General features: G+C 43.8%; 2 protein-coding genes across 4 annotated transcripts; both read right to left on the reverse strand.

Annotated features, from left to right (window-relative positions):
* Nucleotides 1–8,377: 8,377 nt before the first annotated feature.
* Cfdp1 (craniofacial development protein 1) lies at nucleotides 8,378–105,878 on the reverse strand. 2 transcript variants are annotated; one of them, XM_028892750.2, is made up of 8 exons: nucleotides 105,665–105,878; nucleotides 96,020–96,137; nucleotides 92,508–92,709; nucleotides 91,232–91,359; nucleotides 80,934–81,053; nucleotides 23,961–24,119; nucleotides 12,685–12,817; nucleotides 8,378–10,549 (listed from the first exon to the last, which is right to left on the reverse strand). In XM_028892750.2, exons 1-7 carry the CDS (start codon nucleotides 105,726–105,728, stop codon nucleotides 12,727–12,729), a joined length of 882 nt encoding a protein of 293 aa, XP_028748583.1. In that variant the 5' UTR covers nucleotides 105,729–105,878; the 3' UTR covers nucleotides 8,378–10,549; nucleotides 12,685–12,726. The 2 variants fall into 2 exon arrangements, with proteins under 2 accessions (XP_028748583.1, XP_028748582.1); XM_028892749.2 differs by lacking the exon at nucleotides 8,378–10,549 and having other exon boundaries at nucleotides 12,504–12,817.
* Nucleotides 105,879–112,309: 6,431 nt separating this feature from the next.
* On the reverse strand, nucleotides 112,310–130,317 carry Tmem170a (transmembrane protein 170A). Of its 2 annotated transcripts, none has more exons than XM_028892766.2 (3): nucleotides 130,074–130,317; nucleotides 118,821–118,922; nucleotides 112,310–115,651 (listed from the first exon to the last, which is right to left on the reverse strand). In XM_028892766.2, exons 1-3 carry the CDS (start codon nucleotides 130,216–130,218, stop codon nucleotides 115,521–115,523), a joined length of 378 nt encoding a protein of 125 aa, XP_028748599.1. In that variant the 5' UTR covers nucleotides 130,219–130,317; the 3' UTR covers nucleotides 112,310–115,520. The 2 variants fall into 2 exon arrangements, with proteins under 2 accessions (XP_028748599.1, XP_028748598.1); XM_028892765.2 differs by having other exon boundaries at nucleotides 118,752–118,922; nucleotides 130,074–130,316.
* Nucleotides 130,318–131,407: the final 1,090 nt, after the last annotated feature.

Below are 131,407 nucleotides of genomic sequence, written 5' to 3' on the forward strand. Positions count from 1 at the left end.
TTCCCCACCAATCCTCTGGGGCCTTGTCTAGGGGTCTTCTCCAGGAGCCAACACTGAGAGAGACAGGGAGCGCAACTGAGCCATGAGCCATAAAATATGAACTCCACATGCCAACCTTCCTCACCTCTAACAAGGCAAGAGATGAAAGAAGCGGTTTCACTGGACAGCTGAGCTGGGGCAGACCCCCAGAGTAGTCTGCAGGCCTCCTAGTCTTCCAGAATGTCTGCAAACACCCAGTGACCACAGTCCCTTCCAGGAACAAGCTCCCATCTTTAGTCACTGTGACAAGTGGAATTTCATTCTTCACTGGAAACAATCCCCAGGGCATTTCGTTTCTGAACTCAAAACAAAGCCAATGGGCTGAATAGTATACATTCTCTAAATAATTAAAGGGCCCAAAGCAGCAGCTGCCACGTTGGGGTCACCAGCGCCAGTGCTCAAAGCCACAGTGTCACGTTCCCAGTGAGGGCAGATCACCAGACACCTCCTTCAGAGGCTCTGTGATGCTGCCCAAGGCCAAGGGTCTTCCTAGGAAGGGGGCAGGGCACTGGGAAAGTCTTGACTCTCAAGGAGGGAGACCTCTCTGTGCAAACAGGAAGGAACTCAATGTGGGGAGCAAGGTCTGCATTTTGGCAAGAACTCATGGTACTTGTCAGCCTTGACCTCCAGTATCAGGGCAGGATGGGTTGGGGCTGGCCTGGATTTTGGTCCCTGTGTGAACTTCTGCATGGTATCTTACTTTCAAAGGCTATTTTCTTCTTCATCTGTCAAATGAGTTTTTCATAAGTCAGCCACCAGTGCAGGGGGTACCATCCCTATTGTACTCTGTGATGACATGAGACACGGTGGCCCAAATAAATGCAGTATCTGTTTCGCCAGGAAGCATTAGGACGTATCGAGTATGGGCTGGTGTGGCAACAGGAGGCACTCAGTTAAATGCCAACACTATCAGAATCGTATTTGACTCTGTTTCTCTGTTTTCACTCCGTGGAGCCCCGAGCTTTCTACTTCTTGTGTGCTGGAAGGATGCTCTGTGTTTGCTGATGGGCTGACTGCAGGGGAGATCCTTGATGACCTCTAGCAAGTCCTTTTTTGAGACAGGGTTTCTCTGTGTAGTTTTTGGTGCCTGTCTTGGATCAATGTGAATTGTTTAGTTTTGTTTTCTGTAGCTCTGGCTGTCCTGGAACTCACTCAGTTGAACTCACAGAGATCCACCTGACTCTGCCTCCCTGAGTGCTGGGATTAAAGGCATGTGCCACCACTGCCCAGCGCAAGTTCTTAAAATAACACCCAATGCTTGATCAAAGGAATGTCTTGTAGAAGATTCTACAGAGTGACAACTCTGTGACTATGAGGTCTAGATGCAAGGAGATAGACCCTTATGGAGGACCCAGAGATGCCCATTCTTTCCTTTTGGCCTGCTGGGAGTGTCAGGGCCTTCCTGAGGAGGCAGCCTTGCAATAGGAGCTCAGAGGGTATGTAGGAGTTCAGGGGTCCTCTCTGGGCAGAAAGCTGCTCAGAGGTTAAGAGTACTGGCTCCTCTTTCAGAGGACCTGGGTTCAATTCCCAGCACCCATATAGTAGCTCACAACTAACTGTCTGTAACTCCAGTTCCAGGAGCTATGACACCTTCATACCAATGCATGTAAAATAAAGTTAAATTGTTGAGAGAGAGAGAGAGAGAGAGAGAGAGAAAGAGACAGAGAGACAGAGAGAGAGAGAGAGAGAGAGAGAGAGAGAGAGACAGAGAGAGAGAGAGCAAGCAAGCTGCTCTAGGGAGTGGCTTTCCTCCCAGAGTCCAGTGGCCTGAGCCCCAGTGTGTGTGTGTGTGTGTGTGTGTGTGTGTGTGTGTGTGTGTGTGTGTGTAAACAAAATGAGGTTCAGAAAAGCTGTTCCTTATGGGAAAGGCTGGGTCAGATAGGACTCTGCCTGCTCTGGGGTGTGAGATGGTCAACGGGACATACCATCAAGCTGGTGAGGAGTCCCCACTCTGTTCAGATGTCTTCTGCAAAGACACAGACCTGGGTCTATGCAGCAGAAGATTCTGGAATTCAAAAACTGTATAGTCTAGTCCCTGGGATGGTCTTTGTCTTCCTAAGTCATTGTATGTCTTATCCAAAATATTGGATGTACACTCAGAGACAGGCAGACAGGTCTTTTTTGTATCAGGGGGTTGACATAAGCAGTTAGGGCCATTTATGTGCTTCTCAGAAAGAACTGGGCATTCTGTTTCATATGAGATCATCAGGTGCATCCAGGGTGGTCTGATATTCTATTTCAAAGCCTTGAAAGTACACACTTTCCCTGACAAAACACCACCTTGTAAAAGTCATCTAGAAATAACTAGGGGTACAGATAAAGAGCTAACAAGACAGTTCAACATAACATTATTCAAAATAAAACATGTTTCCTAAATGGCCAATGACAGAAATCAATAAAATAAATTATAGTATGTAGTTCTTAAAAAACGGAGCCTTCATCACAGGTTTGAGGCCAGCCTGGGCTATACATAGGGATAACTTGTCTCACAAAGGCAGAGTGTGGTGGTGCATGCCTTTTATCCCAGCACTTGGAAGACAGAGTTAGGTGAATCTCTGTGAGTTCGAGGCCAGCCTGGTCTGCCAGAGTTGGAGATGTAGCTCAGAGACAGCAAGCTTGCTTAGCATGCCTGAGGAGCTGGGATGGCTCCCCAGCATCCCATAAAAACAAGATGGTCCAAACAGCATACAGAGGTGCAGTCTGACAGAATTTTGCAGCGGCTGCAATGCCCCACCCCCCACAAGCCACTGAGCACATGCAATCGCTGAGTACACTCAGTCTCTGATTTCAAAAGTGCTTTTGAGGAACTGCATTTTAAGTGGTTTTTTTTTTTTTTTTTTTTTTTTTTGTGTGTGTGTGTGTGTGTGTGTGTGTGTGTGTGTGTGTGTGTGTGTGTGTTGAGGACCGAACCCTTCCTTACAAATAAATGTTAGGTCAATGCTATGCCATTAAAGTACTCCTGCAATGATGCATTTTTTATTTTAAAAATGTAGTACAGCCGGGCGGTGGTGGTGCACACCTTTTATCCCAGCACTCGGGAGGCAGAGGCAGGCGGATCTCTGTGAGTTCGAGGCCAGCCTGGTCTACAGAGTAAATTCCAGGAAAGGCACAAAACTACACAGAGAAAAACCAAAAAAATATAAAAAAATGTAGTACATTAAACTTACAGGCTGGAGGGATGGGGCTTGTTTGTTTACACAGCCTCAAGTGTCACAAGCTAGCTTTGAACTCACTATGCAGCCTTCATTTTTGTATCCAACTGCCTCAGTTGGCACAATACCAACTGAACTATATCTCTAGTCAGAATTTTGTATTTCAAAACACGGTCTCACTATGTAGGACTGGCTGACTTGGACCTTGTTGTGTAGATCAAGCTGGCCTGAAACTCACAGAGTTCAGATGTATCTGCCTCCCAAGTCCTAGAATTAAAAAAAAAAAAAAAAATGCACCTGGCCAGTTGGGTGGCGCACATCTTTAACCCCAGCATTCGGGAAGCAGAGGAGGTGGATCTCTGTGAGTTGGAGGCCAGCCTGGTCTACAGGGTGAGTTCCAGGGCAGGCAGAGCTACAGAAAACAAAACAATTGGCATATGCTATCACACCTGGCTCTCAGCATTTTAATTATCATCACTGTTCTACCATGTGGGTTCCAGGGATCCACTCAGTTCTCCAGTCTCGGAAAGTCTTTACCCCATCTCACCAGCCTATAATTTCAATGGATTACATTTTTATTATTGTGTGACTGTATGATGGTATGTGCACCCACATGCTGGTGGTGATGTGCGTGGCGAGGTCAGGGGACAACCATCAGGAGTCACTCTCTCCTCCCACTATGGGTTCTGAGATTTGAACGGAAGTCATCCGGCTGTGCAGCAAGTCCTTCACCTCCTGAGCCACCTCACTGGCCCTGGAGTATTACAGTTTTAAATACCCACGTGATTGGCGATTGGCGCTGTCCGTATTCTGTCACCTAAGTACATTGTAATCCCAATTATACCAAAAGGTATAAAAAACACAGGGAAAAAAAATCCTAAAGTCTATACAGATTTTTTGTTGTTATAGAATCATGTGAGATTTATATTGTTTAATTTTTATTTTCAGTTTTTCTTGGGCAGGGGAGGGGATTGAATCTAGACCCTCATGAATGCTAAGCATGTGACTTAGAAGAGCTACACCTCAGGCTCTTGTTTTCAATTTTTCAATGAACAGATAGATTCCTTCTATAATCAGAACAGTACAGCAGTAAGAGCTCTGAATGCGAGCATGGGGCAGCAGGAGGTGAGAAGGTGGCCAGGTTCAGGTTAGGCCCTGCCCTGGCCAGGAGCAAAAGAACCCATGCACTGCTTGTTTTGACAGGGTGGCAGGCATCTAGTGGTTGGGTCCTCTCCAAGTAGCAGGGCACCTACTGGACACACTGCATGCTCAGTTTAGCTGGTGCACACACACTTGGGTCTTACCATCTGTGGCCAACCTGGCAGCAAAGTGTTATTACATCAGCTGTGGTGGCTGGGAACTTCGGTTCTGTTGTTTGTATTCCTTACCTGCTTCCCAGGCCTGACTTCAGTGGCTTCTTTAAGTTCCTGAGAACTAAGGGAGGCTACAGCTTAGCCCTTTGCTGGGACTCCAAGGATTTAGAAAAGGAGGAACTCTTGCAGATGAGTCCCAGCTGATGCAGGAGGGACCAGGGCCTGGCTGGTTCAACTCATTGTGGTTTTGCTGATGTGGCAGGAATTTAAGAATGTGAATTATTTAAAACAGTAAGGATAAAGGGAGATGTAATTTTCTCAAATATGTAGCTGAAGGCTTTGACATATTTTATATAGGCGGGCCATACGTAGTAGTTCTCAAATACTGGTGTACCTAAACCATCACCTGGTTGCTCATTCATTTCCAAGATGAGCTGAATGATAGTAACACACATGTAGTTTCATTTGAGTGGCTGAGGAAGGATGATTGGAGCCCAACAACCCAGTGTTAGCATGAGCAGCACAATAAGATCCCATCTCTTTCTTTTTTAAAAAAGATTTATTATATATACAGCATTCTGCCTGCATGTTATGCCTGCAGGCCAGAAAAGGGAGCTAGACCTCATTTCAGATGGTTGTGAGCCACCATGTGGTTGCTGGGAATTGAACTCAGGACCTCTGAGAGAGCAGCCAGAGCTCTTAACCTCTGAGCCATCTCTCCAGCCCCAAGATCCCAGATCCCATCCCTCTCTCTCTCTCCCTCTTGAGACAAGGTTTCTCTCTGTGTGTGTGTGTCTCTTTTGGTTTTTTGAGACAAGTTTTCTCTGCGTAGCTTTGGAGCCTTTCCTGGAACTCACTCTGTAGCCCAGGCTGGCCTCGAACTCACAGATATTTGCCTGGCTCTGCCTCCCGAGTGCTGGGATTAAAGGCGAGTGACACCAAAGCCCAGCTTAAGATCCCATCTCTTAACACAAAAAAGAGAGACCCAAACTACAAAACAAAACTCCACCTAGATTGTTCAATGCACCCCTTCATTTTGTAGAGGTAGGAATGGGGTCAGGAGGGGCAGAGGGCTGGTCAGCAGAGCTAAGTTTAAGTCTAGGTGTCTTTACACATCATAGGGTCCCTCAATATGATGCAATATTTAGGGGAGGAGTTAAACAAAAGTGAGATATGTGTGGGTTTTCTCCAAACTAGCCAATTCTCTTAACACCAACTGGATAGCCAACAACCTGATTCAGTTCTGATACTAACTACCCACACGATAAGGGCTTGGTCCCACAAGCCCTGTCTCAAATGCCAACTACAAATGAGTGCCCAGGCTATCCACCCCTCCACCCAGCTGACTACAAATTTGGGGACTCCCATGACCATTTCCCCTTTGTTTGGTAATTTTCTAGAACTCATAAGCTCAGGAAACTTCCCTACTTACAAGTTTATTACACAGACTGCGAATGAACAGCCAAACACGAAGTAGGTAAGGGCTGGAAGGTCCTGGGCACAGAAGCCTGTCCTAAACACTTAGGAGTACAACATCCTCTTGGTACATGGATTGTCCCCAACTTCCAGAACTTGTTCATAGTTTTTAACGTTGATTTCATTACACTGTTAGGACTGATTAGATCACTGGCCACCGGTGATTGATTTCTCTTCCCTGGAGATCAAGCAAAGGCTAAAAGGTCTAACCCTCCAATCACAGGGCCCTTCATTAGCATTCAGAAGAGGGCAAATTCCAAGGTTCCAAGGTTTTCAGGAACTCTTATTTCTTTTGGTTTTTCTCTGGGTAACACTCCTGGCTGTCCTGGAACTCACTTTGTTGACCAGGCTGGCCTTGAACTCATAGAGTTCCGCTTGTCTCTGCCTCTGCTGGGATTAAAGGTGTCAGGAACTCTAATCAAGCCTGTCTTAGGGCCAGTTGTTTGCAGCTGGCTCTGGCACACAGAAGATCATGCTGATGTGGGTGGTGGTGGTGGTGGTAGCAGCAGCACACGACTTTAATCCCAGCAGGCTGATCTTTGTGAGCGTGAGCCAGCCTGGTCTACAGAGCAAGTTCCAGGATAGCCAAGGCTGTTACACAGTGAAACCCTGTCTTGACTAACCAGAAAACAACAAAAAAGGGAAGTTCCCTTTCTTGAATTTCACATTGAAAAATCCCAGGATGGAGTTAAGAGAACAGAGACCTATTAACCAGCGTAAAAAGGGGTAGTCTGAGATGACATCTTCAGAGTTTAAAAATGTCTTCTAATTAGGCATGATGACATACTCCTGTAATCCCTGTATTTTGTAGGTGGATGCCAATGGATCAGGAATTCAAAGCCATCCTTGACTACACAGTAGTTCCAGGCCTGCTGGAGTTACAGGAAATTGTACCTCAAAAAACCAAAGCAGGAGCTGTAGCTCAGCTGCTAGAGTGCATGAAGTTGCCAGCATGCACAAAGCCCTAGGCCTGATTCCCAGTACCACACAAACCGGTGTGGCACATAACTGTAATTCCAGTACTTGGGAGGTGGATGTAGGAGATTTGTAGTTCAAGATTACCCTCAGCTACAGAGCAAGTTCAAGGTCAGCCTAGGCTACGGGAGACCCTGTCTCAAACAAAATAAAGCCCAAGCAAACAAAAGCAAAAAAGAACAAGTGTCTTCCGTTGGTCAGTCAGTGTTTCACAGGGCACTGGTAGGGGACAAAGGACAGTGACATTCCTTCATGCCCTCAGTCATTTCAGCCGGACTCCCCACTGGGTGAATGGCCTCAAGCCATTCTGGTGACCTAAGGGCTTGGGGACAGATTAGGATACTGGGTATATGAATACAGACCATTCCATACGTAACTTCTGCTAGAAAACCTGGACACAGACTGTGATTCACGTTGGTATCTGCAGATTTAAAACTCATTTATCCAAGTCAGAAACCATTTATTTGTCACCTAACAAGTCGGGGCCTGCTGCAGTGTCCAACATATGGGCTGCTCACCACCCATCTCTGTGCGTCTGTCTGTCAGGGCTGTCAGTGAGGGAAGGCCAGCTCGGCCTTGATGGGCTTCACCATCAACTAGTACAAGTCCTAACACAGCTGTTCTGGGAAGAGGCACATGGCCTGACCCAGTCTCCTCAGCTCCCCCAGCCAACCCTAAGCTGTGTGTGTGTGTGTGTGTGTGTGTGTGTGTGTGTGTGTGTGTGTGCGCGCGCGCACTCATGCTGTGTGGGAGGCCAGAGGCTGACATCAGGACTCTTCCTCAGTTTCTCTCCACCCTATTTTTTGAGTCTTACTGAACTTGGACATCGCTAATTTGGTTAGATTGTTTGGCCAGCGCACCCCGGAGATTGACTCCCTGTATACTGTCATGCTCGGGATCACAGATGAGCTTTTTTACTGGCTCTTACGTTAGTGCTGAAGATCCAAACTCAGGTTCTTATGTTTACCCACTGAACCATCTCTCCAGCCCCTCAGACCTGCTTTTTACACTTGGTTTTTTTTGTGTGTGTGTATGGGTGTTTTGAGTGCATGCTATGTGTGTGCACCACGGGCATGGCTGGAGCCTGCAGAGCCCAGGAGGGGGCATAGGATCCTCAGGAACTGGAGTTGCAAGTGGTTGTCGGCTTTTATGTGGGTGCCGAAAATGAATCTGGGTCTTTGGAAGAGCAGCAAGTGCCAATAAGCCACCTCTAGCCTCTCAAATCTGCTTTTTAAAGTAGAGTGGGGGGCAACTTGACAGGACACTTTTCTTTTGGTTTTTCAAGACAGGGTTTTCTCTGTGTAGTGTTGGAGCCTGTCCTGGAGCTCGATCTGTAGACCAGGCTAGCCTCAAACTCACAGAGAACTGCCTGTCTCTGCCTCCCTAGCACTGGGATTAAAGGTGTGTGCCACTGCCACCTGTTTTTGTTTTGTTTTTAAACTGGTCACTTTGAACCACTCTTCCGAGAATTGCTCCTGGAGCCATTGAGGCAGGGGATCAGTTGAAATGCCTGCCAGCCTCAATGGGACATAGAGAAAGCTTGCTACCTAGAAAGCTCATCACTATGCGGTAGTACAAGGATGGAAATGTTCAAGGCAAATCTGATTACCTCAGCACAACAGAGCTCGACGTGAGTGATACCTGGCTCCATCCTTTCAGTCCAGGCCAACGATGTCTGAGGGATCTCAGGGGCACACCTACCCCTCCAGCAGAGTCTCAGACGCTGCCCTGGCTGGGGGGCCTGTGTGTCCTTGACTTTGCTATGCTGTCCCCTCCACTGCAGACATTTCTGTGTGTGTCCCTCTGTCCCGACACTCCTCTCCCAACACAAGTTCCCCAACACTCACATGGCTGCGGGAACCAAACAGCACCGAGAGGCTGTTCAGCATGCTGTGAAACCACGTGATGTGTGCGCGCTCTGGCCAGTTCCCCGATGACTCCAGGCAAGTTTCCTCTCGTGGAAAATGGGGCCGTGCTGAGGCTGTGTGGTGTGTGCGTGCAAGTGTGTATGTATGTATGTTGGGGTGGGTGATCCTGGGAAATGGTTTTATTTGTTGATGATACCAGGAGCTTTCTGGTCTGTTGACCTGTCACTGTCACATTCAAATCACTTCTGTGACCAGTTCTGTGTGCTGCAAACTATCAACCATGTCTTACCAACATACCTAAGTACTTCTAGCTCTCATGAGGGACTGGTACCAAAAGGCACAATACTGCATCTTCTGGAGTATGCTAGACCCTTCTACCATGCCCTGCCTTGACAGACCACACCAACCAAACTACACACGTTCAGACACCTTGCCACACTAACCACAAGGTAGCACAGTCTCCGGACAGCCTGTCCCGCAGTCTTCCCAGTCCTGAGCGGTGGGACGCACCCTGTCTCCACTTCTCTCCAAAGGTGTCTCTGGTCCTCCAGGGATGCAGGCCATTCGGCTAAGTGGCCTCATGGCACATTCCTCATGCCAGACAGACCCTGGCTCAATATTGGCCAAGGCCTCAGTGTCTTTCTTCCTCCTTAGCTTCACAGTGTACACCACACTCAAGGTTACTTCTTAATGTGTCCCTGTAAGGCCCTAGAGGCCTTGTGCACAATTCTTAATTAGAGCACTGTGTTCCTCAAGAAGTAGGTGAGCAGAGTACAAAAAGAGGCTTGTTTTATTATTTGACCTCATACCGCTCTAGGGCAGTCAATCCCCCCCCCCCTAATTAAAAGGTACTAGATACTCTGGAATTCTGACACACCCATCTGGGACATAGAGAAGACAAAGGACTGGGGCAGGGACAGAGAACTCAACTCCTAAGACAGTCTCTGCTCCACAGGATCAGTCATAGAGGGCCCTTAGATACCTCCTTAGTCAATAGGCCCATGGTGAGGGCCAGCAGAGCACTGGGCCACCAGACCCACAAAGGGCTCCAAACTGTCCCCAGTACTGACTCATCCTTCACAGGTCCCCACAAACATTGAACCATTCCTAATTCCTGAATAAAGGGCACCATCTCTGTGGGAGCTGGGTTCCACTAAACACGGATGTGAGGAGCTAGATCAAATACCTTTTTCATGCATTTTTATAAACTGGGTTAGATAGTGTCTACCATGGTTCAAACTGTTAGAAAAGAGGATTTTTGGGGGGTTGGGGTGGGGGGAGTCAGTGCTGGGGACCGAACCAAGGGTCCATCGAGAAATGCCAGGCATTTGTCAAGGTGGCTTAACCCTTTGAAAGTGAAGCAGGCTATCAGGACAGCTAACAATGTGACTGAGAAAGCAATTCTCACTAAGAACTCTGGTGGGCTCACACAGGAGTACATACTGACCAAGAGGAAAAGCTCCTGGGTGGCCCATGTCTGCCTCCTATGTCCCACGTGTGTCCTCCCGTGTAGCTCCCTGCCTCCATGCTACAGTCATTGCATTCAGCGCACAGGGCGTGGCCAGCAGGGCTGAAGACTCCTGGCACCTCTGTCTGGTTTATGCCTATGAGAAACAGCCACTGGTTCAGAGAACAGCCATGTCCAGTTCAGGCGGCCTGGCTTGCTGGTGGGTCCTGGCCCTCGACTCTGCCGTCACAGTGAGAAGTGCGGAGTGTGTTTTCCGAGCTGTTGAAACAGATGCAGATCTTAGTGAGCAGAGAGGACCTCCTTCCTAACAGGCAGCCCTCTCCTACACTTTTGCGGCCCTGGGAGTCAGCTGTTGGGAGGCAGGTCACCCTCTTCTGGCTCAGCCTGAAGCACTTCAAAATCCTTCCCTATACAGAACACAATCTCTTGGCTAATGCTGAAAAATGTTTTCTGTCTGTTTTGTTTTTTGAGACAGGGTTTCTCTGTGTAGCTTTGGAGCCTGTCCTGGATCTTGCTCTGTAGACCAGGCTGGCTTCGAACTCAGAGATCCACCTGCCTCTGCTTCCATAGTGCTGGGATAAAAGATGTGTGTTACCACTGTCCAGAAAAAAAAAAAAAAAAAAAAAAAAAGCTTTTATGAAAAACTGAAATCCAAGTTCAGAATAGCTCAGCAACTACCAACACACGGCCATCTGCTTTGCTCTCCTACCTCCCTACTCTGCTGGGACAGACAGCTTTAAAAAATAAATAGAAAAGGCTGTTCATGACATAGGCTGGTAGTGCGGGCACACTGGCCAGCTAGTCCCAGTTCCCTCCCTTTCAGCCTACCCTTGCGACAGAGGCTGGAAATGCTACGGGCACCCATCTGCAGCTTCCCCTGCAGCCGGAGTGGTGCGCTGACCCAGGGCTGCTTTGAGGCCACTGTCTTACTGATCCTGACACACACCGGTACCCTCATTTGTATGTTCACATGTACTAGAGTTAGGCAAGGAGGCACTTCATCAACACACACATGTACTGTAGAGAAGGCTTTTAAGCTGTGAGACAGGGTGCTGGGGGCACACAGGACTGCAGGAACAGTCAAGAGAAGTAGTCACCCCAGTGCAGTGAGTGACAGGCCAGACAACACCACAGGTCTCTTGTAGGTCTGGAGGTCCTGGGTGCTGGCTGGTTCAGGTTAAAGACTTCCTCTATCATCCCAAGACCTGTAGAGACCATCTGTTCTCATGCCAGCTTAAAATGCTCTCTTGCCACCTGAACAGTCCTTTGCGGATGGATGTAACAGACCATGAGTTCAAATGTAGCTCGTAAACTCCCTTTCTGGGTAATGAGATGCCAGCCATCTGGTGCCACCATTCAATTTGGTTGCTGCAAACACCGCCCACACATCCGAGGCCTGGATGGGGAAGCCCACTGTGACCTAGTGGTGTGGTGTTCCTTGTCCTGCTGGCACCAGCTCACTTCAGCCTTCTGAGACCCTGCTCTTACTCACACCACCCACAAGCCAGAAAACAGACCTGTGGTCAAGGTCACAGAGCTGTAGCCTTTGGAGCCTACTGTCTTCCTCATTCACATGCCCCAGGAGCAAGTGATGGGATTTAATGCTGTATTAGCATGGGTGGTTTGTTATTGATTTCCTTCTTTCATGCTTCCTAGGCAGGTAGTTTGGGTTTGGAATTTCCCTGAGGAGTATAAAGACAATAGTTCTTTAGAATACTCCCCACCCCCTATTTTTGAGACAAGATTTATGCTATAGCCTAGGCTGACCTGGAACTATACATAGCCCAGGTTGGCCTCAAATTTGTAGCAATCCTGTCTCAGTCTCCCAAGTGCTAGGATTCTAAGTGTTTGCTAGCACTACTGGCAAGAATATCCTTTGTCAAATAAAAAACTGAAGAATCACTGAGGTAGAAAATACATCTGAAGTAGACTTTTTTTTTTTTTAAAGAGAAAAAGGAAGTAGGAAAAAAACAAAAAAACTACTCAGTATTAATTTATACCACTGTCCCACCTTACACATGAGAATTTCATATAAGAGAAAAGCTGAATCCATTGAGAACAAATGTCCAGGGACTCAGCATCTGCCCAGGGAGCCCCCTCAGGGGTCTCTGGGAAAGGTTGATGTCAGAGAAAGGCCTGTGGCCTCACAAAACTCCCACCACCCCGGACAGGGCAGGACGTCGCAGCAGAGCCAAGGAAGGGGAGTGGCATCTTCACCTTCACCGACCTCACAGAGGGTTTCTATTTGTTTATTTAAAGACAAATTGTAAAAAGAAAAATGGATGAAACCAGCTGAGATTAAGATACATAAACCAAACTGCAATGTAGAAAAAGGGCCTTGCTGGAAACATGATGAACACTGGAAATATTTCACAGACACACGAAGAGCTCACATTGTCAATAGGATTAAGCTGCTACTAATTCTCCCCAGAATGTCAAGGTTTCATTTTGCTCAGCCTGAGATCTCGCTCAATTTCAAACTGCCTGTGGTCCACTCGATCCAGAAAAGCTTTCCGTTCAATGTACCTGGAAGAAGACAGAAGCAGTTAGTAAAGTCTGGCAGAATGGCGTCCACCCCTGCACTGTCCCAACCTAGGGGAAGATCAGGCTGCAGTAACCAGCAGGAGAGCCAGGTTGACCAGATGACCACCTGGACTATCACTGACCCAAACCACTAACCTTTCACCCACACAAGGACAATTCTGTTCAGACATGACTGAAACTAAAGTGGAAAGAATGAGCTAACCCCTTTTTGTTTGAGACAGGATCTCACTCTGTAGACCAGGCTGACCTTGAACTCACAGAGATCCACCTGCCTCTGCCTCCTGAGTGCTGGGATTAAAGGCGTGTGCCACCAAGCCAGGAGGAAAAAGTAAATATTGACTGGGCAATTCTGGTCAAAGTTTTGAATCTTTCTGAGCCTCACTGTTGTCTACAGCAACAGGATGACACTGTATTTTCTGGCTTCAGTGGTATGTTGAGTTAGTAGGCAAGAGGAAGATCTCTCTCTCTCTCTCTCTGGTTTTTGAGACACAGTTTCTCTGTGTCCTGGCTGTCCTAAAACTTGCTTTGTAGACCTAGCTGGCCTCGAACTCAGATCTGCCTGCTTTTGCTTTCCAAGTGCTGGGATTAAAGGTGCACTCCACCATTGCTAGGCCAAAATATATTCTTTTAAAAAAAGAGATGTATTTTGTGCTTGTGTGTGTGTGTGTGTGTGTGTGTGTGTGTGTGTGTGTATGTATATGTAGGCAGGCACATGTGGAGGGCAGAGGACAGCTAACTTGTAGGGCTGCTTCTCTTCTTCCACCATGGGATCCTGGGGACTGAACTCGGGCTGTCAAGGTTGGCACAGGTGCCTTTGAACCACTGAGCCATCTCACTGGGCCAAAGCTATGTTTTTGTGTATCTCAAAACACAAAAAATACACCTGAAAATGGAAGAAATAGGCTAGAAAACCAACCACCAAGGACTGCTCTGAGGGTAACAATTAGCCAAGGTTTGCAAAGCCATTTGATTTCCTCTGCTGTTTCCCTAGGGACCTTCTCCTCAGTTAGGGGCCAGGCTGCTTCGGTGGCATCAAGAGGCCAGTTCCTGAATTCCCCTAGCAAGGAGACCAAACACCTCTGCACCCACAGTCACACACAGGGCTCCCCTGAAGCCTGGAGCTCTACTCCAGCTCTCAAGCCAAGGTCAGAAGGCTCCCTCGAGGTCTCCCTCAGTCTTCCCAGACAGGGTGGGAGGGAGGCCAGCCTATGCTGGCAGGCACGATGCTCCGGAGAGAGCCTGGCTGCTTAATGAGACACAGCTGCATTTTAATGGACCCTTTCTTGCCATAAAGTGTGCTGCGATTTGCTTGAGGGGAGGAACTCTCTGCTGCTAATTAATCTATTGAGGGAGCAAAATTGCCATTAAAAATGGGAGACATAATTGAATCTCTGCACTAATTTTTCTTTGTTGCACCGTGGAAAATGTGCATCTGTCATTACAAGGTTATTACATTCATGGTGAAATGTAACCAGGTCCAGGAACCTGTGTTCTTCACTGAGTTCAGGTCTTGGTTTTCTGCCCCTCAGCATCCTGAAGCGAAGCCCACCTGCTTGCCAGATGAGCCTGTGGCTACTAATCCTCCACACACTACCAAGGACTAGTCAGAAAATACAGGTTCTGAGGCCAGTGGAAGCTGAATTTGAATCCTGTCCCTCACTGGCTGTATGACTCTGGACAAGTCATATAAACTTAGCAAGTCTCAAGTTTCCTAACATATTAAAAGGGGGAGGGGACAACAACAAAGACACACAGACACACAGACACACACACTACTGCTAAGGCTGAGGCAGGAAGACTGATGTGAGTTCTACACTAGCCTGGGCCAGAGACCACTCCGGCATTTTTATTTTTTTGGAGACGGAGTCTCCTGCATTTCAGGATGGCTTGCTATATATAGACCAGGATGACCTTAAGCTTCTGACTTTACCTTTCTAGTTGCTAAGATTACAGGTATGAAGCACTATGCCTGTCTTATAGGATGCCAGGGTTTTGTACATACTAGGCAAACACTATACCAACTGAACAGTATCCCTGGATCCTGAAATACTGTCTTAATGAACAACAAAAAGAATCCCAAACCAAAAAACTTACATCCCCTCCCCCTGCTAAAAGAAAAGCTAGAGGGAGATAAAGCCTCCTTACTCAGATGGGCTGCTCTGAGAAGTAAATGTAGTATATTAATAATACTTAGCATGGAGCAAGAGCTCAACAAACTGGTAGCTAATACTGTCACTATGATTTTAGATAGCCAACTTCCATCAGGGTCTTGAGGATAGCAGATGGCCCAAGTTGGGATGTATGCTGTCTGAAACTAGTAACTACCGCCTCGTCTGGATCAGCAATTAGGCTGTGGTATCGAAACTGTCAATGAGGTCAGATTAGCTGGAACACACGGAAAGGCTGTGCTCAGGCTTGACACAAGTCCCTCGGGTCAGAGTTGTCAGATTTAGTAAGTGAAAATAAAAGAGACCCAGTTAAATCTGAAATTCAGATTCCCTGGCAGAGAGAGCAGCGGCACAAACTGTATGCTCCTCTGATAAAGGCAAAAAATGGGGACCCAGGCGAGGAGGTGTGGACACAATCCGAGGGCCTCACCTACTGCGATCCGTCGTTCCCAGCCCCTGCCTATCCTGGATCTGGAGAAGTAGACACGTGGGAACCGGGGACTTGGTAGCAGGCATGCTAACTGCCCCTTGGAGGAGCCAGCAGAAGAGCAATGAACACAGGCGAGAGATGGTACTGTGCCAGCGTCACGTGCGGGTGTTTCAGGACAGAGCTCTCAATCTGCTGGGAGAGCAGGAAGGAGAAGGAAGCGACTCTCACACTGGGATGCCCACTGAGCATGGATAAGGGCTTGCAGGTTCCAGATGGCCCAGAGACCACTGGAGACAAAGGGCAGAATAGATGCTAATGGGGCAAAGCTGAGGCCAAGGGAAGCCTGAGACAGCAACAAGGGCACACGCACAGATGCGACTCAGTTCCCCAGGGCAGCCCAGACAAAGGCCGTCAGGCAGGTCTGGCTATGTTATCCCCTGCTCACAGCCACAGGCAGCTGCACGAGGGTCCTGTGACAGCTTGGTTCACATCCAAGAGCTGAGCGTGCTGACGTGCAGAGGCTAACATGGTGCTGTGGACGAGAATGACTCTACCATCTGTACTTTTGGGAAAGGTATAGGTATTTAACTTTCGGTTTTTTGTGTTTGTTTGTTGTTTTTTTTCCTTCTCTGTAAAACAGGAATAAAATGTAATGCCTCTCTGTGGACACAATGAAGCTCAAGAAGTGCTTTATTAAGAGCCGGCTACGCGAGCTGTTTGGGGTTTAGGTTCTCGCTTCTCATCAACTTAACCACAGCCATGATCTGCAAGGCCTCAGACCAGGACATTTGGAATCGAGACCAAGACTGGAAATGCTCTTGGGGAAGGGCTGCCTTGAAGGCCACCTGAGGGTTCGCCTACTTCAGCTGGGCTGCAGGGGTTTCCAGGCACTTTAATTGGGCCAAGTTCCAGAACACATCTGCTGGCTGACAGGTGCAATGGGAATTATGGTTCTTACTCTTCTTTGGTCTTGCTACTTTTCTGGCCTGAAGGAGCATGTCATCCTCTCAAGCTACTATAGTCTTTTATGGCCCATTTCAGCAGCAACAGCAGATTTATTTATTTACTTATTCATTCACTCTACTCTTCCTTCATTCAAGACTGGGTTTCTCTGTGTAGCTCTGGCTGTTTGGAACTCACTCTGTAGTCCAGGCTGGCCTCAAACTCATGGAGATCAGCCTGTCTCTGCCTCCCTAGTACTGGGATTAAAGGTGTGGGCCACTGTGCCTGGCAGAGCAAGCAGGTCTTTATTATCATTACAAAAAAATACGCTAATAGCATCAAGAACTGAGGTGATTTTCCAGTTTTCCTTCCAGAACTGGGTTATACACAATAGGCTCTGACATCTTTGGGACCTTTTGACTCACATTACTTTTCTGCCTCACTTATCTTGAAATTCAGGACACTGGGTAGCGAAGAGTAAGGAGCACTATCAGGGAAGATGCCAGTACCTCCTGTCAGAGAACCCAGCCTGGAAGAGGTCAGAGGGTGCTGGCTTGCAAAAGCTCTTTCATGTGGTCATCCTGTGGCTGAAACCACAGGGGAGGCTTCCTGCCACTGCTGGGGAAAAGGGCATGCGCAGGAGACACAGGTAAGAGCCCGCTCTGGGGCTGGAACCGTTACTGGTGCAAAGTGCTGGCTCCCTGTGCACGTCTGGTGCTGCATAAACAGCACAGCAATGATAAACTCCAGCTCCTGGTGGGCAACAGAAGCACTCAGACCCAGCATGTCTCTGGGGTAGTCCTAACAGGGCAGGATTCCTCTGCTCTGGGGGCTTACTGCACACTAACAAAACATGACAACATCAGTCACTAAGTACAGCAGAGAAACGGGGTGATGTGACCGAGGTGGTGGAGCTATTCTAGAGTGGCATCTGAGCTGACAAATCAGAGCCTGTAGGGGAGGGACCTCACAAAGGGAAGAGCACCGGGGCTGGGCTGCAGTAAGCAGCGGGAGAAGTGGACAGGGGGGTGGAAAGGCCCTTCTGTTCTGGGTCACTGGCAGAAAATGGTGGCTAAGTCTTAGAACCAGTGTTTGCTTGGGAAGGCAGAAAAGCCAGCCTGGGAGACTTGGAGAGATGCCTCCCAAGCTCTACCCCATCACCATGGAAAATATTCCTAAATAGCTGGCCAGGACTTCAATGGATAAAGCATCCAGCTTTCCAGTGAGGTCTGAGTCTGGGGGTGGTCAGTTAATGCAAGTGGGAGAAAAGAATGCAAGCAGAAGCCTGCGGGGAGGCCAGCATTTTGCCTGTTTTGCTTCATTACCCCAACACGGGAGAGGCCTCGGAAAGGCTTCCACTGTACAGATGACTAAGCTGGAATTAGTGCCTGTCCTCGTTAGCTAGCTCTCTGTCGCTGTAAGGAAACACAACCAAAACCAACTCGGAGAAGCGCAGGTTCATCTGGCTTACGAGTTATAGACCATTATGGAGGGCAGCCATGGCAGGAACCTGGAGACAGGGACTGAACGAGAGCGCTAGGATTAAAGGTGTGCATCACGACAGGGGTGGTGGTGGTGGTGGTGACACCTTTAATCCCAGCACTCGGGAGGCAGAGGCAGGTGGATCTCTGTGAGTTCGAAGCCAGCCTGGTCTACAGAGTGAGGTCCAGGACAGCAAGGACTAAACAGAGAAACCCTGTCTGGAAACACAAAAACAAAAAAGGTGTGCAGCACCATGTTTGGCAAGATTTATTTTTAATTTATGTGTCCTTGTGTGTATGTGTGGTGAGACCAGGTGCTACGGAGGCCAGAAGAAGGCATCCGATTCTCTGGAGCTGGTGTCCCAGGTGGTTGTAAGCCGCCCGCTGTGTGTTAGGAACTGAACTCTGGTCCTCGGGAAGAGCAGCAGGCACTTTAAGCCATCTCCAGTCCTATTGTCTTTTTTTTTTTTTTTGATGTCTGCATTGACCTCCAGTTGTTGCTATGGCCATTTCTGACTCTGACATAAACAGAACTCTATTCTGTGTATTCTTTTGAAGCTGATGTGCTAGTTTTGCCTGCTCTGACCTTCATTTAAGTAGAGCCGAAGCCTCTCTTCCTCCTTTACGCTTCGATGCTTCTGTGACTCGCTTATGTTCACACCCATTGCTGGACAGCAGCCCACTGTGCAGACCGGATATATTTGACTTAACTGTCACACTAGTGACAGACCGTTGGGTTATTTCTTGTTTTTGTATGTTGTGCATATTGTCAGTACATACCTGCATTTCTGCTGGGAATAAAGCTCAGAGTGAACTGCTGAACTACAGAGAATGACTATACGAAGCCTGAGCAGATCACAGTAAGTGGTGCTTTCCAATTTAACCGTTCTCTCAGATGTCTGTCACATGAAGAGACTACCCTCTTTATCACTGGTAATGTTCTGGTCTTAAGGTCTACTTTGTCTAATATGAATGTCATTGTATCAGTTTTCCTTTAGCTAGTACTACATAATTCATCTTCTTTCCTCTCAACATTTCCTCATCCCACATTTTACACCAATCTTTTTAAAACAGCAAATTGTGCTTTGATTTTTTAAAAATTTAGCCTGTTAATTTCTGACCTTTTTTTTGGGGGGGGGGGGGGTTCGAGACAGGGTTTCTCTATGTAGTTTTGGTGCCTGTTCTGGATCTCACTCTGTAGCCCAGGTTGGCCTTTAACTCACGGAGATCCACCTGCCTCTGCCTCCTGAGTGCTGGGATTAAAGGCGTGCGCCACCACTGCCCAGCTAATTTCTGACTTTTAACTGGAACATTTTGTTTATTTACATTCAATAAAAATACTGATAAATGTAGTCTTTTTTTTTTTTTTTTTTTTTTTTTCCGAGACAGGGTTTCTCTGTGTAGCTTTGCGCCTTTCCTGGAACTCGCTTTGGAGACCAGGCTGGCCTCGAATGCACAGAGATCCGCTTCTGCCTCCCGAGGATAAATGTAGTCTTAAATCTACCATTCTAAGGGCTACAGAGATGGCTCAGCCAGTATTGCTATTGCTGAGGACCCAATTCTGTTCCTATCTACACAGGTGGCTCATAACTGCTTGTAATTCAATTTCCAGGGTATCTGAAGCATGTGCACATACCCAAAGACACACATACTCATAATTAAAATAAAACAAATCTTAAAACAAAACCTCTAAACCTATCATCCTATATGCTTTCTATTCTATTTGTCTGGCCGTTCACAGGCTGCTCTAAAACTTCCTATGTAGCCAAGGATAATCTTGAACTTCTGATCCTCCTGCCTCTACCTCCAAGTGTTGGGATTACAGGCTTGCAGTACCAAGCCCAGTTTATGTGGTGCTGGGATTGAACCCAGAGCTTCATGCAAACTAGGCCAGTGCTCTACAGATGAGCTACATCCCCATCTTAGTTATACCATTTCCCATTTTCTGAAAAGTCCTCACTAGGTAGACATCTCCAATTTCTTTATTATTTTATGCATGTAACTGTTTTTGCCTAAATATGTATCTGTGCCTGATGCCAATGGAGGCCAGAAGAGACATTAGATCCCCTGGGACTGGAGTTATAAAGGGCTGAAAGTTGCCACATGGGAGCTGGGAATTGAACCAGATTTCTAAAAGAGCAGCCAGTGCTCTTAGCCATCTCTCTAGCCATTGGGTAGGTGTCTTTTTTTTTTTTTTTTTTTTTTTTTTGTCGTTTTTGTTTTTTTGAGACAGGTTTCTCTGTGTATAGTCCTGCCTCTCCTGGAACTTGCTCTACAGACCAGGCTGGCCTTGAACTCAGAGATCTGCCCCTCTCTGACTCCCCACATGTGTGCCACCACCACCTTACTGGGTAGGTGTCTTTTTAAGTCTTGTTTTCTCTTCCACTCTGTGTATTTTTTCCACTCTGTATTTTATTAACACTCCCTTATCTCTAACAGCATCGCTCCTTACTTCTATAAGATCTCTATCTGCTTGAACATAGTGAATGTTGTTCAACCCACATAATCAACACTCAGAGAGGCAATCCAGTGTAGCACACTCTAGCACTTCTGCTGAATAGCTTGGCTACACTGACTTGGATCTGGTGGTTAAGCATGCTTATAATCTTTTTTAAAAATTTTAAAACATATGGGATAGCTTCCAGATTGATTTAAATGTTAAGACATTTTGAAATACCTCCAGGGCCAGTGAAATGGCTCAGTGTGTAAAGGTGCTTGCTGCCAAGCCTGACGATCTAAGTTCAATCCCTGAGACCCACCATTAAAGGAGAGACCTGAAACCCACCATGTATCCACCTCTCCATAATAATTGTAAAAGAAACAAAACAAACAAACAATAGAAACAAAAATTCTCCCAGTTTGGTTCAAATAATGTTAAGGTCTTATTTTGAAATATTACTCCCAGAGCTGGGTGTAGTATGCATGCCTATAATCTCACTTAGCACTAAGGAGGCTGAGGCAGGAGGATTGTGCAGCTGGCTTAGGCTACACAGTGAAGTCCTATCTTAAGAAAAAGAAATACAATGCCCCTACTTGTTTTTAATTATAATTTAGGGTACATTTTATTTATTTATTGGCTGGCCTGGAACTCACTGTGTAGACCAGGCTGGCCTCAAACTCACAGAAACCTATCTCTTCCTGTTGATGGTTGAAAGAAAATGTCCCTCATATAGAGAATGATATTATTAGGAGGTATGGTATTGTTGGAGGAAATGTGTCACTGGGGTTGGGGGGGGCAGGCTTTGAGGTCTCATATATGCTCAAGCTATACCCACTCTGACACACAGTTGCTTGTGCTCTTGCAGATCAAGATGTAGACCTCTCAGCTTCTTCTCCAGCACTATGTCTGCCTACATGCTGTCACTGTCACCCACCATGATGATACTGTAAGCTAGCCTCAATTAATATTTTCTTTTATAAGCGTTGCTATGGTCAGTGTCTCTTCATAGCAATAGAAAACCCTAACTAAGACACCCTACCCCCCAAGTACTGGGAATAAAGGCTAATTTAGGCTAACTAATAACCTGAATGACATGTACTTATATAGGCCATCATGTGATGAATGGCCATGTCAGAGAAGCAGCAGGTGGCAATTGACTCCAGGAGATTGGCCCACCAGAATGCAAGTCACTGGGGGTGACTCTCGGATAGGCAAGGGCCTTCGTCTCTTGCTACTGCTGAGCCTTTACACGTTTGCCACTGCCATCTTTCTCTGGTATCTGGCATGGAGTGATTGTGTGTTAGGGGAATCCTCCCTGCCTTTGATGTAGTGTGATTATCTCATGGAAATATCCTACTCTACTGGGCATTTTTACCTGTGGATTATTATGAGGATGATTTCCTCTTAAGCTGTACTGTTTAAAGTGTTGCCCCTGCCCCTGATAAAGTGAGGGCTACGGAGAATAGAAAATAAGAACAAGGAAGTGTCACACAGCTAGGTCTTACAAGTTTTTCTTGAAGGGCTGTTTAGATTAATGATTAAGGAAAACAATCGAGTCCCAGGAGTTAGCTCAAGCTCTTTTTGATATTGGGAAAGGTGTTTATGGGTTTCGGTGTGCATCATAGCCAAAACAAAGCTTTTAAAAATGACTTAAGGTTAGGTTAAGATGTTTTGTTTTTTTTTCCCCTGGAGCTGAGGACCAAACCCAGGGCAAGCGCTCTACCACTGAGCTAAATCCCCAACCCTCGGTTAAGATGTTTTTGTTAACAGCTTTGAGGTAGAAAATCTCAGGGAACAATAAAGTTCAGAAAGGCACACATTCAATGGGTGAGTGAGGACTCACTGATGTCAGGGAACAAAACAATGACTGCCTGGCCACTGCTGGCTGACATACCTTCCTTGCTCGGATGGGTTGGTGATCAAAGGTGATGATTAATTCCTTGTACCCATTTCTGCCCTCAGCTTCCTGACATAAAAACTGTGGATGAGTGGGTATGCACCCAAGGATTTAGAGTAGAGCTGACTGATTGTCTTACATATGTAAAAGTTTAGATGTATGATTCTTTTAAGATTTTTTAATAAGATTACCCTTTAAATAATAAATAATAAAGTAATTGATCCTTTCTTTGTAACCACAAAATGCAGCCTGCCAGTAAAAGAACTAGCTGAGAAAAATACCTTGCTTGCTTACACTCTATTAATCTATAACAAGTTGCTTAGTCATGAATGTATGTGGGTTCTTGGGGAGAATTTGTTTTTCACCTGTAATACATAAAATGTTTAATCATAAGGGAAATACAAGTAAAAAACAACGTGTAATTCATTGTAATCATTCGCTTAAAAATATTATGTAACCACATTGTAACTTTCATATTGTTTGAAAGATTCTGCTGGGGTAAATAAGCTGTAAGGGAAAAAATAAAAAACCAGAAGGGACACATCTGGATAGAGGTAAGAAAATAAAGAGATGAGGAGGAGATGATAGAAAGATCCTGAAGGTGATGTATGTGTGTGTCTCCCTTTTTCACCAGCCCCCGATAGTTAGGTTTTGCTCTGCTCGATGGCCTCAGAGAATTTTAACTTTTACTGCCTCAGATAGAAAAGTCAAATTGAGTGATGAATCTGCTGATTCATGGCTGCTCTTCAATTCCTGAGCTGCTGAAGGCTCTTCACGGCAGCTCTCTTCAAAGCACTTTATACACATAACATTCGTGTAAGTGACACAAACATTCTGCTTTCAGCTGAATGCAGGTGTAAGATTATCCCGATTTTACTGGTAAAGGAGCTGAGATGACTGCCATGCTGAGAGAGAGGATCTTCCTGGTGAGGGGCAGGGTTGATGGGAAGCCCAGACTGTGTAAATGGCCGCTCAATACCTTAGGAGTGAGGAATATGGACTGAAGCCATGTGTCTGTGTTCCTTAGGTTTCTCTTGCACTCCCTAAGCACTAAGTGAGCCCCATTTCTTTCTACTTACGGGAAAGCTGGGTGTGGTGGCTCTTGCCTGTGATCCCAAACTTGGAGGACTGAGGCAGAAGGATTGCCATGAGTGTGAGGCTATACTAGGTTACAGAGTGAGATCCTTTCTCAACACTCCCACAGGGAAAACAAAATAAACACTAACAAGGAAAAGGTCATTTTTGGTTTACTCCAGAGTGAACAGGAAACGGTACAGCAATGGCCTTGCATATATCATACAGGCTGTAGAAAACGGTCAGACTATGCCCTGGACTATAGTACCCTGGTCGAAAAAAATAATACCAAACCATTCATGACAATGTGACAGTATCCTGGCACTGGGCTGGCTTCCTTTGCTTTTGAAGCACTTGAACTAGCCCAATTCTCAGAAGACCAAATGATTTAGATTAGGACAAGCCAGCTGCCATAAGCCAGACCCAGCCTTGTGAATAAACCAGGAGACTTACAGTTCACTGAGCTTTAATTCAGCAAACTCAGTCCAGGGGAACACTGCTCCTCACTCCCGGCCCCCATCTTCACCCAGTGGCATCTCACAGATGGGATCTGCCTCATCTTAACAGAGCTTCCACAATAACCAAAGCACTCCATTATTTTCATTGCACAGTGGAAAACTCCTGCTTGCTGAACAGGATGGTTGAAAGAGTCACTGCAGTTCTGAGGCCGCAGAGGGCAGAATTGCTCCTTACCCTTCTTTCCCTCGGTTATGGAGAGCCAGTTCTTCACCGATCCCTTCTTCCTCCTTGAAGCTCTCCCAGTCCAGCTTAGACTTCTCAAGCGTGCTCATTTTCTGTTTTTTTGCTCCAATTTTCCCCAAAAGGCTGCTCATGCCACTTGACCTTTTTATCCTATGGAAAGGAAAAAATGAATATAAGAACCCTGACCTCTGGATTAACAATGTTTTGTTTGTTGGTTTTGGTGGACCCAGGGTTCCCTAGATTGGATCCATCTGTCTCAATGGAGCCATGCTGGTACTTAGGGCATTTTCTTTTCTATGTGGAAACTGTAGGCAGGTAGAATCCTAATCCGCCTTTCCTGCCTAACACACACACACACACACGACAGCTCAGCTGCACAGCTGACAGGAAGCCCGCAGCCCTTCAGGCCTGTGTGTGCGAGGCAAGTCTCTGCTTGCAGGGCGGGAGGAGGATGGTGGGGTTCAGACAAGGCTTTGGAGTCACATGCATAGGTCCAAATTCTAGCTCTGTTCCAATGACTCAAGGCTAATTGTTCAAGTACATGTGTCTCGATTTCCCAATCTACACTGAATGCTTACTCATGGATGGTGGGAACTATTCATGTAAAGGGCCAAAACAGCATCCGGCATAGGGGTCAAGGTGCAGTTAACTGTTGGCCACTGTGAATCACTGTCCTCGCTTGTGTTCTGAAGCCCCAGGGGACTATTTCACAGAGTAAGAACCAGGGCCTAGAACATACAAGCAAGAAGTCATAGCACTGTAATAGGGCCTTTTAAAGGCAACTGTCTTTCAACTCCTGGAAACGGGGCCTGGTTTTTTCCCAGGAGGTAGAGAACATCCCAAAGCAGAGAATGTACAGCCTGTGCTCTACTTGCTGATGATGCTATCTATCATGAGCTGTGGGAGAAACCCAAAATGCCAAATTCGAGTCTCAGCAGGTTGAATGTTTCTAGTCAATGTTACATGAATGAGATAAGGCAAACAGAAGGCAACCAGAGTTCGTAAGAAGGTGATATGAGAGGAGGAAACTACAGAAAGAACATGGGTTTAAAAAACATTATTTTTTTTGTGGGTGGGGGGCAGGGATGTGCAGATCAAACGTCAACTTTGTGGTGTTGAGTCTCTCCCTCAACCTTTATCTGGGCATTGATGCCAGGCTTGTAAACTTGGACTGTCAGGTGCCAAGGGCCTTTACCCACCAAGCCATCTTGCCAGCCTGCTTTGGGCTTTATAAAATTAAAATGAATTCTCTGCTGGAGGAAACTGGAGGTTATTTTCTGCTTCACAGAGATAGGCAAGAGTTGATATGCAGGCAGCGCAGGCTGGCACTGCAATGCTTACTCTCCCAGTGCCTTCCCATCTGACTTGCATTTGGCTACTGGTGTAGATAACCTCAGATTTAATGCCGAAGGGAATTGTTTCTTAGCCGACCTATTATCATTCCAAACTAATACGAAACCATGGACTGTGGGCTAATTGTGCCCTAGGATAGGCCAACAGGTTAGTGCCCACACCAAAAACACAAGACTCGGGAGTGGTACAAACATTCTTATTCTGATAACACTGATACAGAGGATGTCAGGCTAGTTCATTCCCCTACACACTGGGCTTATTCATTATTAAGATCAATTGGATAAATAAACAAAATTAAGAGAGGTTAAACAAAAAATACAACCAAGGCCAAACCAACAGAAAACGCAGATACGGGACAAAATGAGGCCTCAGGACTTGAGTGTTTCCAAGATGAGAAGTTGCTTAAGAGTTTTCTGAGATCTACTTTGCTTAAGATAATTCTAAATGGGATCAAAATGCACTGTATACATATATGAAAGGACCCTGGTCCTTTTTGTGTGGTAGTACTAAGCAGTGATCATAAGAAAATTCAACTACAAGGTATACCCTCCCGTTAAGGAAACAGATATTACATGTGTCTTCTCTGCTCTGTGCCTCAGCAGGGACATGGATTCATTGCTCTCTGTAGGAAGAGTCCTACTGCTGCTCATCCTCCGCTATGACCTAGGCTACTGTCTATTTACAAGGTCTGGAAAGGAACTGAGGAAGAGGCCCCTACTGAAGAGGTTGGCAGAATGTGCCAATGGGGTTCGAGGATATACAAAACCTTCCTTCCCTGTGATCTTTAACAGCAATTCCAATAACTAGACACCCACAGGAGAGTTCTTGGTTTGAAACAGGATTTAAAGTCATCTTTTTTCATCCATCAATTATAGTCATTCAACAGAGATAGCAGCTCCACTGTGCTTGAAATTAGGAACACACACACACACACACACACACACACACACACACACACACACAGCTACAAGGTCTGATCTTTGGCTATGAGGAGAAAAAAAAATCTAGTAAATAGGGTAACAAACAGGCAAACTGTGACCATTTACTAGAAGACTCTAAAGAGGAAGTCGCTGAGGGGCTGTTTAATATAACCTTATTTCACATATTTGTTAGCCAAACTGCACTGTGAGGGAACAAACCTGTTACAGTCCACAGTGGTGGACCTGGGACTAGTTCAGTGCTCCTCACACCAGCTGCTGGCTTCTCTTGTGCATGACCCCACAGCCTGGGACACAAATCCTGTATCTGCTTGCACACTCCCATTTCTACTATTGCTCAGTTGGGGGAGGAAGAGAGGTCCACTTTCCCTGTTGTTCTGGAGCTCATCCATGCCTTACTCATTCCTTTTTCTCTGTTGAGACACGGTCTCACTATGTAGCCCAGCTGGCCTGGAACTTGCTATGTACACACAGCTGACCTAGAACTCAAGAGATCTACCTGTCTGTGCTAGGATTCAAGGCGTGAGCCGCCACACTCTGCTGTCTTACTCTGTCTCACCCACACTGAAGCAAAAAGCTTACTCACGGCATAAGATTTTTAGACTTTTAATTGACCAAGTTCCCAATTTGACAGCACAGTTACTCAAAAGTTAACTATTACTCAGTTACTCAAAGGAAAAAAAAATCCCCTCCTCCTAACAAAAAGACTCAACACCGTGCTTGAACTGACAGACAGAAAATCAATCCAAGTGGACCAGCAAGTACAGCACATGTCTGGAGCACTAGTGAGCTCTCCTTAGAATATTTATAGAGCTAGGCTCAAGTCTACACCTCACATCAAAACTGGCAGAACCACTAACATGCAAATCATCTGCAGCAGACTCTGGCAGAGAGCTGCCTGTCCTTAGAGTCTGTCCTCTGTTTACAAGGGAGGGGCACACACATGAACTACTTTCCAGGGCTGGGTGTAGGCCTGGCACCTTGTAGGAATGTGAGGAAAGCTCAATCTGAGAACTCCCTGTTGCAGGCTTGGAGCTGCTCTTCCTCTGGGTTTTCCCTAGATTAGCTGAAAGCTCTAAGAATGAAAAGTACAATCCAAATCTCTGATGGCTGATTTCACTACCCACCTGTTAACTAATCTCCCCAAAACCCCGATCAGAGCAGAGCACTCAAGGAAAGGACTGAAGCCAGCGGTGACAAAGCCTCTCTAGACCCACCCATCTCAACACGGAACCCGAAGGCAGAAACTCCTATGAAGAAGTCCTAATGACCATCTTGTGGGTTTAGAACCATCAGAACTCTTTTTTTTTTTTTTTTTTTCACGACAGGGTTTCTCTGTGTAGCTTTGCACCTTTCCTGGAACTCGCTTTGGAGACCAGGCTGGCCTCGAACGCACAGAGATCCGCCTCTGCCTCCCGAATGCTGGGATTAAAGGCATGCGCCACCACCGCCCGGCCCATCAGAACTCTTTATACTGTTGAAGCTGACACAACTCCAGGAGAAGATGTGGCACCTACCAACAAAAGGTGAAAACGAGAGCTGGCCAGCAGCCACAATCTCACAGCTTCACACTGACACACTGCTCTTCAGTTCGACTGCTCCCGTGCTAATCCTATAGTAAGGGCATTTGTTGGTGTGGTTTGATTTCCCTGAGATAGGGTCTTGCCATGTAGCCCAGGCTAGCTTCAGATTTTTATTTATTTATTTATTTATTTATTTATTTATTTATTTATTTTTTGCTTTTTCGAGACAGGGTTTCTCTACGTAGCTTTGCGCCTTTCCTGGAGCTCACTTGGTAGCCCAGGCTGGCCTCGAACTCACAGAGATCCGCCTGGCTCTGCCTCCCGAGTGCTGGGATTAAAGGCGTGCGCCACCACCGCCGGCCAGATTTTTTTAAATATGTGAATTAAGCATACCTGATTATTGTAATGGCAAATGTCTCTTCAAAAACAATGCTATGCGTCCCTCTCCATGTGTTCAGTGTGGAGATCTGATCTGATCTGCTGTGGACTCTCAGCTGGCAATCTCAAAGAGGACAATGCAATTGTAGCTGACCATGGTTCAATTTGAATGAAGAACTCCTCCTAGGTAAGGGTCCTCCATTTCCACCAGTGAGACCTGAATCCCCTCCCCAGAGCAGAAGTACTTTAGCTACATGGTTTCTGGTTTCTGCTGTAATCAGGCCATTGATTTGGAGACAGTTAACTGGAGCTCAGTGTTCTCAAATGACACCAATGTGGCTGACCTGCTGGACTCACATCCACGAGACAGTTAATGCCCCTCCCCTCTGTGAAGTGTGGTCCTCTGCTGACCTTTGGTTCTGAGACCAGCCAACTCAGTTGGGTTGCGTCCACACACAGAGTAATGTATTATGTGTGCTTACTGATGTGCCTAGTTTGGAACTTCCGGAGGGAGTCCAGGTTTGACCAAGTGTTGGGGAGACTGGACCCCCCTTTACTTCTTTCTTGGTATACCCAGCAACTGTCACGCTTGCTTCACATATTTAATACAAAAGGATAAGCCAGGTGTGATGGAACATTCCTGTAATCCCAGCATTCAGGAGACCAAGACAGAAGATTGGGAATGATGCCAGTCTAGGCTACACGGTGAGACTCTTTTCCTCAAAAACAAAACCAGAAGCAAAAACAAAAAATGCAAATGGATATGCACTGTCAGTCAATAATGTGAGCTTTATGGCATGGTACTTCAAGTTCACTCTGTTCCTGCTTCTGAGCAGGTTTATGAAGAACATGCCTCAGTTCTTCAGAAAGCAAGATTCCACCAAACTAGTTTTCCTCTTTGCACGTAGATGCTTCAACTACATAAAATACATATCAATTACAGGTTCAAAGCTGAGCTGCTGAATCTGCCCCCAAGCAAACCCTAACTTGAGTGAGATGTGCTTAGTCAAACTGAGAATACCTATGATCCTAGCAGGAGTCAGATGTTTAAGGTCAACCCCCTCTACAGGATGAGTTCCATGCCAGCCTGGGATACACAAGGCCCTGTCTTAAGGTATGGGGAGATGAGGGAGGGAGGGAATCCCTATATACATGCTACAAGATGGATGAACCATATAAATACTACACTAAGTCAAAGAAGAAAGTCACAGAGAATGCAGATCACATGATTCCATTTATATGAAATGTCCAGAACAGGCAAATCTATGCAGACTACAAGTGTTAACAGGGTAAGAATTTCCATGATAGAGGGGAATGGAAGGGGGTGGAGAGCTGAGGCAATGGCAGCTGTTATGGTTGGAATATGAATTACACCCTCCCATCCCTTGCTCAGATTGGTGCTGTTGGCAGCATCTAATTAATTGACCAATCTATTCACAGCTGAATGAGCTATTAGGAAGTGGAGCCCAGTTAGAGGAAGAGGGTCACTGGAGGCATACTCTTCCATACTCTTCATTTATTTTTAAAAACCTGACACAGACTTACTATATAGCTCAGCTTGGACTCATTCAGCCTCTTGTGTGCTGGGGTTACAGGGATATGCCACATCTGGCTTTAGACATGCCTTTTAAAGGTGTATTTTTGTCTTTGGATCCTTCCTTTTCTGTTCTCTCTGCTTTCTGGCTACTGAGGCAAATGGCTTGTTCCTCCCTGATTTTCTGTCAGTGTGCTGCCTAGTATATCAACCTGACACAAGTTAAGAGTCATTTTGAAAGAGGGAACCTCCACTAAAAAATGCCCCCACAAGATTGGTGTGTAGAGAAGCCTGTGGTACATTTTCTCCACTGATGGTTGATGTGGGAGGGTTCTCACTGTGGGAAGTGCCACTCCTGGGCTGGTAGTCCTGGACGATATAACAAAGCAGGTGAGCAAGCCATGAGGAACAAGCCAGTAAGCAGCTCATCTTCATGGCTTCTGGTCCAGTTCCTGCCTCTAGGTTCCTGCCCTGACTTCCTCCCTTAAACTTCCTTTGATGATGGACCGTGATATGGAAGTGGAAGTGAAATAAACCCTTTCCTCCCCTGGTTGCTTTTGGTCATGGTGCTTTATCACAGCAATAGAAACCTAACTAAGACAGCGAGTGTCAGATCTGAAAGTTATGGGGCCAGCTGACCACAGACAGAACTTCTGAAACCATGATGGAAAACACACGATTCCAAAATAAAGAACCAGTGATATGATTCAGTAGGTAAGGGAGCTTGATGACCTGAGTTTGACCTCTGAACCTTGATGGTGGAAGGTTAACCGACTCCTGCAAGATGTTCTTTGTTTAACCACACCTGAGCACACACACAAAATAAAGAAATGTAAAACAATTTTTAGTTAATGAACTTTCCTTCCTGAAGTTCTTTTTCTCAGGTATGCCGTAGCAATGAGAGCTGACTAAGCAGCCGAGGGTGCAGGTTTCCTTTTAGGAATAATACAAGTTTCCCTGGGAACCACTGGAAGACATGGCTCATTTTCCGTATTCTGGTTCCAGAGCTATGTGGACAGATGTACAGCCTGAGAAGATGCTAGAAGCCAGCTAACTCCACTCTCAATGGAGAAATTCTACCTCAATAACTATTTTGGAAAATGTATACCTATTCTCTAAGCACTGAATTTACATACCTAATTTATCTTTTATTGTTCAAAAGAAACTAATTTTTGATTTGTTTGTTTTGAGACAAGGTTTCTCTGTGTAGCACTGGCTGTCCTAGAACTGGCTTGGTAGACCAGGCTGGCCTCAAACTCAGAGATCTGTCTTCCTCTGCCTCCAGAGTGCTGGGATTAAAGGCGTGTGCTACCACTGCCCAGCCCCAAAAAACTATTTTTAAAGCAAAAATATTACTTAGATTCACAAAGGTAACTTAAAATTGAGCTATCATGTGGCCAATCAGAAGATTTTCAGGCCAGGCATGGTGGCATGTGCCTTTAATCTCAGTACTCAGGAGGCAGAGACAGGCAGGTCTCCATGAGTTCAAAGCTAGCATGGTCTACACAGTGAACTGGTTCAGGTAACGCTACAAAGTGAGATCCTGTCTCAAAATCAAGCAGCCAACCAACAAAGGCCTTCTTCTATAAGGCACACCGTTTATAATGATAACGAGAGAAACGGGCACCAGTCTAGTCATACTTCCCTGACCTCCTCTGAGCTTGGATGTTGTGCAGGGTTGGGCTTGGTTAGTTCTTGGAAGGCAGAAATGGGAAGCAATGTTAGTCAGTGCTTTTGCCCTCCACCCCACTCTGCTGCTTGTTTTATAACAATAAGAAGACAATTCGGAAAGGCCACGGGAAATCAGTTTAAGATTTCAACTTTCCAGTTTGAAAATGTCAGAGGGAGAGACACAGCACTGCCAGTATTTGAACAAGCTTCACTTAGATTCGTCAATTAACTTTTGGCCACATACGCTTTTTTTCCCCTTTATACTTTCGGGGACAGTATGGAACTATTCTTAAGTAATTTGTAGACATCCCACGGCACCTCTCAGTACTTCAGCTTTCATCTCCTAGGACACTCTCCTACATAAACTCAACACCTCATATACCCAAGAAACTTAGTACTCTTCCCAGCACAGCACATTTCAAAGTGTCTTAGTCTCCTTTTAAACTTTAATCTTGAGCAGTCTTCTGCCTTCTGGCCTTGGTGTCATTATTAATTTTTAAGAGTCTACTCTGGCTGTCTCATAGATTGTTGCTCACTGGATTCACCTGTCTTCTGTGGACAGATTTAGGTCAAACAATTCTGCTGAGCATGCTACCTTGACAAGGCTTGGATGTGTTTGCTGTACCATCAGTGGCACAGTGTGAGGTCAGCATATACTGAATGTTAGTAACCAGCGGCAGCAGCCTACCTCGTCATCATCCGTCACCAGGCACCTTTCCACCATTAGCTACTTGACGTGTGCACCCCTGAAAAGTGTCCGCCAGGCACAGCTCCCTCTCTTGCTTCTCTTGCCTCTTGTTCCTCTTCCCTGTCTGTCTGTCTGTCTGTCTGTCTACCCCTCAATGTCCCTACTCCGAGAAGGCTTTTTGCTCTCTCACTCTCCTCCTCCCTCCCCTAACAACCTCTTGGACTAATTTCGTTGTGTGCTGGGTGTTTGGTTAGTGGAATCCACTTTGCCTTTTTTTTCAAGCATTCGACTGAAGACATTAAGTATTGTTCCTATAGTAAGGGGATGACTGTAGGCACACTTCCTCTCTCTGATTAACTTGTACTATGGAGGATGATTAACTTGTACCAGAAGTCCAGGAAATTCTGGTTGCTTATTTCTAGTACCTTATTTTGTTATGTCCAGCCATATCTAAATACACAATCAGGTAAATGAACAGTAAAGGATCCTACTAGAAGGATAAACACACAGAAGATCCCCAGAGGATAATAAGCTCTGGCATGAGAAAGTCTTAAACTCACGAGAACAGCACAAAAGAAATGGTGAAGGATCATGGAATTACTAGCAGAGCCCTGGTTTGAAGAGCACAGCCTAAGGACTGGGCCTCTCAGGGCAACACCACAGAAATGCACCTAGATGTGTGAACCACGAGGGGCAAATGACATGAAGCTGGTGGCAAGGCAGAGCCTCTGACTCTCAGACATTAGGAATTCTAATGCAGTCCCAGTCCCACTCCAGTGTGGTTTCCCTTATTCCCAAGGAAAGAGAGAATTCCGCAGCCCTTCCTGACTCTGCTCCAGCAGTCTCCTTCCTGGAGCCATTCCCAAGGTGGGGCAGGAGGACCTCCTGGCAAACAGGGAAAGGCACGCCACTGTTTCCTGGCAGTAAGAAAGGAAGGCAGTGGCAAGCTCTTTGAGAGGAAATATTTAGTTTAATGGGAAGAGGATTATGCATGGAGAGGGGATGTTTTGTTCCTGAGGTACAAACTGCTGTTGCTTTCATTTGTGTCCCCAGATTAAGCTGGGGACAATTATTTATTGACCAATATAACAGACCATTTACATTTCTGAGATGGAATTTAAAAAAAAATCATTAAACACAGCTTCTAATAAAGACCATGATGGCATTTTGCTTTAGGCATAGCCCTGGGAGCTCAGTGGAGGAAGATGCAGCTCATTTTCCAGATACCGATTCCACATGGGCTCCCAACCAATCCGAACCACAAAGCTAAGAGGAGTCCAGGTAGACCCAGAATCTGACATTTAAAAGGCAATGATCTCTCAAGGAGAACATTGCTTAGCTTTCTGCTATGACCTTGCCAAGCCCATAATTAATACTCCTGTTAGGACAACACGGCTGGACACAGCTCCCTAGGCTAGCCCCGGAGAGAAGCAAAACAGAAGACAGATGTGCTCAATGATGGGCGTCTGGCTAGCCGCTCAGGGAGGACTTGGCACATTTTCTAAACCATCCCTCCCTCCCTCTCTGTCGCCTTACAACAAACCAACACTCAGAGTCTGAAGATATATCAGCGGGTACAGTGCTTGCCTAGGAGGAAGCCCTCAGTTTAGCTTCCAGGATCAAGTAAACCAAGCATGATGGCGCATGCCTATCATCCTAGCACTCAGGAAGTGGAAGCAAAAGGAGCAGAAGTTCAAGGTCATCTTCAGCTATATTATGAGTTTGAGGTCAGCATAGGATACGTAAAACCCTGTCTCAATAAACAAAACACTGAACAACCAACCCTGGATATGTTAATATTTAAAGACAGCTTTAGTGGCGCATGCCCATAATTCCAGAACTTGGAAGACGGAGGCAAGACAGGAGCAGAAGCTCACTATCTAATTCAGCTACCCAGGGACCTTGAGACCATCCTGAACTAATACACATGACCCATCTCAAAAACCAAACAAAAAAATCCAGATGTCAATGAAAATAAAATGTAAATTCATAGGCATCTCCAAGGTTGAGGTCATGTTTAAATTTCAGGACATGAAGGTGTCCTCAGTCAGACCAGAAACAATCCCTTCAGTTTTACGTCATAGACACCTCATTTAAAACAGGTCATATCTGGCCCTTTTTAGGAAGAGGTAGGCACACTAATCACATGGCTCCAAATGACTCTTAATAGCTGGCTCACATATACTTTTGTGGACGTTTCTCCAGCTCTTCTACACCTCCGACTGCCACTAAATAGCACGTGAAATCCCAAATAAGGAAGTCAGCACTGGACACAACTGTGATTACTAATAGTTCAGCATTCTGTCTGGAGAGGAGTGTGAGATATGTTAGATGAGGCTGAAGTGGTCGGGAAGCTCCTCTGGGAGTCCAATTCCCAAATCCCTTTCTGGTCAGCATCTACAACACGCTGGCTTGCTCAATTGCTAGAGGAATGTCTCTGGTCTCATGGAAACTACAGTCCTGCTAAAAAACTTCACTGAAAAATGCAATGACGCTCACCTCAACCTATCCTTCTGCCTCCTGGGGCAGCTCCCACCTCTCCTCAGAAGGCCAGATGTTCTTTCAGCAGCTTTTCCCTTGTCCTGCCACCCCTGCTAATCTAGAACTAAGGGACCCGTGAGAAGCAAAGATCTGCATGCAAGTGATTTCAGGAAGGCAGCTGGAATCCCAAAATGTCACTCTGCTAAGGAAATGTAATGGGTTTTAACAATTTTTCAAGAAATATTTGCTCTCATGTAGCGTGGGACCAAAAGCAGAAAATTCTTTCACTTTCTCTCCCTCCACCTACCTCTTTTTTGGACGCAGGAAATGGTTTTCATAGATGGTGGCCACAGCCAGGCCATCTGTCAACCACAACATTGCTTCTTGAATGGATGGAAGGCTTTTACTCATTGCACCACTGACCACCAAAATAAGAATCCCCATCTCTAGAGCCAGAGAAAACGGGTAAGCACAGCTGCCTTCCTTAAGCTACCAATCCGTGGGTGTGAGAGCAGCCTTTCACATAGAAATACGGACAGTTCTGTTATGAATCCCTACTTGCTGAGTGATGGTTTCATTTGTACCTAGGTTCCTCAGTGCGTCTGCATTTGTACTCATAGCCACCATAGGTCACAAAGAAAAGACGTGAGTAGAAGATGGTAGAAACATCTACTAAAGCTGTTAACAATCTCAAGCTGTCACTGGCGGCCAGGCGATGAAATAAAGTTAGCTGACCCAGCAGACACGTCAACTAAGATTAGACTACTATAAAAAATTCAAGTGTGACTGAGAAGGGCGGAGAATTCAGTTCTCCCGGTTGTCCTGACACATGCTCTGGGGGCACAATACCCCCCCGATGAATGAGGCTCTCAGGACTTCTACTCTCTCCTGGGGGACCAGTGGCTTTGTGCTGCCTGCCATTCCTGTTACCACGGGCTGGACTAGGAACTCTGCAAGGACTGAGTGAGCAAGCACCATCAATGCTCTCACAGTCCGGACTCAGGAAGGAGACTGCGCATGGGCACCGACAGTCTCACCTGAACGATACAGCTCAAAGTGGGGCATGCGTGTGAGAACCAGAACCAAACCCAAACCACAGCCTCAATCACTCTGAAGATAATGGAAATCACCCAAATATAAGCTACTAAACTTATGCTCTGAAAGCTGGGAAATCTGATGACCAGCTAATTCTTTCTTTTTTTTTTTTTTTTTTTTTTTTTAATAATTCCTGAGTCCTCTGGAAGAGCAGTCAGTGCTCTTAACTGCTCAGCCATCTCTCCAGCCCCAACCAGCCAATTTTTAATGTCAGAGAATACTTTTAAAATAACTTTATTGGGATATAATTCACACAATAGTGAGCCCACCCACATAAGGCATAGAACTCAATGTTTTTTTTTTGGGGTGGTGGTGGTGGTGAAGACAGGGTTTCTCTGTGTAGCCCTGGTTGTCCTGGAACTCCCTCTATAGCTGGCTGGCCTCGAACTCAAAGATCCGTCTGCCTCTGCCTCCCAAGTGCTTGGACTAGAGGAGAGCACCATCACAGCTGGTACAATGGTTGTTGGTATATTATCATCATCTAATTTTAGAACACTTGGTCGTCACCACAAAAACCCTCATAACGGGTGTGGACAGGATGGCAGGATGCCTGGGAACTATTTGTGTAGCAAAGTTCTAGGTGTTGCCAACACTACCTTGAATCTATGCTTCTAATGCACTGGAGCGCTATGGCTTTACCCACCACCTAATTACTACATATTTATCTGTACTCTGTACAAGTTAACTTCTTGAAACTCAAGTAACCCATTAGTAAGATGAGGGTAATAATAACCGCCTTGAAGAGTGGTAATTAAGCCAGAGATAAGACACGGCTAAACCCTTATCTACAGAATGCCTTTGGTGAGCCGAACCCTTTGTTGCCACTGGAGACAGAGACACAGAATTTTTTCTCTTTTAATTCACCCACAAGAGACAAATATGCAAACAAGCAGTTACTTTCTTTAAAAACTGCACACAGAACCAAGTGGTGGTGCACACACCTTTAATACCGGCACTCAGGAGGCAGAGGCAGGTGGATCTTTGAGTTCAAGGTCTACAGAGTAAGTTCTAGAACAGCCAGGGCTACACAGTGAAACTGTCTTGAAAAACATAAAAACCAAACCAAACCCCCCCCCCCCAAAAAAAAAAAACAACAAAAACCTTACACACAGGAAGTGTAGCTGAGCAGAACAGGGAGCAAAGAGATGGGGAAGGCTATAAGAGGAAGGAGGCGGTGTCTCATTGGAAGGCCAAGGAGAAATGTGCAAGAACAGCCGCGACAGAGGCACCCAGGAGGTGGAGCATCTGACGGTGGTGGCTGTCAATGTACAAATCACAATTCTCGGCACACTAACGCTTCCAGCAGTCTCCACTATGGTCTTCATGTGTCCTCCAAAAGATGCACTCTACGCTGGGCATGCTGGCACACACCTTAAATCCCAGCTCTTGGGAGGCAGAGGCAGGTGGATCTCTGTGAGTTCAAGGCTAGTCTGGTCTACAAAGTGAGTTCTAGGACAGCAAGAGCTATACAGAGACACCATCTTGAAAAACCAAAACAAATAAAAACATGTACTCTAAAATCCACACACATACAAATTTAAAAATTTTGAAGTATTTATTTTTTATATGTATGTAACATACATTTGTACACATTTGGGTAGGTCTCGAGGTACTCAAAAGAGGGTATTGGACCCACGAAATTGGAGTTATAGGCATTTATGAACCTGATGTGGGTTCTAGGAACCAAACTCTGGTCCTCTGAAGAAGCATCAAGTATACTCAACCACTAAGGCATCTCCTCTCCAGTCCCCAAATTTAAACTGTTACTGCTAGAAACATTAGTGGACTTGGGATCTAAGAGCTGCTTGTTCTGCTTTTTTCTGAAGGTAAGTCATATCTGGCAGCAAGATATGTTTTACCTCCCAACCCCAAATAAGTCCCTTGAATTTCAAATCAAGAAAAGCCGATCTATTGTATAACATCCCCCCAAACCCGAGAACTGGCTTTCTATTTGGACTTGGTCTGATTGTTAAATTTTAGTTTCTCTAAAGATCTCTGGGAACTTTCTAAACAATCAATTTTGGGCACTTTTTTCTGGCACTCACTCTCCAGATGACATCACTTGGCACACTGTCTGGTCCTGGTATGTACTCAATAAATATTTGTTAAAAGAATGTATGAATCTTGGGAAATAATATTAATTTTGTACATCACACATAAATTCTCATAAGTGAAATGATTTAAGTGAAACTCTTTTGGTTAGGGCCTTTGTGGCTGTCCATCCTTAGCAATTTCCAGGCAGCTGTGAACTTCAAATCAGCAGCAGAAAAGCATTTGTTTATTGCAACATATGACAGACATTCTGCATAGTTGTCAGAAGTGTGGAGTTTAGCCTAGGCTGGCCTGCACCATCCTGAGGATCTGCAGAATGTTCCACCATCATGTCATAAACGCTAATGTTAGATACTTGGTTACAATCATTTCAGTGACAATAACTAAAAAGAAAAGAATGGAAAGGAGCTGGGCGGCGGTGGCGGCGCTCGCCTTTAATCCCAGCACTTGGGAGGCAGAGGCAGGTGGATCTCTGTGAGTTCCAGGCCAGCCTGGTCTACAGAGTGAGTTCCAGGAAAGGCACCAAAACTACATAGAGAAACCCTGTCTTGAAAAACAAAACAAAACCAAAACCAAAAACAACAACAACAACAACAAGAATGGAAAGGAATGCTGATGAATGTTTTCCTCTAGGATAGAATTTGCAGTAAGTGAAAGAAATGCAGGTTCATTTTATACAAAAATGGAACTCTGTAATAACTAGATCATGAAAACAACCAAAGACTTCTTTATTGTAGGTTTTCCCACTTTCACTGGAGACAACACAGCTGGGCTCCTTTTAGGGGTGTGTGTGGGTATGTTGTGGGGTCACTAGAGCTTGTATACATGTGTTGGGGGTTGGCGTTGTATTTGGGTACGTGTACAAGTATGTGTTGCTAGCAATACACAATACATAGGACCTAACATATGCTAGATAAGCCTCTGCTCCTGAACCTGTGTCCTCCAGCCTGGAGGAAGGAAGTGGGGCCACTTTCAAAGTTATATATAACTTGATGGATATAATCAGAGCAATTAACTAACTCAGTACTTAGCCAACTGCATTTCTTGTCAGAATCTGCCAGAAATCATCAGGTTTACATATTTGCTACAGGCACAGGATAGCTTCAGAAAAGCAAGCATTCCTCCAGCTGTGCCCAGCCATATCAATGTGAGACACTCATACAGACACTAGCTTCCTATTCTGTGGGGACTTGAGCTGTGTGCACAGCAGAACTAGAGAGGCAGTGACACTAGCCAGGAAGAGGTGCAAAAAGGAACTGGTGTTTCTCACTGGTGGGCTTCTTGGTGCCTAGTAAGGATCTTGGGGATAAAAAGAAGACTGGAAAACTTCCAAACTTCCAAAGGTCCAGGCATGGTGGGTCAGATCTGTGATTCCAGTCTTTCGTAGACTGAACTTGGAGAATTATCATGAGGACTTAGGAGATTAGGCAAGCTACAAAGCAAGACCCTGTCTCCAAGCAAGCAAGCAAGCAAGCAAGCGAACAAACGAAAGCTTTTGGGGGGTGGAAGTGTGGTGAAATGAGGTCATATACAAAGGCCCCCAACTTCAGAATTGCTCTGGACTTGTCAAGAGCAGCTCTGGAAGCGGGAAGACTGACAGCTTCCTCTCACCGTTCTCCAGGGAAGACTCTGCTCGGCTGCGGTGCTGTACCAGAGAAGCGAAGGCAGAAAGAACACTCACTACCACACACTTCACTTCTCACAAACCTGCTCCTGAGGAAGGCACTGGAAGATGAGTTCTATGACAACCGGGAAAAATCAACCCAGAGAGAGGAAGTTATAGGACCAGGGAAGAAGGACAGTCCACAAAGGAGTCCCAGAACAAAGCTGAGAGAGCAAAGACCACAGGATTGAGCAAGAGGAGAGGCTCTGGAAGGGATCACGAAGGGAATGGAGGAAGGTGGACAGATCGCAGAATGCAGGGGCCAGGATTATGGTCTGATGTTAGAATGCTTGTCTAGCATTTGTGAGGACCTGACTCTGATGCTCCATCATACAAATTATAAAAAACCAAAATATCCAATATAAAACAGAAGACTATATCAAATATATAATACAGTAGAAATTAGTAGAAAATAGTCTTCAGCCAGACTTTAAGCTTTGATGGAGTCTGGAAAAAAAAATGGAAACAGAAAACCAGCCAGACGATAAAAAGTATATTTTTATAACAGGAAATAGAGTCCACACCCTTTGAGTACCGAGCTAAACACAGTGACCGTCATCATGAAAAAGGTGCCATGGAAAGGAAGCTAGTACAAGAATATTTCACCCCCCTGTCTCAAACAGGATGGGCAGCTGCTTACTTTTTCTACCCTGAGAACAAAATTGAGGGCCTTCTCATGCTAAACATGCACTCTACCCAATGAGCTATACCCAGCCAAGCTGGTGCTTCTTAAGGCTAGAGGAAATTAATAGAGACTGTGTAAAACTTATAAAACAAGAAACAGCACTACAGAAGCACATTATTTTAAAATATGGAACAGAGAGTTGGGGGAGAGGGAGGGAGAGGAGTAGCAGCTTAGAAAGCTTTTATTCTTTTTTCTAAGTGACTGTGTCTAGGAAGCAGAAGACAGGTTTCAGTCAGGTGACTGGTATGATATATTTTGGCTTTTCAAACTGTACATCTGTATACTTTTGATTAAAAAAAAATTCACTGGAAACTGGAGAGATGGCTTTGTTGTTCTTCCCAGGTTTGGTTCCCAGTACCCAAGCCCAGGCACCCTTTCTTACCCTGCCTATTAACTCCAGCTCCAGAAGATCCTAAGTCTTCTAACCTCCATAGGAATCCACACAAGCATAGCACACACAAAAACACAGACACAGACACACACACAGACACACAGAGAGAGATACACACAGGAGTGTGTGTAGACTTTGTGACACAGACTTTAAATTCTAGCACTCAAACTGCAGTTAGGTGCATCTCTATGAAGCCAGCCTGATCTACAGAGTTCCAGGCTAGTCAGGACTACATAGTAAGACTCTATCTATATTAAAAAATACAAATTTTAGCCAGGTGGTGGTAGCACATGCCTTAATCCCAGCATTCAGGAAGCAGAGGTAGACGGATCTCTTTGAGTTTAAAGCCAGGCTGGTCTATAAAGCAAGTTCCAGGACAGCTAGAGCTGTTACAGAGAGAAAGCTTGTCTCAAAAAACCAAAATAAATAAATAAATAAATAACCAATCACTGGTAGTCAGTTTGGGTTAACCTTTTTTTTTTTTTTTTTTTTTTTTTTTTTTTTTGGGTAGGTGGGGATGATGATATAGTGTAGCTCAATAGTATTGTATGTGCCTGGCACATGTGAGTTCAATCTAACAACCCCCAAAGGGGGATCCTGGAGACTCTTCAGTCTTCCCATTGGTGTCTTCATCCTCCTCATTTGAAGCTGTCCTGTTTCACCTCTGCTGCTGCAGTACTTTAGTGTCCTCTTCCTTCTTAATAAACACCGTACTTACGGCTCTGCAGTCCTCTCCACAACATCAAAGTTCCTGAATGGAGCTGTTTTTGATAGCACTCTGTGCATATGCCATTTGCTCTAATTAGTTCATTTGCTCATTCACGATGTCCTGTATTCCTTCCTAGTCTGTGCCAGCAGTCATGCTGAAGCCAGGGACACAGCGTACCCAGGGTTCCTGTTCCTGGGAGCTCTGGCTCCTGACAGTGCATGATAAATAGAACACCAAGAACATCTACTGCCTGCTTCTCCTCCAACACCCACCACATATTGTTTAGTGTTCCTCAGAAGTCTAAGAACCATCAGCTCTGGAATCCCTGAATACAAACTAAGAATACAAACTTGGGGCCCACAGGACGGCTGTGTGGGTAAAGGCAGTCCAACTTGACTCCTGGAACCCACATAGGAGGAGAGTCCTTTGACCTTCATAAGTGTGCATGTAAGTAGAAACATACACAAAATGCAAATTCTAGGGTCCCTTTCTTGTTCCCCAAGACATACTCTAGGAGCAAGGCCCCATCATCTGCACATCACTAGGAATACACTAAGGGTTGAGGACCACCATTTAAGCAAGCTCCTGATTTCTTTGGCCGAAGCACAAGTAGTCACCCAAACGTTAAAGCATGGACATAAGCTGAACTGGTCCTAACTAGATGTAGTTATTAAGTCAGCAAAGAGGCAGATTTAAAAAACAATGAATATATAGACTTAATATTCAAGAGAGGCTGGGATAGGGTAGCCATTAACTTATTGCTCTTTCTCCATTGGAAAAACAGATGAAAAAAACTCTCATTGAGTATACTGATGGAATGAAAAAGTAAGAAGCTAGAATATCCTTTCAGTGCCTAACAGAAAAGGTTTTACAGAATCCTACTTAGCAGATTCATGATTTAATGACTAGAGCATGAAGAGTTTACATATCTCTTGAGAATGACCCTCACTCTACAATCAGGTCCATTCCCAAGCACAATGTATCCACAGAGCTTTTGCTACTATTTTGCAAGGCTGCCTCTCAGGCAAGCCATCCAGTCTCTAGGACAAAATGAAGCAAATTCCAGCTCTTAAAACACAAAGTGAGGGCTGGAGAGATGGCTCAGAGGTTAAGTGCACTGCTTGCTCTTCAAAAGGTCCTGAGTTCAATTCCCAGCAATCACACGGTGGCTCACAACCATCTGTAATGAGATCTGGCACTCTCTTTTGGCCTGCAGGGATATGTGCCGACAGAACACTGTATACATAATAAATAAATAAATCTTAAAAAACAAAACAAAAAGAGGCAGGTGGATCTCTGTGAGTTCGAGGCCAGCCTGGGCTACCAAGTGAGTTCCAGGAAAGGCGCAAAGCTACACAGAGAAACCCCGTCTCGAAAAACCAAACCAAACCAAACCAAAACAAAACAAAAAAAACAATGTAATGCAAATTGCTAGTCCTTGAAAGTTATTATTACCAACTAATTAGAATATAAAGAAATGCAAGTTAGTAATTAGTCACCTATTACAATCCAACATGTAGTCAGGTTAGGTATGTTTTTAAGGTCAAACAGATATAGTTTAGACAGACAGGTCATCTTCAAACACTTGAGATCTATAAGATATGGCGTTTAAAATGTTTTAATAACATAGATTCTTTTTTTTTTTTTTTAAATGACAGTGAGACATGTCTGCTCCTGGCAGCACCAATATACTTCAGAGAAGATGATGGGCAATGAAAAAACTCCACATGGAGTTTATTTTCTTTGTGGCAAGTAAGCCACTGGGCAAGAAAATGCCTTTGTCTCAACTGCTGACAATATGATGTCCAAAATGGACAAGCAGGACACAAAAGGAAGGACTGCTGAACCTTGCCAAGGTAAGGTAGGGAGGCCCTTTAGAAAATCCTGCTTTAAATGATGATGTCTGTCAGATATGCTGGGCCTATAGGCTGAACAAAGATGGATGCCCCAATGTTGCAGAGAAATCTTGGGTGACTGTCCAGGCAGCAGCTGTTTCTGTCATTTCTCACATTTTTTGAAGTTGCTTGTTTGCACTTCCCACTTACTTAGGTAATATTATTTCCTTCTCAGGTCTCTGAGAGAGTTGAAGATTAGACAGTTATAGTTTTCCTTGTTACTCACTGAAGAGGTGTAAAGTGTATAAGACTGAAAGACATAAAAAGATATTTTTGGTTGGTAATACAAGTTAGGATAGAACGTGAATTAGATACATTTTGGACTCACAAAAATAGGATACATAAAGGAGTATTTTCTCTAAATTTTTGTCAAATGTTTATGGACTGGACATTGTTAATATAACTCTTGACTATATATATTGTATATACTTATTATATATATTGTTTTTCTTATATTAGTTATAACCTTTTATTATTTTAGACAAAAAAAGAGGAAATGGGTGATATATTGTGTACACTAATAAGGCTTGCCTGAAGATCAGAGGACAGAGCCAGCCACTAGATCAGACATAGAGGTCAGATGATAGTGGCACACACCTTTAATCCTATCACTCAGGAGGCAGAGATCCGTCTGGATCTCTGTGAGTTCAAGGCCTCACTAGAAAAAGAGCCAGGCAGTAGTTGCACACACCTTTAATCCCAGGAAATGATGTCTGGACAGAGAAAGGTATATAAGGCATGAAGAAACAGGAACTCACTCTCTTTAGGTTGAGGATTTTATAGAGGTAAGAACCAGTGGCTGGCTGTTCTGCTTCTCTTTTCAAAATCTTTCAACTTTTACCCTGATATCTGGCTCTGGGTTTTTTATTAAAAGACCATTTAGATTCAAACAACAACTTGTGTCTGTTGGTGGCTTTCATTTAGATTCGAACAACAACTTGTGTGTGGTTGGTGGCTTTCATGTGGCACAATGCCCTCCAGACTCACCGGTGTTACAAGGACCAATGGCTGGGTCCTCATTATTGCCATACTTTGCTAATCCATCCTCCTATATCTGGACACCTGAGCTGTTAGCAGTTTTACACTATTAGGAATAAAATATGGTTGCATGAAGTCTTTAAAATTCACACGTTTTCATTTCTTTTGAATGAAAACAGAAGCAGAATTGCTGAGTATGGAGTAGGTGCATATTAAGCTTAACAACAATGATGCCCAATAATTCTCTAAGTTGGAAACTCTCCTAGGAGTTTGGCTGCTCTATATCCTTGCCAACATTTGGTGTTCCTTATCTCATTTCAACTAACATGGATTGCCTTTCACTTCCTTGAAGTCTCTTAATGTCAAACATACTTCATGTACTTATTTATCTATCTTCTTTTATGAAGTCTGTCTACTTTTATTTAAAACATTGGGTTGTCTTATGCGGTCAAGTTTTATATATATAGATATGTATACACATACCAAGATATCTCCAGTAAACACTTCTTGTCTTTCTGTGCCTGCTCATGTTCTTAATAACATTCCTTGATGAGCAGGAGAGGTATCTACATGGCTACTGGGTCAACATAAAAGAAAATCGTTGACAATGTTACTCATCTAAAGCGCAAACTGGGGCAGTGAGAGGCTCAGTGGGTAAGAGTGGTGTGCATCTGAAACCCCAGCGCTCAGGAGAGGTGGGAGGATACAGGCTAGCCTGCACTATGTAACAGACTGTCTCCATGACTGCACCCCCAAAAGGAAAATTGTGTCTCAGCAAAGTCAGAACCATTATACTCATTCCACTGCCTAAACGGGGTGTGCTGTGCTCAGGCGAATTCTCAATGATAAATCTTTGATGGTTACCTGTTTCAGATATATGTTTGCTTCAGGACCAAGGAAAACTACAAGAAAACATGCCTCTGTCAGATAGAAATCAAGAAGGGGAGCCCTGAAACGCTGCTGAGATTGCCATCAAACAAGAGTTGTGGAGCTTTTTTTTTTTTTTTTTAAAGTAGAGGAGAAAACCAAAAGAGACAAGAAAGGAAATACTTAAAACCCCTCATACCACACTCCAGTTATTAACAAAGCACACCGCCATCCTCACACTCTCCACAAGCTGATTATACATAAAGAAGGAAGTTATGGTGGTTAGCAAGGCGTGACCATGCCAAGGCTTCTGGGCTGCGCTCCTAATTCATCTGCTGTGTGCACTGCCCCACCCTGGAGAAAGTACTCTTCCATTTGTTCCCCTTCAGTGGCTGAGGTATCAATTTAACTCAGGAGAGACTAAGAGCTTTACTAATTATTAAGCTCTACAAGAGCCCATGTGGAACAGAAGCACTGGGTTATCAGTTACCTCCTGGTCCTCTGGAAAAGCCCAGAACTGCTTGACCACCTTCCTGTGTCTAGCACCTGTAACCTCTTTGTAATCTTGTCCATGAAGACTTACAAATGTCGCCCTGCCCCGGACCAGAAGAGGCATGAGGACAGAGCTGTCACAGGAACCTCCCCTGTACAGAGAAGCCTGCATTCACTTGTTTTTCTAACACCCGCATATCTCTGAGGCACAAGCCCCAGAGTCAGTCTACAAGGTGACTGGGGTAACCAGTTGTGAAGCAGAAGCCAAGGCTGGTGGTTGGGGAGATATGGTCAGCAAAAGAAGGAAGGAAGGAAGGAAGGAAGGAAGGAAGGAAGGAAGGAAGGAAGGAGGGAGGAGGGAGGGAGGGAGGGAGGGAGGGAGGGGGGGAGGGAGGGAGGGAAGGAGGGAGGGAGGGCGGGCCATGCAATGGCACAATAAACCTCTTGTCTTTTTATACCACTTACATGCAACATGGGCTAGAGAGATGACCCAGAGGTAAGAGTCCTTGCTGCTCAATCATGAGAACCAGAGTTCAGATCCTAGCACACATCTCTAACTCCAGCTCCAAAGGATCTAATGTCCTCTTCCAGCTTTGGCAGGCACCCACACATACATGTGCCTAGTCACACACACAGATGCACACACATAAATAGAAGACATCTTTAAAAGAAGAGAAACACAATCTCAGTCTAACAAACTGAAGTCTAGAGGCATGGCTTAAAAAATGAGCAAAAAGATGCCCCAGTAAAAAATAATCTACCTGTTCCAATATACTCTGTTCACGTACTTTTTCTCATTTCTTTTCTAAAGATGAAATGTTTTATTATATTTACTTACTTAATTTATTGTATATGAGTGTGTGAGTATGCCTGCACACACCACAGTCTCTTGTGTCCATCAGAGGACCATTTTCAGGAGTCACTTTTCTCTTGCACCATGTGGCTCTGAGGAACCAAACTTAGGTCCTAAGACTTGGTGGCAGGCTCATTTACCAGCTGAACCATCTTGCCAGCCCCAGAGTTCTGACTATGTCCACTCAGAGAATCTGAACATCCACAATCATTTACAGTTCCTTCCCACCAACACGTAAGGAACATCCCACTCCTTTAAAGCTGAAGGCCACTCTATGGTACAGAAGGACCATGATTTGTCCTGTGGTTACCACTGATGCTGAGGAGGTGATACCCAGGAGAGCAAAGTCACTGAGGGGAGAAGGTCCAGTGTGCAGGTGGTTTATAATAAACACAGGCCTTGAAAAGTAGTGTGATTGAACTTTCTGGTTTCTGCAAATCTGGTGAAAAACAGCTTCTCCTAATGACTTGAATCTGTGGGTTTGGGGCTGGAGAGACGGCTCAGTGGGTAAAAACACTGGCTGTTCTTCCAGGGGACCTGGGTTTGAGTCTCAGTGCCCATATAACTCCAGTTCCAGAGGAGCTGATGTCCTCTTCTGGGCTCCGCAGACAATGCATGCCCATGGTACTTAGACATAATGAAGTCAAAACCCTGATACATGTAAAACGAACAAACAAATCCGTGAGTTTTTTTCCTCACTGAGAAAAATGCAGCATCTTTTCTAAAGTGTAGAGGTCATTTGCATTTCCTTTCTTGTGACTTCTCAAGTTTAGTGCTCTTTAAAAACTTGAGTGAGGTTGGGTGTGGTGGCACATCTTTTTTTTTTTTCCCTGAGACAGGGTTTCTCTGTGTAGTTTTGTGCCTTTCCTGGAACTCACTTTGTAGACCAGGCTGGCCTTGAACTCACAGAGATCCGCCTGCCTCTGCCTCCTGAGTGCTGGGATAAAAGGCGTGCGCCGCCGCCACCACCTGGCTGGTGGCACATCTTTTGATCCCAACACTCAAGTGGATCTCTATGAGTCTGAGGCCAACTTGGTTTACATGAGGAGTTTCAGGCAAGCCAAAGCTACGTAGTGAGACTCTGTCTTTTAAAAAAAAAAAAAAAAAGTAATTTAATTGAAAAAAAAAATCTGAGTTGTTGTGATTAAGTTGGTTTTCTTCCAGAGATTCAGGGATGGTTCAACATAGGCAAAACAATACATGGAATATAGTGCATAAATGGATTCAAGGGCAGAAATCACGTGATCGTCTCAACAGATGTTGAAAGGCTTTGGACACTAGTATTCAATCATGACAAGGTCTTGAAGAAACTAGGAGTAGAAAGAACATAATGCATGTATACACAATAAATCTATAGCCAACATTACACTAAATGAGGGGGAAATTAAAGCATTACCACTAAAATAAAAAACAAAATCCATTTTCTCCAGTCTTATTAAATATGTAGAATCAGGAATATATTAACTTGCAAAGAACTCAAAAACCAAATAGGATAGCAAACAACCCAATCAATAAACAGGAAAAAATGAAAGAGTGATCAAAAAATAAAATCCAAATAACTTGAAGGAGGAATAAAAGGGTAGGGACAGAAAGGGCGAAGTCAAAAGATCATTTTCAGGTGCTATGATTCTATAGATAAAGGACCCTATGGATTCCACTAGGAAACTCTCCGATCTGATAACTCTTCAGTAGTGACAGGATGTAAACTAACACACAGACCCAGCAGATTTCTATATGCAAGTAACATGCTGAAAAAGAAATCAGAGAAACACCATCAGTTACAACTACCACATCAAGAAAAACACAACAGGACAACACAACACAGCACGTCCCTGCAAATGGAGTCAAAATAAAAAGCCCAAGACATAGAAGCCCCTTGGCAGACTTCGCTTCTCTGCCACACAGTTCTTTTCTCGCTCTGGCTTCCATTTGCTCACTCAGGGTTAACTCCTAAATCAGAGAAATGCTGTTTCAGCTTCACAGAAAGCTTCTAAGGACAGGGTCAATGCAAGGACCAGATTCTTCATGAACTCATTAACAAGACAGGTCACTGTGTCCTCAGGGTTCATTCATCAGCAGGAAAAGCTCTGCTGGTAATGGCTGGCTGTTTCCTGCACATTCAAAATGCACAGCAGAGCAGTGGTCTCCATTGTGACTCTGCTTCCTGACTGGGAAGGAAAGAAAATATTTTCATGATGACCACTCTCTTCTTAGGCTAGTGTTACATTTGGCTCAAAGGCACAGAGCTTCCACTCCCAGGGCAATTTTTAATGTTCCCCTTTCCAGTTAATTATGCTCTAATGATGCTATGTTTTCTTCACTAGGTCTCACTGACAAGGCATCAGTTTTTAATGAATTGTGTGTACATGCTGACAGCTGTGATTAGAAGGGTGTGCAGTACTTGCCTGCCCAGCACGGCATCAGCTATACTTCTCTGGCTGCCATTCTTGACCTTACTAGTCCTACTCCAGAGTGAGACTCAAAGCTGCTAAGGGAAACCCAACTGATTTTGTTATAGCATTCGGAAATGCCCTGTTTTATAACGTTAAGCTTGGTACCCAGCCTGAGGAAAACCATGTAAGACTGCACAATTACCATGCTGTTGAGAGAAAACAGGTGCTTCTCTCGGAAATAAGACACCGGCTGAGTTGGCAGAGGACTCCAAAACACAACTCCGAGACAAACCTCTTGGAGCTGGACAGGACTCGGAGTGTACTCGGCATCGTGCTGACAACCCCAGGCAGGAAGGCTCCTTTGGCCTTTATATACACAGCAGGTTTCAGCAGGAAATGGAAGACAGGGTGGTTGTGGGAATACTGACACTTCACAGCTTTGGCCTCAGCACTTCTGGAAGAGTTGGAGTTCTTTTCCTCCTCCTGCTTTTCATTTACCCTCATTTCTAAGACTCTCTTTAAAAAGGCAGCATGGATCCATGGAAAACAACTCTAGCGGGAACACGCAAAGGCTTCAGTCTTTCAACTCTGCTTTGCTCCTTAGCCTTGCTCAGGTTCATTTCCTGTGGTCTGTTTCACACCTAAAGTTCCAGTGGCCTTTAACTGATACACATTCCAGCTTTGTGCTTCAAGATGACCTCGTGCCTGAATGTCCCAGGCCACAAGGTGATGGTTCCACTCAGCATGTCGAAACATCTACTGCCGGGACCCTTCCTATGTATTTGTGTGCTGGAGGTTTTAGAACCCTTTGTTAATACCAGGGCTTGTTTTTCACTGTAAGAGATTGAGAACCGAGGCTGGGAAGACGGCTCAGTAAATAAAGTGTTTGCTGTGCAAGTGTGAGGACTGAAGTCCAGATCCTCAGGGCCCATGTAAAAGCCTGGCAGGTATGGCAGCCACTTCATTTTCAACACTTGGGAGACAGATAACAGGTCCCCCAGAGCAAGCTGCTTAGCTAGCCTAGATAGAATTAGCAAGCTCCAGGTCAAACAGCAGATCTCCTCTCGTTAAGTAAAGTGGAAAAAGACTGAAGAAGCTATCTGATGTCAACTTTGTATCTCCATATACACACATGTGAATATGCATACACATGTACACACATAAACATACACATGTACACATACAAACGTACACATGTGCAGATGCTTAAAAAAAGACAGAGGCCAGGCAGTGGTGGTACACACCTTTAATCCCAGCACTCGGGAGGCACAGGCAGGTGGATCTCTGTGAGTTCGAGGCCACCCTGTCTAAAGCGTGAGTTCCAGGACAGCTCCAAAGCTACACAGAGAAATCCTGTCTCAAAACAAAAACAAAAACCAAACAAAAAAGACATAGAGAAAACTGGTACTTTCTTTCTTAATTATTAAGACTAGGAAACGCTAGGGCGTTGTAAGAAACTGCTGTTCACTCGGGTGACCGACCACCCTTGCTGGTGCTGCTTCTCACCGGTAACCCTTTCTACTCCTCCGCGAAGAGCAGCTGGAACTCTGGTGCACAAACCTGCTGTGCCTCAGCCCCCCAGCTTTACCAGAAGCAGCCTGTTTTCACTACCTGCTGATTAACAGGAAGACTACAAAAGTCTGTTTAACCAGAGGCAGCGAGGAACCCACTGCTGGCATCACTTTCCACCTCTGCTGGTAGCTAAAGGCAGTTCCTGCTGCACACCACATACCCCGGGGCTCCACCAAAGCAAAACCTCCTTTCTCTAAGAAGGGAAACTATCTAGAGGCTGAGTGGCTGGGCTGAGAGTCAGGAGCCTTTATACATCCTAGGACAAAACGGATTGCACTGTGATGTCTGTCATTTTGGTACATTGATGAATCTGTCTTGTTGATGATATTTTGATTGCTTTCCTAAACATTCAAGACTTTAAATTTGTTTTGCACAGAAGCTCCAATCATGACAATATGAACAAGATCATTTGTTTTTCTATTGTGGGTAGTTTAAGGTAGACCAACATGGACGCTGGATTACAAGGAGTGTAGTTCAATTAACTTGAAACAATGACTCCAGTGTGGACATTTGGCCTTCATAATAATCTCCTATGAGGACTTTGCCTTGCTTAAAGTGTGCAGTATATTCAAGGTTTGCTGGTACAGACTTGGTGTCAGTTCAGAAAGATCATGAGACTGTATCCTGGATCCTGACATGGAAGAAGCAGGTAAACACAAATGCAAAAAAAAAAAGCAAACTAAACAGCCTCAGGATGAGTAAACTTGCCAAACCTCTCTAAGGGAACTCTCAACTGCACGTCATACCAGATTGAGAGATAGGATGCAGGAAGTAACAGAAACTAGATCATCTCAGTCATACTTTGACTTTCCAAAATAGCTCTAAAAACTTCCCCTCAAAAGCAACTCTCCTGCAAGAGATTCTATGCCATCTCCTTCCAACTTTGAAAGCAAATCTCCCCTGTTCCTCTTTCTATTCCACTACTTAAAAGAGAACTGCAGGTCTTGTCAGTCAATAGGACTCCCCCCTGAAAAATGACTTGGCTTCTCTCAGAAAGTGCACGTGGTCTCACCTATGCTATCACTTGACAGCGAGTAGTCAAGGCCACAGCGAAGTCGGAAAGCTCAAGTGTGTTGACAAAATAAGTATTTATTTAATTTTTTGAGGCAGGGTCTCACTGTACAGCCCAGGATGACTTCAATCTTGCAGAAATCCTCCTGCCTCAGCTTCCCAAGTGCTGTGATTACAGACATGCGCCACCACACAGGGCAATACATCTTTATTAACAAACAGAAAATTAATTTTTTAAAAAAGTTGCTTAGCCAACAACCTGTCACAGACTGGTGAAGACTCAGGAGATCTGACAACTGACTGCAGGACAGAATACTCGTGTGGATCCTGGAACACAGGATGGTTTTAGTGGGAAACGAGCAATGTCGTGACTCTGGCCTCCTGAATCAAGTCGAATAGGCATGAGTGGAAATCCTAGTCATGCTCTTATCTTACTGGGAAAGCACCCAGAGTCTCTTAAGTATGTTGATTATGGGATTTTCCTACACAAGCTTTCTCAGGTTGAAGAAATTCCATTCTGTTCCTAGGTTGTTGAGTTACTTCATCCTTCTTATGGCTGATTAACATTCCATTCATTCATAGATACACATTTTGTTTATCTGTTTACCACTTGGTAGTGACTGGGCCATTTCTACTTTTCAGCACATTTGTGCACCAACTTTCTGTGTGGCTGTTTTAATTTCACACAGGTATAGTGAGTGGAACTGCTGGGCCACGTGGTGTCTGTGTTGGCTAATTTTATGTCAACCTGACCCGGGCTAGAGTAATCTGAGAGGAGGGAACCCCAATTGAGAAAATGCTTCCATTAGATTGGGCTGTAGGGAAGCCTGTAGAAGATTTTTTTTTATTATTATTATTATTATTATTATTATTATTATTATTTTATTTTTTGAGACAGGGTTTCTCTGTGTAGTTTTGGTGCCTGTCCTGGATATCACTCTGTAGACCAGGCTGGCCTCTAACTCAGAGATACGCCTGGCTCTGCCTCTGGGATTAAAGGCGTGTGCCATCACCACCTGGCTGAAGACTTAATTAATGATTGATGGAGGAGGACCCAGCCCATTGCGGGTGGTGTCATCCCTGGGCTGGCAGTCCTGGGTTCTATAAGAAAGCAGGTCGAGCAAAGCCAGGAGGAGCAAGCCAGTAAGCAGCACCCCTCCATGGCTACTGCATCAGCTCCTGCATCCAAATCCCTGCCCCTTTTGAGTTCCTGTCCTGATTTCCCTCAGTGATGGAATGTTACCTGGAAGTATAAGCTGAATAAACCCTTTCCTCCCCAAGTTGTTTTGGTCATGGTGTTTCATCACAGCAATAATAACCCTAACTAAGACAATAACTCTGTTTATTTTTTATTTTAAAGGAAATGCCAATTTCTTTCCTGTGAAGTACTTACAATTAATCAGCAATATAGAATGGTCTCGGTATGTCCATGCTCTGCCTGGCTACACCTGCTATGGTCAACCTTTTTTTTTTTTTTTTAAAGAAACAGCCTCTCTTTATAGTGCACACTGGCTTGAAGCTCACAATCCTTCTGCTTCAGGCTACTGAATACTGTGATTCCACATGCTGAACCACCACTCCTGGATCATCTTTTAACAAAATCATTTAATTTTTAACTTCACTTTATTTTACACACATGGGTGCTTTGCCAGCATACACATCTGTGCATCACATGAGTGACTGGTGCCTGATGAGACCAGAAAACGGTGTCAGACTGCGGAAACTGGAGTTACAGATGTTGTGAGCTGCTGCATAGTACTGGGAATCCACCCAGGTCCTCTGGAAGAGCAGCCAGTACTCTTAACCTCTGAGCCATCTCTCCAGCCCTCTCCATTATTATTATATGAGCTACCTTAGTAGGAGTAAATTGGAATTTCATTGTATTTGATCTGCATTTCTCCAATTAATTATATACACCAAACTCTTTAAGTAAATATTATTTTTATTTAAATCTACTACAGATATTTAATTGGGCATAATTAAAGTTAACAGATAACCTTAAATCACACTGAAATCCTTGCCAGAAACCACAAGAACACACAGCATAAGCCTGCTCAATACAGGACCCTCCTTTGTCATAATAGAGATGAGAAATGGACCCAAGCTACCTTGTTTGCAAGCAACAGGTAAGAAAACTTTTTAAGTACACAATCAAGTAACTCCAGGGCACACTGAGTGAAAACAAAGTGTGGAACATTCTGAGATGTATGAAGGTTAATCTACAGAGGCAAACACAGCCAAATTTATTACGGAGACAAAGCCATCTCTACAAGTTAAAAACTACAGCAAAGGAGTCTAAAGATAAGAAGGAAAAGAGCCCTTTCATAGTCACTGATACATCTCTAGTGAAATACATTCCAAGGACAAACAGAACTGCAAAAATAAAATACGGCAAACACCAACTGGCCACAGGCAGGAACCGCCCAAAATTAGACTGGATTATTTAGTCGCACAGATCAGACGGCAGCGTTCAAAGACAGCGGGGACAAGTGTCAAAGGTCATGCGAACTCACTTGAAGTAGTGATGCCAAGGAGGAGACAACTTGGGAATCAGTAAGGATGGTAACCACAACAAACTGAAATAAGACCAAGTATTTACATTTATGGTTCAAAAATGAAAATCAAAAACTGAAATTAAGTTCATGGCTTCATGATACAAATATTAAGTAGTCACTGTTGGAGGATGTTCATGACTGAACCAGTTTGCAAACAAGTAAACAAATGAAAACAATTTATTTTTCCTACATAAACTAGGAACCAAAGAGAGGAAAGATTCTGTTATTCCTTATTTATTACCTTCAATACTCATAAAGACATAAATTTCTCCTCTTGTCATCATTTTCCAAACATGACTAGATTTATAACCATTAGTGGCTACTAATATCTCTCTCTCTCTCTCTCCTCTCTCTCTCACTCACTCACTCACACACACACACAATCAAAAATTTAAAACAAATAATTAAACTTTATGAGTTTCCTAATACAAAATGTTATTCAACATTTTCAATACTAAGCATGATATAATCTTGGTAACAAAAAACAAAGCTGAGCCGGGCGTTGGTGGCGCACGCCTTTAATCCCAGCACTCGGGAGGCAGAGCCAGGCGGATCTCTGTGAGTTCGAGGCCAGCCTGGGCTACCAAGTGAGCTCCAGGAAAGGCACAAAGCTACACAGAGAAACCCTGTCTTGAAAAACAAAACAAAACAAAACAAAAAGCTGGGTGTGGCAGCACACACCTTTATTCCCAGCATTTGAGAAACAGAGGTAGTCAGATATCTGTGAATTCAAATCCAGATTGGTCTATGTAGTGAGTTCCAGGCCAGCCAGGGCTCACGGTGAGACCCTGTCCACAAACCAACCAACCAACCAACCAACCAACCAACCACCAAACAAACAAACACTGCTCAATTATACAGGAGTGAAATCTAATCAAGTCTCTTTATCTAACACCAATTTGTAAGATACACAAAGGATAGAGGAATATATTAAATGTCACTATGAAGTCAGGTGAGTGGCACATGCCTGCAATATTGACACTTGGAGAAGATAGGAAGACCACAAGTTCAAGGCTAGCCTGGGCTACTGGGCTACCCAAGATCTTGTCAAAAACACAAACAGAAAAATAACCTTTCTATGAGAACATGTCCAGCAAAATCCAGGATGTGGAAAACTCCATGGGACAAATGCAACCTAGTTCAACATATACAGTTCATGTCTGAATCAATGAGATATACCAAGGCTCAAAGGCAGAGACATCTCAACAACTGCCCTTAACAGACCTAACTGGATACAAACAACCGCAGAGCCAGTGAACACCTGAGAAAAACTAGCTATCTGAGCAGGATGGGATGGTGGTGGCGGTGTACAGCCCTGTGGCCCAGGCTGGCCCAGCTGCTGTCTAGCTGAGGATGCCCTTAATAACCTCCTGACTCTACTTGCCAAGTGCTAGAATTATAGGAGTGTGGCACAGCACCAACTTAATTTTTAATTACTGAAGCTGAATAAAAATAAATAAATGGGCCCCAAGAAATGATTTTAGAAATCCTTAGGAAAGCTTTTGCTTTTCTTCTTTTCCTCTCAAAGCTTTGTATCATTTTACTGAATCTCTGCTCTGTGCCGCTTTCTGGGATCAGAAAAGACTAATTGTAATTAAAATAGAATGCTTATACCCTCCACTGTCATTATTTTTATGTTTAAAAGAATGCCCACAGAAATCATAAAAATTCATCCTAACGAATCTTAATTATACCAGCAACGACTCCAGTGAAACAGGTGCACTCCTCACATCAACATTAAACAGAAAAATAAGCTGAATTGCTTGGATGAACCAAGTGCTTTTTGCCGAGGGAAGTATTTTATTTTATTTTTATTGATTTATTCTTTGGTTTGTTGAGACAGGTTTCTCTGTGTAGCCCTGGCTGTCCTGGAACTCACTCTGTAGACCAGGCTGGCCTCGAACTCACAGAGATCCGCCTGGCTCTGCCTCCCGAGTGCTGGGATCAAAGGCGTGTGCCCCCACTGCCCAACAACTGGGGGTGTATTTTAATCTTCGAGAAAAGGGAAATGGGGGCACAACCATCACATTAATTTCTAGTTCTCAAAATAAATGAAGTCCACACAGGAAGAAAGCCCTTCATTTAGAAAACTGACAAAACCACCACTCATGTCAGGAAAGCCCAATACCTCCCATGTCAATAGTTCCTTTTCCAACATGACAGCCATGATCAGTTACGAGGTGCCAGGATACTTAGCCGCCACACTTGTCTATCTGCCTTTGCTTCCTAGCTCCCATCTCCTTGGAAAAGCATCATTATACAGTGAGTAAAGCCCCTATTTTGAAATTGGACAATCCCTGTCTCTTAGTATACTGGGCAAACTAATAGGACTCAATGAACTTGTTTGTTTTTTTACTATGTAGAAGGGGATGAAGCTGTTCCCTGGTCTTAGGGATCACACACATAGAAAGCCGTGACAAGGGCTGGAGAGATGGCTCAGGAGTTAAGAGTGTTTGCTGTTTTTGCAGAGGACCCAAGTTCAGTTCCCAGAATCCATGTAGAGTGGCTCACAACTACTTATAACTCCAGCTTCAGAGGATCCAACACTCTCTTCTGGATTAATCAGGCACCAGCACCCACATGTATAAAACCCCCACCCCCACAAATCTCTCTCTATATATAGATTTAATGATAATAAAAGTAAATATTAAAGGGCCTGGAGAGATGGCTCAGTGATCAAGAGCACTGGCTGCTGTTCCAACACCCAGGTTCAGTTCCCAGCACCCACATGGCAGCTCACAACTGTCTGGAACTCTAGTTCTAGGGGATCCAACACCCTCACACAGACATGCATGCAAGCAAAACACCAATGCACATAAAATTAGAATAAATAAATAGTTGTAAAAAGCCAAGGTAGAAGCTCATTAAGTAACTGTTACCACCATTCTCTTTTGTATCCAGTCTTGCTGAAAGAATGAAGTGCCAAGCCACTACTGCCGCCATCATCTCAAGGGTGACAAAATGTCTAGCAGAGTTGAAGAAAGGAAGGAATGGACCACAAAGAGATGCTGGCCTATTGGCCTTGGAGACTTCCTATGTGAGAAGTAACATGGAAAACTGGTGATGAGAAGAGATAGCAAACAGATAAGGAAAGGCCAGATGATCCTGTGAGTGGGAGAGGACTGCTGCAGACAAATTTGCTGGGCCAGAGAGATGGCTCAGTGGGTAGAGGCTCTTTGCACATAGGCCTCATAACCTGAGTTCAAGCTCTGGATCCCACAGCTGGCAGGAGAATTAATAGCCCCAAACTGTCCTCTGACCTCTATACACCACCACCAAAACACACACACACACACACACACACACACACACACACACACACACACACACAAAACAAATACATAATTAATTCAGTTGAAAAGAGAATTTGTGTAGATGAGCTGTTTCCCTTCAATCACTGGGATTCCAGTCCTTGAAGATGGAAACTTTTTCATTCTTCTCTACATCCCTAGCAAAACACTTTGCAAAAAAGTATTCTTTAGTTCTGAAGAGCTAAACAAAGAAAGGGAAGTAGGGAAGAGAGAGACAGAGACAGGGAGAGAAGCAGAGAGGAGAGACCAGAAAGAAGCCAGTTTCACTTAAGAATGAAGTAGTAGTTTGTTGAGTGCATGTCGCTTGCCCTGCACAGGACATTATGTCGGGGAAGAAGTCCTAATGTCTGATGCCAGGCTTGAAGTCACATAAGCAAGAGATGGGCAGTGTTGGAGGTGTTCCATGTATACAGATGGAAGGCACCACAGCCTCTCAGTTCTGGCAAGTGCATCTTAGGTCTGCAAGATGTTGGGTGAGGTATACACAGAGCATACTCTGATTACCTTTGCAGTTTTTTCTAAATCTACAATTCATTTATTTTCTTTCTTTTTCTTCCTTCCTTCCTTCCTTCCTTCCTTCCTTCCTTCCTTCCTTCCTTCCTTCCTCCCTTCCTTCCTCTCTCCCTCCCTCCTTCCCTCCGTCTCTCTCTCTTTCTTTCAATAGTTTTTTGAGACAGGGTTTCTTTGCATAGCTCTGGCTATCCTGGAACTTGCTCTGTGTAGACCAGGTTGGCCCAGAACTCACAGAGATGTGTCTACCTTTGCCTCCCGAGTGCTGGGATTAAAGGCATACACCACCACTGTCTGGCTTTATTTATTTTCTTAATGTAGTAGGAAAAGTATTGGGTGGGTTTTTTTTTTTTGGTGGTGTGTGGGGGGGGTGAGTCAGAGTTTATCTGTATAGTCCTGGCTATCCTGGAACTCACTCTGCAGACCAGGTTGGCCTTGAACTCACAAGATACCCACCTGCCTCTTCCTCCAGAGGATTAAAGGCACGTGCCACCACTACCTAGCAAGTATTGTTTTAAAAGTTGCTATCTTTGGGCCAGCAAGATGGATTAATAAATAAAGATGTTTACCCTGCAAACCTAGTGTCCTGAGTGAGTTTGAGCCTTAATACTCAAATAGTGGAAGGAGAGAAACAGACTCTCACAAGTTATCTTCTGCCTTCCACATGGATGTCATGGCAAAAATGTGTCCACATACATACACATGCACACACCAAGTAAGTGAGTAAACAAATGTTAACAAAGACCCTGGTTCGAGAGTACTTTTCCTGGGAGGGAGCCTTTCAGCATGTGGGCAAAGCCGTCAATCAAGGCAAGCTCTTCAAGTGAACATGTCTTGCCGTGGCCTAGCTGCCTGCACCTACCCTTCAAGGAAGATGGGAGTCATTAAAGGAAACTGAACATTGGAAAAAACAAAAACAAAATCAAAACCCCAAAAAACTAAAGCAAGCCGGGTGTGGTGGCACATTCCTTTAATCTTGGCACTTGGGAAGCAGAGGCAGGCAGATTTCTTTGAGTTTGAAGCCAGCCTGGTCTACAAAGTGAGTTTTGGGACAGCCAAGGCTATTTATTACATAGAGAAACCCTTTCTAGAAAAACAAAAACCAAACAAATTAAAGTAGCTTCCCACAGCAACAGTATCCTTTTCTAAAACAGCAACAGGACACTTGTGCTTTGGAAAACTAAGGAAACCAGATGAAGTGTGCAGCTTGATTAGTAGGAATCTTTTAATTTAGACAGATCTAGTGCCATGGCACCATGGCCTTATTAGGTGATGACATGGGGAAACTAAGTGCACATATCATTTTATACGTTTGTCTGATATAACCTATGATGGTTACTCAGAATTATTCTGAAATAGAAATTTTGTTTTTATAAGAAATGAAACAGTAAGTTTAAATAAAACAAACTATACATTTGTAATAAAATAAATCTAAATTTAATAACACAATTAAATCAAACCTTGGCTCTTTTTGTTTTGAGTCAAGGTATTGATATGTAGCCTTGGCTGGCCTGGAAATTGCTATGTAGATCAAGCTGGCCTCAAACTCATAGAGATCTCAAACTTAAGTTCATTTTTTAGTTTGTTTTTGAGCCTTGTCTGGCCTTGAATTCACACAGATCCCCTCACCTCTACTGTGGTTCTTTTTGTGAAGACTTGTTTTATTTATTCTTATTTATGTGTATATGCATATGTACATGTATAAGAGATTGCCTGTAGAAGCCAGAAGGAGGGCACTGAATCCTCTGGAGCCAGACTGATTACAGGGGGTTTAGATCTACCTGACATGGGTGCAGGGAACCAAACTTGGGTCCTCTAACAGAACAGCAAACACTCAAACACTGAACCATCTCTCTAGGCCCTAAACCTTTGTTCTTAAGTAGATATCTTTTTAACATCTTCAATGGAAAATAACCAAAAAGTATTTCTACTGGGAACAGAGGTCTCCAAAGGAGCATTTATGCAACTGAGCTGTAAGCTGAATTACCTGCTTGGGTAATAGAGCACCATTTCATTTCAAAGTGTCTGGCAGATAAACCATACTCGTTCACGCTTGGGAACTTGACAGACATTTCTCATTTCTCAAGAATGAACGAAGTAAGTCTGTCACTTCAAGGAGAACAACTGGCAGCACTGGCTGCCAATGACAAATTCTGAGCTTTAGAATTCTGGAAAATTTGTACATACCACCATGAGCTGGACAACCTCCCAGTACTTTACACAGTTCTCTGATGAAATTGGCAGTAACAGTAATCAATGTTATTTACAGAAACTATCCAGTGAAGCCAGCCAACATTAGAAGAGCAGCATAATCCAGCAAGTAAGTATTTCTGAGCAAATGAGACATGGTGCTACAAATCGTATCAGTGAATCGTTCTTCAGGCCGCAATGAAACTACAAAGTGCACGGATAGGCCAGATTGTGCTCTTAACTAAACCAGAGGAAACTAGCACTCTTCACATTTTAGTGCAGCAGCACAGGACAGCAATCATCATCCAAACTGCTAAAACATTCCTTTCTCAACTACCCATTTGCATAAAGCAATCTGTCAAAGCAGATCACATGCTCACACAGATGTGAGGCTAGCTATGTTGTATTAAGCCAGGCACTAAAGAGATTTACAAAACCACAATGCTGTTTTTTGTAATTAAAAAAAGTTACATTAACAAGTAATGGGCTTATACTTATTGTTATTAAAAAACGAATTGCAAACTGAGCACAGTAGCACATCCTTATAATCCCAATACTTAAAAGGTAGAGGAGGCAGGAGGATTGTTGCAAATTCAAATGCAGGCTGGTTTATATGTAACAAGTTTCAAGCCAGCCAGGGCTGCACAGTGAGATCTTGTCACAGAAAAACTGAACAAACAAAAAAAGAATTATCAAATATTTTCATTTTCTCTCAGCTCTAATTTTATTTATAATAAGTAACAACAGTTAAAACTCAGTCAAGGGCTGGAGATGGTTCAGTGGTCAAGAGCACATACTGCTCTGCCAGAAGACCTGAGTTCGGCTCCTATCACCCAGGCAGCTCACTCCTGTCTGTAACTCCTGCTCCAAGAGATCTGATGTCCTCCATAAACACCTGCACACACCCAAAGACATATACATAATTAAAAATAATAAAATAAAAATCTATAAAACCTTCTCAATAATTCTGTGGAGTGGAAAGAGACCCTGAGAACAAAAAGATCAGAACTGCTGATTTGGAGCAATGTGCTGTGCCTTAGCTTCTTGCCAGCAGGGAAAGCCAGGTTCCTATTAACAGGGAATAATTCACACCAACGGTTCCAAAATAGGAAAGCTCTGTAGAGGCAACTATGCCGTTGATTAAGTGCTAGATTCTAGTCTGTGTATTGGATCTCCTCCCCTACAAAGAACGACTGAGTGGAGGGGAGCGGAAGGATAAAACAGCCATTGCAAATCCTTTAACCTGCCTTCCCTGAAATCAATGCAGCAGTCACTTTGCTAAGCGCTAGTGCTCACCTTCCACCAGACTGTCCTACAAGGGTTAACAGCCAGCTAATCTAGACACTTAGGACCATTAAAAATGATGTCTTCAGGGCTGGAGAGATGGCTCAGAGGTTAAGAGCACTGGCTGCTCTGCCAGAGGACCAGCATTTAATTTTCGTCACCTACAACTGTCTGTCAACTCCAGTGCTAAGGGATCCACCCTTCTTCTGGCTTCTACTGGCACATGATGCACAGACATGCATGCAGGCAAGGCAAAACAAACATAAAATAGAAATGTTAAAGTGAATTAGTTTTGGGGGTTTTGAGACAGGATCTCACTCACTATGTAGCCAAAGCTGGTCTTCTGATTCATGGGTGACCTTCTTCTGCCTCTGCCCTTTGTGTCCTGAGAGTAGACCTGTGAGTCACTAATGCCCACCTAATTTATGATTTACCCACCATTACCACACCAGCTTTTCAGCTCTTCTTCTTCTTGGAATCTGTCTGTCTGTATATTTAGCTAGTTTTTTCAAGACAGGGTTTCTCTGTACAGCTCTGACTGTCCTGGAACTAGCTCTGTAGACCAGGATGGCCTCGAACTCACAAAGATCTGCTTGCCTCTGCTCTCAAGGGCTGAGATTATAGGCATATGCCATCACACCAGACTCTTCTTAGGGATTATGCTTTGCATTCATAACAAAGGGGCACTAGGAAGACTGAGGTAGGAGGATTCCATGAGTTCCAGGTCAGAGTGAACTATAGATCTGAGTTCAAGGCTAGCTGAGGCTATATAGAAAAATTTGATCTCAAAAACAAACAATCCCAAGAAGAAGAAAGAACCTGAAGGGCAGTGGTGGAGCATGCCTTTAATCCCAGCATTCAGGAGGCAGAGGCAGGCACATCTCTGTTTGAGGCCAGCCTGGTCTACCAAGTGAGTTCCAGGACAGCCAGGGTTACACAGAGAAACTCTGTCTTGAAAAAAATCAGCCCCCAGAGAGGTGGCGGCGGCGGGGGGGGGGGGGGGGGGGGGGGGAATCTGGAGTCTGTGGCCTGAGACAGGACACCAGACTACATCTTTAGAAGTATAGATAGCAGCAATGTGCTGAAATACCTTAGAATAGAACTTTGAATGGTACACTTTGAATTTGAAGAGTTAACTTCCTGTTCTTCAGGTACAGCTAACATTCTAACACTGAGCTATATAACCAACTTAGAAAGTTTTTGAAGCTGAGCATAGTGGCGCTTGGGAGGGACAGAGGCAGGCAACCTCTTGAATTTGAGGCTAGCAAGTTCTAGGACAGCCAGGGATACACAGAGAAACCCTGTTTCAGGAGGGAAAAAAAAGTTTCAGGATCTCATGAAGTAGTCCAGGTTGGTCTAAAATTTATGATCTTCTTGCCTCACCCTCCTGAGTGTTAGGATTAAAAGTGTACACTATCCCATCTATCCAGATGACTTGCTTTTGTATTATGTTAAAATGTTTGAGAAATAAGTTAACAAATAAAGAAATGATTGGGCCAGGTGTAGTTCTGCATGCCTGTAACCTCAGCTACTTGAGAGCTAAGGCAGGTACACCTTGAGTGTCAGGTCAGCCTAGGATAATGCAGTGAGACTATATTCCAAAATAAAAAAGGAAGAAAGTTGTGTGGGCTGAAGAGATGGCTCAGCAGTTATGAGCACTGGCTACTCTTCCAGAGGACACAGGTTCAATTCCCAGCACCCACATGGCAGCTCACAACTGTCTGTTGTATGATATTTTGTTTGTGTTCTGACAAAAAAAGCTTGCCCAGCTAGCTCAGTCAGTAGAGCATGAGACTCTTAATTTTAGGGTCATGGGTTTGTGCACCACATTGGGTGCCAGATGAAGTGTGATCCTAATTAGTCTTAACTCCAGCTCCAGGGGATCTGACACCCTCACACCAATGCACATAAAATAAATTTAAAAAGAAAGGAAGGAAGGAAGGAAAGAAGGAAGGAAGCTATGAATTTAGCTGAGTAGTATAGTGTTTGCCTAGCATAAGTGAGGCCTGGGTTCAATCTCAGTATGGACGAGAGGCACTGTTAAAGCAGGTGTGGTTTTTAGTTTAGAAAATATGTTCATTATATTTCAACAAAACGTGTAGCACAATAACAAAGCCAGTCTTCACCCACAACACAAGCCATGAGCCTGTGGGCTGAAGTGCCTTCCATAAGACCACCTGTTACTCTTTATTTCTTCACTTACAAGCAAACCTATATTAGTGCTGTTTTGTCAAGGGAAAAGAATCACTTACTACACAACTGTAGTTTGCTGTTGGCCTTTATATTTTTGTTTGTATGTGTACATGGTTTTTTGAGTTAAGGTCTTACGATAGCCCTGACTGCCCTTAAAAACTCAGGACAATTCTCCACTGAGAGGTCTCTTAAGTGCTGGGATTGCGGACGTGAGTCACTATGCACAAATCTCACTTTTGACAGCAAAACTTCTGTCCCACGGGGCTGTTTTATATACAATTACTAATTCTTCTTTTAAACAATGATACTCTGCCAGGCAGTGGTGGGGCACGCCTTTAATCCCAGTACTCGGGAGGCAGAGGTAGGTGGATCTCTGTGAGTTCAAGACCAGCCTGTTCTACATAGTGAGTTCCAGGACAGGCTCCAAAGCTACAGAGAAATCCTGTCTCCAAAAACAAAAGCAAAAACAATGATACTACATGGAACCAGGGGTGAGGGCAGGAGGCCTCTTAATGGACCTCAAAGGCTGCAGCAAAGATCCAGCTGAGATTCTGTTACTATGGCAGCTGTAGATCTCGTGGCAATGGACAGTCTTGCTGTTTATGAGCAAACTACTGACTCTGAAATCCAGCCCCTCACCCTCTGCAATCCAGTGGCATGTAAGCTAGGAATACTCAAGAATCACTACAAGGAGACAGAGAGATGGGGCCACCCTGAGGTCAGACAAAGTCAAGGTCTGTGAAAAAAAAAAAAGAAAAGAAAAAAGGGAGGGAGGAAGGGAAGGAGGGGGGAAAAGGCTCACTGTGTTCATCTAGGAAAAAACCTCATTAACCACTCCCCACCCCCCGAAAAGTAAACACACAATCTTTAAAACAGACAAAAAGACTTCACACCTTCATGGTCTCTCCTGACTGCTCCTCTGGGACCTATGCAAAGATGAGAACAAAGGCTGGGAGCATGAGACCCACACAGAGGTCTGGAACCCAGTTTGGTGGTACTATGTTGCAATCTCAGCATTTGGCAGACTGCAGCAGGAGGATTAACTCACATTTGAGGCTTGTCTGAACTACATAGTGAGTTCTAGGTCAGCTTGGGCTAAAGAATGAGATGCTGTCTCACAAAACAAAACTGCCCCCCACAAGCATCAATCTATTACTTTAAACATCTTCTTGCCAGAAAGAAGATAAGGGTTTTATTTAATAATAATTTATCTTAAGATGGTAATTAATATACAAAGCAAAATATGCAAAAGGTATTGGAAAGGTAGCCTACATTCCACTCTCTGCTGTCTCTCAACTAGCAAAGTGTCCTTTGTGAGATGAGGCCACAAGAGCTGTCACAAAACCTGTAGTTGTCAAAGTGTCACAGGGACCCAGAGACCTCTTCTCTCCAGGGAGTTGAAAAGATTAAAATCACTTCTGTGATAACAATAAGACAGAATTTCTCCTTTTCTCTTATAAGACATGGTGGCATTTCCCACAGGGCAATGTTAAAACTCTGACAGCTAGTGAAAGTGCTAAGCAGCTGTAAGGTAGCCAGTTATCTTCTATGCAAACAGATACAAAGGAGAGTCCTAAAAATATAAAATAATGCCACATTTCATACTAGAGTCTAGAAGCTTTACAAAAGATACACAAAATTATGCTAGTCGCAGTAACAGGGGATGAGTTTTGTTTGTTTGTTTTTTCAAAATAAATCAATATTTTAAATTTTCCTGCTTTAGGGGCTGGAGAGATGGGTCAGAGGTTAAGAGCACTGACTGTTCTTCCAGAGGACCTGAGTTCAATTCCCAGCAACCACATGGTGGCTCACAACCACCTGTAATGGGATTTGGTGCCTTCTTCTGGCCTGCAGGGACACATGCAGGCAAAACACTGTACACATAATAAATAAATATTAAAAAAATTTTTCCTGCTTTAATTTAATTCAGTAAATGTCAATAGGAATCCTTAACTATTTATGTGAATACAAAGGAGACCTAAGAACACACAGGTTGAGAACCACTAACCTGTGTATGTAAGTAGGCACTAATTCATTCACTCACTGAATCTGTGGAGTGTGTGAGTGCAGGAGCCTACACCTCAGGTATCTGTCCTTGTCTTCAGCATTGCTTTGAGGCAGGATCTCTTCACTGCTGAATCATCAGGCTAGCTGGCGGCCAAGCCTCTGGGGATTCTCTTGTCTTTGCCTCCCAGCCATGGATGAGCTGGGATTACAAAAGCATGCTACTGTATCAGGCCGTTCTTTCGGCAACCGCCCAACTGCATGCAGTCCTTATGCTTGCAAAACAAATACTCTACCTGCCAAGCCATGCCCCAAGCCCCCAAGCATTTACAAATGCATGCCAAGCTAGGAGCAGTGATCATTTCTGTAACCACATACTTGAGGGTAGAGGCGTGAGGATCAGTAGTTCTAGACTACCTAGAGCTACATGAGACCTTATCTCAAAAAACAAAAAGGGAGTACAGTGGCACATACCTTTAATCCCAGCACTTGGGAGGCAGAGACAGGTGGATCTCTGAGTTCGAGGCCAGCCTTGTTGATACAGTGAGACTCTGCATCAAACAAAAACAAACCAACAAAAGCTGGCAAGATGCTTGGTATGTTTAAAGCATATAAGCCTGGCAACCTGAGTGTTGCCCCCACACAAAGGTGGAAGAGAAAAGTGACTTCTCCAAGTTGCTCTGACCTCCACACACACATGTGTGCACTCACATCACAGCGTATACTCTCACAGGGATAATAAATTAAAACAGGTCAGTTGTTTATTTTTAATGCTATTAAACAGTGGTCATCTACTGCCTCATTTTGGAAATGTTTATGAGTGTCTTTAAACAGGTTCTGACAAGGAAACCACTTTTTTACCTGTACTACAAATTATTTGGCCATAACTACAAGTTTAAGGTGGATACTGCTATGTTTTTCCCACACCATCTAAAATATTCAGCATATAAATGTGTGGAGTTACTCTAATCCCGGAAAGAGCTTACAAGTCAGAAAGCAGTAGCTTGTGGGATGGGAGGGTACAGAGGACACGCTGATCTCCTGACTTGATGGACTAACCCTCTCTCAGGCAATAATTATGAACGCGAGCTAATGGACATTTGAAGGCACTGGAAGGCAACCCAAACAAGGCTCCAAATGAGCACTGGGAGGAAGGAAAAGCGTGCCAGTTCCTCAGAGTGCTTTCAGAGCACAAGGCTTAACCCACTAGGGAGAGGCTGGAAACACAGAGCACGGAGGTTTTAGTGCAAGTTTCACATACATGTTAATTCTACTCCCTAGTTTTGTGATCTAATGTTAACTAGAAAAGAGGTCAACCCTGTTATTTTAGAGGGAAAAAAATAAAAAGAACAAAGGAAATTGTCTTGTTAAGAATCATGTCTTCAGTGTGGTGTGTGGTGTGTGCTCAGGTGCCGTGAGGAGTCCGGCCTCCTGCTCCGTGCTGTGCCTTATCTCCTGGAAACAGTGTCTCACTGAAGCTAGCCATTCAGCTATGCTTCCACTGACTGCCTGTCTCTGCCCAGTGCGGGATTACAGGCATACAAGGTCATTCCCTGCTTTTATATGGTGGCTGGGGCTCTAACCCGCTGAGCCACCTCCTCAGCCCATTTTGTTTTAGCTCAGGCTAGAAGTTCTTATGTAGTCAAGAATTACCTTGAACTCTCGATCCTACAACCTCTACTTCCTGAGTACTAGAATTACAGGCATATAACCATATCCGCTGGAAGAATAATTCTTTAAAAAAAATTTAGTTACATTTATTAGTGTGTATGTGTGCATGTACATGAATGTGTATGTGTGTGTGCCATGGCACATGTATGGAAGTCAGAGGACAACTGGCAGGAGCCAGTCATCGCCTTTTTCCAGGTGACTGAACTCAGGCTGTCAGACTTTACCTACTAAGCCATCTTGCTGGTCTAGAAAAATAATTTTTATTGAGTTCTTCTGAACCAGAATGTATATTAAGATAACCTGTCTCATTTCATCTCAAAATAGCTCTATGAAGTTAGAAATTATGATTTCATCCTTTCATCTAAAAGAATCAAGCAAAGAGTTGAACCTGGCAAGTCTATCCAAGTCCAAAGCATAAAAATTATATTCTCCTTACTTCTAAAGGAAGCAGGACTCTTCCCTCTACTGTAAAATCCAGGGGCCCCAAAATAACAGCTCTAAGATTTCAGTCTAAAGAGTGACAAGGAGCTAAGAACCCAGTAAGTAAGGACTCAACACAGTCTAGTGGCAGCATAAGCTGCGTGTGTGTGGGCGTCCTATCTGCTCCTGAGTAACTAAGTACTAAGTAGTGGGAACACCCACGTTTACAAGATGGCTGCTGCTCAGCCTCAGTAAGTATCAACTGGCTTCTTATGATACAGATCAGGTCAGCTGGAGCTCTCCAGTTCTCCAAGGAAGCAGTGCACAACTGTCCACCGGAAGGCTCAGGATCCAACCAGAACCAGAAAAATCACAACAAAAGCAGATCAAGAACTGGGCACCATTTATTTTTTCATGAAAGAATTAACAAGAAACTAAGCAAGGTATTCTGCTCCTGCCTCACAATCTTCATGTCAGTCCGTTCTCTGAATTACTGCTAAACTTCACTCAATTTCTCCTTTGACATTTTGTTTCCCGGAAGAAATCTCTGTCACTCACAAATTTAGACTCAATCAAGCTCTGATCCCAGGCACATATACACACCTTTTACATACCTGGTTGAGTTCTAAACAAGAACACACGTTAGGAAGAATAAAAGCCCCAGCAAGGAACATTTTATTTCCAATGTTCCACACACAAACTGCTCACTAAAGAGGAAAATTAGCTTTATCAACTTAGGAGAAAGAAAACAGCTCACGACCTCACTGTTTTAAATCAGATTTAATTCCCCACCCAGGAACAGACCGTCCTGGCGTGGAGGTAAAGCAGTGATGGTTGCTGGATGAGCCTCTGTGCAGCAACTACTCTCACTCATCCAATTACATTACTTGCTCTGAAGCCCCTTCAGACCTAGGTTTACTCAGTTACACTTGCCGAGAGAAAAAGCAAGCACATTTCCTGGGCCCCATTCATAAAAAGAGCACAAGGGCCCATTTAACACCTTTGCAAGCAGATGCACAACTAGCCAAGGTATGCTTAAGTAATCTCATTTCATTCATTCTGTGTGTGTGTGTGTGTGTGTGTGTGTGTGTGTGTGTGTATGTGTGTATGTGTGTGTGTGATACCACTACATCAGACAGCAGAGGTCTGACATATGGTGGCTCACTACCCATAACTCCAGTTCCAAGGGACCTGACCCCCTCTTCTGACCTCTAGGGATAACACAGGCATGCACACAATACACCTACATACATGGAGGAAAACACTCATACACATAAAATAAAAAAAAAATTAAAATTTAATGTTTTTAAAATAAAAAATTAAATAAAAAAGGATGAGAAAGACTAGAAGACACTTTACAAATATGTATACATGCCAAATAGTCATGTGAAAATACATTATCTGTACAAATTTTCAAGGCAGTGTAAGCTAAAATTACAGGAAATACCATTCCATAGTTCCTGAAATAAAAGACTGACAAACCAAATGTAAACAGGAGATGGCCAGTTAGAGCTCTCCTGGGCCAATGGCAGGAAAATAAAATGGGACAACTATCTTGAAGAACTGTTTTCAGTTTGGCATGCCCATTCCTAGGTATTTATTGCCTATGGAAGACTGAGTGATGCATGCCCGTAACCCCAGGTGGAGGCAAGAAGATTAGGAGCTAAAGGGCAGCATCAGCTCTTTAGCAAGTCAAGGCCAGTCAGGTTTACACAAGACACCCTCCCATCATGCCTCCATATTCCAAAAAAAGATTTAAAAATAACCATGGGCTGATGAGACAGCTCAATGGGTAAAGGCTTTACAGGAAGCCTGACAACCTGAGTGGGAGCCATCCCCGAACCCACAGGTCCAAGGATAGAACAAATCCCTAAATCTTCTTCTGACTTCCACAAATGAATACACACAAAGGAGAATTTTGAAACATTTAAAGACAAACAAACAAACAAACATAAACCATCAAAACAGTAGAATGGAAGGACACAACCTGCTACATTTACAAAATGGAGATAAAACAGAAAGAAACTTCTAATACACATACCAAGGACAAATCTCAGCAACACTGAGTCAAAGATGCCAGGAACAAAAAAGCAAAATAATGTATAGTTTATTTATATGAAGTTCTGAAATAGGGAGAACTAACCTACCAAAATTAAACTAATAGTTGCCAGTGACAGAGGTGTAGGGCAGAGCCAAATGGGAAAGGGGTATGAAGGAACTTTCTGGAATGATGGCATAAAACATCCTATTTGAGGGTTGGGGATAAACTGATGTATACAATTGTAAAAATCCACTGAGCTGAACAGTTAAGGGTCCTGTGATAACCAACCTAATTCCTGTCTTGAAAGTTTCATGCTATGAGACCAAAATAAGCAACAGATGCTGCTAAATCCATAGTGAGCAATCTTACAGATGAAGAGTGAGTCTGGCGGATTCTCATTCACATATTCTCACCATTCTTTATCATACAGTGACAGGAGACCGCACAATCTCCTCAGTGTTAGCAGTTAGTAGTTAGTGACTTATAAATGAGATGAATGCACACTAACCACACTAAGATGACATGCTTGTCTCTGAAATCTTCTTTCCAATGAATGTCCAAATAAGGATGCTGGCTCAAGGAACAGAAGGAAAGAAAGTGAGAGAAGACACAGAAGACACTCACAGTGTTAGGGAACAGTCTACTCCGTCGAGTGGTGAAAGAGACGGGATATGAAGCTATTCAGCATGTTTGAAGTGAAAAGGAAAACACGGAGATGGAGAAGCTATGCCTCCCTGGGCATGGTGGTGCACACCTTTAATCCCAGTACTCGGGAGAGAGTCAGGTGGATTTCTGTGGGTTGGGGGCTTGCCTGGCCCACATAGCAAGTTGCAGAGCAGTGCCAGGGTTACATAGTGAGACCCTGTTTCAAAAAAACAACAAACAAAAGGAAGTTATACCCCCACATGGCCTCCTCTCCACAGCTTCCCAGAAGCAGTAGGAAGATTCTCCAAAGCTACAAACAGGTGCCTTAGCACTACACAGAGTGTCATGCCAGGACAGAACGTTTTAGCTCATGTCCCTTACATCTACACCACCCAGCAACTTTGTTTACTGCCACCAGCCAAAGCCTAAATACTTTGCATATCAAATCCCTTCAGCACACTTTAATCTGGCACCCGTGCTAAAGGGTAGAAAACAACTTAAGGGTTTTCCTGTTGTCCACAAGACAGCCTGAGTTAAGTGCAGGAAAGGCTGACGGAATACCATGTGTTTCCTGGCTAGGAAACAAGGCTACCAGGCACATGGCAGGGCTTCTGCGTATTCCAGCAAGGATGTGCATTGTGAAATGTGACTGTGGAAACACTTCCACAAGGAGACAAGTCGACGTCAAAGAAGGGAAATAGCAGGAATTGCAAAATAGGTCTGTGGGATGAGTAAAGAACTTCCTCCATGTCTATGCTTGAACTACAGTGTGAGTAAGCTCAAGTGTCATTCCAATCACATTTCAGACACTCCAAACTGTTCCATGCTTAGTCACTTGCTGGACACAAGCGATGGAATCCAAACCAACCTGCTGTTACAACTAACACTGAGAGGAGATACAAACTCAGAAAGGATAATGAGTCTCCAGAGACCAAAGTTTACTTGTTGCTTTTTTTGCGAATGTGATACTGAAGATCACGTATGTATATATGACACACACACACACACACACACACACACACACACACACACACACACAGATTGTTTTACTCACTTCAAATTCACCAAATGCAATCCACAACTCTGCACTAGTTGCTGAATGGGCTGGCTAATTTTATGTCAATCTGACGCAAGCTAGAGTCATCTGAGAGAAAGGAACTTCAATTCAAAAACTGCCTAAAATCAGGCTGTAGGCAAGCCTGGAGGGCATTTTTGATTAATGACTGATGTGAGAGGGTCCACACCATGGAGGGTGGTGCCACCCCGGGCTGGTGGTTCTGGGTGCGTAAGAGAGCAGGCTGAGCAAGCCATGGAGAACAAGCAAGTATGTAGCTCCCCTCCATGACCTCTGCTTCAGCTCCTGCCTCTAGGTTCCTGCCCTGAGCCAGGCGGTGGTGTTGCACACCTTTAATCCCAGCACTTGGGAGGTAGAGTCAGGCAGATCTCTGTGAATTTGAGGCCAGCCTGGTCTACATAGTGAGATCTAGGACAGGCACCAAAAACAAAACAGAACAAAACAAAACAAAAAAAGGAAGGGGGGGGGGCTGGAGACATGGCTCAGTGGTTAGGAGGACTCAATTCAATTCCCAGCAACCACATGGTGGCTCACAACCACCTATAATGAGATCTGGTGCCCTCTTCTGGCCTACAGGGACACATGCAAGCAGAACACTATACATAATAAATAAAAAAATCTTTTTTAAAAAAAAAGATGCTTAAAAAAAAAGAAGATAAATCTTTTCCTCACCAAGATGTTTTTGGTCATGATATTTATCACAGCAACAAAAACCTAAATAAGATGCTCAGAAACATGAAAAACAGCAACAGGGTATCTGTGATGAATGTTTAAGATAAACTAAATATTTGCCACATAACGTAGAAATACTAGACAAAGGATATCACTATTTTAAAAATTTACAAAAAGGAAAGGGAACCTCTAGACAGCTAGACTTAAAGGAGGAAGTGAAAAACCACAATAGTGCACATGACCTAATAGAATGACCAAGAGGGCTGAGAGGTGGTTTTAATAACTTCCGGGCCTGGGTTTGGTAAACCAAATCAAAACAGGACTTGTCTTGGTGTTACGAAGAGCACACAAGAGCGCATCTCTGTTCAGGGTAGAGGCAGATAGGAAGACGTGTCTCTTCTGAGAAAACTCATATGGATTTGGGATTCAAGACTATAATCCTAACTACAGTGTTCCAGGGATTCCAAACCATACATTTACATTCAAAATTAGCCTAAGCCAAAGCTCAAACCAGGGCATCAAAGAAACATAAATTCATACCTATTTTGAAAAATACAGTTTAACTCCTAGCCTTAAAAGAGCACCATCATAAGAGAACAAACAGAATAGCTTTAGAACCTAAGAACTTCCTTCCAGTAAAAAACCTTCAGCTAGAAGTTATAAAGGAATTAAATGATTACACACATATCCTAGCCACGCTTTGTAGCACACACCTTTAATCCCAGCACTCAGGAAGCAGAGGCAGGCAGATCTCTAGGAGTTTGAGGCCAGTCTGGACTACAGAGTGATTTCTGGGACAGTTAGGGCTACATAGAGAAACCCTGTCACAAACAAAAAACAAACAAACAGAATAAGATCCCATGAAAAAGCAAATCTGAAAACAAAGCAAACAGGGATTTCTAAAAAACAAAACAAAACAAAAAAAAACCCAAAACAAAAAACGGGAAAACTCAAAACTTAGCACTGAAATCAAAGGCAATGCTCAGATTTAAGCAGACTGGACAGTGTTAAGGAAGAAGTGAAGACACACACACCGGAAACAACCAAGAGGCAGTTCAGAAATCATGAGGTGGACGACATCAAAGAGAAGTTAAATGACACAAGGACAGGAGGAAGCTGACTTGCCTCACGGGAGCTCCAGGAGAGAGAATGCAAAAGATGCGATAGTCAGAGTGCCAGAGAATTTCCCAGGCCAGATAAAAGTCACCAACTCAGACTGAAGAAATCAACAAATCTACACCAAAGCTGAAAGACAATAGCGTAGACTAAAGGGAATGAGTCCCTTCTGGCTACCACACAGTGTAACTTAGAAAAAAAAAGAAAAACTGGCTAGAGATAAAGGATGGATTTCCTTAACATGAAGGCTAAAGAATCTAACTAACAAGAGTAAATTTTTGGGCAAGTAATATAATTTGAACTGAGCCGCTGCCTAATTATCCTGGTAGTGGCACGCTGGATGGATACAGGAAGAGAACCTGTGGGTTTTAAGTAGACTTAGGAAACGATTACAACAGTTCAAGCCTTTGGGAAGACTTTAAAATAGCCTACAGACAGATGTTTTAAAAAGGTTATGGAAGTGGGGATAAAATAGGTCACTATGATGAAGGAAGGAGTGGGTGGGATGGAACAGAGGATAAGAATATTTAGAGACCCATCAAAGATACAATTAAAAGAACTTACTGGATTGGGTACAGGATAGGGAGCAGATGAAGAAGAACTCTTGAGGTCTGGGCCCAGTGTGCAGTACACTTCCCTTGCCCCTGAACACGAAGTAGGGCTGTGCAGGTCAGCTGCTGGATTGGAAAGAGGCTTTTGGCAAGCTTCTTAACATTAGGGCTCACTACAAAGGGCTCATGAGAAGGGAGGGAGGGGCCATGAATTTGAATGACCCTGGGATGGACACCATAGTGCCCAATAATTAACATAATAAAGATACTTTCCTCAGCTGGGCGGAGGTGGTGGTGCTCGCCTTTAATCCCAGCACTCAGGAAGCAGAACCAGGCAGATCTCTGTGAGTTCGAGGCCAGCCTGGTCTACAGAGCGAGTTCCAGGACAGGCACCAAAACTACACAGAGAAACCCTGTCTTGAAAAATCAAAACAACCAACCAACCAAACAAACAAACAAAAAAGATACTTTCCTCAAACTTCTGGCTATGGGGAAAAATCCTTTCTCTTCCTCCACACTTCCACAGCTGGAGTGAAGGAAGAGCTCTCCATCTAAAGCAGAAGGCATAGCAAGGCATGGGTTTCCCATTCATTCTCAGTCAGCAACTGCTGACATGGTGTCACGTTCAAATGCAGCTAATAATCAAACTGTTTTTATGGTCCTAACATTCATGTTCACTAGGTCAAAAGACAGATGCTTAGAACCTGTCATTTTCTCACTTTTCTGTTTCTTTAGGTTTTTCTAGCTCATCTATTTTTCAAAGTTTTAAATTATTTCATCTTACATTTACAATGGGTTTGCTTGAATAGTAGGGCTTTGGCAAGAACTCAGGCCCATGGAACTAGATACAGCAAATGTAGACTTCAGGCCAGCCTGATTTTCAATCCCCAACCAAAATAATTAGAACACAGCGGCTCAAGCATCTCCTGGAGGAAAAATTCCTACTTGAAATAAAAAATTTAATATGTAATATGAATCTTGCTATATAATCATAGCTATCCACAAAATAGTACTAGGAATCTTTTATCAGAACCTTGATCAGAACATATAGCCACGCTCCAAATGAATGGCATTCTTTATGATGGACACTGGAACAGATAGTAACTTCCACACACAAGTGCCTAAGACAGCAGCATACAGCATTTTGAAAGGATCAATATTAATAACGCAGTTCCTAAATTTCTTTCTTTATAAAATTCAAGGTTTTTAACCTGAACGTTTTTTACATTTATTTATTTTTGTTTGGGGAGGAGGAGAAGAAGGTCATGAGTACCACATCATGTGTACAGAGGCTACTGGACAACTTGTGGGAATCTCATCAGGATATTGGGAACAAACACCTTTAGTGGTTATGCCACCTGTCAGCTCATCTTTATTTGTATTTAACAACCAAACACCTCCATAAATAAAACTGCATATCATAAAAATGAGAGGAGTAAATCATTTTCCAAACAAAATAGAGTTAAAACAATTTAATGTATCTAGAAACTGCACAGAACAAAGAAATCTCAACAGACTAATCTAAATAGACAAAAGAAAAATGTACAGCACCATACACAGTCTTAGGAATGCTTCAAACATCTGAGAGCTTGCTTTCCTAGGATTAATCTGCCCTCTAGTGCATGCTCAATGATCACAGCTGTAACTAACCAGGGTACTTGGACTCATTCCTAGAGCATCACAATGTTCTTTTTAAATGAAGGTCTTCATCTCCCTGTTCACAAATCCATTCCCACCATTATCCTGAGTCAATTCTGCTAGTATAATAATTGCAAGTGCCTGTTCTACACGTGCAAAAGGATCTAAAGTACTTCACTTTTTTTCACACCAGAAGTGTGGCACAGCTGAGACTGTAAGAATATAACAACAATGGGTTATAATACACTCTCCAGCACGCTAATCTTATTTTTTGATGACTTCATCTGCAGAGCTTTTGTTGTTATATTATTTTTTGAGACAGGGTTTGCTAATATCCCTGGCTTGCCTAGGACTTGTTATGTGGATCAAGCTGGCATCAAACTAGCAGCAATCTATCTTCTTGCCTCTGCCTCCCAAGTCACCACACCTACCTAGCTAGAGGTTTATTTTTAGAACAGTTTAAAAGTACCTTAAAGAGACTAGAGAGATAGCTCAGTGGTTAAATTGCAGGGGACCCAGCTTCAGTTCCCAGAACTTACATGGTGGTTCACAACCATCTCTAACTCCAGCTCTAAGGGATGTGACATCTTCTGGCCTCTGTGGACATCAGGCAACATACATGGTACACAGACACACATGCAGGTGAAACTCCATACGCAGATAGTAAATTTTCAAAAATTAAAGAGCTACTTACTGTCTAGCTACTGTCTAACCCACAAATCCTTGTAGGGATATACCCTAGGGCAATGAAAACACCCAATAACACTCAAGTTTGTACATGAATGTCCACAGAAGCATTTACAGTAGCCAAACGTAAAAGTCATCCTAAATCCACTAATTAGCATATACATAAACAAAAGGTAGTATAGTCTTATAATTATATTATTCCACAAAGGGTATAAAAAAGAATAAAGTATACATAAATGCTGTAACATGGATGAACCCTGAAGATAATTCTGTTAAGTCAAAGAAGCCAGACACAAGGGCTGGGGAGGTACCTCAGGGTTTAAGAGGACTTAATGCTCTTGCAAAGGACCCAGGTTCTGTTCCTAGCACCCACATGGAAGTTCACCATCACTTTTAACTCTAGTTCCATGGGATCTAACACCCTGGCTCCCACAGGCACACACATAGTGCAGACATACATACAGGCAAATACTCATACACATAAAATACATAAAAAAGTCTTAAAAAGGAAAAAAAAAAAAAGCAAATATTGGAATTCCACTCATGAAATGCCCAAAATAATCAAACCTAGACCCAGAAAGTCCACGAGTGAGGTTGAGCATGAACATGGGAGAGTGACGAGTAATAGGTCCAGTGTTTCTACACTGTCCAGTGTAGGTGACAAAAACCAATTGCAGTTGCCCATTACTATGAATATACCCTGTGAGTTTGCTAGAAACCAATGAATGGTATAATTCAAATTGATAAATTACATAGCATCACATTTAATCTCATCAAAGTATTTTTTGGTTGCTTTTCGTTTGTTTTGGGCCAGATTTGGTAGCATACACCTATAATCCCTGCACTCAAAAAGTTGAGGCAAGAGGATCACAAGCTTGAGGCCAGCCTAGCTATATAGTAAGACCCTGTATTAAAAATAAACAAACAAGGGCTGGAGAGATGGCTCAGCGGTTAAGAGCACTGACTGCTCTTCCAGAGGTCCTGAGTTCAATTCCCAGCAACCACATGGTGGCTCACAACCATCTGTAATGAGATCTGGTGCCCTCTTCTGGCCTGCAGTCACATATGCTGTATACATAATAAATAAATAAATAAATCTTAAAAAAAAAAAAAAAAAAAAAAACTCCAAAAAAAAAAAAATAAAAATAAAAAAATAAACAAACAAGTTCCAAAGCTACACAGAGAAACCCTGTCTCGAAAAAACAAAAACAAACCAACAAACAGCCAGTAGTGGCCCACGCCTTTAATCCCAGCACAGGGGAAGTAGAAGCAGGTGGATCTCTGTGAGGAGGCCAGCCTGGTCTATAGAGTGAGTTCCAGGACAGCCAGGATGGTTATACAAAGAAACCCCATCTCACAAAGCAAAAAAACAACAACAACAAATGGCACCCACAAGCCGGGCGGTGGTGGCACACACTGGGAGGCAGAGGCAGGCGGATCTCTGTGAGTTCGAGGCCAGCCTGGGCTACCAAGTGAGTTCCAGGAAAGGGCGCAAAGCTACACAGAGAAACCCTGTCTCAAAAAACCAAAAGGCACCCACAAAACAAACAACCGAAAAATCATCCAATATACATTACTAAATGAACAAAGCACTGTTCATTATAGAAAATCGCTTCGATCTCCCATACTGTCAGGTCATGTTTGCTGGAATATCTACTTTCCTCTATTCCCGCCCCAGACAAAATTTCTCTGTGTAACAGTCCTAGTTGTCCTGGAACTCACTCTGTAGACCAGGCTAGCCTCTGCCTCCCAAGTGCTGGGATTAAATGTGTGTGCCGTCTGGCCTCTATTTTTAATTACAACAATTACCAATAAATTTTTACTCACGACATCCCAGACATTTATTTCTGTTGGGATCTAGCTGGAGGTCTTACTTCTGTGCCTGAACCACTCAAAGGACTTGGCTTTGGTGTGTATGCAAGCTTTTAATATACATTCAACTGTAAACATATCACTGGAGAGAGAAAATATGAACATAACCAAACAACAAAACAACAAAACACGGCAACCAGAGAGTCTAATTGAAACATTTCCTCCCAACATTGCGGCTATGTCTGATTTCTGTTAATTTAGGAAAGGTCAACTGTCAACTGTTCAGACAGAAAAACTATTCTCAAAGGTTAGGTTCCTGGGACAGTCAAGGCCACCAACACTGACAAAGCACCTGAACAGGTCTTACTGTTGGTTTTCAGAGACAGTCTCAAGCAGTCCAGATGGACCACAGACTCACTATGTACTCAAGGCTGGCATTTAACTCCTGGTCCTACTGCCTTCACTGCTGGGTACTAGGATTACAGTCATCATACCCAGCTTATCAATTTGAGCCATAATCTTCTTATGGCTCTATAACAAATCCTATCTTTTCTGTCTTTGGGACAAACACTGCTTAAACTGATGCCACCAGGAACTTGTCTGAGATTCAACAATAAAGCCTTTTTCTATGTCCAAAAATCAAGAACAAGACAAAACCACAAGGGAAAAATCGTATCTTTCAACCTTATATTTTATCACCTTAGTTTGTTCCCAATCTATAAGGCTACAGCTTAAAGTAGTAACTCAATAAAAATAACTCTGTGCTTATAGCAAGGATTGTTAAGTTCTGATGAGACTAATGGAGTGATAAATGTGGAAGAAAGAACAAACGTGGGGCTGAAGCCTGCCAGGCACCAGCTAGTAGAGCTAGATGAAGCAAAAATTCAGTGTGCAGAGGAAGAGAGATCAAGAGGCCTGGATGATGAAGCCATGGGAATTTAGACACACTAAATAAGCATTGTACTTTCCTCTATCAAATGTAACAGCCTGATTCTGGCCTCTAATTAGAAGAGGGCTTATTCCATCCCCAACACACAAACTCTGACTTTTTATAGCCTAAGCTGCATGCTATTTTAAACATGTGGAGGAAATGCATTTTCAGTTACAAACATTGGCTCCTCGGCATCTGTCCTTATTTGTTACTGAGAGATGTGGGGCAGGATGTTTTAGTCTTCTGCACTGGTTTTCCTGTGTTGCTTAAATCTGTTTAGAGAAAAGGGAAATACACAATTTCTATAAACTGAAGCAGCTCCCAAAGTGGGGAGGAAAAAAAAGGCCATGGAAAACATTTTACTGTATCACTTTTCTTTTTATATATTAGATGACTCCTGCAAATTCCTCCCTTGAAAAGACCTTCTATACTTAAGTGGTATCTGTTGCAGATTCTAATGTTTTCACTGATAAAATGAGTCCGAATCCCAAAGCAGATGACTTCCTTTGGCATTCCAAGCAGTTATAACTGTAAAAGTTTTCTAAGACACAGGTCAGAAAAACAAGCAGATCACCCTTGAAGGCCGTGCAACTTATCAGAAATTGAAGGCATAATACTGTACCATAGGTAATTAGAAGTCCCATATTCATGCACTTTTACTCAGATACTTAGAATATATTCTTATACTCTGATATATTCCATTATAGCTTTCAAAGAAAGGATTTCGACAGATTTCATTTTACTCTTTTTTAAGAGAGTCAGTGGGTTATTAATCTACTAAAAATGTTTCTCTAGAACAGCTGCCAGCAACGGCTCCTTCTCTCAGCTGCCCTGTGTCCCGGTAGCTTTCCTGTCCACAGCCTCAGGAAGACTCCTCCCTCCTTAATGAACTCTAGTCAGACTCCTTCCAGCCATTTCTCAACCAAGTCTTGACACTGACTCTTGTCTATGCCAGGACTATCTAGCTCAGGTTTAGGAGGAATCCCTCTCAGTCAATTTAAAGAGACTGTCCTATGCTGATATCCAATCACCTCAGCTGCCTTTAACAAGAGTCTGTTTAGCCAGAACCTTCCATAGCAACAGTACTATTAAAGATAACAGGAAAGGTGGTTAGTATTATCTGAGAGGGGTCTCCCTGACATCACTTCTCACATAACTGACTTGCATGTAAACCTATCTGAGATTCTACTCTAGGTAAGTGCACCCTAGAGGATATAACACTGTAACAATATTACTCAGAGTTGGAGCTAAAAAGATGAAGATTTGCCTACACAGTTTGATAGGAAAATTGGATGAATTTTTAGTGGGAGAAAAAAATGTAAAATAAAATGTTCCTGTTTGCCAGGCATAGTGATGATATACACCTTTAATCCCAGCATTCAGGAGGCAGAGGCAGGCAGATCTTGGTGAGTTTGGGACCAGCCTGGTCTACAGAGTTAGCTCCAGGCAAAGCCAGGGCTATATAGTAGGACTGTCTCAAAAACAAGAAAAAACCAACAACTTCCTGTTTACAGCAAAGGTGGGTACATTAATGAGGTGGCAGTCCTCATCTGGACAGTCAGAGGAGCCAGTGTAGGAGCCTGGTCTACCAGAACTCTCTATTGCAGGGGATAGCTGGCTAGTTAGGGATGCCCATGTGATGAGGCCTACAGCCCTGGGTTTCTCTTATTTACTTCTTATATATGCTAAGAAGACAGGAACTTTGCTTTTTCAAAGAGAAAGAACTTCAGGCTTCAGCTGAAAATAACCAAAGCATGGAACGCACAAAAGGAGTAAACTATCCGAGTCTCTTTCTTTTGATCATTTTTGCCTGCTTTCTCTGAGACAGAGGCTCACTCCGATACCGACACTAGCCTTAAATCCTGGGCTCAAGTGGTCCACCTCCACCTATCCCAGCAGCTGGAACTGCAGGTGTAAATCCCCGTGCCCACTCGACTTTCTTATTTATGTTCCTTTGTCCTCAAAGGCAAAGGGGGGTGGGAGGTGGAACTAAGCACTCAATTCAAACATTCATTAAAAGTTCTGATGAAGAGGCAGGCGGATCTCTGTGAGTTCGAGGCCAGCCTGGTCTACAGAGTGAGTTCTAGGATAGGCTCCAAAGCTACACAGAGAAACCCTGTCTCGAAAACTCCAAAAAAAAAAAAAAAAAGTTCAGATGAACTGCTAACATTGTCATGCAAAAATTATTATTTTCTAGTTATACAATTTATATGTTTAGCTTTGTGGTTACCTTCTTTCAAGCTGGATTATTAAATAAGTAACATAGCTAATTTTTTTTCTAGCAAACTCTATCTGGGTAAAAACTTGCAACAAGGCAGCGCAGAAGTTTCTTTCCCTACCTCAGAACAGGAGTGGTGACCACTGCCTTAGAAACAGGGTCTTGCACAGAAGTTTCCCGAGTGTGCCAAGACCCCTGGGACAGATGCACATACTCACCCCGACCCCGCAGGGAGTGGTGGTGCTGCTGAAGTGGCGACAGCCTGAGGGTTTTCTTTCTCAGTTTGCTTGAGGAAAGACTTGGCTTCCTTGGACGAAGCATCTACTTCCTTAGTCACCCTGTTTCACGGAAAGAGACATCAATTTACAAGTGGGCCAAGAAGTCAAAGTGCAGCAAAGGACAGAAAGGAAAACTGGGAGCACACTCACTGCTGAGTCTCCAATCAATCCCAGCCACTTGATCAAAGTCCCTCTAACAGTCCCACCAAGCGATGCTTTCCCAGACTAATGATGCTAACTAATGACACAACCAGTAGTGAAACGTCATCCAAGTCTGCTCCGTTACATCTGTCAGTGTGAAGACTCCGCTTCACTCCTGAGTCTCAGCTCACTTGGTGACTCACGTGACGGCCACAGAGACTCCTGCACTACTCCTCACCTAACGTATCGATATGAAGACTCGAAGGGCCAGTGAAAGGTGGGATGGAGAGATGGGACACAGGGACAAGAGCACTGCCATCCACCATGTCAAGAAGAAAAGCAAACTGCTGGAAATAGTCTGCAGAAGGCTCCTTCCTGCTCTACACCTAAAACCAAAGACGAAACACAACTTCCTAAAACTGGGCAAATCACAACTACTCAGGGAGTAGCAGAATGTAACACAGTACTATCCAATTTCAAATTTGGGAAACTGCATCAGATAAAACTGAGTTCTAAAGGATAAAATAAGGATACTTAAGATGTCTCCTCTTCCAGGTAAAGAGAAAAGGAGAACTATGTAGTGCATGCTTTGACATGCTAGAGCAACAAAAACATTTGGGGAATTTTGTTTAAATTCCAATCTACCAGTAGGCAGGTCCAAAATTATAGTCAGTGCATTATAAATATTCAAACAAAGACTGCCCAAAAATTATAGAATAAACCCTATAAACTCCATCTATGAGGGTATACAAGTCTCTACCACCTTCCAGGATAAATTTTCTAGTGAAGGGCTACCTCGCTGCTGTATTTAACACTGTGTGTTATGTATGTAAGTGGCACCAAGTTAAGCTTGGAGCTAAGATGAGACAAGCAGTTCCAGGCAATACAGGAACACACCAGCAACACTCCACTGCTTACCATTTGCTGTTACAGCTGAGGCTGGGGAGGTTTGCTCTATAGCACTAATATACCAACGGGAAGCTCATTTACCTTCCTAAGTATTAAACCTGAAATCTAATGGGTCATGCTCCTTACTCAACCATCCAGAGACTACACGGCAATTGAGTGAAAATTCTGCAACAGATGGCATATTCCAAACCTGCTCTTCCAGAACCTAAGCAAGCCCCTTAATGGCTATCTCACTCAAGGGGTTCTGTGTAAGTGGCTCTATAGGCCTTCTAAGGGCTTTCTCCCTTGGGAATATATCTTCAGAACTCCTAGCCTAAAGCTACTCTGCAGCAGAGATCACATGGAAAGACCACACAGACACAGATGTCTAAAGAATCATTCCTAGCCCCAAGATAGCCAAGTCCTTAAGCATCAGAACGGGAAGTAAATGATCTTTATGATGGTCCCAACCACTGTCTGATTACAAGTACACAAGAGAGCCTGAGCAACAACCACCTACTTGGCCTTAGAGACCCCTGGAACTATGAGAAATTGTAACAGAACAGTTGGCTGTTTTATGCAAGCCAATAAATTTTAGGGTGATTTGTCATACTGCTAAATCAATACCCAAAATAAACCTGCATCAAAATATTGGACTTAATGAAGATCCCAAAATACTGGATTCAAAATAGTCCCTTGTCTTGAGTAAATCTACAGAAAATTAATGTGATTAATGAAGAATTAAAAGTATGCTTTATTGTCCACTTACTATCAAAGTCTACTAATAGTGAAACAAATGTAACTAAAACTATACAACATTAGTAGAAGAGGTAAAACAGAAAAAGATATTAATTTTTCAGAAAGTAAAGAAGAGGGCCATGGTGTACATGCCTGTAATAGCTTCACAATGGGACAGTTGAGCAGGAGATCAGGAGTTCAAAGTCATCCTCAGCTACATGAGATTGACTCAAAAAAAAAAAAAGTAGCAAATATCTAAGTAGCAACTGGTTTTGGTTTTTTTCTCTGATCTCCTAAATTTACAGCCATGTGGAATGGATAACAGCAAGAAAGCCACACTATGTCACAGAACCTTAGAAAGGCTTGTTCAACTTAACTTTCAGGGACTTTCAAAGGTGGGAGAGAGGTGCAGGCTGCCACAACCAGCCGAAAGCTTGCATTAGGAACAACTGACCTTTTTTTTTTCTTTTATTATTATTATTATTTTTTGTTTTGTTTTGTTTTTCAAGACAGGGATTCTCTGTGTAGCTTTGGAGCCTATCCTGGAACTCGCTCTGTAGCCCAGGCCTGCCTCTACCTCCCGAGTGCTGGGATTAAAGGCGTGCGCCACCACCGCCCGGCACAACTAACCTTTTTTACCTCAAAACACAGGCTATACCCTACCACTGCTAATCCTGAGGGATCCACAACACTTAGAGAAAATGAAAACCACAGAGGGACAGGAATGAAGAATGAATCCCATCCTGAAATTAGAAGAATTAAACGAAAAGCCACCCAGAAAGGCTGTATATTCCAGAGGGCTGAGTGACAGACCTAAGTGCTACCCACCCCATAATGTACTAAGAAATAGACACTTTACTATGTGTGCTACTGAAGCACAACTTGTTGCCCAAACACAGTAGAGCCTCGTCCGAGTTCAAACAATACACATTTCAGAAAAGGGGAAAATACAACAAAAGAAAGTCTAGAATTGAAGGAGGAGTTTCAACAAAGGGCCACAGAACACTTGATTGACACAGCCAACTTTAGAGGATCCACGTCAAAGCACAGAGCTGAAATTCTGGAACGCTATGATATGAAGAACAAGTGGCCTAAGGAACAAGGAGAGGTAAGTGCCAACCATGTAGCTTATGTTTAGTTGTGTTGTTCCTGTTTTACTACAGGGCCGACAAGACTGATACACACTTAAGTAAACATTTTCTGGAAAGCATTCCAAATGCTGACATTGTTAAATATTAGACATATAAAGAAACACAATACGGCTTCTGCCATCAAAAACTCACAGTCCAGCAAGACAGCCAAACTACAAAAGCGACATGACAACCCATGCCATAGTGTCACAGAGTAGGCATGGGGAAAACAGAACCCTTGGGAATGCCCTTCTTAATTTCTTGTGCCAGAGTCTATCCATGCCCACCAGAAAACACATTATATAAACTGGGATATTTCTAAGGAATTTGATGGCTGACACAAAGTAATAGCAGATTACTCTCTGCTGAAAACATCCTTAAACAATACCACTCTTTCTGCCATTTTGTTTTTCAGGAGAGGTCTCTGTATGGTCCCAGCTGGCTCTCTACTTGTGCTCAGCCTCCTGAAGTGCCAAAGAGTAACCTCGCTGCTAAGAAACAGTGAAGGATTTAGCGATCACACTACTTCTAAGTAGGAGACTGGTTAACTTACAATCATCTTATACACGAGAAGGACTCCTGACAGGAAAATGCCTAATATTAGCAATAATTAATCTATTTGTTTTTAGCAAAAATTCCATTTTAACTTCATTTTCACTCACTCAACTTCCTGAAAAGTCTTTATTTGGACAGAACTTTTCCATGACTGGACTTTTCCAAAAGGTGAATCATTTAGGAAAGTCTGAGCTCACAGGGTCAGCTGGCTATGCCATTGAGGAGGGTAAGAATGATCATTTTCCTCCTTTCCCCAAGGCTTAAAAAATTACATAGTTTTCATGGAGGAAAAACAAACAAAACAGCCAAATCCAAAATTTTACCATTATAATAAGTTAGAGAAACTAAGAGACTAACTTCATGCTAACACTACCTCATTCTTCAATTAGAAATTTCTCCCACCAGCTCTTCCACATTTCTTTCCTTTTTTTTTTTTTTTTTTTGGTTTGGTTTGGTTCTTTGAGACAGGGTTTCTCTGTGTAGCCTTGGCTGAACAGGAATGAGCTCTGTAACCCAGGCCGGCCTTGAACTCAGAGATCCACCTGTTTTTGCCTCCCAAATGCTGGGTTAAAGGCGTGGACCACCACAGCCCGGCTACTCCACATTTCTTAAAGATGCAGTGATGCCCTTAACTTGATACAAAGACAAAAAGGAAAAACAAAACAATGATGTCAAGAGATTAAACGTTGTGCTCAAACCCAAACACCAAATTTGTGTCTGAGTTGTCAGTTAAAGTTCAAATCTCCTAAGATCCTTCAAGAAAGTTCCTTATAGCAACTTATGTTTTATTTATTTACTTATTTTTATTTATCTTTTTTAGTTTTTTTCGAGACAGGGTTTTTCTGTGTAGTTTTGGTGCCTGTCTTGGATCTTGCTCTGTAGACCAGGCTAGCCTTGAACTTACAGAGATCCACCTGCCTCTGCCTCCTGAGTGCTGGGATTAAAGGCGTGCGCCACCTCTGCCTGGTGTACCTTATGTTTTTAAAAGAAAGTTTTGCTAATAGTTGGGTCATGGTGGCACACACCTTTAAATCCCAGAACTCAAGTGGATCTCTGAGTTCAAGGCCAGCCTGGTTCAAAGAGCAAAGTTCCAGGACAGCCAAGGCTGCACAAAGAAACTCTGTCTTGAAAAACAAAAACAAAGTAAACAAAGTTTTACCAACATGGCAATTATTAACAGGTTTAAATACATGTTACATAGCTGGGCAGTGGTGGCGCATGCCCAGAGCCAGGCGGATCTCTGAGTTTGAGGCCAGCCTGGGCTACCAAGTGAGTTCCAGGAAAGGCTCAAAGCTACACAGAGAAACCCTGTCTCGAAAAACCAAAAAACCAAAAAAAAAAAAAAAAAAAAAAAAGTTATATAAATATATATATATAATGTATACATATTAAACATGTATATAAGCAACTATATATTCATCCCAGGTTGACCTTGATCTTCCTGCTTCCACTTCCCAAGTGCTGGGATTACAGGAGTATATCACCACAGCAGATTTCAACAAGCTTTCATATTCTGTACGGAAAAGGAGTTTGAGAGGACACTCACTTGTTCTGTTATATATTTCTATAATATATAATTTTTTAAAATAGCATGTATTACTGTTAAGTATAAATAAATGCCTATGTATGAGAGTGTGCAATTAATGTAGAGAAAGTGCTCTTATCCTGTTTTATTTTTTGACAGGAGACACAGTGCTGCCCTCTTCTGACAAATGGTACAAATGGCAGGCTCCTGAGTACTCAGCAACATTTACAACTGCCATTTATTTGCTTTCAAGAGTGAAGAGTTAGAGCACACTCCTTTGATCCCAGTACTTAGGAGGCAGAGACAGTGGGATCTCTGAGTTTGAGGCCAGCCTGGTCTACATAGCGAGTTCCAGGACAGCCAGGGCTGTACAGAGAGACCCTGTCTCAAAAAACAAACAAAAAAGTCAAGAGTGGTTGCACATGACTGTACTCCCAGCACTTACTTGGGAAGCAACAGGTAGGAGAATCAGAAGTTCATCTCAAAAAAGAAACAGGAAAATATTAAATAATGTTTATAAAAAAACTTTATGAAATTCATAATTTGATCAGAAATGTACTGATTTCTCAAAGCAATGGTTATTCAGCTGACTTTGTTCTCTATGTAGACCTTCCCGTAGATATTCTACATTACATGTGGGAAGTGATCCAAGCCAACACAGGCTTTGAGACATACTCTTACCATGTTGTCCTAGCTGAAACTTGCTCTGTAGACCTCACTGGCTCTCAACTCTGCCTCTAATTTTGTTTTTAATTTATGTTTTCTATGGTATATTAATACTAACTTCTTAGTGTTTGAGAATTTCATACAGGCAAATACTGTGTTTTGACTAAGTTCACCCCCCACTCCCTCTCTTCCAATTCCTTCCTTACCCTTCTACCACTATCTAGCACCAACTTCCTATGTTTGTTTTTCTTTTCTTTTTTTTTTAAACCCACTGAGTCTACTTAGAGCTGATAGTATGTGCTTGGATATAGGGAATCACCTGTAAATGGACAGTCTCTCAGGGGCACATCCTTGAAGAAAACCGACTCTGCCTCTCTCGGCAGCCATCAACAGCTTCTTAGCCAGGAGCTCAACTCTGTGACCCACCTCCACATGCTGGGATTTTGTCTGGATGATATCATGCAGGTCCTGTGCATGTTGTCACAACTGCTGTAAGCTTATTGCAAATGGCCTGCTGTGTCCAAAGTTTCCTAAATGTTAATGGTTTACTGTCAATATTCTGCCACTCCCTATTGGATAACTGCAGTATGATTTCTGGAGGCAAAATACATCACTAATGTACACCATTAGTAATTATGTGACTGACCCCAAAGTGACTAATGACTGAGGGTGTCTTACAATGGAGAGGTCTGACAGACGCTGCCCACGTCCTTTAAGTCTCCAACTCACACTGGGCTCCTGGGAGAGCTAGGACTGCCAGTGTAGTAGTTTTGTCTAGGGCAGCAGCTCTCAACTTGTGGGTCGTGACCCCTTTAGGGATCACCTAAGACCACTAGAAAACACATATATTTATGTTATAATTCATAACAGTAGCAAACTTACAGTCATGAAGTAGCAATGGAAGTAAATTTACGGTTGGGGCCACCTCAACATGAGGAACTGTATTAAAGGGCCGCAGCATTAGGAAGGTTGAGAACCACTGGTGATTCTAAGGTGATTAACTAGAAACTAAACATACAGGGCAAAGCAATAATCCAAATTGAAGCGTGTTCTCCAATACAAATGGTCTGAACTTTTTTGTTGTTGTTTTGTTTTCCGAGACAGGGTTTCTCTGTGTAGCCTTGGCTGTCCTGAAACTCACTCTGTAGAGCAGGCTGGCCTCGAACTCACAGAAATCCACTTACCTCTGCCTCCTGAGTGCTGGTTTAAAGGCATAAGTCACCACCACCTGGCATATGTCTGGACTCTTAAAAGACCAAACCCACTATTTAATCTTGACGGTGTAAGAACAACTAGAAAGAGTATCATTGGAATAACTGGGCCTAAAAGCCCCATGCATAGACCTACTCAAAATACGGGCTGCAAAACTGCTATTGGTGAAAAATGAGAAAATCTTTAAAACCAAAAGCCATCTCTTACTAGCTTAAGACAAGAGGTACATCAACTTCATATGGAAAAACAAAAGACCCAGGATAGCTAAAAGAATCCTGTATAATAAAGCAATCTCTGGAGGCATCACTATCCCTAACATCAAGCTCTACTTTAGAGCTATAGTAATAAAAACAACTTGGTACTGGTATAAAAACCGACATACAGACCAATGGAATCGAATTGAAGACCCTAACATTAATCCATGCACATATGAACACCTGATTTTTGACAAAGAAGCCAAATGGAAAAAAGAAAGTATCTTCAACAAATGGTGCTGGCATAACTGGACGTCAATATGTAAAAGACTGCAAATAGATCCATGTCTGTCACCATGCACAAAACTCAAGTCCAAGTGGATCAAAGACCTCAACATAAATCCAGTTACACTAAACTTAATAGAAGAGAAAGTAGGAAGTACTCTTGACCACATTGGCACAGGAGATCACTTCCTAAATATACCACCAGCAGCACAGACACTGAGCACAACAATTAATAAATGGGACCTCTTGAAACTGAGAAGCTTTTGTAGGGCAGAAGACATGGTCAATAAGACAAAAAGACAGCCTACAGAATGGGAAAAGACTTTCACCAACCCCACATCTGACAGAGGATTGATCTCCAAATTAAAGAACTCAAGAAACTAGACATCAAAATACTGAACAATCCAATTTAAAAATGGGCTAAAGAGCTAAACAGAGAATTCTCAAAAGAAGAATCACAAATGGCTGAAAGACATCTCAAGAAATGCTCAACATCCTTAATCATCAGAGAAATGCAAATCAAAACAACTCTGAGATACCACCTCACCCCTTTCAGAATGGCTAAGATCAAAAACACCAATGACAGTCAATGTTGGAGAGGATGCGGAGCAAAGGGAACACTCTTCCACTGTTGGTGGGAATGCAAACTTGTACAACCACTGTGGAAATCAGTATGGCGGTTTCTCAGAAAATTGGGAATCGATCTACCTCAATACCCAGCCATACCACTGTTGGGCATATACCCAAGGAATGCTTAATCATACCACAAAGATACATGCTCAACTATGTTCACAGTAGCATTAATTGAAATAGCTAGAACCTGGAAACAACCTAGATGCCCATCAACTGAAGAATGGATTAAGAAAATGTGGTACATATACACAATGGAGTACTACTCAGCAGAGAAAAACAATGACAGCATGAAATTTGCAGGCAAATGGATGGAACTAGAAAATACCATCCTGAGTGAGGTAACTCAGACTCAGAAAGACAAACATGGTATGTACTCACTCATAAGTGGATTCTAGACATAAAGCAAAGAACAATCAGACTGCAACCCACAGAACCAAGGAGGTTATATAGCAGGGGGGACCCTAGGATGACTGTGGCTTATATTAAGTTTTGGTTTTACCCAATCACTGGGCAAGCCTCAATGAAACATTTCACTCTTAAGATAAGAATTTGTACTGTATCAAGCTAACAGAAAAATAAATAAATAAATAAATAAATAAATAAATAAATGAGAATGGGGGGAGACAAGAGGTACAGTAACTATGAGCATGGAGATACCTGTTGGATGTATGCATTATTCATACTTAGCCATTAGAATCATTACATTATGAAGAGCAGAGATCACTTGTATCGAGGTCTGCCAAGCCTAGCAAACTGATTCAATTCCCAGGACCCCAGGGTACAAAGAGAGCCAATGGCCACAAGCTGTCCTCTGGCCTCCACACCCACACATAAAGACACACAGCACTGAACAGTGGTGAATCTGAACGACAGAATGTGAACTAGGTGAGTATTCACTGTAATATTATTCTTGCACCTCTGCCTTAAGTGCATTTCACAAAAGAAAATGTTGTCGAGGAAGAGTTTTAAATGAGTGAATTTGGTACTAGAGAGATGGCTCAGAAGTTAAAAGCATTGACTGCTCTTCCAGAGGACCTGAACTCGATTCCTAGCACCTACATGGCTCACAACCATTGGCAACTCTAGTTCCAGGAGAACTGACACCCTCTTCTTACCTCTTCAGGCACCAGGCATGTACACGGTACACAGACTTACACACATGCAAAAGACCCACACACATAATATAATTAAAAATAAATACAATAAGCATTGTTGGGCACAGGAGCTCATTCATGCAGTCTCAGCACTCCAGAAGTTGAGGAAGATGGAATATTGTAACTTTAGCCACCTAGGACCACAAAGTGACTCCAGGACAGTTTGGGCCACAGTGAGAACCAATCTAAAGAAAATTTTAAAAGTTGTGCTCTGTACTATTTATAAAACTGAAAATATAAAACTTCACTTTCCAAAATGTATTTTCACTGGATAAAAACAGGCAATACTGTGTGTTAATGGGTTATATACCATAAATCAACCAAATATGGACAGAAAACATTTAGGGGAAGAAAATCTATCTGCAAAGAGCATGTACATATATTTTTCTTGGCACTAGTCCCCACACACTGTGCTACTTTTATGGCATTTACATTTTATTAAGTATATTTAATGTACAGAAGAGGTTGTACATAGGTTATATGCCGACACTATGTAATTTAATATATGGGACTTAAGAATCTGAGGACTCGCTAGGTGGTAGTGGCACATGCCTTTAATCCCAGCACTTGGGAGGCAGAAGCAGGTGGATCTCTGTAGGTAGAAGTTTGTTCCCAAATACCCAGCAGTTGTTTCTTAAATAGTTGACTAAGAGGCTTAATATTATTTATAAATGCTCAGCCAGTAGCTCAGGCTTATTACTAACTAGCTCTTACATTTAAATCAACCCATAATTCTTATCTATGTTTAGTCATGTGGCTTGGTACCTTTTCTGAGCACTGCATTCTCATCTTGCTTCCTCTGCATCTGGCTGGTGACTCCTGACTCTGCCCTTCCTCTTCTCAGAATTCTCCTAGTCTGGTTGCCCATCTAAACTTCCTGCCTGGCTACTGGCCAATCAGTGTTTTATTAAACCAATAGGAGTGACAAATCTTTACAGTGTATAAGAACATTATCCCACAGCAGATCTCTGAGAGTTTGAGGTTAGCCTGGTCTACAGAATGAGTTCTAGGACATCCAGGGCTACACAGAGAAACCCTGTGTTGAAAAACCATAAAAACAAAAACAAAACACCACCTTGTAAAAGCACTAGTTTCAAACCCATGGAAAACCTCTTACCTCACTTCTTCACCAGCGAAGTCAAACACCTTGGTAATTTTCACTTTTTCTGATTCTTTAGGTTTCTCCAGCTCATCTGCTTTCGCCAACAGTTTATTTGAACTAGTCTCTTCCGTCTCCTCTGCTGCCTAAAGGGTAAGAAATGGAATCAGGCCTGTAGTAACATACATATTTAAGTGCAGCACTCAGGAAGAAGAGACTTGAGGATCTCTGCTAGTTTGAAACCAGTCTGATCTACATAGTGAGTTCCAGGCCAGCTAGGGCTACACAGTGAGACTCTGTCTCAAAAATAAGTATATCAATCAGTTTCATCAAGGTATAAGACTAAAAGAACTGTTTGAACATGCTGCTTAGGGTTGCTCTGCCGTGGTTCATTTCCAATCAGTTAAAAATTACTAGAGGACCTGGAGATGGCTCAATTGTTAAGAGCATTAAATTCCAGGTTAATTTTCAGAACTCATAATGTGGCTCACAACCACCTATAACTCCAGTTCCAAAAAAATCTGATGCCCTCTTCTGGCAACCATGGACACTACATGTATGGGGTGCAAAGATACACATGCAAGCAAATTACCTGTCCACATAAAATAAAATAAAACAGGCTTATTGGAGAGGTTGGAAAGATGACTCAGCAGTTAGAGTTTTTGCAGAGGCAGGGTGGTGGTAGTTCACATCTTTAACCCCAGCACTTTGGAAGCAGAGACTTGAGGATCTCTGCTAGTTTGAAGTCAGTCTGGTCTATATAGTGAGTTCCAGGCCAGCTAGGGCTACACAGTGAGACTCTTGTCTCAAAAAAACCAAAGAAAAAAGAAAAAGAAAAAGAATTTTTGCAGAGGACCCAAGCACAGTTCTTAGCACCCAAGCCACATTAAAGTACCTACCTTTGGAGGCCAGAAGAGGACATTAAATACCCTAGAGCCAGAGTTACAGGCATTTGTCAACTACCTGACATGGGTGCTGAGAACTGAACTCAGGTCCCTTGGAAGAGCATTAAGTGCTTTTAAGCACAGAGCCATCTCTCCAGCTCAACAAATAATCTTTAAAGGGTTTCTAAAGGTCTACTGACAATATATCTGATTGAAACAGCTCATTTCCCCTGCTGCTAAGGAATGCTTTGCTTTCCACTTAGTAAAGTCAGTATCAAAAGACATCAGGTTTGCTTTTTGCTTTGAAATTCAAATCTCAGCCAGTTTGTAAATTAAAAAAATAGGAAGCTGCTGGGGAACTGAGGGTGTTTCTGGAGAGGTCTCTATCCAATCAATCTCTCTCAACTTACCTTAACTTGTGAACTTGGAGCTGCTTTTGACTTTGGTCCCACATCATTAAGGAAGCTGGCCCACAGTTCATCTTCCTTCTTTTTCCTTGCATTCTCGGACCCAAGGCCTCCTTGCTCCTCTTCATCTTCTCCACTACTACTACCTCCAGATTCTTCCTTGTCGTCCTCGTCTTCTAACAAGAGGCCACTTTGTTTTCTCTTTCTAATCACCAACAGCCACCCAGAAAAAGACAAGACAAGACAGAATGCAAAATTATTCATTCCCTTTCCTCAACCCTTAGCTCACCTTACACACTTGAAAGTTTAAATCTGTGATTACTAATAACACAATAGGAGACAGAGCAGGTGAACTGAGATTTAATTGTTTGAAAGTATTTATTCACTTACATAATGTGTATGTGTGTGTTCCTGAGTTCATGTATGTGCACCACATGCACACAGAGCCTGTGGAGGCCAAAAGAGGGTGTCAAATCCCCTGGAACTAAGGTTACAGGCAGTTGCAAGCCTCCATGTACACGATGATAACTGAACCCAGGTCCTCTGCTAGAGTAGAAACTGTTTTTAACCTCTCAGCCAACTCTCTAGTCCTGACTTAATTTTTTTGATTGTTTTTCAAAATAAGGTTTCTCTGTATAGCAGCCCTGGTTGTCCTGGAACTTCCTCTGTAGACTAGGTTGGCCTTGAACTCACAAGATCTACCTGCCTCTGGAGTGCTAGGATTAAAGGCATGTGCCACCACAGCACAACTAATTTTTTTAAGAATATTTATTTATCAACAATAGTACAATTTAGAATTATACCATACAGTGAAAAAAATACCCACAATTTTCTCAGTGTTTCCAAATTCTTGGCATGTTACTCTTTGAAGTTCAGAAACAATAAATCAGTATCCCAGTATTGTCAGGGTTTTTAAAATTCTATTTTAAACATATTTCTAATAATCTTCACAGTCTATAATTTGAATAGCTGGAATTCTTATTTAAAGAATAAAACACATTGAGTCTAGTAGTACTTACAAAGTTTAACTACATCCTGAAGGAACAGTTAATGAAAATTTAAAATCCAGGCCTTACCTGCCATGCAAATGTGCTATGCCTGGAAAGCAACTGAAGGGCTCTCATGACATGCACTGTATACACTGTGTGTGTGAACTCTTCGGTAAGCATTGTCTCTTTATTACTCCCCTTCTTCTTAATACAGGGGAGCAGTGAGCTCACTTGAAACTTAAATTTAGTATGCCAAGACTATTATTCTCACTAAGGAAACACCTGAGGCAGGCATGGTGGTGCACGCCTTTAATCTGAGCACTCAAGGAAGCAAACGCTTGAATTTTCCTGTGAGTTGGAGGCCAGGTTGGTCTACGTAGTGAGTTCCAGACCAGCCAAACTACAATGTGAGAACCTGTCTCCAAAACAAAACAAAACAAAATGGCAAACAAAATAAAAAAATAAATAAAAACCCAACAACTAAAAACAGATAAAAAGAAAATACCCAAGATCACCTCATGAGATTAATCTGTTCAGAAATGGGGTTCTATACACGTATGTGCTAAACACTTTTTTACTTCTAAAATCCACTCCATTTGGAGAACAAAGTCTACTCATTCTCAGATTTACTTGTATCATGTTCTTCTACACACTCTAAAAAAATATAGCAATTTCATGCCACCTCCAAAACAAACAAGTTCAAATACAGAAAAGAGAACTGGACCTAAGACTTCAAAAGTCCACGTTATACTATTTGGACCTTGAAAACATCATATAGTACTTAATGTTCATTTTCTCCTTTTCATAAACTTTGATATCCATGACAGAAACAACAGTGATAGAGAGAGTCCTACAGAAGATGCCTTTATCTGAGTTATAACCTGTGATTTTCCTATTTTGGGATGGAACTGTAATTCAGAACATGGCCTGTGGAAAATCAACTGAAAATAATTTAATTTACAGCCTTAGATCAAACAATTCTACACCTTCAAATCTGACTTACAAAAATCCTTGTACCAGTATAACAACATGTTCTGCGAATGTTTTCTGAAGCCTTTTGCTGTGACAAAGACCATACAATCTAATTGCTCCTCAATAACGAGATACTTAAGTCAAGTCAGGCCTATTCATAAAGTGTGACACTCTAGTCCCTGAAAGAACAAGGTATGTCTAGGACTGCCATGGTGTCCTTTAACATAATGGACTCAGTGAGAATTGTCAGGGTGGTGCCTCCCTGGAATTACAGTCCTGCTCAGAAGGCTGAAACAAGAAGCTCAAGAATGGCCCAGCCTGGACAACACAGTGAGAGAGCAAGAGTGAGTGTGGTATGCAGTGTGCTACCTGTTGTATTATTTTTAAATAAAGAGCGCAGGAAATATACTCCCACACTGAGTATGACAGTAACTAAGGTAACAAGCTTTTTGGGTTAAGAACAGAAAATGAATCCTGTAGTAACAGAGGACTGTTTTAACTATGTGCGTTATTTTACCCAGTTATTTTTAAAAGTCCTAAAAATTTTTAAATTTTTTGCAAAGGCCAAGTTTTTTTGGAAACAATTTACTTATTTTTAGTTTATGTGCATTGGCGTTTTGCCTGTTGTGTCTATGTGTCAGATCCCTTGGAACTGCAGTTAGAGACAGCTGTGAGCTGCCATATGAGTGCTAGGAATTGAACTCCAGTCCTCTGGTAGAGTAGCCAGCTCTCTTAACTGCTGAGCCGTCTCTCTAGCCCATTTTGTTTTTGTTTATCAAGACAAGGTTTACCTATGTAGCACTGGCTATCCTGGAACTCACTTTGTAGACCAGGCTGGCCTCGAATTCACAGAGATCTGACTGCCTCTACCTCCCAAGTGCTGGGATTAAAGGCGTGCGCCACCACTGCCCAGCTGAAGGCCAAGATTTTAATTTCAGAATATCAGCAAATATGAATCTCCTTCATACGGAAAGGTGTTAAAAACCTTGGCAATAGCTGAGTAGAGATGTCGAAGTCTACAAAGCAAGTTCCAGGACAGCAGGACTGTTACACAGAGAAACTGTCTTGAAAAAACAAAATAAAAGAAATTTAAACCAGGTGGTGGTGGTGGTGGTGGTGGTGGTGGTGGTGGTGGTGGTGCACGCCTTTAATCCCAGCACTCAGGAGGCAGAGCCAGGCAGATCTCTGTGAGTTCAAGGCTAGCCTGGTCTACAGAGCGAGATCCAGGACAGGCACCAAAACTACAGAGAAACCCTGTCTCGAAAAACAAAACAAAAAATAAATAAATAAATAAATAAAAATAAAAAACACCCAACAACAACATAAATCAAAAAACTCTGGCAATAATGCTAGGTGTAGTGGTTCATGCCTATCATCCCTACAATCCAGGAGGCTGAAGCTGGAGGCTAGGCCAGCCTGTGCTACAGCGCGCACACACACACACACACACACACACACACACACTAAACGTGAAAAGACAGACAGACATCTATCATGAGAGCAATCTCAGCAATGAAGATAACTCTTATGTAAAGGCCTTGAGGGCAGCATCACCTGGCTGGAATGCTCTGAGCCTTCCTTCTTTTCCCTTTGGTTTTCTCAGCCTGCTCTTCACCATCCACTTCGTCTTCCTTCACTAATTCATTGACATCATCTTCACTGTACTCTCCACCTGAAACCATGTAACAGGGTGGTCAGATGGCTGGGATGAAGACTTTCACAAAGCATGAAGAACGGAGTCCGAGCCAGGCATGGCCGTGCACACCTGATGCTCAGTACTTGGGAGGTGGAGGCAAGAGAACCATACGTTCAAACTTTTCTCGGTTACACAATGAGGTTGAAGCCAGCCTGGGCTACATGAAATCTGGTCTTAAAAACAAAAGCAAACAAACAAACAAACAAACAAACAAACAAAACCCCTAAAACAGCAGTCACAATAAAACAAATCAAAAACTTTAGCCCTTGTAAGATAAATATTTCTGAGCTGGGCATAGCAATGCACGCCTTTAAATCCCAGCACTCTGGTGGCAGAGGCAGGTAGATTTCTGAGTTCCAAGCCAGCCTGGTCTATAGAGCGAATTCCAGGTAAACCAAGGCTACACAAAGAAACCCTGTCTTAGAAAAGAGAAAGAGAGAGGAGGGGGGAAGAGAAAGCAAGCGGATGGGAGACAGAAATTTCTGTTTATTGAATGATGCAGAATCAATATCACTACAATAGCAGTGAACATCACTGAAATTCAAGTGGTATTTTTATATAATTTACATTATAAAGGGTTTCCTTGTGGGAGTAAAAAATTTGTTCATTTCAGGCAAGTAAAAGAAAAGGTGGAATCAAAACACCCAGCTGCACCACAAAGTCAGGGCCTTAGTTAATAATAGGTTGTAATAAGGGCCAAGTAGGGTGATGCACCTGAATTGAGGCCAGCCCAATCTATATAGCACATAGGCTGGCCAGGGCTTTGTAATGAGACCCTGCCTCAAAACAAAACAAGAACAGGTCATATTAAATGGACTGAGCTGGGTCTGCAGCTCAGTGCTAAAGCACCTGCCCATTTAAAAAAAAAACAGGTGGCAGGAAGGGAAACACTCTACCTACAGACAGCAAAACTCAGAAGCGACAGATTTGCTCTAAGACCCGGTACCTCCAAAGCATGGTAGCAATGCCTATGATTCCAGACATGAAGGTGGAGGGCAAGAAAGCCAGACTGGACTTTCATCCTGGCTAGGAGTATCTAATATAAAAACAATATAAGGAGCTGAGTGTGTGGTGGTGGTGGTGGTGGTGGTGGTGGTGGTGGTGGTGGTGGTGGTGGTGGTGGTGGTGCACGCCTTTAATCTCAGCACTTGGGAGGCAGAGGATCTCTGTGAGTTCAAGGTCAGCCAGGTCTACAGAGCTACTTCCAGGACAGGTTCCAAAGCTACACAGAGAAACCCTGTCTCGAAAAGCAAAAAAAAAAAAAAAAAAAAAAAGTGTTTACAAAGCTATGTATAAGCATAGCTATGCGTGAGTACAGGTGTATGTACAGTACAGAGCTAGAGTTACAGGAGGTTTTTAGCTACCCAGTGTGGATGCTAGGAACCAAACTTGGGTCCACTGCAAGAGCACCTCACTTTTTTAATCATTGAGCCATCCCTCCAGACCCCAGAGTAGGCATCTTGGGTTTTGACAGGCATATTTTGATTCACCTTAGAAGCTGTCTTACCTAGGGTTTTTATTGCTGTGATTAACCATGACCAATTACACAGAAACCCTGTCTCGAAAAACAAAATACCAAACCAAACCAACACATCATGACCAAAAGCAACCTGAAGAGGAAAGGGTTTATTTCACCTTATAGTTTACAGTCCATCATGAAGGAAGTCAGGGCAGGTACCTGGAGACAGGAACTGATGCAGAGGCCATGGAAAAGCGGTTGTTACTGGCTTGCTCCCCACAGCTTGCTCAGCCTGCTTTCTTACAGCACCCAGGACCACCAGCCTGGGGGTAGGACCACCCACATCAACCATCAATCATGAAAAGGCGCCACAGGCTTGCCAACAGGCCATCTGGTCGGGCATTTTCTAATTGAGGTTCCCACTTCCCAAATGACTCTGGCTTGTGCCACGTTGACACAAAACCAGCCAGAAAAGAAGCACTGATGAAATGGACCAAAATTGCTGTTATTCACAGAGAACAAATCAATGTTTTGGAATATTCAAAGATGATAACTGAATGCAATAGAAACAACAAGTCCCATAACAATAAAATACATGTTTCTATTTGCCTTCTTTCAAACAGTATTTCTGTTTTGGGTTTTTGTTTTGTATTGAGACAGTCATGTGTATCCCAGGCTGGTCTCAAACTCACAGTGCAGCTGAGACGGCCTTGAACTTCTGGTCTTCCCACCTTTACCTCCCAAATGCTAAGATTAAGGAAGTGTGTTCTCACACTTGGGCGTCAAACAGCACACACACCCTACTTCTTCACAATAGACTCTTCTCAAGAAGGCAATGGGTCTTGCTGGACCTAAAACTGAACGTAAGATTTTTATTCCACAATATGGTACAGGTAAGGGTCCTCAGGTTCTCTCTCCAAAGCCACCTTCCCACCTCCACTGTCCGTGGTTGACTTCTCACCCCTCATCTCCTCCTTCCACAAGAGGACAGTGTTCGGAGGAGCACGGCCATATATATTCTTCACACCTCTCCTCTGCGGCCATCTGGGACAAACGTTCTTTCTCCACACCTTTCACCTTGTTGCTGTGGGGGTGGCTGACAGGGCTCCAAGTTCCCTGGGCTCACAGGAACAGGAGGGAAAGAGTGAAGGAGCTTTGGGGCACATGCTGTTGGCCTTCTCCAACTGCTGCTCTCCTCCCAGAGTGCACCTCTTTGAAAGGTGCCTGTGAGGAGCAATACAGGGAGACTGCCTAGGTTCCCACTCAGCTAGCTCAACCATCACTTTTTTTTTTTTTTTTTTTTTTTTTTAAGGCAGGGTCTCTGGCCGGGCGGTGGTGGCGCATGCCTTTAATCCCAGCACTCGGGAGGCAGAGCCAGGCGGATCTCTGTGAGTTTCAGGCCAGCCTGGGCTACCAAGTGAGCTCCAGGAAAGGTGCAAAGCTACACAGAGAAACCCTGTCTCAAAAAACCAAAAAAAAAAAAAAAAAAAAAAAAGACAGGGTCTCACTATGTACCTTTGGCTAATATGGAACTCACTATGTAGACCAGGCTAGCCTCAAATTCATCTCTGAGCCTGTCTGCCTGCCTGCTTCTGCATCCTAAGTGCTAGGATCAGAAGCATGTGCCATCACATCCAGCACTCAGCTACTATCTAGATTGGTGACTTTCAACTATTTGCTTATGCTTTCTGAGCCTCAGTCTTTTCATCTGTAAAATGGATGGTACAAAAGCACACGCCTGGAAGCACTGTGTGATTAGGTTAGCAGTGAGTTATCATTCAACTATTTTAAAGGCATGTGCACACAAAAGGCATTCTTGAACAGGGAATAGTTAACCTCTTTCTAAATAGTGAAACACTCATGTCCTCTCAGCCTCCTTAAAGACAGATAGCCAAGAGCTAGAAGAAAGACCCTTCTCATCATTCCTACTTCAACACCACAGTGGGAGTATCTAGCGCAATATGTCAAGCAATAGAAATACAAAAGTATCAGAAAAAGACTAAAGCTTCCTATTCAGCCTTGACATAATTAGTTATCTACCTGGAAAATACCATGGAACCTACAAAACCTCCAGAACTAATATATGGGTTTAACAAGTTTGAAGAATGCAAGGTTAGCATGCCAAAACCCAAAGTGTTATGTTCTTGTGTTCTAGCAATAAATAAACAACTGGAAAAAAAAGACCTACATAGAGAGGAGAGCGTGGTCACAGACTGGTAGAGAAGACTGTGATCCATTCTCCTCACACTGACCTACAGATTCAGTGTGATTCCAGACAAAATCCAGGCACAGCATCTGTGGGCAGACTGAAGCCATGAGCTGCAGGGGGACCTGTCTGGGTGGAGGCAAGCGGGCGGGGAAGAACACGGTAACTACAACCGTGCAGAAGGCCTAATACAGGCTCAACACAACAATGAAGATTCCAGAAAAAACTTCCGGGGAGAAGTTTCTAGAAGGCCCACTGACTACCAACCAAGTCATGCCAACGTGTATGAGGACACTGGTGACAATCCAGCATCTGGAATATGGCGGCAAAGAGAAAGTCCTTTGGAGACAGAGATCCTCCACAGCGAGCACTGGGGAGCAGACCCGAGATACTGCCCAGGCCAGGCCAGCCCTCCTCCATCTCCGAGCTGCATCTCCAGACCACACGACAGACTTGCTGGCGACACTGGGACCCAGCAAGCCAAGCAACACTTTCACAATTCTGATGGAAAACTACTCCCAGCCTAGGCTTCTCTTATCAACCAATCATCAAACAGGCCCGAGGTAACGTTTAGACAGTCTAGGTCTCAGAACAAAGTTTCTGCCTTGCCTCCTTCCTCAGGAAGCCATTAAATGTTCTCTTCTCATTTTGGTGGAACATGTCAAAAGAGAAGACCGCACACACCGAGAATGAGTGAATCTGAGGCTGGCACGGGGGCCACACCTAGAATTACTGCATCGGTGGAGGGAGGAGGGTCAGGAACTCAAAGTTAAACCAGTTACATAGGGACTTCAAGGCCAGTTGGACCACGGGAACACAGAAAAGGAACAGAGCAGACCTGAAAGAGTGGTCGTGATGGCGGAAGACCCAAGGTTTAAAATTCCAACAGGCAGAGAAAGAGAAACCACACCAAATGAAGCAGGGTTGAGGCAAAGATAAACGTCCAAGAGACGAAGATAAAACCCAAGGAATCCAAGTATGCTGGGCGATGATTTTGGCAAGTCTGAAACGCCACAGCGTGGACAACTAAGTTAAAAATGAGAAACAGCAAGATGGCTCAGTGGATAGAGCACTTGCCACCAGCCCTGACCACCTGAGCTCCGTCCCTGGAAGCCACGTGGTGGAGGACACAGCACCCTATTCCATGTCGTTGTCCACCGCCTGCATGCACACTGTGGTCACACACACTAACACATGTAAAACAAAACAGGAACCACTAATTCCAGAGAAAGGTAGTCTAGCTGAAGCAATCACAGCACACCCCATGGCTCAGCTGTGACCAGGTGGCCACACAATCAGCAAAAAGGTAAACGGAATACTTATCTAATCAAAACGGGTACAATGGCAGGTGAGGGTAATTCCTTAGAAAAGGAATTGAAGAGAGGTTGAAGAATGTAAGCTGGAGACAGGGGAATGAGATACGGTGCTAAAAAGAAACTCACGATGTATGACTTAACTCAAAAGAAGCTAGCAGGCCGCGTGGTGATGATGAACACCTTTAATCCCAGTGCTTGGGATGCAGAACTCTGTGAGTTTGAGGCCAGCCTGGTCTACAGAGCAAGTTTCAGAACAGCCTCCAAAGCTACACAGCTAAACCCTGTCTTGAAAAAAAAAAAAAGAAAGAAAGAAAGAAAGTAGCAAAGCCAAGTTAGAAAAGGGGAAAGCAGCTTCCTTAAATGGACTGAAATATCCGACTATGTTTGAGTATGTGTATGCATAACTTTCATTAAAATGAGATGAAAACTGATTTCCAAAAATGATCACTCTGGTTGTCGGCAAAAGAACAATGTTAGAGAGGATGGGGTGGGGATGGCTTGGAGGCATAGCACTTGGCTTGCTTGTTTGAAACCTGGGTTTTATTCCTCAGCTTCTGAGGGTGAAGAAAGAGTAAATGTTGGTAGGTGGAATGAGGAAAAAGTCAGAAAATTCTGAACACTCCTAGTGAAGGACGATGGTAGTCTAGAATGAAATGACAGCCATGAAATTGGCCAGGTAACTTTCCAGATACAACAAAAGCTTTAGATTTTATACCCAAGGAATGCTGATTCATACCACAAAGATACATGCTCAGCTATGTTCATAGCAGCACTATTTGTAATAGCCAGAACCTGGAAACAACCTAGATGCCCGTCAACAGAAGAATGGATGGAAAAAATGTGGTACATATACACAATGGAGTACTACTCAGCAGAGAACAACAATGAAAGCATGAAATTTGCAGGCAAATGGATGGAACTAGAAAAAATCATCCTGAGTGAGGTAACCCAAACCCAGAAAGACAGTCATGGTATGTACTCACTCATAAGTGGATTCTAGATATAAAATAAAGAACAATCAGACCACAACCCATAGAACCATGGAGGCTATATATATAGCATGGAGGTCCCTAGGACAACTGTGGCTTATAATAAATTTCAGTTTTACTCAATTATTGAAAAAAAAATAGCCAAATGAATGGAAACTCATGAACTATGAACCAAAGGCTGAGGGGCCCCTAGCTGGATCAGGCCCTCTGAATAGGTGAGACAGTTGATTGGCTTGATCTGTTTGGGAGGCAACTAGGCAGTGGGACCAAGGCCTGTGCTCATTGCATGAGTTGGCTGTTTGAAACCTGGAGCTTATGCAGGGACGCTTGGCTCAGTCTGGGAGGAAGGGACTGGACCTGCCTGGACTGAGTCTATCAGGTTGATCGCAGTCCTGGGGGGAGGGGGGGAAGCTTTGCCCTAGAGGAGGTGGGAATGGGGGTAGGCTGGGGGTAAGGGGAGGGAGTGGGAGGGGGTGGGAGGGGGAGAACAGGGGAACCCATGGCTGATATGTAGAACTGAATGGTATTGTAAAATAAAATAAAAGGAACAAAAAAAAGCTTTAGATTCTAAAGCTGGGGAGGGGTCTGGAGAGACGGCTTGGCCTTAAGAGCACTTCTTACTCTTGCACTCACGTGGTGGCTCACAGCCATCTCTAACTCCAGTTCCTTCTGACCCCTTCGAGCAGCACACAAGCGATATGCAGGCATAACACTCACATACATAAAATACAATTTAAAAATCTATGCCGGGTGGTGGTGGCGCACGCCTTTAATCCCAGCACTCGGGAGGCAGAGCCAGGCGGATCTCTGTGAGTTCGAGGCCAGCCTGGGCTACCAAGTGAGCTCCAGGAAAGGCGCAAAGCTACGCAGAGAAACCCTGTCTCAAAAAACCAAAAAAAAAAAAAAAAAAAAAAAAATCTAAAAGTGGGCCAGGCAGTGGTGGCTCACTCCTTTAATCCCAGCACTCGGGAGGCAGAGGCAGGCAGGTCTCTGTGAGTTCCAGGACAACCAGGACCACACAGAGAAACCTTGTCTCAAAAACAAAAACAAAAATTAAAAACAATTTTTTAAAATAAATTTAAAAACCGTTTAGAGGGAGGATGCTGAAGAGACAGCTCAGTGGTTAAGAGCCCTTGCCGTTCTTTCAGAAAGGCCTGGAATTCCACTTCCAGCACCATGACACTTGAAACTCCAAGTTCAGGAGATCTGACATCCTCTTCCGGCCTCCTCAGGAACCACAAACATGTACATGCACATGCAGACACATATATGAAATTGAAAAATTAAATATGAATTTTTACTGCATTCTCCCATCCCTAGTGGTACTCATGTGTATGCCTTCCTGTAGAGGGCAAAGGCCAACCTAGAATATCATTCTTTTTTGTTTTGTTTTGTTTTTGTTTTTCGAGACAGGTTTTCTCTGTGTAGCTTTGCGCCTTTCCTGGATCTCGCTCTGTAGACCAGGCTGGCTCGAACTCACAGGGATCCGCCTGCCTCTGCCTCCCGAGTGTTGGGATTAAAGGCATGTGCCACCACTGCCCGGCTTAGAATATCATTAAGAAAGCTGTCCACCTCTTTTGAAAAAGGTCTCTTGTTGGCCTGGAGCTCACAAATTAGGTTAATTGGCTTGCAGAAGGACATCACCCTGTGTCTTCCCAGCACTGGTGGTATCATATAAGCGCTGAGCATTTACACCAGGCATTTTTATCACATGAATTCTGGAAACTGAATTCAGGTCTTCTGGTTTGCTAGGCAAGCATTTTACCAACTGAGGCATCTTCCCAGACTCCCTCCCTTCCCCCAGGACAGGGTCTGATTACATTATCTTGGCTGGCCTGGAATTCACAATGTTGACCAGGCTATTTTCAAATTTATAGCAATCCTCCTGCCTCAGAGCCCCTCAAGTTTCTGGATTATAGGCTTATACTACCACACCTGGCACAACGTAACTCCGTGATTGGATGGGTAAGAATGACCAAGAGGCACGTGTGTGAGAGACTGTGTGTATGTGTCTGTGTGTGCCATGGCTGAAGGAAGATACCCGTGCAGTCTTCCTCTAGGGTCTTTTCACGCCTTATTTTTTGAGACAGTGTTTCTCACTGAACCAGAAGCTCACTAAGCCAGTGAGACCCCAGGATTGTGTCTGTCAGTACTCAAAATGCCACAGTTAGAGGCACCCACAAGCTACTTGCAGCTTTTACATGGGTGTTGGGCTTGGAACTCAAGGCCTCATGCTGTATGTAGAGCAAGCCTTCTTATTCACAATCCCTAAGCAACTACACTGGAATAAATAACTTTAAGGAAACGGTTAAGCCAGGACAAGGTACAAGATAAGTTTTTCATATTAAGATACCTTGGACTGGAGAGGATGGTTCAGTGGTTAAGAGCACTGGCTGCTTTTTCAAAGGACTCAAGTTTTGACTCCTAGCACCCATTCAAAGGATCACAATCATCTGTAACTCTACTTCCAGGGGATCCCATGTCCTCTTCTAGCCTCTGAAGACACCAGGTATGCATTTAATGCACAGAGAGATGTGCATGTGGGCAAAACATCCATATACATAAATGAATAAAAAATTTTAAAAAGATTTGTCTTGACCTCACATAACTTGGTTTTCTTAACGTGCCCCCTCCCCCACCACCCCCACCCCCAAAAAAGATAGCTACGCCGCCATTAGGAGCGTGTGCTACGCTTTCGGTGGACCTGACTTTGGTTCCTAGCATCCATGTTGGGTGGTTCACAACTGAGTGTGACTCCAGCTCCAGGGGATCCAACATTGCCTTCTGGTCTCTCTGGGCACCTGAACACACTGCCATACACACACACAAATAGTAATAAGGGGCTGGCGAGACGGCTCAGCGATTAAGAGCACTTGCTGCTCTGGCAGAGGGCCAGGGGTCGCGGTTGGCAGCACACACATGGCAGCTCACAACCACCTGTAACTCCAGTCCCAGAGGATCTGGATGCCCTCTTCTGACCTTTAAAAGCCCTAAGGATGCACATGGCGCACAGACATGCATGCAGGAAAAACAGTGATATGCATGACATACAACAAATCTTTAAAAATAAAACTTTTTAAAAAAGTTCTTAAAAGTGGGCAACGAGGAGCCACTGTAAAGAGACAAAATACATTATCACATGAACTTTCCAACAAGCCGATCCCTTGTGAGCCCAGAGGCAGACAGCTCCGTCTCGGACGAGGAGGGAGCTGGCACTTCCCCGAAAACAACCTCCAACCTGTCCGGGTCGGCTTCCAGGACGCTTCGGAGGGACGGTGCGCTCAGCCTGCCAGCTTCACGCGCCAGTTCCCGCGCTCCGAGGGGGCGGCGGCCCAGGAGAGCAGCTGTGCAGAACCGACCCACGCGCGTCCCAGGCCGGCTGTGGGCCTGGGTCCTGAGGACGGGGGCGCCGGACCCACGCGCCCCGGGGAACTCGAGGCCATGAGGCCAACGCCCTGAGGAACCTGGAGAGCCTCGAGTGAGGCGTGAAGCGTGGGAACCACCCTCCTCTCGCTCCAAGCCTTATCACTCACCCGACGGCACGTAGTCCTCATCCTCGTCCGACGTGGAGAAGTCTTCGGAATCGAATTCCTCCATGCTGCTGTCACTTGGGGCCTGCTACCCACACGACTGCGGCCACTGCCCCCAAAGAGCAAAGCTCTAGGGCGAGACCATAGAGGAGCTGGACCAGCAGCTGGGGCAGCCCTGAAAGCGTGCGCACATGCGCAGGCGGTGCCACGTGGTCAAATACGACATTTCCGGCTGGTGCGGTCGATCATCTTACACTCTCCTAGCCCTGGTGGGATTTCGGAGCCACCCGGAAGCGATGCATGCTGGGACTTGTAGTCTTCAGCTCTACCGTGCATCCTCGCTGGAGAACGGCCTGCCTGCGGAAATACAGTTGTCTCTCTTTATACGTGGCTTTTTTATTTTCAGATCGCTTACTTGGTAACTGTTTTTTGGTAACTCTTAAATTAATGATTAAAATGTTACTCCCGGACATGCGCAGCAAGTAAAAACTAAGAGTTGACACTGTGCTCAATTCCCAGCTACTTGAGCTGGGAAGACGGCGGAAGCTCCGCCTTCTTGGTTCAACTTTACCGCTAGTATCGAGTCTTTTAGCACAGTTTTAATGCCTTTCCCCCTGCATTTTGGGTTTTTTCTGGATAATTTTGCAGTCTAAAATGGCTCCCAAGAATACTACTGAAACTCTAATATTCTAAGCTCAAGAAGACTGCGATGTGCCTTACTGAGAAAATCTCCCTGTTAAGTAAGTTTTCAGGCCTGAGTTACAAGTGGTTTTGGTAGCGAGTTCAATGTTAATGAATCAACAATCGGATAATCAACTAAAGATGAGAGGAAATCCGCTCATCTGTGACTGAAGCCACTGCACGAAGTGCTAAATTGACACTTATAGTACATGACGAAGCAATGGGAAAGATGGAAATCAGTTAAATCTGTGGCTTTGTGGGCATTAGAGAGATGGCTCAAAGGTTAAGAGTACTTGCTGCTTTTGCAGAGGACCTGGGTTCGGTTCTCAGTACCCACTACACGACGGTTCACAACCACCCTGGAGTTCTGACCTCAGTGGACACCAGGCATGCCCATGGTAGACACACATACACACACGCAGGTACATAGGCATGTACACGTAAAATAATAATAAGTAAAAATCTGAAAAATTGGCCGGGTGGTGGTGGCGCACGCCTTTAATCCCAGCACTTGGGAGGCAGAGGCAGGCGGATCTCTGTGAGTTCGAGGCCAGCCTGAGCTACCGAGTGAGTTCCAGGAAAGGCGCAAAGCTACATAGAGAAACCCTGTCTCGAAAAAAAAAAAAAAAAAAAATCTGAAAAATTTGTGGATTCATGAGATGGCCTGTCAGAAAACCATAATGTGCCTGGCAGTGACGCAGGCCTTTTGTTGTTGTTTTTTGTTTTTGAGACCGAATTTCTCTGTGTTTGAACTTCCTTTGTAGACCAGGCCTTGAACTCACAGAGATCTGCCTGCCCCTGCCTCTTGAGTGTTGGGACTAAAGGCATGCACCACTACCACCCAGGCAAAGGCAGGCAGATTTTGGAATTCGAGGCCAGGAGGCCAGAGTGAGTTCCAGGACAGCCAGGACTAAACAGAGAAACCCTGTTTAGGAAAAATAAATAAATAAAATTAAAAAAAAACAATAAAGATAAAAGAAAGAAAACCTTGACATGAAACTGAAAGCCAAATTTTCATGCCTCAAACACCACCTTTCTCAACCAGCCCCTTGGTCAAAGTATAATTAAAGCTTTCAAGGCACTCTATACAAGGGAGCTTTTTTTGTTGTTGTTTTTGTTTTGTTTTGTTTTTGTATTTATTTATTATGTATGCAGAAGTAGGTGCCAGATCTCATTACAGATGGTTGTGAGCCACCATGTGGTTGCTGGGACTTGAACTCAGGACCTCTGGAAGAGCAGTCAGTGCTCTTAACCTCTGAGCCATCTCTCCAGCCCATTGTTTTTGTTTTTTGAGACAGGGTCTCACTATATAGCTTTGGCTGTCCTGGAACTCAGGTGCTCACACCCATTTCTACCCAATCACCAGTATCTATGGATTTGCCTGTTCTGGACATTTTATGTAAACAGACTAATACAGTGTGTGGTCTTTTGTGGTGTTTAGCATGGTGTTTTCAAATGTGGAGTTGTGCCCTCATATAATAATGAGGAACTGCTAGACTGTCTTCCAAGGGGAGGTCCTGTCTTTATCAGCAGCAGCAGCAGCCTGAGAACCCATTTCTCTGTCTACATCCTTGCCAACACCCTCTGTTGTCTTTTTAAAGGCTATGAAATGGCATCTCGTTACAATCTTGATTCATATTTCCTTGATGACAAAAGATGTTAAATATCATGTCCTTATTGGTCATTGTATATGGTCTTTGGGGGGAAAATGCCTTTTCAGTCAGGTGTGGTGGTACATGCTTTTAACCCCAGCAGAGGCAGACGGATCTCTGTAAGTTGAAGGCCAGCCCGGTTTCCATAGTGAGTTTCAGGCCAGCCAGGGTTACACAGTGAAACCCTCTTTCACACACACACACACACACACACACACACACACACACACACACACACAGAGAGAGAGAGAGAGAGAGAGAGAGAGAGAGAGAGAGAGAGAGAGAGTCTCCTCAGAATCTTCGCCCATTTTACAACTGGTTTTATTGACAGGGTAAGTACTTTCTGTATCCTGGATATCTGCTGTCTTCTGTATTTCGGACTAGAGAAGAGTTCCTCCGATCTTCGGAGGCCTCTTTGCACTTCTTGGTAAGTGAGGGGTCAGTCTCTGTTCAGATGGTGTCACTAAAAGACAAGGAATGTGAGAAGCGCCAACACCCCCTGCGGCTGTTTGAGCAGACCTGAGTCTCTGGAACACCAGATGACTCATAATGGAGTCCCAGCTAACTGGAGACCCTCTAGTTTGGCGCCAAAACCTAGGGCGTTGCCTGCTTCCTGCCCGTTGTCTGCAGACACACAGCCTGGACATACTGCCCCCACTGCACACCCCCACATAACACAGTTGTGTGTCATTCGGACTCACTGGACAGCAACTTGACATGACCTTAACTGAGTGGGTAATGTATGCATATATGACAGTGAACATACAGTTAAACCAGATCTGTACCTCCATGCTGGTCTCTGGAGTCTGCTTCCGGGAAATTCGTCATGACTCTGTTTCCTTTATCCCTCCCCCACCGAGCCGCCCCTCCGTTGAGAGGGAGCAGTAACCCCACAGGTAATTCCTTTTGAACGTGAATTTTTAGTTTTGATGAAGTCTATTATTGTGTCATTCATGTATGCTTTAGGTATTTTATCTAAGAAAACTGCCTAAACCAAGATCATGACTCTTTAGTATCCTTCTAAGACTGGAGAGTTTTAGTTCTTACATTTAGGCCTATGATTCCTTGAAACAGACTTTTCTGTTTTAAAACTTTTTATTTGGTGTGTGTGCCCTCTTGCATGTGCTTACATCATGAACAAGCAGGGATCAGAGGAGAATCAGCAGGGCTCTGTTCTCTCCTTCCAACTTCCAGGTCCCAGGGATTGAACTCAGGTCGTCAGGCTTGGTGGCAAGTGTCCTTACACATGGAGACATCTTGCTGGCCCTAAAACAGACTTTTCTTATCTGAAAATAATAGAATAGGAAAACTTAGACACAGTCTTTTGAATTTCACTATTCTTGGCCTTATTATTCTTGGATATTATAAATACTCCCTGTGACTAGTAGTGTAGCCCATCATTCTCCAAAGAAGAGATGTTGGTATTCACCAGCAATCCCCTCCCAGTCCTCCTAACACTAATGAAGGTCAGATTCCCAACTAAAATTTCCAGCCAGTATGAGAACTATTGCATAGTTTCGAGTACTTATGAGATTCTCTTCTTCCATTTTTTTTTTTTTTTTGAGGAAGGGCCTCTGTAGTCCAGCATGGCCTAAACTCACCCTACGACTTGTGATAATGCGCTTGCCTCAGGCTCTGAGCGCTGAGATCACTGGCCTGAGTCACCGTGCCTGGCTGTTTATCTGAGGAGGGGCTACCTGTATGCGGTATATCCATGTTCACGTGTGTGTGTGTGTGTGTGTGTGTGTGTGTGTGTGTGTGTGTGTGCGCGCTTGCACTCCTGCACATGTGGAAACTAAAGGTTGGTATTGGATGTCTTCCTCAATCACGCTCTGCCTTACTTTAGACAGGGTCTCTCTCTCTGTCTTTCTTGAACCCAGAGCTAGCCACCCTTATCCTAGGAATCCCCTGCCTCCACCTCCTGAGCACTGAGGTTACAAAGGAGCCTCCACAGCTGCCCAGCATTTGTGTGGGTGTGTGCTGGAGACCTGAGCTCAGGGTCTCATATTTGCATAGCAGACATTTTACCAACTCAGCCAGCTCCCTCGCTTGGAGATGCTTTTCTTAAAAATGGTGGGTAGCAGGTCAACTCGAGCTCTAAAACGTGTACCGATGGATCTAGGAACATTGTACAGTTCAAGTGTAGCTTGAGGGCAGTAGTGTGAGTCCAAGGCTCTGGACTTGATCTCCAGCAACAAAAAAGATTTTAAAAAAAGAAAGAAAAATTGTCGGCACTTAAAAATAGATGGATTTCAAACAGTCTAGAGTCCTAATTTCTCAAAAAAAAAAAATTAAATATGGCAACAGGAGGTCATCATCCAGCAGGACAAAAATAGGCCAGAGCCAGACAACAAGGGTCCCTCCAGTCAGGGCAACAATCAGACCAGTACTAACCTCTTAAGGCGCTTGGTTCACTGATGTCTTGGCAATAATCTAGGGGATCATCCCTACCAAATTTAGCTCCTCATCTTCCAGTTTCCACCATCCAGCTTGGGTTGTCACTTTTATGGAAACTCAGAGTTCCTTTTATTATGTCTCAGGTCCATACAATCATGGGGACTTCTGGCTGAACCCTGACTGTCCATACCTGTTACTCTGTATCCTTCCAGGATGGCAGAAACATGTCTCTGATCTGACAGGTAGTCACAGAAGTACACACATATGCAAAAACTTACCAAGCTGTACAGTCAAGATCTGTGTACTTACTGTTTGCTCAAAAAAAAAAAATCATAGCTGAGTGCGGCGGTGCACGCCTTTGATCCCAGCACTTGAGAGGCAGAGGCAGGCAGATCTCTGTGAGTTCGAGGCCAGCCTGGTCTACAGAGTGAGTTCCAGGACAGCCAGAGAAAATAATGAAACCCTGTCTAAAAACAAAAAATGAACAAACAAAAATTTCTAAGATAGAATGGATGGCAAACTACCCAAGCCTGAGTGACCCACCCTGCTGAAAATAAAAGAGGCATATTAGTCACTGAGGACATTAAATTATGGGAACCTAGAGTTCCTCCTCCAGTGGACCATTGAAATTATATATAATTTGCACACTACTCAGCCATCCTGGTCTAAGAACATACAAATGTTTTTCCCACATGTATGGTGTACATATACGTTCACATGTGTCTGAGCAGATGTTCCTATGGAAAGCAGAGGTTGACATTAGTGTCTTCCTCATGCTATATTTTATTTACTGAGGCAGGGCCTCTTGATGAACCTTCAGGGATCCATCTCTCCCCCCAGAGTGCAGGAATTACAGGTAGGTCCCTGTGCCTACATAGCTTTTTCTGTGAGTGCTGGGGATCTGAACTCTGGTCCTCATGATTGCACAGCCAATGCCTTCTCCACTGAGTCATCTTTTTGGGCCCCATACAAAGCTTCTTGATGTGAATATATGTCCGGATCAGTAAAGTTAGTGAGTGACGTTCCCCTTAAGCACAGTTTAAGCACATCTTTGAAAGAGAATTTTATTATAAATTATTATAAAGTTGAACATAAGCCAGGTGGTGGTGGTGCCCACCTTTAATCCCAGCACTCGGGAGGCAGAGGCAGGCGGATCTCTGAGTTGGAGGCCAGCCTGGTCTACAGATCTAGTTTCAGAACGGCCAGAGCAAACAAAACAAACAAAAAATGGGGCTGGGGATTTAGCTCAGTGGTAGAGCGCTTGCCTAGCGAGCGCAAGGCCCTGGGTTCGGTCCTCAGCTCTGGGAAAAAAAAAAAGACCAAAAAAAAAAAAAATCAAATAAATAAATAAAATAAAAACAGAGTTGAACCTAAGAGAAATACAGTTAAAGCATACATCATTCCGTTATAAATGATTACTCCTGACAGGAGTTTGATCCCAAGGATGAACATGGTTGAGGACAGAACCGATTCCTGAAGCTGTCCTCTGACCTCTCCTGATACGCCATGACAAGCACATGCCCTTGCTCCCACCAATAAATAAATTGAAAATGGGGTAGGGGTCCAGTCATGGCGGCACATGCCTTTAATCCCAGCACTTGGAAGGCTGGGGCCCGCAGATCTGAGTTCGAGGATAGCCTTAAACAAGTTTCAGTCACAGCTGCATAGTGAGACCCTGCCCGAAAATAAATAAATAAATGGGGAAGGGAGAAGAAAAGAAAAGAGCAACTCCAGAGCCGAGTGTGGCGATGCACCCATAACCCCAGCACTTGGGAGGCAAAGACAGGTAGACTGCCACAAGTTCAAGGCCAGCCTGGGCTTCATGAAGAGTTGGAGGCTAGACATGAATAGAGCAAGTCAATGCCTCAGATAAAATCTAAAAACAAACAAACAAAAAATGCAATCCCAACTCAAAGAATTTAAAGTAATTCTTTATTGATAAACATACTAGCATTAGAAATGTCAGTAGAAAAATAAAATTTAAATAAGTTTCTAATGTACAAAGATTTGATCGCTTGGACTATAGCAGTTAAGTGCAATAACCTAATATAAAAAGTTGAGCTGATTTTGGTCATAACCAGCCTTACATAGTACACAGAAAGAAATACAAGTTCACAAACCCTTCTGCATGTGGGCCACTAACGACACCAGGGCTTCACATTCCAGGAAACAGTCCCTTGGGGAAGGTTGGCGTGTCACAGGAACTTAACGAAAAAACGGGGCGGTCAGAAGGACATTGGAATCAAAAGCCAACATACAACTTAGAAACCTACAGGACACAGGAAGGACACCAGTATTTGCAGAACTGCTTCTCACTAGTGCCAGCATTTCCTAAGGAGTGTCTTACTCCAAAGGAAGTTAACAGCCCAGAGACACATCTTGCTCACATAATAATCATTACACTTTTGGACACAAACTTAATTTTTATCCCACAATTCACTAAGGAATCAAGAGATCAGCTTTTTGGTTGGGGGTTACCCCTCCATCTCAGAATTTAAAAAGAGGGGGTGAGAAGTGGAAATATAAATGCAGGAATCAGGGTCCAACAAAGTCCTTAGTGGGAGACACCTCCTGAAGAAATTGTATAAGGTGATGTATTCTACAGAAATCATGGCAAGTAAATCTGCATTTGAGACCAGCGAAAAGAGGAAGATGAGGAACAGGGATCAAAGTGGAAAGCATTCTTGCTTTACCATTCAAATGAAGACATATCAAGCCTTTACAAAGCTCAGTCTATAGAGTCTATATACACTTATTCACAAAAGAATGCTTGACACACATTGGGATAGATGAAATACTCAGTAATTTGAAGATACATTTTACAGTTCAAGTTCTTTATTTTTTAAGAGCAGATAAAACATAAACAAGAAACAGGTGGAAACAAAAACGTCCTTCAAAATGCCCTAACTTTTGTGTCTTGGCTGTAAACACAAAGACCTAACATTTTAATCATGGTTGAATATGTTCAGAAGTTATTATGTAGGGAGAACAGCCATCACCGATTCAACTATGTGCTTAGGGTGTGAAATTACATCCCAAAGAATGTTCAGTGAGCACTCTACAGTGCTCTGCCATAAACGGTGTGGTCATTTCCCAGAATGCAGAGGACAACGTCTAGCTTTCCAACTGAAAGGATGTTTTCCCAATCCACAGCCCCTGAGACTGAAAATGGAAATCTTTTGTCAAAAGAAAGATTGCTCGTATTTCTGGGGAATATTAAGGGCCCTTTATCTGCACTTCAACTGCCCACCAAATCCGACCTGTTACTTCAGTTTTAACAAGTAGTGGTCTAAAGGAAAGCCGACTGGTTTTTGTGGTCACCCCTGCAATTCCCCCTCCCCCGGCAATTCCTGGAACAATTGACCCTCTTGGCTATTTTACCTTATTGTAAAATTTATGTGTATGTGGGGACAGGGAATATGTGCACATAAGTGCAAGTGTCCACAGAGGTTCTCTTGGCTATTCAAATTTTTATTACATTTATTTATTTATTCATTCATTCATTCTTACATGTGAACAGCATATGGAGGTCAGAGGACAACTTGCAGAAGTTGGTTCTCTCCTTCCACCATGTGGGTCCCAAGAATCAAACTCAGGTTAGAGGAAAGCACCTTCACCTGCTGAACCATCTTGCTGGTCCCCTCCTGGCTATTTCTAACCAGAAGCTGAAAGCATATTGCTTTAAGATAAATTTATGCCCTCAGAGGTTGTCAGTCTTAATCTCACAAAGAACATTCTCCTTTTAAAATGTGAGAGTTAAATACCAGAGGCTACTTTGAGAACAGGTAACAACAAGAACATTGTACTTTATACAACACCGTTAAAATGATGAAAGGCTCATACTTTTTTACATCCCTTTCCCTTCTGAAGGTCACAGGTCACAGGTCTTTTTAATGAAAAACAAAGTTAGGCAGTAGAGTAAAAAATTAAAATAGCTAAAATAAAGTTAAAAACTATCTCCTTAAGGATATAAATTCTCTTGAATAAGAGGAAGTTTTAGGCACTTTCTGGGAGTTGACACTCAAATACTGCTGAAGTGGGCCGAAGAGCCATTGCTAGGTAAACACAGAAGGAAACCAATAACCACTAACTCATTTCAGCAGTACTCCACAAGTTTTGGAGTCATCACATACACTTAAATTAGGAAAAAAAAAAACTATAACAGAATCCTGCAAGTGTCTTACTTGTGCCTGAATGTCCCAAGAGTATCTAACCTGTCTGGTTTTGAACTTCAACTTAAGAAAGTCTGCATGTTTCTAGAAAAAGTAAATAAAATGAGCAGCATTAAAGGTGACAGGTAAAGATATCATGGCGATTCTTTGGAAAAAGAGCCTCAATTAAGCATGACAGTGATGCCTATAGTCCCAGCTACTCAGGAGGCTGAGGCAGGAGGATCACTTGAGCCCAGGAGTTTGGGCTAGCCTGGGCAACAGAGCAAGTCCTCACATCTTAAAAAGGAAAAAAAGAAAGAAGAAAGAAAAGAAAAAGAAATCTCAGCTAGCTAGCTTATTTTGATCAAATGATAAATTCACATCTCTTAAAATATATTAAATAATCAGAGGTCAAGATAGTTATCCACAAAGTGTCACATTCTCAGTAGTCACCTCCTTTTGACAGTGGAACCAAAGCTGTTACTTTGAATTATACTTCAGTTCTTCTTCCCGTTACATTCCACCAGTTTGTTCTCAAACTGTTCTCACCCCAAGCCAACTCGGCTTTACCCTCACAAGATAAGCTTTTAGTACAGTGCAGCCTGCTTCCTTGAAATTAAACAGCACTTTCCATTGTTTCTGTGAAACAGCAATGTTGCATTTCTGCAAATAATGATGCAAATTCTTGTTCGAAAGATGCAAACTTGAGGCATTGTTGGCTTAGGTGAAGATATGCATGTAAAACTTAAATAGCCAAAAGAAAAAAAAGCCGAGGAGTTTGCTTTGGCTGAGAATGAGAGGTGCCCACAGGGGTCTTCAATTGCTGGAGCTTCTAAGTGAAGGAAGAGCTGTGGTGTTCTTCACATTCTCCTGCCTCCAAGTCGTTTCCATTTGAGGAATGAAGAAACCAGGACACCACCTCTGCCTTTTGACGAGTCTATAAAACGCAGGTATGACATCCCAGTGAAAGGGCATATGCTATAGAGTAGCTAAAACCCGTAAAAAAGAGACCACCACTACACAGAACGTCTGTCCAGTGCCAAGAGTGAGGGCTTCAAACGGGATCATCTCCTTCCCTGCAGCTCGGTAAACCCCAGCAATTGCTGCACCTGGTCCAAAGTGAATCGTGTTAAAAGAGAAAAAACATTAATTAGTAAAACAAAGCCTGAGATTAATGACGTCACTAAAATATAACACTTAAAAATTTCACTACTGGGAGACAGACTTTCCATTTAATTATGCCAGAGGTTTTGTGTTCTTTGTCCTTTCTGGTCCACACTAACTTTCTTTGTGTGGTTTGCAAGTCAGCAGTTAGCTTTGTAGCCCCTAAGATTGAGCACCTCGTATTTACTGAGTGATCTGAAGTGACAGTGAAGAGGACAGGACAAGACAGCAATTCCCCCATGGTCCACCACCTCTCTTCACTCCTGTGCCCTTCAGTTAGGCCCATGCCTGTCACTGAAAGGGCACCAACTCATTCCTGGCAATGGACGACAATCTCCTGAGACAGATCAAGAAATGTTTCCAGGCCACAGGGAATCCCAGCTCCACTTGCTATTATACTGAGGGTTCCATCCAAGAAAGAAAGAAAGGAGGGAGGAAGAAAGAAAGGAGCGAGAAAGCAACACAGCATTCTGAGCCCTAAAGCTGTTCAAAGGGCACCAGGGCAGAGAACTCAGGGTCCTTCTGTTTCCCAGGTCACTGCTTTCCTCATTATAGTGACTACAACTTCCGAGAGAGTAAGAGCACAGCACACAAGCACCTGTGTCAACCAGACACCCCCATCTAACATTCTACACAAGCACCTGCGTTGATCCAGACCCCACACACACACCCCATCTAACATTCTGCACAAACACTGGTGTGGACCCAGCTATCCACCTGAGAGTCATAGGAACTCACAGAATACAGATGACTCCATCAAATATCTACAGGTAGGCTGGGGCTGTGGGTCAATGATAAAGCGCATGCTTAGCATGCATAACACTACAGGTTCCGTTCTCAGCATCCCCCAAAAGAAAGGAAGACTACACATCTTAAACTGTGATGCGAGATATTATTAATGTGTTTTAACAAGCAAACAGTGTTAGATATTTATTTGACTTTGCCTCCAGTGGTAATCAATGCCACTAATCTCAGAGTGTAAGTTGCATGGAACCTCTGGACTGAGCTTCCTTGAAGAGAAAAGAAAGAAGCCTGAGGAACTTGATCTGGGCCTTCACATGAGACATGGATGACGAGGGAAGAAAGGAAAATCTTACAGAGAACAGGAAGAAAAAAACTACCCCAAATCCTGAAAACAGAAACGAGCACATATTCAGTTACTGTGTGTCAACTACTGTGCCAAGTACTCCACTCTGTGTGGAGACATCTCATCTGATCATCATTCAGTGATGTGGGGCGGGGAGTTCACCTCTGCTTTACTGACAAAGACAGTCCCAGGGGCCAGAAATTCAGTGTGGCTACTGCAGCTTTAAGCGACACAGTTAGAACACAGAGAAACTAGGCTATGGTGCCTCAGAACAAGGAAAGAGAGAGAGAGAGAGAGAGAGAGAGAGAGAGAGAGAGAGAGAGAGAGAGAGAGAGAGAGAAAAGAAAAAAAAGAAAGTCAAAGAGACCAATGGACATCTCTGCTCAAAGCTCAGGGTTAAAAATTCACAGGGAAAATAAAAGAAGGTGACAAATTAGGAATGTTACATTCCTATGTTTCATAAATAAATTTATGATTTATATATATACATATACAAAATCCACATAAAAATACAATCTGTGGCTATTAATATAAAATATAATTTTTATTTCCATGATGCTTTTAAATTTTTATTTCTAGAAAATACATATGCTTCTATGTAAGTATGAATTTAGAAATGATTAAGCTTCATTTTGGTCCCTCTAATTGTGTTAGTGAAATGAAACAAAACAAAGACAAAAAAAGAAGCAGGTTTAAAAATAGTCTGTAATTTCCATGTTACTCCGGTCTCTGGTCAGGAAGTCTGGGGGTGGGGGTACTGTGGGATAATCTTTTCGTACACTGTGAAGATATGTCTTTGCCAAGGACCTTCTGATTGGCTTAATAAAGAGATGAATGGCCAATAACTATGCAGGAGAGGATAGACGGGATTTCCAGAGAGAGAGAGAGGAAGAGGAGGAGGAATCTAGGTGCACTTAGGTGAGAAGCCAGGGAGACACAGAAGAAGTCGGACATATGATACAGAGTAGAGGTAACCAAGCCACATGGCAGAACATAGATTAATAAAAGCAGGTTAATTTAAGTTATAAGAGCTAGTGGGACAAGCCTCAGCTAATAGTCTCTGGGTTGATATTGGGAGCTGGCAATCCAAAGGTAGTCCAACAAGAAAGCCTGCTCCATAGGGGAGCATGGAGGATTGAAACACAAATCGGGCACTTCCTTTGTATGTGGAGCTGGGGTCAAACCCAGAGCCTCAGACGCTAGGCCAGCTCTGCCATTCAGCTTTGTATCCCCAGCCCTCAATTATCTTTCTAAAAAAGAATTCCTATTATCAGATTTATCTCCACCCCTAAAGGAACCACACCCGAAAGAGCAGAAGCAATTAGCAAACCATTCTGCAAAGCCAAGTCAAGTCAGACTGGAAGAGAAAGGTGCTGAAGCTTCGATAACCAAATATTTCTATTTTGCTCATGGCCTGTCTCACAAAGCTTCAAATCTGACCTGGGAAGCCAAAGAGATTAGCCAGGTGAGGGGCTTGAGAGCTAAAAAACAAAGCAAAACCCAAAAAGGAATACATAAAAAAAAAAAAAAAAAAAAAAAAAAAAAGCCAGGCGTTGGTGGCGCACGCCTTTAATCCCAGCACTCGGGAGGCAGAGCCAGGTGGATCTCTGTGAGTTCGAGGCCAGCCTGGGCTACCAAGTGAGCTCCAGGAAAGGCGCAAAGCTACACAGAGAAACCCTGTCTCGAAAAACCAAAAAAAAAACAAAACAAAAAAAAAAAAAACAAGATCCACACTTAAAAGCTAACTTTAAAATTGTGTGTGTGCGCACATGCAACACACACATAACACACACCTTTTTTTCTTCCCAGTGCTAGAGACCAAACCCAGGGCTTTGTGCTCACGAGGCAAGCATTCTACCACTGAGCTACCCCCCCCCCCATATTTATAAAAGGAGTCCTAAAATTAGGTGACTAACCACATCGCAAGTGTTTGACTGGTATTTTAATGTCTAACATACTTGTCAAGATTCCAGCAGTAATTGGTCCCACGATGCCCATCAACAGGATGCTTACAGACATGAACCTACCATATTTGTGATGTCTGAGGGTGAAGAGGGCCAGTAATCCAGCAGGGACATGAAAGAAGACAGAAGACACAAGTGCCCACAGGAACACACCGTACCACATCTCTGTGAGGGCAGAGAAAGGCAGAGCTGGAGTCACCGTCCTTCCCAGTGAGGCCCCGCCAAGGGGCTCAGTCCAGGCCGCCGCTGCTCCCGTTATTCCCATTCTCACAGCATTTAGTTGTACTCTAGAGCGTTTGGGCGGTGGTGGTTTTTGTATTTTGTTTTTTTGAGACAGGGTTTCTCTGTGTAGTTTTGGTGCTTGTCCTGGATCTTGCTCTGTAGACCAGGCTGGCCTCGAACTCAGAGATCCGCCTGGCTCTGCCTCCTGAGTGCTGGGATTAAAGGTGTGCTTGTTTTGTTTTTTAAAGTAGAGGGAGAAACCTATTTTAAGAAAAGTATTTATTTATTTTATGTGCATTGGTGCTTTTGCCTGCATGTATGTCTATGTGAAGGTGACAGATCTTGGAGTTACAGACAGTTGTTAGCTGCCATGTGGGTGTTGGGAATTGAACCTGGGTCCTGTGGAAGAGCAGTCAGTGCTCTTAACTGCTAAGCCATCTCTCCAGGCCTCTGTTTTTGTGAGACAGGTCTCATCATGTAGCCCAGAACAGCCTGGTACTCATGTATCTGAGGCTGGCCTGAACCTCCTGCTTCCCTTGAGTTGGTATTATAGGCATTTGCCACCACACCAGGCTTTACTGATGGTATTTAAAGGGTTCACAAACTACCACACACAGCTGATCTCCTGTTTGCGTATGAGGACTTAAACTCATCATAGGACTTGGAGACACAGACATCTTTTGACCCAGGCTTGTTCACTAGTCCTGTCTAGGAAAGCTCTCCAACACGAACAAGGAAAGCTGTTATCAGTGGCAGACACCGTAAGCCTACAGAGCTTAGAAGACGGAAGTCTTCAGGCCCTTTAAGGGAAGAGCTAACCAACCCAGCAAGCTACATCTACTCTCAAGCTAGAGCGGGAGAAAGGCAAGGGCATCTAGTCCACAGGTCAAAAGACCGACCTGATTTCTCGACTATGCTAGCACAAGCCAATAAATATCTGCAAAGGGAAACTGCTTCAAAATAAGCAAATAAATAGCAATAAAAAATAAATACTGTTAATAAAGGTATCAAAAACTCTTTAAAGTGTGAAATAAAAGCCTGCCTGGTAGGCAGGCCGGTAATGTCCGCACTAGGGAGGCAGAGGCAGAAGGTTCATGAGTTCAAGACCAACCTAAGCTATATAGCAAGACCTTGTCTCAAAAACTAAGAGGAAGAGGAGAAAGAAATAACAACAACAATAGTAAATACACAGCTGGAGAGATGGGTGAGTGGTTAAGAGCACTGGCTGCTCTTCCAGAGGTCCTGAGTTCAATTCCCAGCAACCACATGGTGCCTCACAACCATCAGTAATGAGATCTGGTGCCCTCTTCTGGCCTGAAGGTATACATGAAGGCAGAACATTGTATACACAATAAATAAATAATAAGTCTTTAAAAAAAACAGTAAATACACATGTCTGGCTGGTTTGAAGACAAATGGCAGGTAAGTGAGAAAGAAGGCTACAGAGCTGGGTGTGAACACACCTGTAACCAGCTCTTGAAGTACAGGCACAAGGCTCACAAGTTCAGTCATCTGCTAAGTTTCAACTTGGAGGCTGGCCTGAGCTACATGGGCCTCTGTCTCAGGGAAAAAAAAAAAAAACAGAGCTGGCTCCTACTGAGAACCACTACTCTTTTGTTTGCTGGTTTTTAAGACAGGGTTTCTCTGTGTAACAGTCCTGGCTGTCCTGGAACTCCCTTTGTAGACGAGGCTGGTCTCAAACTCAGAGAGATCCGCCTGCCTCTGCCTTCTGAGTGCTGGGATCAAAGGCGTGCGCCACCACCGCCAGGCTGGACCTCTACTCTTTTTTTTTTTTTTTTTTTTTTTCCAGTGGATCAACCAGTGAGTTTATTGGGTTATTTCCAGGAGCATAAGTGCTATGAACACAGCCACATCACTGAAAAGCCCACCCAGCACTGGTAACAACACCTATGTGAGAAGCTGCATCCCTGGAGCTCCTTGTTCAACTTTCAGTCCTGGAGAGTTCCTCTCTGCATCAGCTGTGGCTGCTTCTACAACCTTAGGTAGGGGTCTGAGTCCTGTAACTTTCTGACTCTCCTGAGTCTTATAAGTTTTGTTTACTTCCTGAGTTCTTAAAGCCTCCCTTTTCCTTCCAGGAGGAACTGTTTCAGTTCTGAGGTTACAGTTGTTCAAGAGTGCAGTAACTTGAGGACGTCTCAGACTACCCTATACCCTAACACCCCTAAACATTTCACCAATATAGCCAGAATTTTCCTGAGATCATCTCTTACTTTCTGGGCTACATGTGTTTAATTAGGGCACACAAGTCACCCTGTTATACTTATATAGGATATTTGGCCTTCCAGTGATCACACAGACACAAAATAAAAATAAATTTTGGACACAAAGTAAGAATTTCCCACATATAGTGTTAGCAAAGCTTACAAAATAATTTGATGATTTATTTCCTTTTAGTTTTTTAGGATTTAGGATATCATTACTCTGGGCATTAATAGCAAGAACACAAACTAGTAAACTTCAATAGAAGCTATAGAAAAATCAATCTTAGAGAAATGATGGATGTGGTTTATATATTCCTATCACAAACATTACATGTATGCACATGCATATATAACATGTGAATATATAGGGCAAAATTTATAGTATATACACAGTATATTTTATATATATATACATATACATACATACATATATATATATGAAATTGTTGGACTTCTGGTCCAATAATCTTATGTCTTTATCCTAAAATTAACAAATAAATACATATGTGTATTTCTTGCCCGATATATTTACTCTCTAGTTGCCAAGACACTGAACAAGTCTTCGAAGAGGCATTAGTTTTTCTTTTTTAAGACCTTACATATTTAATACAGTGAGTTACCCCTGTACAAATGGAAAAAAAAGTTCAACATTTCTAGACCAATATGGCTGTTAACTTCTGTACAATGCCAACTCAACATGGTAAACTGGAATACTTTTTCCCAAAGTTGACAGCACAGCTAGTTTCCAAACATTCAAATTATATATATATATATATGACCAATAATAGCAGTGTGTTATGCATCAATAGCAGCAACAGCTTTTCCAGGTTCTGCAGTCACTTGAACAGAATTGTAGAGACATCCAGCACACTCAATAAAAAAAAAAAGAAAGAAAGAAAGAAAGTAAAAAACAAAACCCCAGAAAACAGCACAGTCCTGTTACTCTTGTGGTACCTGGCACCATTTTTTTTTTTTAAATTAGTTTCTCAATCATCATCTGGAAAGAAAACATTCTGAGCAACATCATTAAAAACAGCTCTGATAAAGCACAGTCACTACTATGTATCATAAAGCAGGTACAAGCTATTTTACATTCACAGAGGTATGATACAGTACTTGGACCTCTACTCTTAAAGAGGACTCTAATTCAAATATTAACCTTTTTTTCCCTTTCTGATGCTAGAGACTGAACCCAGAGCTTCACACACTTAGCACACACTGGCCAATAGTACTCAGTTCCCAGATGTGACATAAAAATATCTCCAGACCATGCCAAATGTCTCCACAGAGACCAAGGCTCATACACTGGTCCCTAGCTAGTAAAAATATTCCAGAAGATGGTGGAAAGTAGGAGGTGGGGCCCAGGTAGAGGAAGCAGGTCACTAGGGGTGGCTCCTTGACTATCTCTTTCCTGCTTCTTGGCTGCCATTGGGTGAGTAGCTCTGCTCCACCAGGCCATAGTACCTCACCACAGTCCCAAAAACAGTGCACCCAACTGACTATGGACTGTGTGGTCTCTGAAACCTTGAACCCAGGTCTTTGAGGGCTAGATGATTTTTTTAAAAAATATCTATTTAATGTGTATGGGTGCTTTGCTTGTATGCTTGTGTGTGGCATGCCTGGTACCCAAGGGGGCCAGACGTTCCTGGAACTGGAGTTAGAGATGGTTGTGAGCTGCCATGTGGGTGCTGGGAATTGAACCTGGGTCCTCTGGAAGAGCAGCCAGTGCTCTTAGTAGATGAGTCATCTCACCAACCCCCAGGATGATTCTTCAGAAAACCTCACAGATGCCCCGTCTAGGGCTCAAAGCCTGTTGGAGATAACTGATAACTAACTGACGGTGTTTGGTCTGGGGACTATCGGACAGCTGCAAAGGGTGTCAGAGCTTTACAGTAACTCACACCGTGGTCCCCAGCACTTGGGCAGCTGAGGCAGAAGGATCACTATGAGTTTGAGGTCAGCCTGGGCCACAGATATGTCACAAAACAAACAAAAAAAGAGCCAAACCATTTTTGAGATTTTTTTTTTTTCCTGCTAGACTCCCACCACTCTGAAACTAACTGCTGAAGTACAGGGCCTGCAAGAAAGTTCTGTGACGACTCTGGGAAGGCTGTGGCCCCACAGTGAACAAATGAATGTGAACCCACCCCCAGGAACTTACAGCAGTCACCACCCAGTTGTCCAACACCACTGACTGGCCTGAGGCCGGACCCCTCTGTGCGGCTGCAGCGAGGGCTTCTCACTGGCCACCCAGAGTGGTGGTTGTGGAGGCGAGCAGTGCCCGATTCACCAGACACATCAAGGTAGTAGTTCCCACATACGTAAGTCTGGCCTAGGTGTACCGTCCAACTGCTGTGGGTTGAACTGTATTTCCCCAAATTCACACTAAACCTGAGAGCACTATATTTTGGTTTTTGAGACAGGGTCTCACTATGTAGCCCAAGCTGGCCTGGAACTCACACAGATCCATCAGCCTCTGCCTACTGAGTTCTGGGGTTAAAGGTGTTCATCACCCTTAACTGTCTTGTAAGAGAAATATTAACTCCACCCCGTCCCACCCCTGACCGCCAAGACACAGTAACAAGGCAGCTCCCTGAAAGGCAGGAAGGAAATCCTGATGCTGATTAGCACCCAGACTGAGGAAACAACCAGCTGTTTGAATGTCTAGCCTGTGCAGTTGCGTTCCAGCAGCCTGCCAGGACACCTACCCACTCACTCACTGCTACCTCCCCTGGAGCACAGCGCCTAGCCAAGGAGGGCTACCCGGGCCCTAGTGGCACCATTCTGAGCTGTGGGGCAGCAGCCCACAGGGACGCACTACCCCCCCACCCCACGCCCACGCACCCTGAGCCCTATGTGTTGGCTTCTTCAGTGCCCATATACAAATGACTTAAAACACTTTGAGGGGCAAGAAAGGCTTACATAAAATGAGTAGTTTATAAAAAATACTCTCAGGATGATTACAAGATTTTAAAAGCTATAGCAAACTTAAAACACACACACACACACAAAAAAAAAACCTAAGTGATTTCTTTTTAATCTACTGCACCTCAATTTACCAACTGTTTAATAGCTATTTATTGATCGATGTGGAGTTCTTTTCATTGCCCTGGCTCAACACACTGTCAAAATGTTTCCCTGGCTTACAACATCTCCTTGCTCCAGCTTCACAGCCAGGGCGTTATCAGCTGTGTTTTCCTTGGTGACTCTAGTGAAGGCTTTCTGCTGTTGTAACAATCTTTTTGGCTCAAGGTTCTGTAAGCTGGGGGAAGTCCAACACTGAGAGGCCACCTCTGTGAGGGCCTTCTTTTTATTTTGTGTGTGTGTGTGTGTGTGTGTGTGTGTGTGTGTGTGTGTGTGTATGTGTGTAGAGGGCACATGTGTGGAGGCAGAGGTTGCCTTGGAGTGTCTTTTTTTTTTTTTGTATAATAGTTTTATTTTTCTCATTTACTATTTTTACATTTTATGCACAAATATTTTTATCTGAGTAAAAATAGAAAATAACTGTTTTATGTAAAATTACAAAAAACAAAGAAATATATAATTGCTATTATGATAGTATAAGAGTCTTTATTTAAAGAGTAAAAATGTATCAAAAATTCCCCCTTCTACAAAAGACTGAGAATATTTTTCTTGGGAATAAGTGAATTATTGATTTTTTTTTTTTTTTTTGGTTTTTTGAGACAGGGTTTCTCTGTGTAGCTTTGCACCTTTCCTGGATCTCTCTCTCTAGACCAGGCTGGCCTTGAACTCACAAAGATCCGCCTGCCTCTGCCTCCCGAGTGCTGGGATTAAAGGCGTGTGCCACCACTGCCTGGCAAGTGAAATATTGAAATATCGACATTTTTATAGCCTTAGAGGGGTGTCTTCTTGGTTGCTCTCTTCCTTATATTTTGAGGCAGAGTCTCTCACTTGAATGCACAGCTCACAATTCAAACAGCCAACTCGTTCTGGGGATCCCTTCTTCACCTCCCCAGTGCCAGGTTTACAAGCAGGTCACCATGCTCACACCACATTTATGTTGGTACTGGAGATCCAAACTCTGGTCCTGGCCGTATCAAAGCCCTGGTTCAATCTTGAGCAAGATACATCCGTCCATATAGACACAGAGCTTTCAGACAATGGAAGAGTAAAGTCTCCTGGAGAACTAGCAAAAGGGCTTGCTGATGGACAGACAGCTTTCCGTCTGAGTCCTCTTGGCCCCAAGATCAACTCCGTTCTAAAAGAACAGAAACAGGAGGGCCAGGCAAGCAGGCAGCCATCTTTTCAGAAGGCCCTACTCTGACCTTATGCTCCAGGTCAAACAGCTGAATAAAGTCTGCTGACAGTTCCTGGGTGAGCCTTTGTAAAGCTGGGGCTGTGAGCAGACCACATCTGTCCTCCTGGGGACCAGAGCTTCTCAGTGCTGTGACTCCCGGCTGGAACTAGGCTGCCCGGATGCTCATGGCCCACTGGCCTGCATCACTCCACTGTTCACCCCTTGCTTGCCAACTGTCTCCTATCTGCCAGGCGATCCATGCGGAGCCTCCCTCCTCTCGGGACTACCAACTGTGTGGCCTGGCACCTCTTCCTGTCACTACTTGTCTTAGTTGGTGTTCTATTGCTGTGAAGAGACACCATGACCAAGGCAGCTCTTTCTTACAAAAGAAAACATTTAATTGGGAGCTTGCTTACGGTTTCAGAAGGCGAGTCTGTTATCACCAGGGCAGGAAGCAGACAGGCATGGCACTCAACAGTAGCTAAGAGCTTACGTCCCGACCCACAATCACAAAGCAGAGAGACAGAGAGCCTAGTGTGGGCTTTTGAAACCTCAAAGCTCAACCCCAGTGACGTACCTCTTTCCAATAAGGCCACATCTCCTAATCCTTCCCAAAACTGTTCTACCAACTAGAGACTGAGCAGTCAAACTTATGAGCCCATGGGAAGGAGCGGGAGGCATTCTTATTCAAACCACCACAACAGCCAAGGCTTGCCTTGAATTCAGGATGTAGCTCAGGAGGGTTGGCCTCAAATGCACAGCCATCTTGCCTCAGCCATTGAAGTGCTATGTTTACAGATGAGTGCCACCATACCAGGCCCTGACCATCTTATGTAAAACAACACTCCATCCCTTGACACACTCCAGCCACTTACTCTGCCTCTCATACTCACCACCAGGTATGGTATCCTTACTTTTCTCTCTGTCTCTCCACTGGAATGGAATGATCCATATGGAGGGGCTCTTGTTTCGTCTGTCAAGGCCTTTCTAACTGATACCCCAACACAACCGGAAGGCTGGAGAGACGACTCAGCAGTTATGAGCCATTGCTACTCTCGCAGAGAACCAGAGTTCACATTCCAAAACCCACAATGGGCAAGTACCTGTAACTCCAGCTCCCAGAGATCAAGGCCCTCTTCTGGCCCCTATGGACATCCGTACACATATGTTCATACACATAAGTAGAAATAAATCTTAAAAAACAAAACAAACAACCCCAGATACACCACACTCAGTAAATATTTGTTCAGTGAATGAATAACTGACTTGTCCAAGTTGGATCCATTCTTCACTGTAACAACAGTGTTGCTTATTGGGCATTGCTTTGCTGGTCAGTGGTTGCGCACGCCTTTAATCCCAGCACTCGGAAGGCGGAGGCAGGCAGATCTCTGTGAGTTCGAGACCAGCCTGGTCTACAGAGTGAGTTCCAGGACAGGCACAGCTATTACACTGAGAAACCCTGGCTCAAAGGAAAAAAAAAAAAAAAAAAAAGATGAGAGTACTTTAGTGAAATCCCTATCTTCAGAGTATGGATGTCATTCCTGACAACTGACAGGATGACAACTAAAAGCCAGTCATGGTGGTGCAGGCCTTCTCCTCAGCACTAAGAAGGGCTCAGGCCCTCTGGCAGCCTCAGCTGCATAATGAGACCTTGTCTCAAACAAACACACACAGAGACAACAAAAGAAATTTGAGCAAGTCAGAATGAGAATTTGGCAGAATCCTAAATGGCTAAAGTACAAAGGTGGGTTAAAAAAAAATCAATTCAAAGCCTTTCAGTACAGAGAAACCACAGAATATTTTAGGGCAACGATCTGCCATGAGTTGGCATAAATTACAAATAACCTTTTCTGTGTGACCAAAACAGAGGAAATCAGCCTCGGGACCCTGAATAAGATTCCTAGTGAGAGGTCTTTAGTCTCTCAAACTAGGGTCAAGTCCAAGTGGCCATTCTAGCCAGAATTCCAAATAAAGAGGAGGAGACACTGCGGGGAGGGGATATGTTTGCTGCTGGACTCGGTCAACTTGAGGTCAAGGGCTGTACATACTGGATTAGCCCTTGTGATTAGTACACGGTGATCAATGAGGGCTTTACCCTCATCCGTGTTTATGCCTCCGGCCTGGAGCCCACACTGGGCCAGACGGATGCCTGATGAAGGAGTGAGTCTTGGTAACCATACTCTCGAGTCTCATATCAAGTCTGGAGGGAGGGCTCAGCAGTAAACAGCAGTTGTTGTGACAGGTGGGATGCACACCTTTAATTCTAGCACTTGGGAGGCAGAAGCCGGAGGATCTCTGTGAGTTCAAGGCCAGCTTAGTATACAGAGCCAGTTCCAGGACAGCCAGGGCTACACAGAGAAACTTGTGTCTCGAAAAACAAACAAAAGCCGGGAGGTAGAGGCAGGCGGATCTCTGTGAGTTTGAGGCCAGCCTGGGCTACAAAGTGAGTTCCAGGAAAGGCGCAAAGCTACACAGAGAAACCCTGCCTCGAAAAACAAAAACAAACAAAAAAGAAAGAAAAACAAACAAAACAAAAGGAAAAGAGTGGTTACTGCTTTTCCAGAGGACCCAAGTTAAGTTCCCAGCGAGTTCCAGTTTAGCATCAAAGTGAAAAATAAACAAAAAGCTGAAGTAAACACTGGTGTAAATGATGCTAAAGAGTCGGGATAATCAGATGCAATATATGATTCTTTCTATTTATTTTCAAGACAGTCTATGTAGTATGTAGCCCTGGCTGGCCAGGAACATGCTGTGTAGACCAGGCTGACTTTGAACTCAGATATCTGATTGCTCCTGACTCCAGAGTGCTGGGGTTAAAGTTGCAAGCCACCACACCTAACAATCAGCTCCCAGACTTCGTGAAACTTTTAACGGCCCTTTTCTCAGCTCCCTAGGCCATCTGCCTTTCTCTTTCTTAGTAAACTACCTCTTTCTCCCACCAAATGAACACAAAAACAACATGAACAACAACAAAGGAGAGATGGATCAGAGGCGGAGAGTAATTGCTGTTCTTCCAGAAAACCCAAGTTTGGTTCCCAGCACCCAGGTCAGAGAGCTCACAACCAATCACCCGTAACTCCGCCTCTGGCCTCCGTGGGCACCTGCACTCATGTCCACATACCCAAACACATGCACATATTTAAAGTAATATTTTTTAAAAAAAGAAAGAAAGCCCGGGAAAAAGAAAGAAAGAAAGAAAGAAAGAAAGAAAGAAAGAAAGAAAGAAAGAAAGAAAGAAAGAAAGAGAGAAAGAGAGAGAGAAAAAGAAAGAAAGAAGAAAGCTATCTGGTTAATTAAAAAAAAAATTTAAATAATTTAAATAAGGCCTGGTAAGTATTTTAGAAGTGCAGTGACTTGGGAACTGTGAAAGAACCCATCCCTGCTTCAGAAGTTTTGAGCTGAAGAATCATAAAGTCTCCTGACTTCTGCAGTACAGGAAGTTAAAATGTGATGTGTACACACATGTACATAGGCGTGACAGAGAGAGAGCAAGAAGAACCAAAAGTCATGCTTTGCATAATGAAATTTTCATCAACACAAGCCAAATATTCAACTGTGGCCCCACAATCTAAAGTAGCCTGCCATCTGCTTGCCTAACTACATGGGTGATGGTCTCACAACTGCCTGATGAGCCCCAGTTTATAAACAGTGTGTGACTTTAACACTGAACATAAGCATATGGGTATTTGTTTTACTGTGTTTCAATTTCTCAGGTTTGGAAAATTCCCAAAAAGTTGAAGAGAAATAAGAAAATGAATTAAAAAAAAACAGACTGATTTAATCCTCGGAGAGTATGAACTCTTCATCATTTGGAAAGGGACTCCAGAAAGGGGCTTGTGTGTATTTTTATTTACTTTTTAAGCACTCACTGTCAAGTGGTGACACTAATACTTTTCCGGACTCTCATTTTAGATAGATCACAAGCTAACATCTTCAGCTGCCGCAAAAAGCGATAACCACTTTGTCAGCTACTACACAGGCAGGTCCCAGGTGTCCACTGAGAGGCGCCTGGCAGTCGCTGCCCAGTGGATGAGACTCACGGGTGCCTGGCTCAACACGCAATCCCGCCCGTCTTCCTTTACGGTGTCTCTGGCCCAGCTTCTCTGTTTTCGAAGTCCAAGTTTCAACTTTGCTGGGGCGCCCTAACCCCCCACCCCCCGCTCTGTCGTACCCCCGACCCCAGTCGCCTTGCCTTCAAAAACCCAAAGAAAATAAACCATGCCCTCCCCGAAGGCCTTTCCTATGGATCCCAGGGGGAGGTAACTCTCCTCCTCGCCAACTTTCTGAACTCTGGCAGTCCTGCGGTGTAAATGTAACTTTGAAAGCTCTCCTGACAGCAGGCGGCGAAGCCTGCGGGTAGGAGAACGCGCAACAGGTTTGAGCAAGTGCTTCCTACATAGACCGGCTGGAGGGGAGATGGGTGTAGGGCAGAGCCGGGGGAGAGGGTCAGCAGACAGGCTCTGGGAGGGAGTAAAGGGGCAGTCCCTAGGACAGGACAGGCGTCGCCCCAAGACACCCGGGTGCCACTCGGCAGCGGCGGCCTCGGCCTCGCCCTGGGGGTGGGGTGGGGGGCGGCGACAGGTGCGCAGTGCGCAGGCGCGGGGCGGGGCGTACCTGGGAAGGAGCAGAGCGAAGTGGAGTTGGGGCACAGGGTCCCATTGCCCACCCGCGGCACGAGCTTCAGGCTGAGGATCTGCTGCATGAGCCCGGCCGACCCGCCGCCGCTGCCGCCGCCGCCGCCGCTCCCCTCGGGCTCCATCCCGCCGCCATCCACCGCCCGGAGTGCCGCGGAGCCCCGCACCTCCGCCGCCACGGCGTCACCTCTGGCCGGCCCTCTTCTCCCGGCCACCCCAACGGCGCTCCTAAGTAATCGTTTCCCCTTCCAATCACAGGGCGCCGCAGATGGAGGGGGCGGGGCGAAGGCCGTTCCCGCCCCCTGGCGCTGCGTTCGGTTGGAAAGACCACCCCACCCCCCGGTGTGCTGCGCCCCCTAGTGGTCAAGTCTCTCCTGCTCCGTTTGGGTGCGTTGGGTTCTGCTTCAGTGTCTTTTAGTAGGACAAGTCCAGTGAGGTTGCTCAGCGGGGAGAGCTCTTACCTGCAAGCATGAGGGATCTGAGTTCCATCCCGAGGACCCCCACGGTGGAAGGTCGTCCTTTGACTTTCACACGTGAACTGTGCACATGAATTTATCATAAATTAATCACCATTATAAAAATTACAGCCCCCAAAATAAATACATAGATAAAAACAAATGAAATGATCAATAGTGTCCTCAAATTTCTGTGTAGGGCTGGGTATGTATTGGCAGAGAACCAGCCTAGCTGCACAATATCCTGGATTTCAACCCCAGTTAGCTGTAAAAGGCTGTAGGTTCAATATCCAAATAACCAATAAACAAAATAAGACGTTAATTGTGCGGTGGCGGTGCACACCTTTAATCGCAGCATTCGGGAGGCAGAGGCAGTCAGATCTCTGTGAGCTCGAGGCCAGCCTGGTTTACAGAGAGCATTCCAGGACAGCCAAGGCTACACAAGAAACCCTGTCTTGAACACCTACCCACCCCTGTACCAATAAATAAAAATAATGTGTTTTGGATTTGAGTGTGTACTGGCTGGTTTTGTGTGTCAACTTGACACCAACTAAAATCATCAGAAAGGAAGGAGCCTCATTTGAGGAAACGACTTGATGAGATCCAGCTGTAAGGTATTTTCTCAATTAGTGATCAATGGGAGAGGGCCCAGGCCATAGTGAGTGGCGCTATCTCTGGGCTGCTGGTCCTAGGTTTTTATAAGAAAGCAGGCTGACAAGCCTGAGGAAGTGACCCAGCAAGCACCTCCCCTCCATGACCTCTGCATCAGCTCCTGCCTCTAGGTTCCAGCCCCGTTTGAGTTCCTTGTTCAGATATCCTCCCATGATGGACTATGATCTGGAAGAATAAGCTAAATAAA

Source organism: Peromyscus leucopus, chromosome 5 (genome assembly GCF_004664715.2).
Source record: "Peromyscus leucopus breed LL Stock chromosome 5, UCI_PerLeu_2.1, whole genome shotgun sequence".
Lineage (NCBI taxonomy): Eukaryota > Metazoa > Chordata > Mammalia > Rodentia > Cricetidae > Peromyscus > Peromyscus leucopus.

Excerpts from the sequence above, each read along its gene's own strand:
- Cfdp1 (XM_028892750.2), bottom strand. The coding sequence starts at position 105,728 with ATGGAGGAATTCGATTCCGAAGACTTCTCCACGTCGGACGAGGATGAG. Across the intron at positions 96,138-105,664 it reads TGAGGACTACGTGCCGTCGG|GTGGAGAGTACAGTGAAGAT; the intron begins GTGAGTGATAAG and ends ACATGGTTTCAG. Across the intron at positions 92,710-96,019 it reads GCTCAGAGCATTCCAGCCAG|AAAGAGAAAACAAAGTGGCC; the intron begins GTGATGCTGCCC and ends GTTGGTGATTAG.
- Tmem170a (XM_028892765.2), bottom strand. The coding sequence starts at position 130,218 with ATGGAGCCCGAGGGGAGCGGCGGCGGCGGCGGCAGCGGCGGCGGGTCG. Across the intron at positions 118,923-130,073 it reads TTCGCTCTGCTCCTTCCCAG|AGATGTGGTACGGTGTGTTC; the intron begins GTACGCCCCGCC and ends CTGCCCTCACAG. Across the intron at positions 115,652-118,751 it reads TACTGCTGGAATCTTGACAA|GTGCAGCAATTGCTGGGGTT; the intron begins GTATGTTAGACA and ends ACTTTGGACCAG.